Here is a 144,179-nt window from a genome sequence, read left to right as displayed (position 1 = left end):
CAGTAAACAAATCATTTTAGCTTATCTAATTTATTCTGTCACCACGCACACATATTGCCATGAAGCACCTGGCATTTTTCAGAAGTGTCATGACAAACTGTGTGTCCGACTACTGGGATTAAAGTTCACCTGGCGAAAATGATGAAAAAGACAAAAAAAATCGCTCTTTAGACATAAGAATCGATTTTTAGGAAGTAATATGAGAATCGATTTAGAATCGGAAAATTTATTTTTTTCAACTCAGGCCTATAAAGAACCATATATGTGTACTATTGAGCATTAACATGTGTTTCAGAGAGCAGAAGATATGATGACTAGTTGCCTATAAGTATTGTAATGGTGCAAAAAGTCAAACTTCAGAGGCATGTTATCATTTATCCTAACCTTTATTGGAATGTACGGTACATCCAAGTTTAGTTGCAGGAATCTGAGGGAACGGATGTAAGAACAAAACTGGACAAGAACATCTGAAACAACCACAACCAAATTCACTCTATCCGGATGGAGCAATTTAACTGGATAGTTTTTTTTTTAAAGGCCGAAATGAAATTGAAAATGAAAACTCCAGTGAAGTATAGACAACCAAAATTTCTACTTAAGTAAGGTAACGAAGTATTTGTACTTCGTTACTTGACACCTCTGGTTATCATGAAACACAGCAGATTGCACAACTTGCACTGCAACTTTTTTTGATCTACTAGTTTTACTTTTTATTTATTTATCCTTTATTTATCCAGGAAAGTCCCATTGAGATACAATATCTCTTCTGCCAGGGAGTCCTGGTCAAGATGGCAGCAGAAAAATAAATTCAGTTTCATATAAAAGAAAATACATACAAGGACAAGTAACTTTACAAAAAAATAAAAACATATCAAAACAAGAAACAAACGAACATAAAACATACAAGGATCAGAAAGCTAAAAAGAATTCATGACAAATAATGACACTTGATTAAAAACAATGACATTGTTCTGTGAAAACTGATTTTAACATATGTTTGAACATGTTAAGAGAAGGTAAATATTTCAAGTTGAGTATGTGTTGTAGCTCATTCCAAGCTTGCGGTGCATAAAAGGAAAAGGCTGATTTACCCAACTCTACTCGAGTGCTTGGGACCATGAGGAGAATTTTCTCTGATCTAGTGTTATAGCTACTAGAGTAATATTTTAATAAATTGGATATGTACAGAGGTAGTTTACCCAGTAATGCGTTTGCAATAAATATTAACATATGTGATTTTCTCTTTAGACTCAATGAAGTCCATTCAACCATTTGATACAAATTACAATGATGTGTACGTGCAGTCACAAACCGCAAGGCAGCATGATAGACTACATCCAGTTTTTTCAAAAGAAATGAAGATTCATGCATGTAAATTACATCACCATCACCAAAAAGGGACTTTGTACCTGTATGTATGTATGTATGTGTATATATATATATATATATATATATATATATATATATATATATATATATATATATATATATATATAATTAGGGGTGGGACGATACGGTTAACTCACGATTCAATACTGTGGCGATATGTGGCCCACGATACACGATATCTACGATATTCGATATATTGTAAGAAATTTCATTAACGATATATGTGACTGAAAAAGAAAAAATACCCATAAAAAGGAAAACGTCTGTAGTTATGCATTTATTCAATGCCAGAACTTCATACAATGTACAAAGAACGCGCATTTGTATAGAGCCTCACTGCCTCTTTGGCTTGTAAATGTAAACACTGTACAGCTGGACAAACTAAAGTGCATGAACAATAGTGCTGTGACAACTGCGTAAATCCATCCATAAATCCATAAAAGTGTGTTATAATAAAATATAGATATTTGCCGTCAGTTTATCGATTATTTATTGCGACAGAGCGCAACAATATATTGCAATATCGATTTTTTAAATTTTTTTCTCCCCCCTGTGTGTGTGTGTGTGTGTGTGTGTGTGTGTGTGTGTGTGTGTGTGTGTGTGTGTGTGTGTGTGTGTGTGTGTGTGTGTGTGTGTGTGTGTGTGTGTGTGTGTGTGTGTGTGTGTGTGTGTGTGTGTGTGTGTGTGTGTGTGTGTGTGTGTGTGTGTGTGTGTGTGTGTGTGTGTGTGTGTGTGTGTGTGTATTATTGTCTTGTTACCGATGTCAGTGATTGTTAACCCCCACCCCCTTCTGATGGGGCCAGCATTACTCAACCAAAAACATTAAATCTATGTATTTTAATTTATCTTTGATTTTTAAACAATGCAGGCAGCATGTAGGTTCTCCACCTGATCACCTCCCTCTCACTCAGGAGCCGCTTTTGTTGTGAAATAAGTTACAGTGATTTTCAATTTGGCAAAAACTTTGTTGTTTTTAAATAACTTTTGTATCCATCTGATCTACAGTCCATTTCATCTGGTAAAATACAACTATTGCTAACTTATATTGGTTGATAATCTCTCTGCTGTGGATTTAAATTGTGTTTCTCTAATGTAAACAAAAAAGCTTAGAGCTACAGCAAAGTGACACTGGTGTATCAGGAACTGCTTTCAGAGATCACTTTCATAGGTCAATGATTGATAAAGGACAAACGTCTCAATGGATATCAGCACACAGGTGACTGATGCGTGTCCACACATATTTCTAAGGGGAAAGTGTAGTCCTCTGCATGGTACAAGGGAGTTGGAGTGTTTTTGAAACCATGGACAACCGCAGTTAACTTGAATACGTGTTTTAAAAAGTATGAGTGGCATATGAAATCCTTGATTTTCAATGTACATATACTAAGATCTAAAAAAAAAAAAAACAACCACAAGATTATGAAGAAAAAAGAGAGAGGACAGGAAGGTATTATCGTCATCTTGGGTGTGCAGTGCAGGGGTGAAAAAGTGTGAATTGTTTCCAGCATGTTTATAGGATGTGATCATAGTTTGTTAAAAACGCAAAAACGACAACACAAACCAAATTATAAAAGTATAATTTTAAAACAGTTGCACTAGTATCTTTATGCTTTATTGTAAATATATGAAAGGGTCATAAAAATATCGTTTATATGGCTCCCCCTGAGATGAAACATTTAAGATAAGATAAGAAGAATTTGAGAAAACTTAAGACAACAAAATACAGTGTTGAAAGTGCAAATGCAGCAGACTGCAGCAGTACTTTGTTGTGACATACAGGTTATATAATTGCGCAACAAGGTTTGAATATTAGTCCTCCAGTCAGTGTGTATGAGTGAGTAAGTGGAGAAAAGACGTGCAGGAGTCAGACATTATTCATTCCTTTAGCAACTTCGGGGAATACGTTGTTTTTCAGGCTTGTATAGTTCACTTAATGCCTTACATCACTTGCCAGAGGAAAGTGATTAGAAATGCATATTAAAAGCTCTTGACCACCAAGAGGCCTGATGAGGTCTCCAGTTACAGTAAGATATACTGTGCCTTTTGATGATGAGCCTTTGCAGAGCCTGATGATCTAGCCTGGTACAGCTGGCATGGGTTCTGTGGCAGACCAGTTTTTTCCCCCCAACTACTCAAGGAATAAAAGTTTACGTTGTCCCTTCCCAGTGATGGTAGACGTATGTGAGGCCCAGGGGAGGTCATCAATGACGATTATCCGCCAACATTTAAAATTGGCGACACTCTCCAAAATGTAATTTTAGTTTGCGTAATTTTAATTGGTTGGCTCTGAAGAATCACTCTCCTGCTGTAAAAACAGTTTCTCGGCCATGCAGTAACTGCACCGGTAAACATGTAAGACATTCATGGGGACAGGAGTGCAAAGAGGTAGCAGAGAAGACGAAGAATTTAAATGTTTATTATATATGTTTATTATCAGAAACGGCATGAATGGCTGGTGTATTTTCCTGACACTATTTTGGACTTGCAGTTTTACAACTCAACTTTGTCACTAGATTTGATTTATTTTCAAATGCCTCTCTTCAAATATTTTTTTCCCCTCTTTCCCCAAAACATTAACTGACAACTACCACAACATCGTTTAGAAAAATGTTACTCCCTTCTCCTTTTGGACCCGTTTTTCTTTAGATGGTTCTCTTTTCCGGCACACCTGATTCTGATGAATAGATCAGCAGTTTGTCCTCAAGGTCTGTACAAGTCTGTTAATGACCTATTTGAACCAGTTGTGTTGGAGCAGTGAAACATCAAAACATCCAGGGCAGTGGAGGACAATGACTACTGGAATTGGGGAACATTTGTTAGCAAGCATCCTCAGGACTCTCCCTAAAGGGCAAGGTGTCTTTCCCCACTGGGAGAGCATGTTAATATGCTCAGTAGCTGATAGAGACGGCATCTGTGAGCTCCTTGTACACTGTTGTCGTGTGAGAGTCTGGGTATACTTAAAAACAGAAAATGTTTTCTGTCTTTCTCTCTGAATGATTACTGTACCTGTGAATTGAACTACTGTTTGATAACAAAAGTGAAAATGATCCACTGTTTGATAAAAGTGAAAATGATCCAAGTTATAGCTTTGTAGGCAAACTACCTACAGTATATTACTTTTACGTTTACTTTTACTCCTCTTCATGAACACACTGTCTGAAGTGTAGGTGAATTTGACAACTTGTAACCAGAATTCAGTTTTCCCGCCCTCGATAAGTAGCGGACTGTAACTGATGTCTGGCATGGGTGTGCATCTTGTATCCATGCACATGTAAACAGGCTTATTATTTTATGTTGCTGCCATCTGGTTACACGTACAATTTGCAAAAATGCAGAGAAAAATGTTTATATCTGCCACCACTGGCTTTTTAAAACGGTCACACTTGTGGGTTTCACCTGTCATTATGTGATTTGTATATGTTTCTGTCCCTTAGGGATAATGGTGGGTTTGACTAAAGAGTCATGGATTAATGGTGGGTTTGACTAAAGAGTCATGGATTAATGGATAAGACAGTCAACAGTGTGGGTTTGTCTTGCTAAACTAAACGAGATTGACCTTAAATGGCGCATTTGCCAAGCATCAGGGGGTGCAAAGGGGTTATAACAGATATCACAAAACATGTGGAAATTAGATCCAGGATCAATGTTAACAATGTGGTGTATTAACATGCTTTAGCAAAGTGATATGTCTTCGTAGCTCCCCATTCCTGACTAGATTGGCTCAACCTTGTGAAGTAAAGGTGTAGCATTCATTTTTAAAAATAATTCTGAAGGTATAAAGTTACTACATTACATCACTTTTAATTTCTTAAACAAAAAAAAAAAAGGGATAACTTCACAGGAAACACCAGGCAGCTCAAGCTGTAGCAGTGGCCGGCGAAGAGCAGCACATACTCGTCTGAAGCGGCGGTGCAGACAAATGGCGGAATGTCACAGGCCTGTCACCAAATTCATTGTGAAAGATTTAGTATTCTTCAATGTTGTGCAATCTAGTTGGTTTAGGTAAAACAGCCTTTTCCTAGCTGTGCATATTTTAATATCCTCTGTGTTATATAACATTTTTGAGCAGATTCATGGTTAAGGGATACTGTTCCCTTTTCTGGGTACAGGGCACTGTACATCAGTTAACAAGTTGATTTTCTTAAATTACAGGGGTTGGGGTACTTTTGGTTGAGCCAAAGAAGATTAAAAAGAGATGCTGGAATTCTCTTTTACCCAAATCCTGTTCACGTTTATTAACTTATGGCCGTCATTAGTAAGCTTCTTTTTCTCTCTCCCTCTTTGTTTTTTCCTTACATATTTTTATTTTTTTGTCAGCTTCTGAGAAGCATAACGTAGTAAAATGTTGTTGTCTTTTTGGAATTGAAGTATGTTTTTCATCCTATAGCTTTAACTTTTGTTCCAAGTAAATAGGGATACGTATTTGAGGGCTGTGTGTGTGTGTATGGATACAAGTATATGTATATGAATAAGATCCTAATAATAGCCATCTTTAGTGGGCGGTCCTTCTGGGCAAGGCTTTTAGCCAAGGATTTCTTTTAATACATAGATATTAAAAATAGAGAAGAACGAGTTGTACTCATGTTTGTTTTTTGTTATGGAACTGGATCCAACCTAGTATATGAACAAATTTGGAAATTAATCTAATTGATATATATATATATATTTTTTTAATTTATTTATTTTTAATACTACTTGTCTGTTGCCTTGCTGTTTTTTTTTTTCTTTTTTAATGCACTAAACTATGCAAGTTTGTATTTACATTTTCTAGTATAGAGAGAAGGGAAAACAAAAGACTCACTTTTATGACAAACTATGCACTAATAAGGACTGTAATGTGTGGTATCTGATTTTGAACACATGTTCTCAAAACGCCTATTAGCAAACCACTTGGTCCTCTCAGAGGAGGACGGCGGCATGGCACTGCTTCTTGACTGGTGTTGAATGTTACACCAGGTTCTAATTCTTTCTCCTACAAGGTCTGTTTAATCTGGTCTTATCAAGGACGTGAACATTTGTGCTTACGTTTTTATTTCCAGCAAGCCTTTGAACTTGCTCATAGGTGGCACTGATTGCGCTGGAATTGGTCTTGAATGTGTGGGGAATTAAAGGAGGGGCTAAAATGACTGTGTGCTTTAGCAACGTGCCATTGAAGGACGTCATACACATGAACATTTCTCACAAACACAGAATGCTGCCCAGACCTATGGCCCGTTTGTTTTGTTCCGATTCAGGGGCTAAATCGATACGGTTGTTTAGTTTTTCATTTGTGGGGTTTGTGTTCACAAGGCAACCGTCTGTAGCGGTTCAAAGCTGTTAACAAATGACATGCGTGAACCAACTGTTCTCTCATAGGTCAGAAATGAACGCGGAAGGAGTTTCCTCTTCCGTACCCCGGGAAAAACAACAATGGTTATAAAGCCCCTTTCGCAAAGCGCAGACCGCCGCCGGCGATCCCATTTATTGTGTATGTGGTACGTAGGGATGGGAATTGATAAGATTTTTTCGATTCCGATTCCATTTTCGATTCTGCTTAACGATTCGATTCTTTATCGATTCTCTTATCGATTCTCATTTCGAAAAAAGGAGAAGAAACAATTTTAGTATCAACTTTGTTTTAATAAAACAAAGTTGATACTAAAATTGTTTCTTTGTTTCTATTTCTTTGTTTCTCTGATCTTTTTTGTTCAAAGATATAAAACTTTTATATCTTTGAACAAAAAAAATATAAGTGAGGTCTTAAGATGCCCCCAGCCTTGGGCTCCTCGATGGTGCCAGGGGGTCCCCACAAAATGATTTGTAATACACAGTAAAATATGTATTTAATATAAAATAATAATAATAAAATAAATATTCTTCTGTAGAAATTATTTAAAAACAAATTATTTTGTAGCAATTACACAAGAATGTTCAGTAACATGTTCAACACCACAAACTTAGTCACTGCTGGCGACATTCATCTATTCTGGCCTGATACTCTTCCCTGCCTTGATGAAAGGAGCATCTAGCGGTAGATGCTCTTTAACTTCTCCATAGATGAGCTGACGAGCTGCAGCTGTGTCAGGAGCTCCGCTGTCCGCCGGAGCGCCCGGCCCGGCACGTCCGCGTGGCCGAGAGCGCTGCTCTTCTAAATCATGAATTATGGTTCCACGTTAAATCGACGCAGAGCCTACGGCGTAAGGTACGCGGCGACGCGCGCCGTATGGTGCGTGTAGCCGCGAACCCTACGCCGTAGGCTCTGCGTTGGCATAACGCAGAACCATAAATCAGCCCTACCACACGCCGGCTGACTCCGTGCTCTCAGCGCATCAGCCGGCCGAGTCCTAACAGTTTCCCCCCTTTGTTGAAATGTCCACATTGCAAGAATTGTCGCCCTGTTGTCATCCCTTTTGGTAAAATGTAACCAAACTTTCGAGCGTTTATGCTTTGTCCCGTGTTTTCCTGCTGGGCGCGAATGCGCACGTGGTGCAACGTGCTTGGTGACGTCATTCACGCCCACTGGAATCGATAAGGGAATCGTTTGCGAAAAAGGCAAACGATTCCAAGGAATTGAAACACTGGGAACCGGTTCTCAACAAGACCCGGTTCTCGATTCCCATCCCTAGTGGTACGGGTGCAAGAGCGGACCGCTCTGCCGCAGAGCTCGGCGTATGCGCTGCGCCTGCCTGCCCGAATTGAAATTTTTTTAATTTCACCGCGCCGCGCTGTGACGACATCTCGGCACGTCCAATAAGAGAGAAAGTTGTGTCCAATAGGAGAGAAGGTGGTGGAGGCTGCGCCGACTCTTTTCCTTGCGCCGCGGTCGCACATACACAATGAAGGGAGTTGTGTCGGTTGCTGTGTCGACTATTTTCTCACTCCAAACGCACCGCTCCAGGTCTCGAATGGAAGCAAGCCGAGACCACCTCTCCTAGGAGAGATCTCGGCTCGCTTGTTTTGTGCCGCATCCGAGCGCGATTGCTGTGTTCACATATACCAAACGAATTGATCTTTAGGGGGAAACGCTCCCTGTTCCGGAACAACTGCTCCAAACGGGACAGGTGTGAAAGCACCCTACGATAACAAAAAAATTACTTTTACACCCTTTACTGATCACCTCACTTGATGAGATTGTAAACGTGCAACATTTTCATCACTTTTCACTTTGTTTTCACACAGATAAAAATTCGAGCGTATCAAATAGTGTTACTGAAAACCACACGAGAATCTCCCCACTGTTTGTCGGTCATATGTATGTGTAGCAGGTGAAAGCATACCCTGTTTTGTGGAGTATACTGGTCTAATGCTATGGAGCTTAAACAGTCTCAATATTCACAAATGGACAGGATGATTCTCAAATGCCTAAAACAAGATTCGCAAATGCCCAGGACAAGATTTACAAATGCAGAGGACGATTCACAGGTGCGTAGGACAAGACTCACAAATGTGTTTCTGATACACACAAACAGATTTAACAGAGTTACAAATGGCTTGTAGTCTGTGGACTTGGCTGCATTTGTGAGTGAATTTTTGACACTCCCTTGGAATGTCTTATTTGAAAAATGGAATGATCGCAACAAATCAGATATCTTCCTTGTTTCAGCCATAAGAACGCACCCCACTTTTTATGAGAAGTTAAATTACTAATCTTAATCGCTTTAATTGTGCAACTACCAATACAAGCCTCTGTGTGTCTCAGAAATACATTTGTGAAACTTGAAATACATTTGTGAATCTGGTTCTGTGTATTTGTGTATATTGACTGTCTTGGCTCCATATGATGCTTGTTTTATTGGGTCAAATATACATTAATCAGTTTTTGTAATTATAAATCTGTATATTGCTTGGATTCATCACTTTTGCCAAATAATTGACTTTGAAAATGAGCATAGTTGCAGATGAGAAGAATGTTTTGACCCTGGGGAAGTACACTCTGATACACAGTCCGGTACACTCTGTCTGGTGATGGGAGTATGTTCACCTATTAGTGCACTTTTTTTTTTTTTTCTGACGCTAAGACCCAAATATCTCAGAAATTTCTCTCCAAAACTCAAACTCTCACTAATCAAGGCTGCATGGGGTTGCTTAGTGTATATTTACCGTAATGTCTAAGATATATGGTACACTATTAGAAAATTCTACAGTGAGAAGCTATAAACGTTTTTGATTTTCACCAACCATTTAGGAGTAACAGTAGTGAGAAGCTTTTTTTTCTCTTTCAGCTGTTCCTTTCAGGGGTTCTCGCAGCAAATAATTTGCATCCATCTAATCCTATCCTCTGTATCAAGTTCTCTCACATCAACTAACTATATGTGTCTTCCTTCAGTTCGGGTAGTTTTTTAATTTTCTAGATAGCGTAAACGGTCTAGGAGTTATTCTTATAAGTACTATCAACAAATCCTGTTTCTGATTACATTTAAGGGGTTTTAACTTTGTGTTAATACATATAACTGCTTTGCCTTTCTATTTATAAAAAAAAAAATCTTATGAGCAGCAAAAGTGTGTTCATCACACAAGTAAATAAGTAACCTATTTTTGACTGAAGAAATAGTTTCCCGTTTTCTAAGTTGGGACATGCCTTAAACCATTTTAGTGTCATTTTTAAATCTAGTTGCTAAATAAAATGGTTTACGTTACTGTGAAATTCCTAAGCTGATTAGACGATTACTCTGTCGATTGTTGAAATGATTAATCGACTATAAAGATAGTTGTTAGTTGCAGCACTAGTGATGACATCACAACACCAGAGCTAAGATGCCAATCTGATTATTTTTCTTGGTTACCGTTGGCAAAGCATGTTAAGCAAGGATTCCAAGATGAGGAAAGGAGACGGCAGGTTTTAATACAACCAGTCTCACCTGAAAGATCATCATCATCATGGGGAAACTGCGTTAAAAGAATTTGAAGCAGTAGCTAGTGCGACTGAGGCTAAAGGACAACACTGAGTGTACATAATCCCGCTCAGCAGGTGTTTTGAACACTAAAGCTGTTCTCGAGACAGCAATAAAGAAAAATAAAACAAAGTAATTGAATTTATAACGCTTAGTGATACTTCTGTAAATGCCTTTCTTTGAGTATAAACTTTTGTTGCATAGGTCAGAGATTTTATATATTTGAAAAACATTTCACTTAAACTATGCAAATGCCTATCTCATTCTTGCACACCCAAGTTTTAGTGGAGGTATTTATTTGTTGTTTATTTGCACATGAACAGCCGTAATCAGTTAAACCCTTTTTTTTTTTTTAAATTCAGATGTAAAATGATTGGATATTTCTGTTCCAAATGTGCAGCAGCTGATCACAGGCCTTCACTGTGTAGAGTCACGGTAGATTTGTTTTACCCACTTGACTTATCTAAAGGTAGTTTAAGGCAGAATAAAGCTTGTAGGTGTGAAAAACGACCTTTCTTTTAGTCTGTGGCATGTACGACATTATTACATGTATTACAGTCCCGTCTTTCCAAGTTTTTGTGCTTGACGAGTAATTTCAATCTGTTAGTCTAAATAAAATGTTGATAGGAATGAGTTAGGGATGACTTGGATTTAATTTAACATTCCTTGATGAGATGGGTGAGCTTTTAAAGGCAGCACTGTTATAATACAGTTAAGAAGACTTGCATAGAGAAGTGGACATTGTAGAATATGTAGCCCTTCTGGGGTGGGGGTGGTTAGGGGAGTTGGGATAGAGGAGAGTGTACTTCATTACTCGGATGTCTGGACAGATGGCTTTGTTTGCACCCACTCTGATGTCACAGCTGAAAGAGCTGCATTTATATAAACACGTAGAAATCTAGACAAACGGACACACTTAACGTAACGTCAGTAATACATTTTTAAATACTGCAGTGTCAAACATGCTTGTTCAACTACTGAGACTTTTGCACTTTTAAGCATTATCCTTGGATGCCAGTTGGACAGATGACACATCATACCGTTAGATATTGGCTTAATAGATTGCTTCTGCTCTGAATGTCCTTGTCTTCTTTGCTGACTTTAGCTGAGTTGGTCCTTTCTCATCTATTTTATTCATTAGGTTTGTTTTGGACTCCAGGAGTGGGAATCTTGCCAAAATGTCGAAGTCACATTGACTTATTAAAACTTTTACCAAGGTTAATGCTAACTCTGCCTCTGGGTAATTTAAACTTTAAGATTAACTTTTATATTTTTCTGTGCTATGGATTTAATTAATTTGGTTACAATAAATGAGATTCATTTTTTGATTGATTAAGGAAATTGTGTTTTGTATAACATGGAAACCTGTGTGTGTGGCAGAATGAATTTGACCTTAAATTTATTATTTTGGATCCTTGAAATATGTTACTGTTGCAAGTTGCCTCATGAAATCAATAGCTTTTACTTTGTGGCTTTTGTCTGAGATTAAACAACATCCATCCTGTATTGATTTTGTCTTCCCTAATGGTCTCCCGTTACAGACCCTCTGCAAAGGTGTAAAGCATTCCAGGTGTTGTCTTTACATCAACTACATTTGTATTAGGGATGATTCAATACTATTCTTTTACTTTCCAATATTCCCATACGTAGGCTTTGGCTACTGGCCAATACTGAGCACTCATCCAATACCAGTTTGGGATTTTTATTTTGTTTAACAAATTAAATTATTAACATTTTCTTCATTTACATCAATGTTGAATAAAGAAATTAAATTCAATGTGCAGTCATAAATATTTAAACACAGAAGGAATTTAGGTTTTTGAAATTTGAACCTATTGGGGGTCCAATTGTCTGTCATTGAGCCAACTGCCTGCACTTCTTTTAGCAGACATGAAATGTAGTCTAGGATAATGAATTCTCAGTTTGTCCGCCATTGCTGTCCGTGGCTTTCTAGCTTTCTTTGGGGTATGCCTTTTATTTCTGGAGAAAGGAAAAAGCTTCAGAGTTTGTTGCTGTGGTTCTTCCCTCTTACCCTTGAACCTGATTAACATATGCTTCATCATGTAATGGTTCCTTAATATGGTTGCTCATGTTTTTCATAGCAACGTTAGACACCTCTGGAAACCATAACCTTGCATTATGCAACGTTGAGGTTTTCCTGCTGGGAATTTCCAGCCTAAACATAATGCCAGTGCTAGATAGCTAACACTATCCAACAACTCACCTGGTGATAGAAAATAGATTTGCATAACCTATTGTGCCATGAAGGAATAATTGTCATTCTATAACAATTGGGAAATGCTCTTAGGGCTTTTTATTGTCACTAGTACTGGCAAGTATTTCTGATACTGCTATGGGTATCAAAACAACTGTAATATGTAGTCCAATAACAGATACCAGTGATGACCCAAAATGGCAAAGGATTGTGTGTGCGTGCCTCTGATCTTAACATCATGTAATGGGGAAAGTGAAATTGCCCAATAAAATTCAGGTTTAATGAATTATATGAATTTGCCTTTAGTAAAAGACAGCAGGGTGTACAGGTTAGATTTTTATTTCAGAGTTAGTTAAATTGTGTTTTAATATGCAGTTAACAATATAAAGTTGGATTTCATCTTCAAATATGTCCTCAATGTCATTCTTTATCTTTACTCACACTAAAGACATTACTGTTGCAAACCTATTTTCTCATCTCACTATTATCACATTAAAAAATACTTACGGTACTAAAACCAGTGGTTTTTCTGTAAAACTTCTTCATTAAAATATTTTATTTTAACCTTTGAAGTACCATGATATATACAGTATCACAGACATTTAATAATGAATGCAGGAAATTGTGTGAACTTGTAAGAACAATAAAAAAAAAAGCCCTAGATACGTCTTTTTAATTGTAGTTTTGCTTAATCTGGAGAGGAACTTGGAGAAATAAGCATCAATACGGTAATGTAATCACAGGCAGAATGATCTAATACTTTGGCTGCGATATTTGTGTTTCTGGGGAATCTGGCTGATAAAATTTGGAAAGATGTGCAATTTGTTCCAGTAGTCCACTAAACTTTCCTCTTGGAGTAAAATAGAGCGCAAAGATTATCATAAATATTAATGTAAATCCTTCTGAAGTTGCACCATTTTTATTATTATTATTCTTATTTTGAATCTTTGATTAAACATTAACATGAAAACAAAGGAATAACTCTGCACATGCTTCACAAGAAGAGGAAGGAAAAGGAGTGAAGAGTGGAAGGAAGAGGTAATTTATGGGACCAGGGAATCATTGCCCCACATCCTTCTATCCTCCTAAGGTGCCTCCCTCCCTCAAGCTTGCAAGCACGCACGCACAGACGTACATTCATCTATCATGCATTCATTTTTCATAAGATTTACCATGTCTGAAAACTGGGTCAATACAACCTCAGTCTAACTGCGACCGTCATTTTTTTTTTTTTTAAACATTTGTTTATTGGATTTTCACAGAAGTATACAAAACAGAGGTAGTTTTTGTAGTTACATGTTTCACCCCAAAAATAAAAAACAAAACAAAAAAAACAACAACATCAGAGACCAAAACAAAAACATAACATATAGGACATACCGGTACTGTATGCCAAATTAAAAAATAATAGTAATAACAAATACAAAAGCAAATATCATACAGACATAAAACATCAGTCCAGAAGTATTACATATAAGATTTACTGTGATCCGTGCCGCAGCGCCCCACCCCTAGCTAGGGATGTTAATAATTAATCGATTTTCGATTAATTGCCGTTATGAAATTACCCGATTAAAATTAACGATTACAATTAATCTATTTACCGTATTTTCGCGACCATAAGGCGCAACTTTTTTTTTTTTTTTTTTTTTTTAAATGTGCCGGGCGCCTTAAGAAACGGTGCGCCGTGTCTATTACCTGAATTACGGTAATGTAAGGCTGGCCATGAGAACGGTAAAGGGAGAAGGGGGCGGGTGAAGCTGAATGAGACCATCCACTGAGCTGTTTAATGCGAAACAGAAGATGAAAACTTTTAAGGATTTGCTTGATGTGTAAAGTGAAATAAAATACAATCAAACTAAGTTTTGCTCCCGCTCTATTTAAATAAGCACACTTATTTGCTTATCTGCAGCGCGCGTGTGTTTTGCATGTCGGAACCGTCCACATTCCCCGGTTAAAGCAGCGGCTGCAGCAGCGCGGTGATGGTCGCTGCTGCAGCCGACTTCCTGGTTCCCAAAGCGGTCCGATCGACCTGGTTCCCGGCCGCTTTAAGAGCAGAGATTTCTGGGGTCTTTCTCAGGTCTGATCAGCTTCACCCTCCGAAATTTGCAGCCAAATCTGTCGGTTACAAACCCGGTACCGGATCCCGACATGCGCGGGTGTGTATTCGCGGCGCGACACACACTGGTTTATGTGGTGCTGGCCGGGCGCAGCTGATGGACAGAAACCTATGGGGATTTTTAAAAGAAAAACTTTGCATAAGACGTTTCCAGTCGGAGTCATTATAAGGACGAATGGAAAGGGGGGGCTGGATGAAGGGATGATGATGATCAGGTGGCTGAGACAGGTCTGGAAATTCGGACTGGAGCTCCTGTCGGATACAAACCCCGGTACCGGCTCCCCGACAGCGCGTGTGTGAGCGGGTCCAGCGCGAGGGAGCGGAGCGGGGAGCGGACCCGGTCCAGCGCGGAGCGGGTCCAGCGCGGAGCGGGACGCGGGACCCAGGACGCGGGACCCGGGACCCGGGACGCGGGACCCGGGACCCGGGACGCGCTGCTCCACCCCGCTGGGGAGAGACGGGCTCTGCGCGGTGGAGGATCCGCACAACGGGGTATGAAAAGTTTATTTACTGTTGTGCAGAAAGTGACTGACACCGAGGAAATTCGGACTGGCGCAGCTGAATTAGTGGAGCTCTTTAATGCAGAAACAGAGGTTTTGCTCCCGCTCTATTTTTTAAATAAGCGCTTGTGTGCTTGTGTGTGCGTTCTGCATGTGTGTGCGTTCTGCAGCGGGTGTGTGTGTTTTCCGGCCGGCGTGTTTTGCGGCACGCGTGTGTGCAGCTCTGCTCTGTAGACTGCGCCTTTTGGGTCGGTGCGCCATATGTATGTTTTAAATCTAAAAATGACACACAAAAATGAGGGTGCGCCTTTCCACACGGTGCGCCGAATGGTCGCGAAAATACGGTATTTATTTATTTTTCGTTTAATTTCACCAGCTGGTATTACGCCCGGACCACATTTAATGCGACACAACACGCTGCCGCCGCGGCGCGCACAGAAGAAAGAGACGGCGGATATGTTTGGTTTTAGTATCATGCTCAGGCAATGAGTCTGCAATGGCCCAGACGGGAGACACATGTAGCTCAGTGCTTAACTTTTATTTTGAATCCACTCTATATTCTTCTGGTTGTTCTCCGATATGCTCCCCAAAATCCTGAATTATGGTTCCGCCTTAAATCGACGCAGAGCCGCCGCCGTAGCCTACGGCGTAGGTTCTGCGTCGTTGTAACGCGGAACCATAAATCAGCCTTCACCCGGTACATACATAGGTTTCTCTAAACATCTGTCCCCGCTACAGTTTTAACTAAAAGAAAATGTTCTCCAATACAGCAGGTCTCATAATTTTATTTTGAACACTGCAGAAACTCTAACTTAAAACGTAACTAGAACTTAAAATTAGCTTGACACAAATGACACTATTATGGCTGCTGCTACTACTAATAGCCTTGAAGTGCACTTTATATTATATTCCTTGTGGTACAAAAATGTCTTTGTTACTTTTGTATCAAATAAATATTTGATTAAGGAATACATTAAAATGTCCTTTGTATTTTATATAAGCAAAAAAAATTATGTTTGTATCTCAGATGGGGGAAAAACGCCGCTTATCAACTAATCGATGATCGATCGATAAGGTTATCAACTATCAATTAATGAAATAATCGATAATTTGCATCCCTACCCCTAGCACAAGTTTATAAAGCCACCATTCCACCGGACCTCACCTGTCCGCCACTATAGGAGGATCCCGACTTCGTACAAAGGTGAAGAATGGACCCCAGGCCCTCCAAAATTTGTCTACAGAGCCATTAAGGGAGAATCTGATCTTCTCCAGTTTAAGATGATATAAAATGTCCCTTATCCAGTGGGTGTATCCAGTGCAAACAAGGCCCCTAAAGGAGTAGGTTCCACTCTCTGCCCCACGCGACCGTCATTTATCAAAGGTTAGCAGCTCCCTCCCGACTATGTCAGAGTAAACTTACGGAAGTTACCGAGTTTTTCCTCAAAGAAAGCGGAAAATTCCACCGGGTCAGATGTTATCATAAATATGGATGAAGTACCTTTGACGTTCGACCTGCCTCTCACTCAGACTGTTAATAAAAAAGGTGACTCGTCCATCACTGAAGATAACTGGTCACGAGAGGACGCATTTCACCTGTGTTCTGAGCTGCACAGCATCCGGACTAAAGCTTCCACCCATGGTGGTTTTTAAACGGCTGACAATGCCAAAGGAAAACATCTCAAAAGAAATCGTGGTTAAAGTCAACAAAAAAGGTTGGATGGAAGAAAGCCTAATGAAGCAATGGCTGACGGAGTGCTATAGGAAGCGTCCAGGCGTTGTTTTTTTTTTTTCACAGAAAAAAAGCACTGCTCATTATGGACAGCATGAGGCCCCACATAACAGACTCAGTGAAAGCTGCCATCAAGAGTACAAACTCAATTCCAGCTGTGATTCCTGGGGGCACCACCAAGTATTTGCAGCCACTGGACATCAGCGTGAACTGAGCATTTAAAGTGGCACTGCGCAGTGGGAGGCTTGGATGACGAGCAGCGAGAAATCCTTCACTAAAACTGGCCGCACTGAGAAGAGCATCTTTCACTGAAGTCTGCCAGTGGCTTATAAATCCGTGGAGCTGCGTCAAAACAAATATTCTAAACCTGTTCAATTCTGACATTGAGGAAGAGGACTTTGATGGGTTTAGTGCGCAGGAGGAAGAAGAAGGCGATAACTGACTTTTCCTGTTTGGTTGCAATGTTCGTGCACTGTTCAGTAAAAAGCATTTGTAATACATGCCGCATTTATTGGTTTTACCATACAGATTAAATCAAACGTTTAAGAAATCCTCACGTGTAATATATTTCTGCGTAAGTATTTCATACAACGTTAGATACCTGGGGCTTAAAATCCAGTGCGGCCTGTACAAGTACAAAATTGATTTCCTTCTAAAATTAGAGCGTGCAGCTTATAATCAGGTGCGCTCTGTAGTCTGGAATTTAGGGTGTTTTCCTACATTGTGTCAGTCCCTCACATTATTTGTGGAAGAAGTTGAGCCCACTCTGCTTTATAGTTTTGCTTTCATTTCTTGGTGTTTATGCAAAGCTTTTTTTAAGACCCTGCCTCAACCCATTCCTGTTGGAGTGATGTCAGAACCTTGACTAGAGCTTTGCAAAACTTTGGTTCTTTTGATTTTCAGCCCGTCTGTTCCAGATTTGCAGATTGAAGTATTTGATCAAAACATATCCACTTTTCAGTTCTCAAACAGACGGCCTTGCGTTTAACTCCTGAATACTAAGGTGTACAGAGAGATTCACGGTTGATAAATCATAAATCCATCACCACCATGCTTGGCAGTTGAGATCTTTGTACTGATTTATTTCTATTTAATTTTGATGGTTCTCTATTCATCCCCAAGTGGAAATTATTTTGTAGCAGTTTGATACAAGTATACTTTTTTCACATTTTTGTTATTTCTACTTCTTTTTTCATTTATATTTTTTATTACTTGTTACTAATGTAGTAACCAGGTCCACAATTTCGTTCGACTTTATGCAATTGACAGAATTTCCTTGAATCCTTAAAAAAAGTACCCCCACCCAAAATGGTACAAATTAAAAAGTGAACATCAGTTGGTTATAAGTTGGATGGTAGGCTATATAGCACAGAGGTCTGTTTTGAAATCTCCAGAAGTGGTCATTGTTTCTTTTGAGTTAATGGGTTTGACAGGGGCTGATGAAGTTGCTGCAGCATTTGCATGTTATGCTGGAGAATTCCCTTGGTAGATGGCAGGGACAGAAACCCGGAGCCCACAGATCAACACCTGGCTTGCAGATGCGCTCCCTACAGTAAAATGTCCAGGATTAAACCATCTGATGTTAATGTGAACTGCAAGCACTCGTGCCCCACCTCTGCTGGTCTGTATGTAATACTTGGTCTATCTGTATCATCACAAAGTCCACGTAGAGATGTGCTGTCTGGAACATGCTCCTGTAGCCAGGTGATACTCCGGATGTCTCCCCATCAGTGCTACAAGCGTATCCATTTTTTTTCCCCCAAAGGCACCTCACACTACCCATAACAATTAAAGGGGGTGAGGAATTGGCTAAACCTTTTCTTACCCTTTCTTTTCCTGCTCTACAGCTACATTTGTAGTAGTTGCTCTTAGGAAAGCTAAATGTGCCACACATTTGTGCCACACAGCAACTTTCTGTTGTCATGCGAACTCATAACATATGTTAAAAGGCACTAGAATGACAACAGAAATGCTTTAAGCATTACAGCATGCAAGTCAGCATTAAAAAAAAAAAAGATTAAAAAAAATTAATTGAAAAAGCTCAGAAGATCCCAAGAACACACAAAAGAGAAGTGTTTTATTCCTGGATGATGATGATGGTGTGTTTAACATGCTCAGGTCAGTATAACCGCTTAGCGTGTTGTCTCGCCGGTGCCTGAAGCCTCGTTGAGGGGAGGGAACGCGGCTCGGGAGGTGTTTTTCACTATGTAACAAGATGGTCTCTTTGGTCATCCTTTCTGGCTTCACCAACATCAGAAGATTTGGCTAATGCGGGACATGGAGCAGGAGGAGGATCCATGCTGAAGTAAAATGGGATTTGCATTGTGACTGCCCAAATGGTGTTGCACAAATATGGCCAGCAAATATGCAACTCCTGCTTTTGTATTCATTTAATGCAAGTAACTTCTTTTGAGGATCTTCAGTTTGCTAATTAGATTATGGTTCTGTAATATGCTGATTCATGACGTCCATGGCTCTGAGAATGACAAGCTTGCAGACATTCTTGTCATCAACAAATCCCACCCATGACCCGCCACCTCGCATCAATTCTGTTTACATTAGTCCTGGCCCGAAATTAATTGTACCCTCAGAGGCGAGTTGTTCACAGAGCCAGCTCAACACCCTACCCCATGTCAATGTAAAAAGTACAGGCGGCATGCTAGATTTGGGTTTTAAATGCGGATTATGCATCAAATATGAAAGAGCTTCTCTGAGACTTAGAGCAGCGTCTTTCTAGAATTTAGTTTAATTATTTAAATTTTTAAACCGTTCTTCTTATATGCTCTAAGTTTTGGCCACTTGTGGTGGCTTTTTCCTGAGTTTTAAGTGAATGACTGAGATGTCACCGGTTCCAATTTTATTTTAACTGAGTACTAGTTTTGGTTCCCTAACCTTTGTTAGCTCCATAATAACTAACATAAGCAGGTTGAAGCTGTTAACTTTCGGATTAAGTTTTTTTTTTTTATTTACGTGGTGACAACGATATAAAAAAACAGCTTTAAAGGCTTAAACTGCTCATGGAAAGTATTCTGTCAGTGGCTTTAAGTCAGCATTAGTAGCATTTGTAAGTGGTGAGGAAGCAACTCTCGCACACATGGGGCTTATCTTTACACAGAGAAGTTTATTTGGAAGGATGTGGTTTGGGGGTTGTCTTAGATGGACAAAGAGCCAGCTAGTTGATTTGTAAATCTGAATACAGAGTAATTTTGAAGCTGATGTGATAATAATACAGGAATAGCATTTGTTTCTGAATATTTGTTTGCTTTTTGATGAACTGTCAATTGAAAGACGCATTCATAAAATTATTTTTAAGTTGTGTTTTTTCAACTGTCATTTGTGTCATTTCCTGTTTGAGTCTTGTGATCAGTTCCTGACAGGGAACCAGGGTGGTTGAATAGTGCTGAATGGTGTTAACGGTAAAGGGAAGTGACTTTTCTCTCTCGCTCTTCCAGAGTTCATTCAGTACGCCTAAAAAGACAATATTTAGACTAACTTAAAGCCAAATTTGGTGATGGATGGAAAAGTAAATAAGTGGGACATTGGTAGCTCAATTAGTTGAGTGCTGGTCTTTTGATCCTAAACTTTCTCAGTTCACATACTAATGTGCATGAGCAAGATGCATAATGCCACACTACTTGAACTATCTGTGTTAACATCATGTTACAAAAACAAATTATTGCATTACTCTGACTGAAATTAGAGTTTTTTGTAACTAAACTAAGGAAATGTGTATTTGGGAGATTTCAAATCCATGATCCTTACAAATGTGAAATATCTTAAGACGTATTGCCAAGAAGTATTGATAAAATAAATAAATAATCTACCTTTGTGCCAAGTTTATCTCAGTCCAACTGAAGTTGAACTAGGCACAACTCCTCAAAGGCGGACTAACACAATCAGATAATATAGATTAAGCCAAATTTTCCGCTGGACTAAACTGGCTGCTCTGCACATGCACCACCATTCCCACCCTGGGCTTTGTCCCTGAAGTATTGGACAGGTATCCAGTGTTGCCATCTGTTAATGCGTTCCTCGGCAGAACACGAAACCTCAGAGGTTGCATATATAATGGGAGTGCTGTATGACTGTGTTGGCATGAATGAATTAATGAGAAATGCATTGAAAGGTCATTTGTAGAAGTTAATGTGGGGCTGTCCTAGGGCTGGGCGATTTTGGACAAAAATAAAATCCCGATTTTTTTTTTTTTTCTCTGAAAACGCGATTTTCGATTTCGATTTCTTTGGTAAAACTACAAAAGACAATTAAATAAATTGTTTCAAATATTTTATCTTTATTTTTAAAGAAAAATAGCAAACAAATTTCCCTATTGGGAATAAAGTGCATTTGAAAGATACTGTAAATCCTCCTTGAGTTTAGTAAAGTGACAATATTTACAATTTTCTTGACCAAACAAAGATGACTAGACGAGCTCTGTCTGTAATGCAGCCAGCTGCAAAAAGGAAAATCGATTTTCCGATTTTCCTTTTTTAACATCGATTGTGATTAATAAATCCGATTTAGATTTAAAATATATTAATCGCACAGCCCTAGGCTGTCCATATTAGGAAAGTTTCAACTACTTCACCCTCTTCTCAGATGGTGGGAATGCATTATGATTTAAAGTTGCTCGTGGAGCTATGATGCTTTGTGCAGTCTGTCAAGTAATCATGGTCTTTATAACTATCGGTGCCATTGCCCTTTTCTGCACCCTTTTACATATACAATCATGCAATGAAAGGGAGAACAGCAGGTTATATTAGGATTCGGAAGTAATGCAGATAGTCCCCCTATAGGCATAGAAGCTGTCACTATATTTATATTTTAATATAGTAACATTGAAAACAAACGAGAGTAAAAGCAAAAATGCACTGAATTTTAATGGATTCTGCCTCAATACTCCATAGGTAAAACTCTCAATGATCACAAATGAATATTGCAGGGCAACCACAAAGAACAGATCTATCTGCGGTGCAATATTAAATGTGTTTTAAAACATAACTGGTGATTGTTTTCATTTATTACAGAGAAATCATTGTTAACCATACCATAAATCGAGGGTCGAAGAACATAACCTATCTGCAAAATTGTCTGATTGGTGTTTTTCACTTTGGGTGACATCACAAGGTGGGCTGCACCTATTCAGCCTGTAGGGTTAGGGTTAGGTTAGGATAGGGGTATCCTTAAAAAATAGCATTCTACAAGAAAACAGTTTTTTTGCTTTCCCAAAAAAGTGAAATTTTCAGATAGGAGGTTATGTTCTTCCCTCTCCCTCGAAATGTTTTTAATAGTTCAACCATTCATTTTGCAATCTTTAAAACTGATTACTAACAAATTACTGTTCTTCTTTTATTTTTTATTATTAGTTCCTGATTATGACTGGCAGAATTATTTAGCAGCTGATACGTGACTTTGATATTGATAAATGACAATGAGAACGCAGCTTTCTAGTCTGTTTATATGCAGGAATGCAGTTCCATCATTCTCATTATATTTGCATTTATTTGGTCTGGTCACCAGCACTCATTTGACCTCTTGCCATTTGAAAGCATTTAAACAATGTTTGCACAAAGGAAAATGAACCATGTTTGTTATATTAGGTGCAAGGGGTTTCACACTGAATCATAAGCTGTCTGGGGTGGTTAAAGAAGGTCAAAGGGTTAGTCATATCAGATCTTTCTTGAGAAAGTCTCAATGGTAAAGTAATTTCTACCACAATAACTCTTAAAAATGTATAACTATCATCCATGTCTCTGCTGTTCATCACAGAGTCTACACTTGTTTTCATGGTATTTTTCATTCTGGATCAGGAAGTGAGATGGCTGAAAATATGACCTGTGTTAGTACAACACATCCGTGTTGTAAAGACGTAGACTTGTCTCACTTCCTCTTCTGTTAGGATACTGCAAACTAGCTTTGAGTCTCCAGAGGTCAGTGGTCACCATAACACCATAACTGTGTATCATTTTGATTTGTGATATCAAGATGTGGGCCACAAATGCTGTTCTTTTGGTAGTTTGTTTGGTTTTTTTTTACCTGCCATACTGTAGATTTCCACATCAAGGGACAAAAAATTATTTTATGTCTAACTGGACACCTGGAGTGCTTTTGTACATACATACACTTAAATTGTGTTGGCCTTGTGGGGATAACCAGATGTCTATAATAAGACTACATCCCATTGACACAAATGGTGCTTTTCCACTGGTACCTACTCAGCCGGACTCGACTTGCCTTGCTTCAGTTTGGCGCTTTCCCACCGGGTGGGAGCCCGACGGGCTTCATCTGCAGCCCGATTGCGCTGAGACCGGCAGAACTGCTCAGCGCCGGACGGGCACGAGCCGGGCGCGCAGCTCTCTGGCCTCTGGCTGACCAGTTCTCCTGGACTCAGGGCGATCGGGCTGCGGATGAAGCCCGACGGGCTGAGTCCTGACAACAGTTCCACTTTCTTCGCTGTTGGTCACTTTCTGTGCTGTGCGGCCCCTCGGAAATGATGCCAGCTTTTGCGAAAGCTCAAACAACAGTGCCAGCAGACACGATACCCCAAGCATCTACAATCCATTCGCAAACTGTGGCGTAACTTGCCCGGTGCTGCCTTCCACTCTTTGTGAAACTGTGGTCTCCATCGGTCATCCATCGCTCCCACGCCGCTCGCAGGCAGTTTCTGTCCATTAGCATGACAGCCAAGCACAACAGTAAACGACAGAGCCTGCCGCCGTGCAGGCTTCTCCCCCGCGGGGACTCGTCGGCTGCCGCTCGGGCGGCGGTTCCTCCGGCGAGGGAGCCGCGGTGAAAGCCCCCGACAACACACATTCGGCGCACTGCGCTATTGGGCGCGCCGCACATTTTGAAAAAAATATAAGGCGTTTATATGCGCCTTATGGTCGTGAAAATACGGTAGTTGTGCTACAACACTAGTTAAGGGATTCCCCTCTGAATAATAGTTTTGAGTGGTCATTCACTGCCTTCATCATTTTCTCAACAGCGCTTATTCGAAGAAGTCATTCAATGGAAACACCGACCTCCTGCAGAGATACCTTTTTCGAGAATTCAGAAATCTTGCGCAAAAGTGTAATGGACACTCGACTATGGATCCTGCAATATTTTTACGGGTTGGCTTTAAAAGACAAGGATCAGATGCAATGATTGTCCTTTTTAAGCAAACATAAGCAAACACATTTTAGAAGTTTTAATTTCCGTTTCTGGTTCAGAATGTTTTTCTATCCCTTAATGTGAGGGTGATTTATTTTTGTTTGAATCCATGTTTGAAGAATTGTTAGAGCTCTCAGCGACTTAAAACCATCGGTTTGTTGCTGTCTGTCCCTACCTTCAATATTATTATCAAGGAGCAGGTCATTGAATTTTCTTTTAATAACATTTCTCTGAATTTATTTAAAATTTTATTGGGGAACTATGGGTTTCCTTGAGCTCTAACAGATGAGTGAACCCCAGTGTTTAAACCATAAAAAAAATTAGAAAAGCAGGGAAAGTTTATCAACATAATACAGGTGGACTAGTTGTAGATATTTAAAATGCCATACTTTTTAACTGAGAGCTGTAATTGATTTATTTGGTTACGTCTAAGAACAGACAGATGAAGTAAATAAACTGCATTGATAACTGGAAACCTAAAGAGGGAAGAGAGCTCTATATAACTACAACTATATAACCAGATTTCGGGTGAGTACAGCTGAATCTGCTCCATGATCTGGTATGGAATCTGTCATTCGAGTAGAAGCCACTGTGATAAGGTGATGACTTGGACCTATAAAACAAAAATTTTTGATTGTTACATATTGATTTATTTGTGCCTTAGAGCAGCAATGAAAAACCTTGTTGAAGGTTGTAACATGAAAACCTCTTAAGTTAATTCAGTTGAATTGCATGTTAGTGTAGAAATATTTTTATTTTCGCTATGTTCATGTAGTTTATTTGTTGTTAATTTATACTTAAAGTTTGTGCTTCTATCTATTGGTCTGAAGGAGGTGTGCTACCAGAGAGCTACAAAACTTAAGATCAAGCAATAGCAACTTCATGTGTTTTTTTGTTTGTTTGTTTTTACTGAACATTACTGCATCATATGCTCTCACAGAAATCATGTTTTCAGTACCGTATCATTATTTTCATTAAAGAATATTGTAGATGAAGGGCTGGGGCATCTGAAACGTGTGTTTTTACTTTCATAAGTTCCAGTTTTCTGTGTTTTTATTCCATAAACATAGTTTCTTGTGTATTCAGACATTTTCAAAGCAAATGATTTGTGTTTGAGCATGTATCAGTCAAGAAAGCAGGCTGGATACTTCTGGCTTGCTGGAATGAAGCCCACTGTTGAGTTATGGCAGTGGGCAGTTTGGAATGTGGAACACAACAAAATGGGCCATTGTCCTTGGCACTTTGATCACCCCCCTCCCTCCACACACACACACAAACACACAGATTTATAAGGTTATTTTAAATTGTTTAAAAATAACGCGCAAGCTATGAATATTACACGCACATCCAAAATTATTTACAATATGTTTTGTATTTTCATTTTTGTTTTTGGTCATTACAGAATTGTTTTTAAAGGTAGAATTTTACAGGCAATCCTCTGCTCTTGCCAGACTTAAATAATTTACTTCTCTTATATGTGCTCTTTGAAACTGTCGGACACTGAGTTCAGTTGTTCCGGTATATATTTAAACAGGCAACTGTTTTTACAACTGTAACTGAGTCAGCTTGTTTCCTGTGATGATCTCCCCGGCATTTAAAGTTATTTACAACTGACAAGGTCGTACAATGTATGACCCTGTCCGTAGTCGGCTTTTCAGCTTACCAAACATGAGTGTCCTGTTTTTAAATACTCAAAATTGAAAAAATCTAGTATAAACTCCCTAATGCATGCTACTTTAAATCACAAGATCACTACAATATTACAGCCATAAACAAATGTGTATATAATAATAATAATTTGAATACTTGTTATTGTTGTTTTGTGTATTGACTTAGTATGACACACAGAGGGAGCTACTTACACAAAAGACTGAAATGGTCAAAAACGTGAACATTTTCATCTTTTTGCCGTCTGATGGCAGCACTGCACCACTTTTTTTTAATGTTTGCTTTTACTGTGAATGAGTACTGGCCTCCAGTTTGTGCTGGGTTTTTCTTTTTGTGTGTTCCCCCTTCACTTTAGTTCAGTACAAGACACCAGTGTAGAACTCAACTGATCATCTCACCATAAGCTCAATCAATGTTTATTTGTATAGCACTTTTAAAACAACCACTGTTTACCAAAGTGCTTTACAGTTAAAATCAAATAAAAACATGGACTACAAAAATCATCATAATAATCATCGAGACTTGGAACAATAAAAACATTTTAAAAATGATAAAGGAATACATAAAAAAAGCTTTTATAGGGCCCTGAATAGCTCAGTCTTTTAAAATCTTAAAAAATAAATAAATATGCTATTATAAGCTGATACTACTTTTCCTGCCGTTTGCCTTTTTTTTAAAGGTGGTTTTAAGAATATGCTAATCAGCTTCCTGCTCCCTGTCTCTGTCCTTCTGCCCAGATGCTGCAGGACTGTCCCAAGGCCCGCAGAGAGGTGGAGCTTCACTGGAGGGCATCACCTTGCACCCATATTGTGCGCATTATTGATGTCTTTGAGAACCTTTATCAGGGGCGTAAATGTCTGCTTATTGTCATGGAGTGGTGAGTATGGTCATTTATGTACAAACCATTAACACCCCAGTGTACCAATTCGCATTAGGGTTTTTGATCAATTACTGTTCACTGTGCCCAGACTAATCTGCATCCTTATTAAGTCTTTTTGAGTCTTTTTACTAGTCTCTTATTACTAGTTTTTTGTCTTTGTGGAGACTTCTGGTTCCACCAGAAGTCAAGTTTACGTATTATTCCAGAAAAACCTTAGTGACGTCATAAAACATTTACTTTATTAGGTTAATTCAGCTTTTTTTTTTTTTTTGTCTTAACTGCCAGTTCTGTAGAGGACATTTCACGCGAGTGTAGGCTGAAGGGGTAATCACTGTCATCAGGCAACATTATTCATTTTTTAATCACTAGTCAGGCATAGTTTTTTGCAAACGTTTCAAAACATTAGTGTTAATCTCCTTTTCGATGCTGGGTGTGAATGTTTAGGAAAATGCTAGGTTAGGCTTGTACAAAGTTTCCATCTTTTATTATGTTAAAGACTTAACGTAACTCTTTAACATTATAAAGACTTATGTTAAAAGAGTGCAGTTTCCAGGTATGTGTGGTGTCACGTTTTTGGTTCTTTGGGGATCTTTGATAATAGATGATGCACAGCAAGGGTCTATTGCAGCCACCCTCAACCCCCCTTAGGTTTCTCTCTGGCTTGAGTTTCCACAACGTAAATCTGTCCTAAAAATGTTTTAAAGAGTTGGAATTATGTATACACAGATGTATAAATATGAACTTGAATCCAAGTACTTCCGGTGTAGACCTAGACAATATATCTAAATGTGTTTTTAATGAAAATTGTAACATTTTATGTATTTTATTTATCACTGGACCCGTTATGTTCTTCTAATATTTGCATTGAGACACACACACACACACACAAACACCATATAGATGCATCTATGTGTGTAAGTGTGAAAACATCTAGGGATTAGAATGCTGACTAGGTCATGCCTTCACTCTACAGAATAGATAGTTTCACTCGAGTTATCTGTAAAGCTCCCCTTCACCACTGAGCCATGTTGAACACAGAGAAGAGGGGAATAAAGAAGCATGTGACCTTGGACAAAAAAAATTAGGTTGTTTTTCTTCAACTGTTGAACCTTTGCAATTTTGGTATTGTCTTTTAAAGGGATATTTCACACACCCCTTCCCTGTTGGATGTGATCAGGTACTTGAGCTGAAGCCAAGCTTAATACCATGTTTAGACTGTGCATCAGTTATAGTAGTTACTAGTAAATGTAGTAAATCTTCTCAGTTATTGGATAAAATGATTAGTCCTGGTCAGATTGCCAAATGTGCAAGTGACCACTTCATGCATTAATTAAGTATTCCCTGTAATATGTCTGGTGTAACTATCTTACTTAAAATGTTTTCCACGTGTTTTACATCGTATTAAAAAGTAGTGATCAACTTCAAAAACTCCCGAATATCTAATAAACCTTTTTATGCTTCCAGGAGGTTTTTTTTTTTTCAGGATTTCGATTATCCACTTATTTGCAAAAGTGTAATAAATGCTTTTTGCAAATTTCCACGTCTCTGGCAGCGCTTGATTTGACGTAGCCGGTCAATCTAAAGTAATCACAATCTAGTTTCCAGCTGTTTTTGACCTGTAACATCACTTAGTCATTATGCATTGAATAAGGGCTTTGCCTCTGAATAAACATTTGAATGATCATCTGCTGCCTTCATCATCTGGCTATTTTCTCAACTGCGGTAGCGGCAATCACAATAATTTGTCAAAGACTAAAGGTGTTTTTTGTCCGTTTTCTTCAATGTTGAGGTTTGCAGGGCAAGATACTTGGAGTTACACTTGTTTCAAAAACGGCCATAAATGGAAAGACCCGACTCCCTGCAGCGCTACTTTTATTGAACTTTCGGTTTAGATTTTCTTTTGTGCAAAAGTATAATAGAATTGCAGCTAGTGTATTGCTCAGCACTCAATTCAAAGTTTTCATATCCAGTTCCTGGTGTTAGAAAGTCAGGAAAGGGAAAGCTATGGGTGAAAGTGAAGTGATGAGAATTTTTCTTTTTAGCAGGTTTATTTTTTGTAAATCTGCTCTATGTGAGTAGCAGTAGAAAATGACCCGTTTCTTTTAAATGAGCTTAGTGAGTCTTCCTTGCTTTATGTTTCCATTTTATTGCACTAGAAAACCACTAAACCTCCATCAACTTGTCACACGTGCATTTAGGTCTGTGGTTACCATAGAAGTGCGGAAGTAATGGACCCGTCTTCCGATATGCTCACATGCAAAAATGCTGAAAGTGATTACTAACTTCCTTGAGAAAATGAAATGCCTATGTTGTGTAAAAAAGAAAAAAAAAAGCACATTTTCTGATGAAATCAAAAGATTTCCTAAAATATCACAGACATGTCAGTGGGCTGGAGATCTTACCTGCCATGAGTCATTAAGTGAGTCTGACCTATATTCTGCAGTGCTGTCTCATGTTACGTAAGGGGTCATTAAATCACAGCCAAATCAGCCTCTCAGTGCGGGAAATGAATGACTGATAATGGCATTACTAATTTGAATACAAAACGTAGTATAGCTAGTTATGGCAGTGGCTAAACAACGGATTTCTGGATTTTGTAGACCACATTTTTGAGGGAGACTATTGAATATTTAAGCAACATGATCATTTTAATTGTTTTTTATTTTGTTGGCAAAGTCAAAATGCTTTTCTTTTTTTCCTTTTTATTTCTAAAATGAATACACTTGATTAAACTGTGTTGAACAATGGGTATTGCTAAACATGCACGTAGGCAAACTCCCTCCCCCTCCAAAAACTTGATTGTATCCAACTTATCTGTGATGGTGAGATGACTCCACATTGAGCTGAGTTATGAAAAAAAAAAGTTGTACGGGTGTTTCGATCGTCTGTTGTGATGGTGGAAGAATCAACATTTATGCTGAGCGTTCACACTTACACCAGCATTCTTCAGAGAAAGATCAGTGTCTGACCATACCAATGTGAGATACATTTGCATAACTGATGATTGTTTGCTGTTCAAGGTTTCTGGTGTCCGTTTCTTAGTTGCAGCATGTGAATAATTTTAAGAATTTGATGTGCGCTGTGGGTTAGCAGGGCTGTCCCTCAGCTGGTCTCGCAGTGACATTGACGCCTAAAGAATCGGTTTGTGGTTCAATGAAGCTTTCAACATACATATGAAATTGGTATTGATGATTGTACTTGAAACTCATAGTCATACTGCAAAAAAAAAAGATTAAATGAAACTTATCAAGTTGTACAGCTTCTCGTACTTGATTGAGGTGACTATTCACTAGATGTGCAACTGACAGTATTTGCTGAGACTGGTTACTTTTTCTAGTAGTTTTTATCTTGGACAGATCTTAATCTTTGCTGTTGTGGCGTTTTTCCTGATTTGTGGCCGTTAGAGAAATATGAAATGTATATCTTGTATAAAAGAGCCTGTTTTTCTAATTTTCGCCATTCTCAAACCCAATTTGAAACACAATAAATATATAATATGGTATCACTTTGCTTGTTAACCTGCTTTAAATCCAAAGCACAAAAATTGAAAACTAAAACAAAAAAAATCAAAAAACATTGAATGTGACAATCACAAACAAGAATGTGACAACCATAAGTACAAAAAAAAAAAACTTTTTGCGTGAGCTGCTACTAATCTACTTGAGTTATAAAAGCACACCCTTGTTGTGGCGTATGCTGCTGTTTGTGGAGGCTAACTTGTTCGTAGGTTTGTGTATTTACCAGTAGCCAATAGCACTAGTGTTGCTGAAAAAAAAGTAAGCCGAATAGAAACTCTTTTAGGAACATAAGGTACTATCAGGTCTTGCGAATATTGCGGAGCTATATTTGCATATAAAGGCCATTTTGGATGTTTTTTTTTTTAAAATGGATGAATATATATATATATATATATATATATTTTTTTTTTTTTTCATTCGTGTATGTACACACACACATAATTCATTCAGAGCTAGGTGATCATAATCAGCTTTTTTGGCAGTTTCGAAAAACAATGTATTTGACTTCCGATACACCGGCGGCGACACAATGGTATTATGCGCCTGTTTTCCAAGGGTAACACTGGGATAGGGGTGATAATGTGAATGTAAGATTGCGATGGCAACAGGCTGTTAAGTGGTGAGATTCATGTTCTAATCAGGTCTGGGGTTTTGAAAGCTGCAGCTTTGACTGAACAGTGGATCTATGTACCTGATGCTGCTATTGATGCTTCACAAAATGCGGAAGGGAAAGTTGATGAGAAACACAAGGAAGGGGAAAAACAACGAAAGCACAAGGGAAAGGAGGAGAGGGGGAAGTTTGGCCTCATGACAGCTTTGTGTTATTCAGCTGAGTGCCATTGCTTCAGGTGTCCTATGACATGTCGTGTAGTTTTTTTTTTTTTTGTTTTTTTTTATTTTCAAACTAAGCGGTTTTATTTTCACCAGTGCAATTGGATGAAGATGTTGATCACATTAAAGCACTTCTCAGTTCAGTGTTGAAGACAAATTTTGCTCAATATTTCAAACAGTTTTCATTAATGTCAGGGGAAAGAAAGGAGACGCACACAGCTCATTGCCGTCCTTGGACTAAATTTGTGTGCGTTGTACTGCAGAAGCATACTTTCTTTTTTTTTTCAACTTCATGATGGGACATGATTGGAAAAAATGGAAAAAAAAAAAAAAGAAGCCAAAAATTAGTTTTGTACTTTACCACCATTAAGTAACAGTTAATTTTCTGAAATAAAAATTGTGTGTGGGCACAGTCTGGAGTAAGCACTTTACTCTAAGGAAAGTGTGTGACATCAGTTGAGAAATAAAATCTGACCGAAAGAATCATCCCAGAAAAAGCAACTCAGCACTGAAGCAGCAAGCCGTTTTTACGCCTTACAGACCACTGACCTTGAGTCTGACATGGCTCAGTTGTTTTGTCAAAAAAACCTAAACGCAAGAGGAAACGGGTAAAAGTTCTGTTGTTTATCTTTGAAAAAATAGGTGGGCTATATTTTAGATGTGGTAGATTTTATTTATTTATTTATTTATTTATTTATTTATTTATTTATTTATTTATTTATTTATTTAATTTAATTTTTAAAATCCCCCCTTCTGTTTTTCAGTATGGACGGTGGTGAGCTTTTTAGTCGAATCCAGGACAGAGGAGACCAAGCCTTCACAGAGAAAGGTAACAACTTATATTATTTTTGGAATTGGCGTACCACAACAGCGACGTTGCAGCATCTAAAAGCGGAGGAACCCCCTTGTCTCTCGTGGATGGGATAATAATAATTTCAAAATATAATAAGCAAAATAATTGCAAAAACAAACGTTGCATGATCAAATTATGGTATGCATCAGCTCCTACATTTGATGTTTTCTGGTCATAACTGTTTGCCGGCATAAAAAACGTGGGTTTTTTTATCGGTTAGCAGAAGCTAAAGTGCCACCGGAAAATGATTTCTACCGAAAACAACTTTTTTTAGGTTCCATCTGCCATAGAAAGGTTCCTTTTGTAATTAGACTTTTTTTTTATGTAATTAAAATTTAATTTAGTCTGAAACGGTGCCCTATTTTATACAAATGTTATTCTTAACGTGTTATTTTTTTTTTAAACACATTTATATAATATGCATTGCATTTATTTATTTGATAGATTATGGTATTTATTAATCGAACCACAGAAAAATAATTATTAGAATAATTGTCCAATTACTCATTAGATTAGTCGACTAATCAATGAAATCGTTTACCCCCAGCCCTAGTGATATCGACATTTGATGCTCCTGGTAGACTGTTGCTATACATGACCAATACCTCTGTCACAATCCATCCATTGTATTCTGTTAAAAGCCATTTGCTTCTTTACTTTAGAGGCATCTGATATCATGAAGAGCATAGGAGAGGCCATTCAGTTCCTACATTCAGTCAACATTGCACACAGAGATGTCAAGGTTTGTTTCACAAATTTATATTATTATGATTGAAGTGAAATGTGTCTGCTTTTTGAAAAGTTGAAGCTTCTTAAAGTTTTTCTAAGATGATTCACATCTATTCTTACTTTAACCATCATCTTATTGAATACTTTGGCAGCCAGAGAATTTACTGTATTCTACAAAGAGGCCCAACGCCCTGCTCAAACTCACAGACTTCGGCTTTGCCAAGGAGACCACCAACAACTCCTTAGATACACCCTGCTACACCCCCTACTATGTTGGTAAGGATTGCCCTCGGTGTTCACTGTCATAGTCTCTCCGGTTGAATCTCATCATTCAGTTGAAAATCACATAATTATTTACCCCCCCCAATTTATTTGCCCTTTTTGGTCCGCAGCGCCAGAGGTTCTGGGCCCAGAGAAATACGACAAATCATGTGACATGTGGTCATTGGGAGTCATTATGTATATTCTGTGAGTTAGTGATCTTCTACTCTTATTCCTTGACCTTGTAGTGTTTTTTTTGTGTATGTTTTTTTTTTTTTAATTGGCAGCAATATCTAATGGCTTCATTATAACTCCCGCCAGGTTGTGTGGATACCCTCCTTTTTATTCTAACCATGGTTTAGCCATCTCACCTGGGATGAAGAAGAGGATCAGGATGGGCCAATATGAATTTCCCAACCCTGAATGGTCAGATGTATCAGAAGAAGGTAAAACTGTAAAATCCTCTTGAAGTAATCATCAGAGATTAGATCCCTATGGAAATGGTGTTCTTTGATTTCAAGTTATCAGCCACTAAGGGAATTAATCAATTAAAAGTTTTTTTCCCATGCTCGGCGCATGTACAGCCGCAGGTGAATGTGCTGCTGCTAAGCAGGTCAGAATAAAGTGATGAAGAAAAGTTAAAATACACTGTATCACCATGCAAAATTTGGAAATTTACCCTTGCAGCACACTGGCAGTGTCTTTTTTACCCTTAGTGCGCTGTAAGGGTTAAGCCTCAAGCCTCAAGGCAAGCCTTCATAAAATGACTTTCTGAAAAACGTGTAATTTGAGCCCTTGTTTTAATCAAATCATCCAGTAGGCGTGTTTCCACTAGCAGCAGTTGTGGGTAGATTTTTCGGGGCCGGGCCGTTTGCGTGTCTCCATTACCAGGAATGGCCCTGTAATGTGGCCTTCAGGAACCTTTTACGGGGGCAAAAAACGGCCCTGTAGTAAGGCAGGGATGTTCTTCAGCCTAGAGGGGCTACCTGGTGGGTTTTCTCTGCTGACTGGGTATTTTCTAAAAGTGGGAAATTGCGTTCAGCCCTCTCACATGAACTTACATCATGTGACCACAAATCGTGTACCGGTACTCATTTGGACCAGAGACATTTTGCTTCGAGTACATATGATGCAGTTGGAGAGAACATGAAAACAACGATGGATGGATGGAGTTGGTTTAGGTCGTGTTGCCATATTACACCAATATGATGGTCCAGCAAGGGATTGCTTTTAATCTCTCTTGCTACGGCTGCGGTATATGTTTAAAAAAATTTAAGAAAAGGAGAAAAAAAACGCAAGTAGAATCCGTTGTTTACGTGTTTCTTCTGCTGAATTCTTCCTTTTCCTTCTTGTTTGATGCTGCTGCCCTTTTGCAAACAGCAAAAAAATGGCCATCACAGCCACCTGGTGGTCAGCTGTGCTACGTCTTCAGTCAAAGGTTGGTGCTGAAGGAGACGACTGGCCCCTTTAGAGCTTACTGTCTGGCAGATTTACCCTGAACTCCTGCTAGTGGAAACGTGCCTAATGTGTGCCCCATGGCTACTTTAAAAGAACAACTTAGTGTTAAGACCTTTCTACAGTAATATTACAAAGAAAACCATAGAAAGATTAACCCTCTGGCTGTTTGTTCCTAAACGCTGCAGATTAGAGTCTTAGATTTCTATAGGCTTTACTATTCATTGCAGAGTTGATCTAAACCCTTAATTTTTTTTTTTGTAAGCTAATCAAATACACCTGCTCATATGCTGTGTTTTTAGCTAAGCAACTGATCATGACCCTCCTAAAGACCGAGCCAACCGAAAGGATGACCATCATGGAGTTCATGAATCATCCATGGATCAATGTACGCATAGTAACAATCTTCATCTTCCTGTTTTACCCTTTTTTCTTTTTTCTTGTCACGTGTAACTACAGTCAAGCATGTTCTGTCTTTCTAAAGCAATCAATGGAGGTTCCCCAGACCCCTCTTCACACCAGCCGGGTTCTAAAAGAGGAGAAAGACGCATGGGAGGATGTCAAGGTGAGAACCATGGTGGTTGTTCTTACCACTGCGTGAGGTTTCATTTAGAAGAGAATGCTGCCACTTGTATCAGGAGAAAAGTTAATTTACTTAGTCAAAGTAATTTACATTGTGCATCCCATACAAGTTAACCTAGAATAGGTGTGTAGGCTCTCAATATGATTTAGTAATGGGGTTTTATAAAATCTTGTTTGTTCTCAATCTAGTTGCAAAATCTGACCGTGAAGGTTACAGATTTGTGAGAGAGGCATTTGGCTGGAGTTGGCTTAGTTAGCCTGTATGTTGAGGTTGTCCCCAGTAGACTGGAGAGAAACGTCCTTATGCCTTTGTGTTGGGGAATGAACGGTTACCTGCTGTTTGCACTTACTGGCCTTCTTGAACTCCTTCAAGGGGACTCTAAAAGGGGCTCCTAAAGGAGAACTCCAAGGGAGAGTGATGGGGAGGAGAGGCCTCTCTGATCTGCATCCTAGTGGTGTTCTGTTGCTGGACATCTGTACGGCTCAGTTTGTCCATAAACAACAGTATATGTGATCACATGGGTGTCTGTTAGTGCATTTGGCATCAGGACATCCTGGACCACAGTTCAGTGATCAACTTTTTTTAGTAGATCAGCAATCGAAATAGTCGCCATCGATTTTAATTGTTGACTATTGTCAGCAAAACATTTCAACAGAGTGAGGCAGCTACCTGTGCTGAGACTTGCACATGCTCGGTAGAGTACAGCGCCAGGTAAACAATATGGCAGCGGCCGATGCAACGCCATGGCGACTAGCAGCAAAGTTCATTAAAAGATGTATTTTCATTTCACATCTTAAGTGTCTTGAAGTGATGACTACCGTATTTTGCGGACCATTAGGCACACTGCATTATAAGGCACAATATCAACGAGCGGGTCTATTTTCATACATAAGGCGCATGATAAAACATATATAAAGTGAAACAAAGCAGTCAGGTAAATCGAACTTTATTCAACTCATTCACAATAATTCAGAATATCGTTCAGCTGTAACTAATACAGAAAAATACACTCCGTTTGAAATCATTCGTCTTCCACGAATCCACAAATAAAAAGTGGTGGAGTTAAGATCTCTGATTGTTTCATCGTTGCCAGCGATAGCGGACACCTGAAGTTGGTGTGAGGTTGGAACTAAGCTGTATTCCAACATTTAATTATAACTGGATTATGATATTGATTTGAAAATTGGGTTTGCACTAAAAACCTAACGTTTGCTTGACATCTAATTATAGGAAGGTAACAGACTAGATGTTGGATGATGGTTGCTTGCCCGCACTACATAATTAGTTATCTAACGTTGTCTGGTGGTAATATACAACAAAATTAGTACATAAGGCACCCTGGATTTTAGGGCGCAAAATTTAAGGATTTTAATTGCGCCTTATAGTGCGGAAAATACGGTAATCAACTATCAGGATAGTCGTTAGTCGCATCCCTACTTTACAGTGACACCATCAGATTTGTGGGTGTTTGCTTAAGACACTCAGGTGAAGACGGGATAAGATCTGTCAACTGATCTACACCTAGTTACAGGACTGGGTACACTTACTACACTTATGCATATTGGTTACTGGAAACATCTGTCAGAGGAAATGATTAGGCTGTAGTGTGTGTAGATGTCATTTATCTATTCTTGAAAGGATGTGGGTTTTTCAGACTTCTTTTGTCAACAAATGTCTCAAACAGAAATATCAGTTATAACTTGAGACATTGAAATGCAGATTGGGGAAGAAAAGAAAAAATTCAACTTTTTTGAGTTTTTGATGCATCCTAAATGGTTAGATTTTGTTCAGTAACAGATTTATGACTTTCATTCTTTAATTTCTCAGGAGGAAATGACCAGTGCCTTGGCAACTATGAGAGTCGACTACGAGCAAATCAAAATCAAGACGATTGAGGACTCGACCAATCCACTGCTAACAAAAAGGAGGAAGAAGGCCGATAACGCCATGCCAGACCAAAAATCTGTTGCCCACTGAAAGACGCACGCTTGCATGCACAAATACAGATTGTGGAAAGGAAGCAATAATTTGTCGACACAAGTCGCATTGCATGGATTTTCTCAGTGTTTTTTTTTTTTTCTTGGCAAATTCTAATGTTTTGTAAGAGTGGTTGTTTTTGTTACTCTACCGTTTTAACAATCTCATCATTCTGCACTGGCAGAGTGCTGAGTGGGTCTGTCTTTTTACACCAGATAAGAGATTATAAATGAGCGAAAAGGAGAGAGGAGGAGGAATCTAGACCGCTCCTTCTCTTTTCTAAATATCAGTTTGTGTACTGAGTGGGGCTTTAATGTTGGAATGAAAAAAAAAAAAATGAAGCCTTAGTATTAGCAGTAGTTATCTTTAAACCCACGGCCCTGCTTTAATTCTTTCCCCAAACCAGTGAATGTTGTATCGAATGGCTAAATCCCAAAAAAAGAAACAAGGGACTTTTTTTTTTTTTTTTCTTTTCCTTTGGTATACATGCAAAGTAAGCAGACGTATTAACTGACAAGTGGAATGTAAGGACTCTATTGGGATTTGTTAGAAATGGAGATGTCTGAGGTTTGGACTCTGAGTGTCTGTCAGGTTCAGTTTGTCTTTATGAATGTTGAACTGAGGCCTATGCACTCAAACAAGGACCGTGTCCCGCTCCGACGGAGCACTTCACTCGTAGTCCCTCTCTTACCTTAATCCATACTTGTTTTTCAGGTGACTAGTTTTAGAGCAGAGAAGAAGCCACATTTATGAACTCATCGGACTCTTCTTTCTCTTGCATGTAGCTTATTGGAGAGAAGGCAAATATTACTGTATTTTTTTAAAAGATTTTATGAACATTTTAGTATAGGCCTTACAGAGTATTGTTAATCGGCAAACGGCTTTTAATCCCCTTCTTACCACTGGGTTCAAGCCTCTACTAACCGTGTTCTTCAGAATTTAGATGATTACCAGAATATATTGCAGGTTAAATGCTATGCAGATGTGTTTGTCAGCTTGAAATACTGTTGAAGCCTGTGTCTTGCGATTTCTGTTTGCAGTTGTTGGGGAGAAGTCGAGCAGCAGTGATGGGCATTTGTGTTGGTTTGTGGAAGCGATGGCCTCTCATGTAGACCAGACTGGCCCTTTAGGGATGCTGTTGGTTGTGCCAGCCCAGCCATCAAGAGACTCGGCCTTGCCTCATTTGAGCAAGGTCATCATTTTCCAACCATTCTGACTTTTTGATTCATTGATTGGAAAATACTTAGTGCTTAGTTACCCTTGACAACAGGGTGCAGTCTGACTTTCCACGAGCACAATGTCATCCCACTCAGAGGCCACACAACGGCCTTAAAATCTTCAGTGTTTTGTTAAATGGACAGGAGTTTTCCTAACTTGTTTGACATCATATAAATTGATCTTTTTCTCTATTTTTTAAAAGTTCATCCACTTTTGAACACTTCGTAATGTCTTATCACATTGCTGTTTGCATCGCACCTACCAGTCTCACAGAAAATATGTTAGTTAAATGTTTTTAACACCCCTCCCCAGACACATTTTTGTAGTGAAATCACAGTTTTGTCTTCTTGTACTCGCGTCTTTCAGTCTTCAATTCACTTGGCGTATTTTTTGTCTGTTTCAATTTTGGATTAAAAAAAAAAAAAAAAGAAAAACACACAAAACCAAACTTGCTCTTTTTATTCTTTGACTGTGAAATCACTTTCAATAGTCCACAAACCTCCGGGTGTTAGAAATATTTATTATTTATTCTATAATTGTTTTAATTTTTTAACTCTGTAATTACATTCAAAAGAGAAATGTCTTTATCCAAATGAGAAGGCATTGATGGTGATGATTTATTTAAAATGTCCTCAGTCTCTAAATTTGAAATGTAATGCTGCCAGTCACTCGTGATTTCTGGATGCTACGTGCAAGACGTGGCCCGAGCGGTTTTCTGTCAAGCAAACAGATTCCCATAAAAAAGCAAATTGACCTATGCTTCCACATTCAGACAAATGTTCTGAACACGTCACGTCTACAGTTGTGACTCACTTCGTTGTCGGCTTTGGATTTGTGGCTTTGACACGGGGTACCGCATAGACTCAACTTGTGACAGACGTCCTCGCTACCATGACTGACTCCTGGAATATACACATTTGCGTAGTAAAATGGCGTAGTGGCACTGAGTCAACCCGCACATTTGCCAACCCCGGGGTGTTTTAGAACAAATTTACCGCCAGTTCTCTTCAGGTGCAGCCGGGCAACCGGAGGCTTTGAGCTTCTGGCTCTGACTGTGACGAAACCCACAGTCATCTCTGTCAGACATGTTTGTCAGGTGAGGGGGGAAAGGGGGAGCTTCAGGGGAGTCCCAGTAGTAGGCATGTGGAGGTTGCATCCCCAAACATACAAGCAAAAGACCGCAGGACGCCCATCACATCTGCTTCTCACAAACGGACACCGCTGTTACTATCAGGGCAGAGGCGATTGATCCTAAACTCATGCAAACTGAGGTAAAACTCATGAGAAATTTAAGCATTGCATCTCATAGAATTCCTCTAAAGTTAACATCTTTTTTTACTACCAGCTGAAATTGTACAAGATGCACAGATAACCAGGTGTAAAATGAGCTTTTTCCACTTTCATAAACTGTGGGCAGGTTACGTCATAGTATATCATTACAAGCTTATAGGTGTGAGGAAAGGTGGAGGATGGTGGTGACACATGGTTAAGACTTCTTTGAAGTGGCATGCCATCCTGCCAGCCAGCCAGCACACACATCTTTGGGTTATTGACCCAGACGAGCCAGCAACGGAGACATGCAACATATTACCTCAGCGCCGTCAACTTTGACATGGTTTACATCTGACATCAAATGGAAAGCAGCTTTGCATGTTTAACAATTGCTCATCTCGTACATGTGCTGGAAATCCGCTTCTCTTATTACAGTTAGGTGTATAACTTGCGGCTTGTGTGGTTGCTTTGTGTTTTTTTTTTTTGTATTATTTTCAGGTCTCGGCTGATTATTTTAAAAGCATGACCCCTGTTAAAGGAAACATTCTTCACGCCCTTCCAAGAATAGTCGCAAAGAGGCGACATTGGCATACACATAGTGCAAGTTTTAGACACCAGCAAGTGATTATTCTTTAAAGATAAAATGTCACAAACATGCTCCAGGTATACATCGAATCAATGGGATGTCTGTGGAAAAAGGACACTACTGGTCTTTTCCCTGAGTCAAGTGACATCCCAGCATGTTCATGTCAATAAGTACCAAGCATTTGACTTGTTGCACAGTATAATGTGATTCTGAGCAGCAGCATCAAGTTTAGTGTTTTTGCTATTGTGAAATACAAATTGGTCAAATCTTTTCCCAGTTAAGAGGTTCAGGGTCAATGACACCAGCTACCTGCCCGAGGGGCATAATATGATGTAAGCTTGTACTTTTAGCATTCTCTGAAGCTGGACTGATGAAATAAGAGAGAAAACACCCCGCCAACCCCCTGACACACACGCACACACAACTGTGTTCAGAATACGCATTGTGTTGACTAGGCATGTTCCTCTTACACATTTCACTTCAGAGATATATTTAGTTGAAGCGTGTGTCACTGCACCAGACCACTGTGGGCAATTACTGTAACGTCGTCTTGAGTATCTCTTATGGTAGCGTCTTGAATTTGACTATTCATGTAGTTAAAATGAGCCTAATCTCTAAACATGGTGAGTATGTGATCAAATGAATCATAGATGGCGACATTTAAACGTTGTGTGTTTTCATGTCCCGTGTGTTAATGTCATATTTCTAAGAAATTAGTCTTTGTGGCCAAAACTGAAAAAAGCATTTTCTCATCACCGCATTTCTAACCAAAAGAAACTTATGCAAGCTGAAAATGAAGTTGATCAACAGTAATTGGTAGAATGTCTGTTTTATAAAAGCAGAAACTTGGCAGTTTGCTAAACTGAAGCATTAACACAGTGCCGATTGGGAAAGACATCAGCAGATGTCAGAGATGGACTGTTAGCGAGACATTGGACAGCCCAGCACATTTGTCTGCTTTCAGATCATAGAATTGTTGGAGAAATTGTTCAAATTCTGAAGTTGTCATGTTAAATTTTAAAATTGATGACAGAAAAATGAGAGAAGATGTACATGAAGACGTTTGACTTGTTTGAATATGTTACAAGGAGGATGTCTCTTCTCTAAAAAGAGCACGGCACTGCTGCCTATATTCACTGTGTTACATTTAAATATGTTCTTGGTACAGGTGAGACCAAGTTGAGATGTTTGGTCATTCATTGTGTAACATTTGGTTTATAAAAAAATAAATAAAGGCATCAGCAGTTTCTGTGATGGACGAGTGATGATTTGAGCTGTTTTACAGCCATAGGACCCGGGCGCCTTCTGCTCCCTAAACGGACCATGAACTGCTCCGTATACCAGAATATCCTGTCATCAGATTTGAGGCCAGCTGTCCAGCTGAAGGTGGATCATACTCTGATCTGATTAGGCATCCAGTCTGCAACCGTCTGTATGTGCTGTGATGACCTTGAACTGACTGGAATGATTAGAAAAATATGCGTAAATGATTACCCACAAAGTTCAATGAAAATTTGTAAAGCGCACTTCATCAAATTCCACCACGAAGATGTGACAGACTGATAACGTCACACACGCCATGTCAGGCTCCGGCTGCTGCTGAATCATCAGGTGAACATACTTTTTCCACACGATTTACATTTTTTCTTTAAAAGAAAACGAATCCAAAACATAAAGTGTCATGTATCATTTCACCTTAAATTGTAAATACCTGACTTTTAAGGTCCAGACTGTTTGTTTATTTGTTTGTGTCCCAATAAAGCCTTAGCATCGAATGATGGTGTTCTCTCCTTCCTTCCTTCCTTCCTTCCTTCCTTCCTTCTCTCTCTTTCTGTTCATCACTACATTTTTTTCTAGTTTTCAATATTCCTTCATTCTCACTTTCACAGAATGGCTGCAGTCAACTCTTGTTTACGTCAGTTTAAACTTCTTAAACTTCATTTACACTAACACTAATTTTTACTTACAGTAAAAAGATTGGATTGCAACATCTAAAGCTTAAATTAATTTAATACAAAAGTAAATTGAGTCTGTGGTTAGAAAAGAGGGAACATATCTAGGCACGCCCGCCGATAAGGGGGGGACAAACGGGTCTGTTGTCCCGGGCCCAGGTTAGGGGGGGCCCAGAACTGAAAAAAAAAAAAAAAAAAAAAAAAATATATATATATTCTCATTAAATGGAATCATTTTTCAAAATGTTTCAAAATATGCCTATTTGTGGAAGAAATATGTAGTATTTGAGTTACATAAAAGCTTATTTGTTTTCTTCCTAATTGTCCTTGTGGTCAAGAACCCCCAATACAAAAATGGTTTGGCCCGCTGATCAAAATTTGATATTATTTAATTCAACCATTAGAATGGTCAAAATGTCTGGTCAGCACAAGTCCGGTGCTCAGAAAAGAAGAGAGAAGAGAAGAAGAAAGTAGAGGCCTCAGAGATTCTCTACACAAATATTTTAAAAAGGGGGTGACGGTGAAGCTGGAATTAATAAAGTCAGCATAGAGCAAGGTAAGAAACAGCGCAGCCAACGTTTACCAACCTTGTAACTTAACCTAACTGGCTAGCTCTAATGTTAACGTCCATTAGCTTGTATAAAACCTGAAGAGCAGAGGGAGAGCAGAGGAAGAGGGAGAAGGAGAGATCCGGGCGCAGGGGGGCCCATCTTAGATTATTTTGTCCGGGGCCCCGGCAAGACTGTCAGCTGGCCTGTATCTAGGTATACATGTGTTAAACTATTTTTGCTAATCCAGTCTGTATGATTGTTTGTCCAAAACATTTGTCAGTGGCTTTAGTTGGTTCTGAATGTGACGTAAGTGGATCCTTGTCATCTACGCCTCTGTACTGTGACAGAAAGACCGTCTAGTGCTGGAACACCACTCGGGAGATGCAAATGTCTCATGCAGGAATTTATAGTTCTTCAGTTACAGAAAATATATATATATATATTTTTTTTCCTCAAAGTTTGAAGAGGCGTCCTCATCAGTCCTTTATACTCATAATTAGATACTGAGCCTCGGTGATACTGGGTCAACCTTTAAAATGCTTACCAAAAGAATCAGCAGCTGCCATGGGACCCCAAAGAGGAAAACTCTTTCACAGTGCTCTGCATGATGTCAAAGTGTATCACTTTTGCAAAAGACTACCTCTAGTTTTTCTCAGTCTCCATTGAAACCATTGTTGTATGAAAAGAAGCTTTTACACTCATTCCACAACAGCCAGATACAATCTTTTTCAGTTCACACACACAAGCGCTTCAAACAGCTTGTACATCTTTGATGAAGACTGACATCATTAAGCACGTATAAAAGTTTTTATGGAAACATTCAAACGCCCGGTCCACAAAATCCATCCATAAGTTGAACCGCTATTTACACGGGTCACAATAAGGAGTCATGTTCTGTAGCACAGATGTTATGAGTGATGTATTGTCACGAGTACTGTCATTCCTGGAACCATACTCTTTGAATTTTTGCACGTTGACGAAGCAAGTGACTAAGGGAATGTCTTAAGAGTAGTTTCAGTGTGAGGCCCTGAGTCAAGTCAGAAGTCAGAGATGTCAGGAGTCTGCAGTTGTGTCAGAATGAGGCACTTGGGTGTAGCGAAGCATTTCTACAGAGTGCAGACTACGCCTGCCTGCCTGCCCTTGCTTGTTTACGTGCTTATTTTATTACACGGCTTGTTCTTGAGGTGGAGCTGATGAATTAACCCTCCCGTCCAAATGTGCAGTTTCTCCCTCTGCTTTCTTTTGTCACGCTGAAGAAGGTGAACTTTTGTGCCCCAAAACCAGCGGCTCCTTTTGTCTCTGTGAGGTTTCCTCGATTTTACCCTGAGTTATAGTGCTGTTATATATATATATATATATATATATATATATATATATATATATATATGCCATATATTACTTATGCATGCGTGCGCTTTTGTGCAAGTGTGCATATGCCATGAGGGTGAGGCTGGCTAGTTACAGTTACGGTAACTAAGAGACGGCAGGGCTTCTGCTGGTAAGTGATGTATATGGGTCACGTTTGAGGTTACACTATGGTTCCCACATGCAAATACTGCACTCAAGCAGGATGTAAATAAGTGTACATTCAGTGCTTCACATGATAACCGTTATATCATTTTGCTGAATAAAATCAACAGAGTTGCTTGTTTTCCTTTTACATCTTTATTTGTAAAAAAAAAAAAAAAAAAAAAAAAGTAGTCGCAATAAATACAAAAATACATTATCACATGTAATAAATTATAAATATCACAGTTGCATAATTTAAAAAAAATACTTTTCCTTCGATAATGTGCATGACACAGCATGATACTAAAACAAGAACTTGTCCATGGGACAAAAACAGTAAACTCAAGTGTTTAAGCAGCAAAGACAGCAGTTCAGGAAGCTGTGACACACTTAACACTGGAAATGATGGACTGCATCTGCAGCCCGCAAGTCTAAGAACATGACTTTTCTTCGGTTTGTTTTGTTTGTTTTTTCCTCCTGAGAGAAACAAGGCTGTATCCTGGATGAGGTCTTCAAATAGAGCCCACCGAGTTTCTTTGCCTTTTGGATGCCAGATACCTTTCTATGTAGTTAAACAGCAGATCCAGCTCGCCCATGGCCTTGAACAGACCTCTGCTCTCCATCTGTGAACACAGGATTCAGTCGTTTTAGATGGTATGGCACAATACGAGCATGCACAAAGAGCAGCTTACGTCTGTATTCAAAGCAAATGGCAACATGTCGTTTTTCCTCCAACTTGATGGTGTAATTGTGACCCTCACCTGTGTGTAGGTAGAGTTTAGGTCTTTGATGTCGAACTGTTTCTTGCAGGAAAAGTAGTGTCTCTGTAATAAACAAAAAAAAAGATGTTAATTATTGTCAAATCCTCCTCCAAATTCTTCCTCTCAGATGCTTTCTCTATTGAATCCCCCCCCGCCCCCCAACATAGAAATAAAAATGAAAAAAAGAGATGAATGGAGATGCATTGGTAGCAAAATTGAGGGAAGTAAAGGCTGATTTATGGTTCCGCGTTACATCAACGCAGAGCCTACGGCGTAATGTGCGCGTCGCCGCGTACCCTACGCCGTAGGTTCTGCGTCGATTTAACGCAGAACCATAATTCAGCCTTAACAGAAGGAAGAAAGAGTTCTTCCTTTTTCGCTAGAACTGGATGATGCAGAGTTGCTGCGCGCTGCTGGAGCAATAAGTGCATCACCGTGACGTCCTGTGAGCCCCCAGTGACCTCTTCCCCCCCGTCTGTGGCGTAGTTGGCCAAAAGTACTGGGAATATTTGGAGGTGGGAGCCGAGACGCGAGGACTGGAGGAGGATGTACTCACACATTTGGTGACATCGCTCTTGAGCTGGTCGAAGATCTGCTGGATGGACTCGACGTGGGGCTTCAGGTCCCTGGTTTCCTCCGTGACCTCTGCCACGGCCGTGGGCAGCACCGTGTCCAGGTAGAAGCCCAGGATGTCGTTCATGGCGTGGCAGGCGAACGGAGACTGGTGGTGGGGAGAGAGAGAGATAGAGAAGCATGAATTATGGTTCCGCGGTAAATCGACGCAGAGCATATGCCGTAAGGTACGGCGTAGGGTACGCGGCGACGCGCAACGTACGGTTTGGCTCTGCGTTGGTGTAACGCGGAACCATAAATTAGCCTAGATGTCTTTTATTATGCTTTCCCTTTCAGCGTGCTGCACGTCCTCTTTGCGCACGAGAAAGCTCTGCTTTGTTTCATTTCATTTCATTTATTCTTTATTTAATTTAAAAAAACAACAAATAAACAATTCAATACAAACGTTCCTAAATTGTGAATTAAATATGTATATCTTTAATTTCCGAGGTACCACTGGACTGTGTTATTTGGTACTGTTATTAGGAACTAGATGTGAAATGTCCTTTATCATAATATTCTGTTTGTAAATAAAAAAACAATAAAGATATTGTTAAAAAAAAATTTAAAAAAAATTGTGAATGAAAGGGAGCAGAAAGAAGAAGAATCTTATTTAATCTGCCCCTTTTTTCCCGAAGAAATCAATTTACAAGGAACTTAAATTAAAAAACTTAAAAAACAACAACTAATTAAATAAAAAATCCTAAATCCTAAATCCTAAAAACCTAAAATGAAATAAAATAAAATAGCCGCCGGCTATGGGTATGTCAATCAAACTTAACTAACATTTTTTCATTATAATTACTTAACATACTGGCTTTAATTGTACAGAAACACAACGTTCCGTCAATTTAGTCCTGAATCTTGTTTTTTGTTTTTAAGATCTCTGTTCCTTTTAAGTTATACTATAGCTTTCTCTTTTTTCAAATCTTTTCTGAGTGCTGATTGTTTCCCACTGAGAGAGAGGAGACTGGAGCTCACCTTGAAGGAGTCCTCCACGCTGGCGTCTAACAGCGCCGTGTCCAGGTCGTCATTGGCTTCCTGCAGACAGAGGAACAAGTTCGTGAGAAAGTCTGCACAAAAAGCGTCTGCAAAAGAGTGCGTGACCACAAGTGCAAAGCGGCGGCTGCTGTGCGTGCGTGCGTGGGGGGTCTTTTCAAGAAGCAATGCGCTGCAGACCGATCTGCCTTCTACTCACATAGAAATCTCTGATCCGCGAGTAGTCCTGCCTGAGCTTCTTCAGTCTGACGGGAAAGCCCTCCACGAACCGGCAGCACTGGTTGTTACACCTGGGGAGGCTCCACGCCGCCTGGAGGAGAGTCTGCAGGACCAGGACGCACAGGAGGAGAGATATGCGAGTCATGCTGATGGAGATGCTGGAGTTCTGCTGGAGGACAGAGAGTGGATGGAGGTCTTCTGATTGCAGGAATACTCCTTTGCAGGATCTTGCTGAAAAAGATCAGAATGGCACATTTTGGGGCTCATTTCTTCCTCTAATATATAGCCAAATTGGGAGGAGACTAACTGGAAGGGAAATGGTTAAACATGCTTCATACATACGAGGGGATTTTTTTTTTTTCGTAGAATCATTTTATTTCAAATGGGCTACTCCTCCCATGAGGCTTGCACTTCTGAGACCTAGAAACTGCACTGCAAAAACTCAAAATCTTAAGAATATTTGTCTTATTTCTAGTTAAAATGTCTAATTTTTAGTAAAAAAAAATCTCATTACACTTAAAACAAGACTCATCACTGGAAAAAACAATAATTTTCACCTGTTTCAAGTAGATTTTCATTTAAAATAAGTAGAAAAATCTGCCAGTCGAACAAGATTTTTTTGCTTGTAATGAGAAGATAAATCGTATCGCACTGGCAGATTTTTCTACTTATTTCAAGTGAAAATTTACTTGAAACAGGTGAAAATTGTCAAATAAGTTATTTTTCTGGTAATGACTCTTGTTTTAAGTGTAATGAGATTTTTTTGACTAAAAATGAGACATTTTAACTAGAAATAAGACAAATATTCCTGGTAAGATTTTGAGTTTTTGCAGTGTGATAGAGGTTTCACAGAAATGCGAAACCCATTTTCAGTCATTTCCATTTTTAATGAATAGTTTCTATTTTGAACATCTTACACATAAATCAACAGTAAAATTCTTCTTATCTTTTGTTGCTAGTGGTTGTGACAGAGGCCAGTGGGAGTATTAGTAATAGTAGAAGTATCAAAAGTGGTTTAAAATGCACTAAAATACATCTCCAGCACAGATGCCGATCTGACATTTGTGTGAAAAACAGTGTGTAAAATTCCACTTATTCAGAAAATCTAGACTCATATTTTGCAAGCATTGTTCTTAATAACAAAGGAAGTGTTGCCACTCAGCTGGAAACAATATTAAGCTGTGGTTAAATTTGATGATGCTGCGGATTCCCTCTGTATGTCATAGACATACGTAACAAAACTGACAAAGAGTGATGAGTTGTTATCAAGAGGCACAGTTTAGGTTCCATTCACATCTTCGATGGGCAGGCAGTGGTAATTTCCTTTCAGTACTTTTCCAGCTGTCTGGAATGTCCATTTGTCCACAGCGGTCATACCTCCGTCTGCAACTCTGTCTCAGCGGCCAAGTTGGGAAACCTGGGCATTTTGAAATTTTTTTTGAAATGTATTTGTTTATGTTTTATGTGTGAGTCAGGAAAACATAAGACATTCCCGGTTCATACCTTTGCACAATGAAGACATTACATGCACCAGATAAACAGCAGATAAAATGTGTGAATATCTAGCTAAATGTTGACTTACCGGATGAAGCTTGTGTCATTCTGGAGATAGCACAGTATGTTTTTACAAGATCAGATAAACGAATGCCTGGTGGAGGGAGTAACACCCCTGAGGAGATTAATGTGGAAATATATTGCATCTGTAACAGAACCAAATGTTAGTAAAGGGATTTTTATTTCTTCTTTAAAAGCACTACTAGATTAAGGAAACTTTAAAACAACAAGGTCAAAAATAAAATACAATACAACATACATTTTGATAGACTTTTTCTGCCTTTTGCTTACATTTTCAAGTAGACGTAGGAAAATGGTGTATAACAAGAAAATTTATTTTTTATTGTTATTTTTTTAAAGGAATGCACCATTGTCAACATGTTGCTTGGGATAAATATTTTGAGCAGGGGAGGAGGTCCTGGCCACACATCATCCACAAAGATGGATAAAAACAGGGAGCTAGTTGCAGAGGTGATCAAGAGACACAAAAAAGTAAAAAATGTGTCGGAGACGTCAGAGACTGAGCAAGACACCAAACAAGAGTAAATCCCAGATGCAGTGGTGTAAAAAGCGTCGCAAACCTCCATACTTATAGGGGCATCTGAGCTAGAAGTTGAAACAGCTCATTTGGATTCCTGTACATGCTATAATTCTGCACCATTACTGTAATCTGAGACAGAACTGACCGAATGAATCCCCAAAGTGCTCTGTAGACTTAAGATGAAAAAAATTCAGTCCATCCATACACCTATTTTTAGCCCCCTCTTCTTCCTATTCAGGGTCACGAGGGTCGGCTGGAGTCCAGCTGTCTTCAGGCGAAACCAGGGGGGTTCACCCCAGTCACCAGGCCGAAAAATCCAACTATCACAGAAGAAAAACGATTGCAACAGCATAAAGTTTTTGCAACGAGGAATACAGCAGACAGTCATTTCTGCCTTCTGTTCTGACGGAGTCATATAAAAGGCATGTTTGATTTTTTTTATCTCAAAATCATAAATTTTTAAATTGAAAACATTTTATTCAGTTAATTATTTTCGTAAAAGTGCATAGTATGTTCTACTAAATGCTTCGATGCATCTTAAATACATACTATGAAAGCTAATATGTAAAATCGCTGAGTCAACAGTAAGCAGTTTATGGGAAACCCCTCTCACTCTGGGGTTGACTGTAGATGTGTACACGAGTGCGTGCAGGACTGCAGTTGCATTTAGAGGCTCATGCTCACATTGGTAGGACTTCAGCTGTGGTCGATTATCACTTATGGAGCATTTAAGCTTTCTAGTTTGTGACATGTCTTATTAATAAAATAAAAAGGTTTTGAACAAAGTGCTTTTTGCTTCATCACAGCTAAAATAAATGTGTCAGAAATTGACATAAACTAGACTTGGCAGAAGTCAGCTCAAAGAGTACGAGGTGTTTAGTCAGCTGATAACTGAAACGGATCACCAGACTATTTGTGATTCAAGCTGATGACTTCAAAGCAGTAATTACTAATCAGTCGTTAAACACGAACTTGTGACAAGTTGTTTCTTTTTTGAAGAACATTTAAAAAAAAAAGAAAAGGACCACATGACTGATGTTTCTTAAATTCTGCACATATAACCTTTTGTTTTGATGGCAAAAAAGGAAATTAAGTGCAATAAACGAATGACGTGTGTGAGGAAATCACACCACAATTCCATGTCCTGTTCACACCATCTCAAAGAACAAACCAAACCTGAATTTGTCAGATCGTACCTCACATTCACATATGCATGTACCACTTTTTGTGCCTTTTTTTTGGCATCACACACATAAGAAAGACGCCCTGGTATATGACTCACAATGGAACACGGTATTATTCAGGTGATACGAGATGCAAATAGGCATTGCAAAGAAAAGCTAAAGCTTCATTGTATAACTGCATGCATTCACTTCTAGTGCTTTTGATTTGCAGATCTGATGGACAGCACGGTGCAATGTAACAATGCCTCTACATTTCTTTAAGCAGGTGCCTCACATTTCCTTTTTCTCTTTTTTTATCTGTGCATATATTTCATGCCTGTACAGTACTTGCAGACGTTGTTTTAGAAGAAGCTGACCCGTTTTTACCAACAAAGGCACCGCATTTGTCTTTCACTTTCACAATGGTCGTTCGTTTGGTAGCATACGCGTGCTTCTTTGCGTGGGTAGCATTCAGCTCTTCTCCGGCGTGTTTCTGTTATTGTTTATGTTGAGTCTATTAATATGAAAAACTATATACAGTATAAATGTACAGTGGGTATAAACAGTCTACAACCTCTTTTGAATTTCTTTTAATGTAAGGCAAGGCAAATTTGTGCGACACATTTCAGCAACAAGGTAATTCAAGGTGGTTTTCATAATAAAAACATGAAAGTAAAGAGGGGAACTTAAGCTAGAGTTACAGTGTAGTACTGAAATTGACATTGTTCAATTGTACATTCAGAATGGTTTACAATGTAATTCAGCCAAAGGCAGATGTAAACAAATACTTTTTTTTCACCTTGATTTAAAGAAACTGAGGGTTTCAGCGTTCCTGCGGTTTTCTGGAAGGTTGTTTCAGATCTGTGGAGCATAGAAGCTGAATGCTGCTTCTATATAATGTTTGGTTCTGATTCTGGGGACACAGAGCAGACCTGAACCAGAAGACCTGATGTATTTTGGTCCTAAACGATTCAGTGATTTATAAACTAACAGAAGTATTTTAAAGTCTAATCTCTGAGATAGAGGGAGCCAGTGTATGGACCTCAGAACTGGAGTGATGTGGTCCACTCGCCTAGTTCTAGTGAAAAGATGGGCTGGGCAGCAGCATTCTGGATCAGCTGTAGCCACTAGCGGAGCAGGCGGGGGGCCAAGGGGGCTCGGGCCCACTGCTGCGTGGGGGCCCACGCCGAAGAAGAAAAAAAAAGTGTGCTGAATAAAATAAGGAAAGTTGTCTAAAAAATAAAAGAAATAGTCCCTTCTCCCCGTGTGTGTCTGCCTGTCATGCACGGGTTCGTGCCCGCGCATGTTGTCTGTATAAGGCTGATTTATGGTTCCGCGTTACACCAACGCAGAGCCTACGGTGTAGGGTGCACGTCGCCGCGTACCCTACGCCGTAGGCTACGCCGTATCCTACGCCGTACCCTACGCCGTAGGCAATGCGTCGATTTAACGCGGAACCATAATTCAGGCTTTACTTTTAGCCAGTTGTCGCATCAGAGCCTTAAAGCAGGAAAGTCATGCTGAGTTTCAGCAGCTGAAGTTGATTAAAATCTATCTCCGGGCAATCTATCAAACCTCACCTTGCTCTCAATCGAGAGGGACTTCGCCGTTGATGAGAGCAAAGTGATTGTGACCAAAAAGACGAGTCATTAAGAAATCCAATACTGAGGTCGAGGTTCCAGCCCAAATGCAATGTAAAACCCACCGAAATAATGAAAAACCAGCCCGAATGTTCCATTCTCTGTTAAAACCATAAATTATTAAATGCGTAATACATTTCATCTTCACATTACTAAATAACCCAAAAAAACTTCAGGCTCCAAACAAAAACTACAATAAAATTGAGTAGATTAAAGCAAATAGGGCTTGGTCGTCTTGACGTCATCAACTGGCGGAGCCGCCATGTTGGAAGCTACCTGAGCTGCTCTTCGGACCACTGCGCACTGTGTACAGACGAGCTCCCTCTTCTTTTTATCTTAGCCTACCGGTACTTGTAATCGTTACTTTCCGTTATTCTGTAACCATGGTAACCCTGTTGTCCACACATAAAAAACGTGGGGAAAAGATCGCTAATGGTTTAACTTTTCACCGCTTTCCTGCTCTGAGGCAGAACCACGGAGGCCAAGTATCTGAGATACAGAGTGAAAGAGTCGTCGGCTCGCTTGGATCGCAGCACGACCAAACATAACCTTCCACAGTAAACCACAAACAAACACTCACACAGACCGGGGTCGGATAATTCACACAGGTTTTATTTCCCACTTCTCCAGCTAAACGCAGTTGCTGGCCAGCTCTCTGCGGTGCGATTAACCCCAATCTGCAGATAAAACTAGTTTGTTGAGGAAAAAATATTAACTCTATTTGTAGCTGCAGAGGAAAAAAATAATCCCACAAGGAAAACAAAATATTGCTCATGCCTTTGAGCCTCTTCCGCATAATATAGCAGTCAAAAAAAAGAAAAGAAAAAAGTAAGAGTAATACAAAACATGTACTGTATGTTGTACTATTATACTAATTTATTGAAACACATGGCGAGTCAAACATTTACCAAAGCAGCTGCCAAACACTCCTAAACAAGGTAGCCTAAGACGTCGGTTGTGCAGAACTGCGGCAGTAAATCCTTACTAAAGAGTGGAGCTCCGACGAGGAGCTCCACTCTTTAGAAGGGATTTCATATGGATCCAAACCGTTAATAATCATTATTTTCTCCATATACCGGTCCCTGGCTTCCTTGTTTAAGGTATCCCGGTAAATTCCAGTTCCTTTCCGGCATTTTAACATCTTTTTTTTGTGTTCCGTCTGTTCATTTGGTGCTACCACACTGCTACTACACTGCTGTTTGTTTACACTCACGAGGCTGCCAACACGACCGCCGCGTCCCAGAATGCACCTTGGTGACCAAGCCCTACTGTATATATTATCAGTGAGTTTATTGTGTAAGTTTCTACTTTTCTCTGCCATAATGGAAACTTTTTTTGTTAATAATTTCTCCTAAATATTTAGTAAAAACCAGGAAAAGCAGCCCAAATATATATTTTTCAGCCCAATTGGGCTGAAACCTGCCCAACCTGGCAACACAGATTTAGAACATCCGCAGGAGATTCTCCTCAAAACGATGAAATAAACTCTTTAATGAGTAAAATGAACACCCTTGGATTGAGATTTAAGACAAATTAAGACATTTAAATGCCTTATTTTAGCAAAAATTGAATTTGAGACTTTTTAAGGATGAGGCAGCATGGAAGAGGCCAGACTATCAAACCTCACCTTGCTCTCAATCGAGAGGGATTTCGCCGTTGATAAGAGCAAAATGATTGAAAGGTTTGCGGCGATGAAGAACCGGCTGATGGTTCGGAAATAGTTCGGATTTGAAAAAGTTTTAAAATTAAAGTTTTTGTATTTTGGATCGTTCAATGTGCTACTCCATAACTAACCCCTGTTTTCAGGCCTTATCAGTGGTTTGTGGCTGTAATAACTGAAGCTGTGTGTTGACTCTTAAACGCTCTTATTTTAGTCCAAAAACAGCTACTTTATGTTTGTTTTTGTTCAACTGAAGAAAATGATGGCACATCCACTCATTGATTTGTTCTTTGCATCTACTTAACACTTCTAGGGGCTGATTGTTTGCTGGTGACATTGTAACGTGAAGTTGTGCGTCATCTTCGTAGTTATGGTAACTTATCCTGTTGTCTATTATTATCTGAGCAAGCGGAAACACTTAGATGTTAAATAGGAGGGGTCCTAGGATAGAACCTTGGGGAACTCCACATGTCATTTTTGTTGATTCCGATGTAAAGTTACCTATTGACACAAAGTAGTCCCTGTCCTTTAAATAAGACTCGAACCAGTCAAATACTGTGCCTGAAAGTCAGACGCAATTCTCCAGTTGCTCTTGTAATATACCATGGTCAACGGTATCAAATGCTGCCGGAGGTCCAATAATCCCAGTACTGTGGTTCTTCCACGGGATATCACTGAACACATTGACGAGGGCAGTCTCAGTGCTGTGGTGAGCATGAAAACCAGACTGGAAGACGTCAAAGCGGTTGGTCAGAGTTAAGAAGGTATTTAACTGTTGAAATACAGCTTTTTCAATAACCTTACTGATGAATGGAAGATTTGAGATGGGTCTATAAATTTGCATTAGCAACTTCTCCAAATTGTTCTTTTTCAGCAGTGGTTTGATGACTGCACGAGTTTAGCTGATCCATAATGTACTCCAGGTTTTTGTAGTTGATTGGGTGAAATTGTGTCATTTTGTCCAAATTGGTTTTGATTGGAGACAGCTGGTATTGATGTTTTTGATAATGATTTCAGAAAAGAATGATTGCCTTGCATTCCTGAGTCTGAGATTATATCCACGAAGTCTCACTTTATAGATGTCATAGTGAACCTGGAGTCCAGTCTTTCGTCCACCTCTCGGTTTTCCACACCCTCTTTTTTTACTTCATACTAGTGAGGCATTTCTCCATGGAGATTTATTCTTACCAAAGACAACCTTCACTTTAGTGGGAGAAATAGAAGGAATGATATCTGATATTTTAGAGTGGACGTTATCTAGAAGTTCATTTACTGAGTTTCAGGGCTGAGTGGAGGCTGAAGAGTAGACTTGGTTAAAGGTTTCAGTTGAGTTGTCCTTAAAAAAACTTTTTTTTATGACTTCTTTTTGGCTACTTGAGTGGATGGAAATTGTGCTTTCAAAGAAAACAGAAAAGTGGTCAGATAGGGACACATACAGTAAGTCACAAAGACCTTGGAAATGTTAAGAGCCTTACTGATGATTCTCATTTGTGTGTTGCCATTTTTTTTTTTACAAACTTTTTAGCACATCACATAGTTCTTTAGCCCCTCTGTCTTGGACAGGGTCAACATGGATATTAAGGTCTCCCTCAAGGATTAAACACTTGTAATCAACACATATCACAAACAGCAGGTCACTGAAACCTTTAAAAAAAAAGTTTGCATTGTGTTTTGGAGGCCTGTAGACGTGCATGAACGTGGCTCGAGAAGGACCTTTTACCGGAACAGCCAGATATTCCAAAGAGTCAAATCTTTCTAAGAAGAGCTTTTTACACGTCAGTGAATTATGAAACACGGTGGCGACGCCTCCCCCTCTCTTATGCTCTCTACTTTCACTTAGAAATAGAGGCTAATAGAGACTCATTTACAAAGTTTGATGCTTTAAAACAGTAAAATAATAACATGCTTGGACAAAGTCTGATATATATATTCTCATTTCTGTCTTAATATTTTATAAACCAACAATGTCATGCTGGTGTAGCGATTGCGTACTAGTTTTTCACGATTTTCCGTTGCCAAAGCCTCATAGAAAACCATGACAATTTCCTTTTTTGGGTCACGCTGATACCCGCCCGATCACTCAACAAGACCCACGCATCGATGGGTGTGGTATCATATCGTGTAACAGCTGATACAAGAGTTTGTAGTCGGAGGTGAGAGGACTATATTGAGGATTCTTCGAGGTTTCATTTGCATCAGCAATCTGAACTTCTGATTAAGAGTTAGTCATGTTCCGGTTTCTGTTGTCATGACCAGTTTGCATACTATCAATAATGTCCATCTCGATGTGGCTGTGAAGGAAAAGGCTCAATTTAATTCCATGCAAACACCCACTAAAACTTCCTCCGAAACCTTTATTTTTACTGCAGCGCTCAGCAAGCATCTTTGGCGGAACTTACCGTCGTGACCTAAAACTAAAGTAGCCTAGTCTACATGTTGAACCAGCATCTATCAAGTCAAGTGGAAAATGAAATTCCCATGCATAACAATCACTTGACCAGGACTTTATCAGTGGTGCAATTTCACAACAAGTAGCGCTTTCTGCTTCAGTTAGTGATTAATACGTATCTGTTTTCCGCTTTGTTCATGCTTTTTTTAGTATTTCGTTCCTTTTATTGCAAATGCAAAAACTCAAGCATGCATAAGGCACTTTGCATAAATGTTTTCGCTGGTGTTAACCACATTTATGTAAGCACCACTTATTGTGACAGCTCATATTTTCCCAAGGTTGTCAATCATATGAATGCTGAATCAGTGAGAGTAAAAAAATTACAACATTTCTGTATGCAAATTGAAAAATGATTTGTGCATTATTTTCATTGTTTGTCTTTTGACAAGTTCCATGATGGCCCGGTGACCTGACCAGGGTATAGCATGGCTCTCCCCTGATGACAGCTGGAATGATCCTGATTTATAAAGGGGAATAGAGGATGGATGGATAGATGAATTCCTGTGGACACAAAGGATATTATTATTATTATTATTGATGATAATGCTGGTATTTTACATTTGATGCTCCACTCCCTTAGAAACAGAAAGTAACGGAGCAAACTCAACTCTTCTGCACTCCTGTTTTCAAGCAGTGGGGTGATAACTAGTACTGTTTGTGCATAAAGATCTGTAATGATAATGTTTTAGATTTATAACACTAAACCAAGCTGTTTTACTAAACTAAAGTAGTGGTGTTATACTAGCACGCCACTTTTTAATATTATACTACTGTGAGTGATCTTGCTTTTCCTGTTTTTTTGTATTTTGGGGGGAATTTCTTTTTTTTTAGCCCCATCAGCAACTTATTTAAAACTCCATATATTTATAATACAATCATCCATTATTGGATTATTTACTGCAATCCAATACGCAGTAATACTGAAAGTAATTAAAGTGCACAAATACGTTGGAAATGGGAAAATGCTTTTATTTCTGATTTATTAAAAAAATATATATATATTTTTACAGCGCAGTTCCTTGAAGTGTACAAATAATATACATAAAGGGCTAAATCTCTGACAAATACGTATCAAACCGGACGGCCTGCCATTCACACATGACCTGACAATATTTCAAAGAACATTGTGATGACCTGAATGCTTTGTTTGTGAAAAAGGATTTCCCATGACTGGTGGAAAATCCTCAAATGTCAGCACCTCTTGGTCATCTTTTAAACGTCCTGGGTTTGACTGGTGATTCGAGGAAAATGTCCAGCACCTCTAGCCATTCATTTTCAGTTTTGTTGTACAGCATATTCAGAAATGGTAGTAAATGGTAAAATGGCCTTTAGATTTCTGTGTTCAATAGACCTGCCATCCTTTTCCAGCCTGACTTGTCAGATTTATACAGACACATTTTTAACTGGTGAGCAATACTATGCTGGAAACATAACAGCCATGTTTTTGGCAGGTGAAAAAAAGCTGAAGTTGATCTACACGAGTAAGCATCTAATAATTACTAAAAGTCGATCAAATTCACAAAGATCTTTGGAAATTTTGGCCATTTTAAAATCTGCATTTCATACTTATATTACACGGATAAAAAAAAAAGAAAACACCTACAGTAAATGAAGGACACAGTGAGCACTATACAGATGATTGTGAAAATGTGCATTTTGCCAAAAATGCCCAGATGATGTGGTAAGAGGGAGAAAAGAAATTCCAGTATGCTTCTCACAGTGTAATTCACATACTATATCTTATAATGGAAACTGCAAAAGGGGATAGAAAGAATGGATATTGAGTTCTGAACAGTATTGAGTATACTTTTTTGAAACGCCCACAAGTTAGATTGACTTTACTGGCAGGAACTGGTCATAAATTAGGGATTAATATCACATTTCACATCACATTTATATTTGTTGTGTTAGATGACCCAAAGGTAGGTTGTACCAAATAAACTTTAACAAACTAAAAGCCCTAGAAAGGAGGGGAGTCAAAAATGTCCAAACGGAAAACAAAAGGGGCTGACTGACCAAGAACTGGTAATTCAAAGAAATAGATGGAAAATATCGGGAACCAAAACTGAAAAGTATGAGATGAACAAGAACACGAATCAGCAGACAGCATGTTCTCAGGGGTGAATACACAGAATATACTGTACATGGCACAAGAACAACATCTACGAAATGAAACATAAGTAATGCTCTAATGTTGTTGAGCTCTAATGAAGTTGGTAGCAAAGGCTCATGCTATTGTCTTAAAAACACTTTTTAAACTAAGAGATTCGTATAGTTTTATGTTTGATTTGGAAATTCAACAAAATGATGTCTAACATCTTTAAAACAGTAGTTTCATTTTGAGTGACTGTCCAGCAGCTGTCCTTGTCTCGACGGAAGCGTGTTCATCAAAAGTCGTCATGTCATCACCTCATTATATCTCACAAAGACTTTTTTTTTGGGGGGGGGGTCTATTTTTAGGCAGTTGATTTGCTGGAAGGGGAAGCTTGGTCAAAGATGTGTTTTCTTTATGGCTAAGTTTCTGCTTCTATATTTACTTGAAGGAAGAGTTCATCATTTTAAGCTCACTGTCTCCTCTTCCTTCTATTGGCAAAAACCACCCAGTTATTTCAGACTCCCGCCTCAGTCGTGTTTGCGACATCCGTTTATTGCTTTATGGCACTATATGTCACACATAAGCAGCAATGAAGCTATAGCTCACAGAGCTGCGGTACACATCATGGCAGAGGCGACTTAGAAAGACAGTCCGGACATTGGAGACAACTTTTTCATACTATCAAGCCACCAGGAAATATAGCAAGTAACCAGCCCATGATGAGGTTAGTGCCAACGTTTTTACGATAAAGGACCGGAGGCAGAACAGGTGTATCAATCTTGGAGGAGGGAGAGGAGGCTGAGGATTATTACCTGTGGTCATGTCACATGACTTTTGAATTGGCACAATGAGAAAGAAAGAAAAAGCCAAATAGTGTTGCCTTGTTGAAAATATAATTTACATTCATCCCGTTTTTGAGCAGCAAAGATACGGGAGTGAATGGAGGATAATGGCTTCATTGAGGTTGTGACAGTCTACTGAATGGGTGTGTGCAGCTGACTTAACTGAATGGAAATGTGAACAGTGAAGTTTCCACTTCCGACCGCTACTGCACAAACTATCTGGTAGTTCCATTATTCTGCACTAGATGCAGCTGCCAGGTTTTAGCATTTATATTAACATGAAGAAAGTTCAAAGACAACAAATGATATGCTCTAAAAATTGCCATTACAGCTAAGGCTAAGCAAGCCTATCAAGATACTTATAGCAAGAGATCATCGAAATCAACCATTCACATTCCGTGGTGTCAGTTTTCGAAAAATAATTTTGTCCAAATTTATTGAATTTTTTTTCTTACCTGAGCTACACTTTAGTACTTAAGATGTAATATGTTTTTTCCAAATCTTTATCTTTTTGTTCTTCCATTGAAGATGCCAACCAATGAAATCTTTCAGTTGTTATTTTGTCCCATCCTTCCTGCAAATACATCTTGAGGTGCGCAACAATATAGTCCAATATTGGATCATTTGTGCCGTCAAAATTCTCCGTACATAGAGCAGGATGTGGGACCAGTCTTCCCTTCTTCTTTCTCCACAGACATGAATTTCTAATATGTGCAGAATGTGATTTTGCATTGAGATCTGTGGAGATGATGCTCTAAAATCTTAATGCACTCTTCTGCAGTAATGCTTCCAGAGCAGAAGTGTAAATGATTATTTTAAAAGCTGATGCTACAATCAAACATATTCACAGATCCTGGCTTTTGGACTTGTTACTGACAACAGTCTGGATGGCCCTTTTCTTCTTTGGTCAGGAGCACATAGCATGTATTACTCAAAAAGTGATCTGGAATACTGATGTGTCCCAGAGACACTGCAAAGTTAATGTTGTTTGCACAGCAAAGTTTTGAGTCACATGTCTGAATATATTGGAGTGCTTGAACAAAGGATTATACCTCACACATATAATTATTTCATCTATTGATGAGTGATGGTTCTTTACACACGTCCATCTGCGGTATGTGAGATCATGGGGGTCCAAACTTACACTTTTGCCATTCATGCACTGAATTTCCTCTGAATTTCCTCCAGATTCCTTGAAGTGTTTAATCCTTTTAAACAATGTAGATGGAAAAATATGCAAATCCCTTCTTATATCTCTTTTAAAAGCATTAGAGCATCTGTATTACTCTAATCTGCTCATCGTCTCTGTGAGGATGCAATTTCTGTGCAACTGATTTATGATTCTGTTTCATGCAAGGTCTGTTACACCAGCAAAGGAAACTGATAACATGACAACTTTCAAAGAAAGAAGGTTCAGCAATGTGGCTTAGCTAGATAATTCAAGTTGAAGTTTCATTTCTCTTTGATTTTACGCTGGGAAGAAAGTGAAAAATGTCAATCATCATGTTGCAAACTGCTTTATAAGCAATTGGACTCAGATAGTATGGGAAGTAGGTGGGTGTGCAGTTGTAGATGATTTTCTTCATCTACCTTTTTATTTGATAATATGGAAGTCTCATATCAACCAACAACTTCACCCTCATTGTATCAGCTATAACTGCATTTATAAATCAGTTTTGTAAGCATGATCAGCCATGCTGCTGTAGTGAATGGTCACGATGGACTGCTGCACTTTAAAAGATCTATTTTTCCTCCTGAGGCACCTTGGATAGTCAAGTATCTGGGTACTTGTGTGACAAAGCGCCAGTGACTTTTCACAAGCACTTAAAATGCTTGCATACCTTCAGAAATCAATCAAAAAGCTTGTTGTGCACTTGGCACATGCAGAATCAGTTTTAGAACATCGAAGCCAGAAGAACAAGCAAGTATTCAAGACCACTGTAAAGCAAAACAATGCCCCACTAGTCAAACCGTGTCCATCTACTGTAAACCATCAAGAAGATGACCGAGCATGATTATGTTTGAGTGGCTTTTCGGTTGAATGTAATGATGCAACATACAGTATTACTCACTATCTTCAGGAAAATGCTGACATCTTATTTAATCCCAATGAGATGAACGGGTGTTTGTGTGAATCATGTGTCAGGTGTTTTCAGAATGTAATTGAATGAATGTCCAAAATATATGCTGGGAATATGGTATCATAATCATCTGATTCTTGATGTCTGGTGAGCAATACTATTCCTAACACCAGCCAACAGGTGCTCTACCGCCCCCAGCTGGACAGATATGGTCGCTGCCTCAGAGTAGCATGCATTTATCTGGGTAGCAAGCATTGGCTGTATTTTTTAAGGTAATCAGATAGTAATGGAGCACAGTGGTCACTTTTTGAAAGAAAACTTGCACAGTTATGTAATACATTTTTCTTAAATGACCGTAGCCAGATTAAGATGTAAGTGTTTCAATAAAAAAAACCTGTTAAAAATGATCCACCGTTTAGTGTCCATATTGCTGTCTATAGCTGTCTAATTCGGCTAAACTTTAACATGTCTACAGCTTATGGTGACTAAAGTGGAAGTTGTTTTGTCTATTTTGATTAATTCTGTTTGCACAGAGATAGATCTTCTCAGGGTTTCTTCTACATAGTGGAGGTGGCAGCAGCACCTTTCCTTTCCCAATATGGACGACATCTGAGTGGGTTTTACTAATTAATTGCAACTGCTTATCTCAGTTTGGGATTGGGTGGATTGATGCCACATGGGAATATTGCTCACATAGATCTCTCAGATTTTTTGGTTCCTTAGCTATCCAATTTTTTATAAATTGGTATTATAAGAATTTTTTATGCGGAATACTAAAGTAATTGGAATTTAATGGGAATTGGTGACAAACATATGGCGACATATTTGACTGAATATGTAAAATTGAATTTACACGGTATGCATTTTTTTACTGGTAAAAGTGTAGTATCTAAAAATGAAACCTGAAATTTATTTATTTATGTAAAAATCCTGTTCAATTTCTTAAAAAGCTCTTTAAAATTCATAACATCATGAAAGAAAGAAAAAAGAAAAGAAATATTCTGTTTTTGGGTGAATAACGGACCCTGTCATGAAAGGCTGTGTTCTTTTTTTTTTTTTTTTTTTTTTTAGATGAAACTCTACAATGATGCCAAAAGTAAAAATAGTCCATTATCAAGTCAAGTATCAAGCCTGAGCATCTGGCCCATGATGGTATTGAGTCAATGATGAGCAATGAATCTACAGTATGTCACTTCCAACTAAAAACTAAAGACTACTTATAATTAAAGTCCACACTTTATATTTCTTGAGCATTACATTACACTACATTGAGAAAATGATTTTAACCAAAGTGACTTACAAAAGAAGAATACAATCAAGCCACAGTAACATAGTAAATCACCGAGTAGGTGCAGATAAGACATTCAAAAATGTATTTAAATAAGTGCAGCTAAGTGTCACTAAGATGACATTCAAATGCAGCTCGGGAAGTTGAAGAAGGGAGTGCAGTTCTTGACAGAAGGTGTTCCATCCTTTCAACACCTTCTTGAATGTAAAGATGGACGACTCTGCTCTTGTAGCAACTGGTAACTTGTTCCACCACTGAGGAACGGCATGAGAGAAGAGTCTTTTATCGCCTTCTGTGAGGAGAGGGCAAGGGCCTCAGTGTTGTTGTGAAGAGTGCACTGCACCTGAGGGGCTGTAAGCCTTTATGATAAGTTCATACAAGCAGCTGTGGATCCCGAGATCAACTTGTAGGCAGGGACTATTCAAGCAGCAACAGGTAGCCAGTGAAGCTCAATGAACAGAAGTGTGACGTGTCATTTGGATTGATTAAAGACCAGATGCACTGCTGCATTCTGGACCTTTTGCAGTTTATATCACAAGCTGGAAGGCCGGTACCAGGAGTTGAGTTGCATATTGAGTTGGGTCTGGTAATTTTTTGTATGTTGTAGAGAACAAAGCTGCACAAGTGGGACACCCAGGATTTGTGTAAACTTTGACGAAGAGGCTTCGAAGAGGCTTCGAAGCGCCTGTTGAGTAAGGAAGTATTTCCTCTGTTCGGGAATGATTTGATCTAATTTTTCCCAACAAGGTATATACTAATTAATTACATTAGATTCATTTTGCAAAAACATTAGTGATAATGACGTACTATTTTTCAAATGTACTCATTTACATTGTTTTCTATTTCCCTTTAGCAAGGTGAAGTGTCTGTTGTGTTCCAAGGATACAACAATAACACCTCATCTATGCTGAGGCATTAGACGGCCCTGCATGAGAATAAGGACAACAGTGGTGAACCTAGCTGTGGCGTTGCCTTGACGACAGAGTAACACAGTCAAGAAGACAGAATGTCACTGTAGAGGTCCAAAGATATATGGAGCCAAACATTGGCTGACAAGAGGATCCACTCAAGTACTGGGAACGACAGAAACACCTCTACCCCAGCTTGCAGTGTCTTTCTTCAGCACCCCAGCATCCTCAGTGCCTTGTGAGAGGGTGTTCTCAAAGACAGATGTAATCCTTTGCAAGAACATACATTCCCTTAAGCCAAAAACAGTTGAAAAACTGTTATTTCTCAATAAAAAAGCTTCTGTAAGTTCCACAAGCACATTCAATGTCTTACAACCCATATCAACACAAGTACTGTATATCCATTGTCCTCACCCCCCATTCTCACTTTCCCTTATGATCCTTTATGGACAAAAATGGCCAATATAAACCAGTACAAAGCTCAAAATATAACCACTAATATCATTGCAATATTTTTTCCTGTTTCATTTCATTTGGCCAGCAGATGGTCTCGTAGAGCAAGTGAAGCCCAAAGAAGCTCTGTGTTGGACTGAACCAATTTGATGAAAAGCTTCAATGCTTCATAAAGCTTCATCATTCCATCGCTAGTGACAGGTGTGGAGGCAATATTTATGTCCATAACAAGGCTAAATGAATGATGGGTTGTGAGAAAATGAGCCCCCACCTTTCTCAATGTTGCAGCACCTCTCGCACTTTAACTGCAGAAGGGAAAGGGACAGACTTCATTGCGCAGCTGCAGCTGCAGCTGCAGCTGCAAGGGTAAAGGATTTTGGAATTGTCAACAGGGGTGTTTTGTTGTTAGGGAAGGTGGTAATGTGTCGTAATTATGTGTTTGAAATGTGCAGTGTGTGTAAATATTGTAATATATTAGGTATATGGGTTAAAAGTGTAAATATGGTGGGGATTGCACATATAATTTATGTATAGTTTATTTTGGATTCCCCTCGGACATGGTAGTGTTCAGTTAGTCTTGATTGGCTGTTGATTTCTGGAGGGAACAGTCCTATTTAAACTCCTGTTAATTTCTTCTATGGGAGGCTAAGGATAAGGAGCAAACTGAACTGCTGTGATGTGGAGTATCGTGTTATGGTTATCATACCAGATTTATTTCTGCTTAAAAATTGTTGAAGGGTCTTTGGTTTCTCCTGGTTTGGATTGACGGGGAAATAAACCCAAAAAGTACTCTTTTAAAACACTATCTCCTGCCTACTTCTTCACAGTGCACCATCTTATGGTGGGGAAAAACAAAGGATTTGTGGCGCCCTCTCCGTGAACATGAAAATAGACCCATCCTATGTTTCCATTGCATTCTACACCAGGAGGAACTTTGTGCTCAGATGTGTGACAGGCAGTTTGGCGAAGTGATGTTGCTGGTCATTCGTGTGATCAACTTAATTGTTGCCCGAGCCTTAAATGATTGCCAGTTTAAAACACTGCTGGATGAAGTTGGAAATAACTATCCTGGTCTGCTTTTGCACAGCAATGTGTGTTGGTTATCAAGAGGGAAGGTGCTTTGCGGCTTGCCTGAACGAAATCCGGACTTTCCTTAAAATGAAAGGCATCAAGCATCCTGAGCTAGACAAAACTGAGAGGCTCCTCAAGTTTTACTATCTTGTAGATCTGACTGAACATCTGAACCAGCTCAACGTGCAAGGCATTGGAAATACAGTGTTATCCCTTCAACAAGCTGTGTTTGCTTTTGAAAACAAGCTGGAGCTTTTCATCATTGATCTTGAAACAGGTTGTTTACTACATTTTGAAAAACTGAGCCAATTTAAAGATGCATGCACAGCAAGTGAGCCCATTCAAAACGTTGATCTCCACCAGCTAGCTGGCTACAACATCCAGTCTCCTAAAGTCCTTCAAAGCGCGCTTTGGAGAATTTCGTGAACACACTCGTCTTTTTAAAGTCATCACCCATCGAAACAAGTGTTTACTGAACACAGCTTACAGCTGCCACAGTTGCTGGATTTTTATTCCTGGGTGAAAATCTTGTGGGAGCTTTTCCTTTAAATGTAGCAGTTTGTGTGTCTTGTAAGTTACCAAAGACAGGATCAGAGAGAATTTTGATCTGATGTTCCAGAAAGTTGACCCAATCAGAGAACAAAACTCTACTTCCACGTCTCTCCTGTAGGTCACAAACAGCTGCTCTCCATCTTTCTCTTAATTTGTAGGGCAGTTTCATCACACGCTGTTTCAGGTTTGATGGTACATTCATTTCTGCCATATACTGTAGACCAGGGGTATTCAACTAGATTCGGCCGGGGGCCACATCTGCAAAAGGACTGTATGGAGAGGGCCGCACAATTGGAAAATGTGGGGGTTTTCAAAATGTATTTTGCACTCAAAGACGAAGACTTATGTAAATATAATACATTTGTATTATACATTTGAATATATCTAGTTTACATATGAATTATGTATTAATTGTCTCCAGATTTAGTAATTGTGTATGTTAAATATAATATTCAGATAAAGAAATATTATTTTGAATGCAAGTTCATTTTGAAACCATGCATTGTGCAAACTTAATGAAATTGATATTGACCTACTTTTAATAAAACATGCCATAATGACAAAGCACCACTTTCCACCAAGATTTCCTTATTTGAATATTATATTAAGCATTGAGCACAACCATTTTAGTCCATAGTAGCCAGTTATAAAAATATTAAAAAAAAAAAATTTCAAGAAACACCCCCTTTTTTGAAATATGACCGGGGGCCACATAAAAGCTCCTGGCGGGCCACATGTGGCCCGCGGGCTGCCAATTGAATAGCCCTGCTGTAGACTTTCCATCATGTTACAAAATCCTCTCAAAAACATGTATGTTTGAAGAGACCCAACGTCTTCAGCTTTTATTGGTGGCCAACTTAAAGCTTTTTCCACGTAATCAGCCCCAATCTTCGTTTCATTGCCAAAGTGTTCCTTTAACAAGTTCTTGGCTCTGTGATAGCCTTGATCATTTGACATGTGATAGCAGCTTCTGATCAGTTCTCTAGGTTGCCCCCTGGTGTGCTGCTCTAGGTAGTACAAGCAGTCCTGGAGATTATTGACCTTTCTTTCAACTCCCTGTTCAAATGCCACGATAAAAGATCCATACTGTAGAGGGTCACCATCAAATATGGGTATTGCTCGAGGTGGAAGAGATGCAGAGCAGTGAATTCGGTTTGTCGCTGCATAATGTTGCATAAATAATGTTGCCAATGTCCTGTATTTCATTTTCATTTGTGGTGTGGTACAAACATTGCTTGACCTGTGACCTTGCAGTGAGTTGATGACAGTTGTGTTGCCTCCTGGTGATCTTGGTAGGAATTGCATGGGTTGTATTGAAGTGAAGGTTTCTGTAGGTTGTGTTTGTACATACTTTCTTTCTTTAGGTCATGCATCCTGAAGGTGTGAAGGTGGGTTGCTGTGAGAGTGGTTGTTGCACTGTTTCAGACTTTGACCTTTGTGACATTTCCACTTTTGATTTTGTGGCTTAATTGAAATATGAATTCATTCCATCAGATGGTGTGTAGAGCCACTTCCCACCATACTGCTTTCCAGTATGGCAATTTTAGCTGTAGCAGCAGCTAGTTGGGTTTCCATTTCCAGTTGTTCCTTTTGTCTTTTCAATCATTCATGTTCTGCATGCAGTTTCTCCTCCTGAGCCTCCAGTGCATGTTTTTTTCTCCAAAGCAGCCATGTGTTGGATTAATGCTGCCTTTTCAGCCTTTGCTCGTAAGCATGCAGAACTTGTGATGGAAGATTTGGATGAAGATTTAGACTTAGATGAGACCTGTGTTTTTCCAGGGGGGAGAACATTTGAAATACTGTCATTGGGTTGAATCTCATCCTGGTCAGCATTTAGTTGAATCTCATCCTCCTGCATTACAGACTCTTTGTCACAATGTTCTGGTGCATCCTTCAACCATTTATACACATCACACATGAATTTCTCATTTGCTTTAAACTTCAGTTCAAACCATGTTTGCTGCCTTTTGTATTCTTCTTCAGGCAGTGGCATTTCCATCAATGCACCATGAGTTTCAGCAGCAGCTTCACACAGCTTGTTAAACTCATTTAAAAGGGTTTCAAACTGCACAAAGTATAACTTGTTATTTTGACAGATAACAGATTATCGATCTGCAACTTGATTTTGGATGCTTGATTCAAAGTTAACTTCCGGTTCCTTTGCAGGTTTTCAATAGGACGTGAAACACCTTTTGCAGTTAATTTTCTAGAATAATTGCAGTCATTCACAGGTGCTGATTATTTCCCTCCTTTTTCCAATTAATTTTCATTTCATCAACATCCATGACATCCAGTTCCACACTTCAATGCATCAAAACTGTCCAGTTCCATTAAATCACTCAAACAGGCTCAGTTTCAATCATACAGTTTTATTGTCTGCTGCGTCCTTTACCTCTCTCATCTGGCTCTGTCTGGTGAACAGGGGGAGGGGTTGCAAGCTCCATAAAAACAAAGCTTGTCCCCTGATGGTGGTTTGGGATGGTTTGTTCTTGACTCGACTCCAGAGTGAATAAAAAGGAAAGGTTGCAAAAGTAATATCATTGGGTGAGGTTCCTGTTTATTTGAACAAAAAGGTAAATTGACAGAACAAAAAGGATTTCTGTTCTATTGACTCTGTGGCTGCCGTGTAAAAACTGTGTCCCCCCCACCACCACTCAACTCAAACTAATCAACACTTCTGATCAACAGCAGCTGGGGCAAGGGTTGGGGTAAAAGAAAGTAACTGACATCATACTGCACCCTAGTGGAAAAGCAAATACCTGCACAACATAAAACATGGTTCCTACTCCTATACTTGGAACCAGAAAAATCTCCCTCATTTGTAGAACATAGTCCCTCAAAGATCACATTTGAAGAATATTTAAAAAGAGTAAAAAGTCTCTCAAAGGTCACAATTGAAGAAGATTTAGAACAAGAAAAAAGTCCCTCAATGGTCACATCCTGTACCCGAGGAGAGGTTTGTGTAGAAGAACCTCAACAGGTCCAGGAAAAATTCAAAACATCGGTCAAACAAGTTGGTGAGAACCTGATTGCACTGATCCTTTTCAATGTCAGATCCGTCATACGGCAAACTTGACATTCCCGAAGATGTATTGAAAAAACTACCAAAGAACATTTTAAAATATATTTGTATCTCACTTACCTGTAGAAAAGAGGATGTCATTCATGCCCTGTACTGTATATCGGAGAATCAGCTGTAAGTGAAATTGTTGCCAGATGTTTTCTTGTACACCTAAAGAGCTATAGCATGAAAAATTCCCGATTGGCAACAATTGTTGGACGTAAATTTGGACCTTTATGGGAGGAATGGAAGATCATTGTTAGGTTTAATGAATTGTTGTAATGTAATCAACAGCATTCTCTACGGCTCAAATTTGTTAACTATTTATAATTATTATTTTGAACTAAGCAGAAATCAGACTTACTTAAAGTATTACATTTATTCAAATCTGTTGACACAATAGGATCTTACCATCTATGACCAAGAGAGTCTCAAGAGAACAAAGTTCGGTCCCCAAAAAACTTTGTAAAATGTCAGGATGTTGATAAAACGATCAGGTTCAGATTAGAAACGGGGCATCAGTGATTTTCAGGTATTTACATTAGATGTTGAAGTGATGCCTCAAACTTTCAGACACGGGAGAAGCTGGACCTTTGTTTCATTTTAAAGGGTTTTGATTTGTTGTTTTGATAATTTAGTGACTGGTTAGAAGCAAATAGGGATACATTTTTGTCTCTAAAGTTGTGCAATTTGGGAGGATGATTTCTTCTAAATTAACAGTGACTGTGTTTTTTTGTAATCAAGGCCAGATGTGTTTCACATGCAACAGGAAATGTCCAAATGCTGCAGCAAGTCACATTTCTGGGGCATGTTATCTCTGCTGAGAGCAGACGATTACTGCCTGTTACAAAGAAACACATGAGGTAATTTCTGGAAACCTGTTCTCACTGTGGAATCTTCATACCATGCTACGCTGCATTGGAGGCTCCTCTGAGCCCTGTCATTCACGGGGAGGACTTGCAGGCTCATGAAAAACTGGGCTGGACTCTTGAAGTGGTTGAGACGTTCCAGGAGATAAAACTGGGGGATGAGAGGGATGGATGCATGACCTCAGTTCTCCTGCGGGAACATGGTGGGTGAGGAGATCCTATTTTTCCAGGGTTACCTTATTGTCTCCGTGCTGTTGCTGCAGCAGAATAATCTGCATCGTTGTGGTTCTGGAGAAACTTAAATCAAATGTTTAAAAGGCAGGAAGGTTTTTAGATTAGTTAACCCCTTGATGCCTGAAATATGACGTGCCGCAGAATTGACACAAGCTGACACAAGTGCCTGTGATTAACAGGTTTGTACAGACCTTGATGACAAGCTAAAGATGGACGGTAATTAGAATCATGTGTGTTGATTCAGGGAAATATCTAAAACATGCAGGACAGTGGCTCTTGAGGACCGATGCTTAAAGGAATCGTGATGAGGTAAAACAGGACCAAGAAGGCGCTAATCCTAAAATGCCCAAGTTTAAGAGTATGGATTGCAGTATGTTGTGATTAAGTCAGGCTTATTAAGTAGCTAGTAATGGGCCTGGGTGGCTCTGGCCCACCCACATTACTCACTGGCTCCCAGCCGACTTTGATCAAAATACATGTTTCACATAAACATATTCTAAAAAATGATGAAAAGGTATAAATATAAACGTGATTTGTTGTTGACTTGTGTTCAGCCTTTATTTTTTTTTCTAAAACAGAACTTTTGAAACAAATTGTAGGGAGCCTCGGGACATATTTTGATTGCTCTGGTTGTTTTGATAATGAAATAAGACAGGACGGACTTTCAAAACTACTTTTCTGTTTTCAGTTGTCGTTTGCAGGATGGATAGCGAAGAGGTAATCTATCTATTTTTGGCTAAACAATATAATATGACGATGTTGAAAATCACTAAGTTCAACTTGGTTTTATTAGTGAAGTCACCCCCGCCCCCCTGTCCTGTTTCAGCAAGATAATGCGCCCCAAACTACAAACGTTTTTTAGAGAGACTTCGTCATAAATTAGTAGTCCAACATACTTACTGACAAAATAAAAAAACACTTTATAACCTGTGAATAACTGAATGCCCATTCCTTATATTTTGCAGATCAGCCCTGCACAATTTTACAGTTCTCAGGAAAAATACTAGAACCCAAGACAAATCCCCTGTATGTGAAAACATTATAATTTTGATTCTTATTGAACATAGAACTCTACATTTACATTTGTATCATAACAATTGTCTGTCTTGTCAGACATCCCTCCTCGTCTTTCATCTCACCAGCGAGTGAACGCCGGGCCAATGTTTATTCTTGTCCGGGCTTTTTTTTTTTTGTCCGGGCATTTAGCTTGTTACTCTCCCGCTTTCTTTTTTTCGCCTCCGCCCATAAAACTTTTATTTTCTTCGTTTTTTTTGCTGCTTCGGCCATGATACCAACTCCTGCTGAGCTCTGCGCTCCATGCCCCGCCCAGCTTTCGTCGCGACTACGAATCGGCAAGGAGGCTGAAGTGACGTATGCCGTAAAGCAGTCAAAGCCGTAAAAATTTTTAGTTTTTTAGTGTGGCAGGGTTCCTACCATGCTCCTCAAAGTTACATAGTGCCAGTGAAGGTGATACAGACCCCTCAGACCATGACAGAGGTGTCATTAAACCTGTTGGAAGTTGATGTACCATCACAATGACTCTGGAAATATTATATTATGGTGGAAAAGTTACATAGTGCTGCTTTAACAGAGTTCATTGATTAGTTATTTAAAAAAAACAAAACTTGAAGAAGACACACCACTGCCAGTGCCTCGAACTGAGTCCAACCAGCCAATTTCTTCACACTCAGCGACTGAGGAGGTTAGCCTGCCGCTGGCTCGCCGGCACCAGCGCTCTCTCCCGGTCAACCTGCGGTACCCCTCCATTTATCCGCAATTGATGAACCACCTTTACAGGTTTGTTTGGATGTATTTCCAAGCACAGATTTTTCTCATCAAAGTGGTATGGACAGTTTTCTTGGTTGGAATACAGTTTAAACAAGGATGCGATTTTCTGTGAAATGTGCAGACATTTCCCCAGCGGAGCTGACGGCCCACTTGCGAGAGAGGGTTTTGTGGACTGGAAGCACCTGTGTCAGGCATGTGAAAAGCACCAGGCGTCCACTTTGTACAGTTAAATTGTTAATCATTATGTATAGTGGCCTATATAGACAGGTTTTCATGCTCTGTTGGTTGAGTGTGTTGTGTTTAAATGTCATAATGCATTTGTAATGCAGATTACAAAGTAAAATTGACACTGCTTTTAATCTGTCTGTTTTTCATGTTTTCTGCTTTACTTTACTTTCTGCTTTATTTTAAAGTTTTTTTATAAGTCTGCTTTTTCTGGGACAATATGGCCCACCCATTTTTGTCCTGCCCCACCCACAAAAATATTTCTGCCTACACCACTGGGTTAAGTGTATCAAAGGGAGACAGCAGAGCCGTTTCAGTGGAACTGTCCTTTCTGAAAACAGACTGATTTATATGAGGAAGGTCATTTTGTCTAAGGAAGTCCATGCCCTGTTTAGAAACTGCTTGTTCCTTAATCTTTGAAAGGAAGGAAAGCAGGGAGATGATTCTCAACCAGGGCAGGGTTGAGTGAGGGTTGCTTTACAGTGGCAGGATTGTAGACTGAAGGCCGATTGGAAATCTGCCTGAAACAAGCAAGAAAATGATTTTCCTCGTGACTGCTGGCACAAGTGTCAAAGCTACGGGTTGGAGTAGGTTTGAAGGACCTGTGTTCAGCAGACAGGTAGTAGGACTGCTACCAGGGAGTTTGGAAACCTCACACTCAGTGAGGAGAGAAAATTAAGGGAGCTTTGCACTGCTGACTGGGAGAGTGAAGGAGGAGCACATAGTAGGACCAGTTCATGCGATGTTTGCAGAGGAGATGTTGGATACATTTCCTGTAAAAAGGAAGCAAAGCTCTCAGCTGACGGGTGGAGGTGTGCTCAGCGGTGACTTCAAAATAAATTCCGAGTATCTGTAGTTTAGCTGATCTTGTCATTGTAACAGGCCGTTTTTGCTTTAGTAATGGTCATAGAGAATCAGGCAAAGAGAGACAAAGTTTTTGAGATCAGCAAGATAAGAGGCTTTGGGCTATTTCCTTTCTGCAGCTCTAAGAGTCTTGCTGAGTGGATTGAAATGCAGGTTTGGTGGATAGAGGACACAGACCATCCAGGGTGCTACAGAGACTGTAGCAGCACTGACCTCAAGTGAGGAGACTGTGCCAAGGGTACGCAAGGCAGCATGACTGAAGTGAACCAGAGCAGACTGGGAGTTGTACTTTACTATTTTGAAGCAGTAACTCAAATTATGTGAGCTTGGAGAACTGTACTTTAATGGATCACCACTGGGTGGTAACGAAGGCCAAACCACTTTTCTGAGAGGAAACTGCTCTTACTATTATCGTGAGATTTTTATTTTTTTTCAACAGGACATCTGAAATGAAGATATGGTTTGAGTTCAAAATAAAGTAATTTATTCACATGTTTTATCTGAATACAACATATAGTAGAAGTTCAAACATAACCAAGCAGTAGCTTTGCATTTCTAATGAGGGCCCAGACTTCTACGTTGGCTTCTATTATAAATATAGCATTGAAAAAAAATGGTAAAAATGTTAAAAAAATATAGAAAATATAAATACAGCTTTAAGTTAATTTATGTATAAAACAGAGAAATGCAAAATGGCACGACATGGAAAAAGCTGTGGATCTCCTGCTCAGCAGCAGTCCAACAACTTTATATTTGTGCAGTTTGTCTCAGTCCTTCAAGCCAGTCCAGTATGGTGTCCAGTTCTCCCACTGCCTTCTTTGCTGCCTGAGGAATCTGTAGCTGAAGGACAACCAGATGGAGAAAGAAGCTTTAATGTTGAGATCAAGGTTTGGTCAACATACAAGTGCCTCTTCCAAAGCCTTTTCCTTTTCTGTTGAGATTTATGAAATTATAATCGCTAACGGTTCATACAATTTCTGAGATTTAACATGAGGGTTCGACAAGCTCATGGAGTTTGCACATTATGTATATTATTTAACCAGCTTAGATGGAAACCCTCTGCAGTCCACTCTATAAATGCTGGGCATGAAAACATATGTACGCTGTGAATTGTCATTGTGCAATATACCTTGTCAAACTCTGTGTGCAATGAGTCGATTCTTCTGTGGGTTTCCTCTTCACAGTGACAGTGCTGCACAGAACAGAGAACATTCATCATTACAGCTTATTGATTCTTCCTTCTCCTTCTCCTTCTCCTTCTCCTTCTCCTTCTCCTTCTCCTTCTCCTTCTCCTTCTCCTTCTCCTTCTCCTTCTCCTTTACATACACTGGATGGCATACTTACACATTGATGCATATCTCTCCTGATGCTGACAAAAGCATTTGCCAGAGCGCTGTAGCACCTCTGCTGCTGCCGATGAGAGGTGGGATAGTTGCTGAACACCCTCTCTACATAGAAGCGCAGGAGGAGACGCAGGAAACAGCAAGTCTGACCCGCCTGGTAGAGATGCACAAGAGTCAAATTAAATTCACACAAAATATACTTCTGCAGAACTATTGGTGATGAGAAAGTGACAACAGGAAGCACAAAACCTCACCTCAACATCTTTGATGAGAGATCTGTCCAGAAGTTTCACTCCGATGTCATCGTCCCCAGATATCTGTCATAAATTAAAACAAATTGCACAAAACAGTTTTAGGAATACTTTCTGTCAAGTATTCTCTACTTTTAATATTGATAAACAATTTAAGAGCTGTGTATGACCTTTCAAGTTAATGACATGAAGTGAAGCGCCTGAATTTCTGTGTCAGTATGCTATTTTGGTGCGACGCTTTGATTTGTTAAGTGTGCATCTGTGGGGGTTTAAGACTCACAGCATTTGATCGGATTTCCGAGTAATATTTGCGCAGTTCATGAATGTGAACGTTGACAGAACAGCTGTCCACATGCAGAGTCCGGCTCTCCACGGGTCCACTGAGGCAGCTGAGGAGATGGAGGACCAGGCAGAGAGAGAAACCAAGCAGCATCTTCATCACTGTGGTTACCTGGTGGGGATAACAGACATGTTGCTTGTTGTCAAAGTCAAAGAGAAGTGTTAAATTCTTCCCATAGTAGGAAAAAATAAGCATTTCTCAAACAAACTCTCAATCAAATCTCTTGGTTCAAACTATAGATCACTGCTTTAAGTTCATTCAATGTGCAACCAAACAGTTAATGTCAGGGTGCCTCTGTTCAGACTCACCTGTGTGTTTACGAAGCAGAAGAGTCGAGGAGTGTCTTGGTGCCTCCATGCTGTCTCCTCTTATAGTGGAGTGGAGGGGATTTCACCACGTATTGATCACCGTACACAGACACACACAAATACCTGAACCTGCTCACCTGTGGAAATTAGTTTACAGAAGGAGGAAGTGTGATGCAATTAAAGGAACTTTCAAGTGACGTCGCGGGACCTGATTAGAAGAAGAGGAAAGGAATGATTGAGCATTTCCTCCTCTCTGCTGCATAGTCAGATCTTTGTGGGGACAATAAAAGACGAGTGAAAGAATTATTTTTGCATAAATATATAAAAGTAAATATATTTTTGATCTTATAAGCGTTTAGATTGATTGTCATGTCTTTCATGTTTTAGAAATATATGTGTGTATAACAGTAATAAAACTTCCTCCAGCAATATGTGAAGCCAATTACCTTGAGCTATTTTCCTTGAAGGGAACTTTCTCTAACTTTACTCCTGTCAGACCAGTCCTTTTTGGAAACACCAGGCGAACCTGCTCATCTGCTTCAAAGTTTTGAGCAGGGAAACCCAATGGAAAAAGAAAATGTGTTTGCTCATAGAGTATATGTCGTCACACAGTGGCGGGGTCAAAGGTTAGTTACATGCAACATCTGTCAGTTCTGAGGGCTTTTTTTATCTTTTCTTTCTCAATCAGATAAAGTGGAAAAAAAATATCAGGTCGGAAAATTTCAGATGAACAGCACATGCCAGTATCACAATTTATTCAAGAAAAACTAAACAAAGAATTCGGGAGCAGTGTGTGGAAAAACTAAATGAGCCTCAACATACAGTAGGTTGTATGATTTAAGTTTAGCAGAAATAACTTCTTGATAAGGTTTTTATTATGGTCCCAGTCTTCTTTGCAAAGCCAACAGACCTTAATCAAATGTTTCATCTCATTTGTTTTGGTATAGGTCTCTTAAAGCTACTATATGTAAGAATTAGTTTGTAATATTTACAAATCAAACAAGTGAAGCATCCTTTCACTGGGACCGGCTGTGAACTCTCGTTAATGATCCGTACCACCATTTGCGTGGGAATCCACTTTATCCTCTGCAAAACAGTTTTTTGACTAAACCCCTTACTCTGAGTGGCAAAACCAAACTGCAGCTAGCATATCCATTCCTTTACTCATGTTTGTTGTTTTCACTTTTTCTTTGTGCTTTGAACAAATCGTCACTCTGTCCATTTTAACATGACATGTTTTTCACGAGCTTACAAATGTTCCCTGTTTTTTACTGGCAAAAGTGGTTTGGGGACCAGCTGATTTACTGAATCGCTGTCAGCGTAGTGTAGTGTGCTCCCAAGTCAGGTCACTGGAGTGATGATGCTGAAGCTGCCAGCAGCACGTGCTCTTATCAGCATACTACATCTGCACTTGAAGAAAAAGAACCAATAAAAGAACCGACATGAGACATGGAGTCTACGCTGCTGTCCATGATGGAGACTAGCAAATAAAGGAATGAAATATGACAACTCACTGTGACTGCGTTTACATGCAGTCAATAACCCTTTTAAACCCGGAATATTAGCAATAACCCGGTTTTGCACGGCCATGTAAACACCAATAACCCCTTTGAATAACCGGAATCTGCTCATATTCCGGTTTTTAAAAACCCGAAAAGGCCCCCTTTACTTACTCCTTTTCTAACCGGAGTCATGTATACACCTAACGGGATATCCCCATCAAAAGGAACATTAATTTTTCTGCGCATGTTCTTTTGGCAAGGAATCTTGCTCTTTTGAGTCCAGGAAGTTCTTATAAACATGGCGAAATGCAAGACCAGGAGGAGACTTATCACTTCATAAATGTAATGAAAGATATGAACATTTTGCCATTATAGACGGTAGAAAGTACCGGGCTAGCCAGATTTACAAAAAGGTGAGCGAAAAGTTGCGCGAAGCAGGATTTGTATGAACGCCAGACCAGATCAAGCACCGCTGGAAGACGCTGAAAAAGGCGTACTACAGGGCCCAGAAACAAAACGACTTCTACTGGGCTGTTCATTATCCGGCGTGCTGCTGTTATTGTTGTTGTTTTGAATTTGGATACAGGAAGAAGAAGCGGAAATGACGGCGTCATGACGTTCTCCTTGCGTCGCTGGTTTGATGGAGATATCCCAAATGATTAATTACCATGTATACAGGGATAACCCTGTTTGCTCATGCATAATATTCCGAATGTTTCAGTAACCAGAATATTGACCTTAACCCGAATTTTGACTGCATGTAAACGTAGTCAATGTTTCTTCGTGATTGGTAAGTATGCTAAACTATTGTTAATATTGAATGCCACTTCACAATGTCACTGTTCCGTATTTCGATATTTACAGTTGTAAACATGGAGTATTTGAGATGGAGAAGCATCGGGGATGGTTGTGGAATATATCATGCCAGGGACTGACACATGATTTTCTCATATGCTCCTAATTTGGTCTGAAGTGGTTCTGTTACACAGGGTGCCTTTAAGGTCCTGCCACACATTTCACTCATGTTGTTTTCTGGACAACAACTACGTTCTTTTGTTTTCTAACTGTTCTGTTGTTGATTCGCTGGTATTCTTGGGACCCTTTTCAGATGCTACTATTAGTTTCTAGATTATTTTCTAATTGTACTGTCTAGAATTGTAACTTTTAACATGCTAACTGAGGCCTGCGAAGTCTGATCTTTAGATATTCAAGGCAAAAGATTGGGGGAAAACTTATTTCTACATATGTCTAAAAACAAGAAAGTTGACTAAAGTTTTTTAAAATCAAATAAAATATTTGTATTAAATAAACAAAAAACTAATAAAAGAAAAGAATATAAAACCTAAACAAAAAAAAAACATAAATCAGGCTTAAGAGTTTTCTGCACTTCCTCTGAGTATTTCACTCAGTATTTCTTCTTGTTTATTGTTTGTTTGGTTGTTTTTTTATTGATTTTTTATTGAGAATAATCTTTCTCACTGTAGAATGAAGCAAATCATTAAGTTGAAAAAGACCTTATAACCTTATACCAGATTATCTGACAAAAACAATAGCCCCTCTAAGATCCCTGCTGGTGTCTTTCTCCACTGACATTGTGTTCACATACAGCTGAATCCAGACCAGCAAACAGCTAGGTGTGTCTTGGTAGGGAGATACCTGCTGGTTATTTAATGTACTGCTAGGCCGCATCAACAAGCTTTCATGGCTGGTCCTTTAATTGAGCCCAAACATTTAGATTCTTGTCACCAGCTGATGAAAGTATTTGTAATCCTTAAACACGCATCTTTTACTCTTGACGGATCCTTGGTATTGAGTTCTGTTTTTAATGACACTGAAACTTTCTAAGAATGAAAGTCCTCTCTAACCTTTCACGGAAGAGAGCGGTGTTGAAATCTAGCTGGAATTACCACTTGTAAATTACCAGGGCTTTCCGACCTTGTTTGACCAAAACACGTGATCACTTGTGACCCCGCTCAACCTTTGTTACAGTTCAATCACTAAAAGGGGGGATTTCAGTCAAGTTGTTTTACAAAGATCTTTTGTTTCATAAATAATGAGGGAAAAAAACTAAACAAGAGACAGTTATCAATTCTGTAGCAGAAGTATATATATTTATTTTTTATATCATTTCATGGTCCATTTGTGACCAAGGTTAGAGACCATCCAACCTAACAATGAACGAATTATTTATTCTTGATGGTGTCAGTTATTACTTCGGTCTCATTTCTGATCGTTCCCTGGGACTCTTGTCTTGAATTCATTTGTCATGTTAGAATTGAGCAGTCTTTCCGTATCTCAGTTTATTTATTCACCAAGTTTATTACAGTCTTTGCAAAAATCTGGCATTAAGTGATTAAACTCAATCAGCCAAGTTATTAGAGTTTTTCAAGTGTAGCGAAGAATTTAATCACTGTTGCCTTCAATAACTTTTATAAGGCAGAGCATCTGGTTGATAAAATTTTGAAGCACAGACTGTAGGATTTCAAATGTTTTTCAAACAAGTGAATGTTCACTCATTGTTATTTTTATATTTAACACTTACAGCTTTTGAATAGGATGTAAATCAAGTGCAGATGGCTAGCTTGGCTGTGACCGAGCGTCATCCCGATAAAGGTTATGAGCCTCTTTCTAGTGACCACAGAGCATCTTCCAGGAACCGGCAGCCGCTTCAGGAGTTTGTCTGAGAAATCTCATGAAAGTTCAAATTTCAGTCAAATATCAATCAATCAAATGATCAAAGACAACATTTTATTTTCCAATATTTTTTTTTTTTACAAAGCGTCTTTATACAGAGGAATAATATACATAAGACTAAGAAAAGGAAGAATACCATGACCCTTTTTTACATGAAGACCCTGAAAATCACAGGCACATTGGGAGCAGTTTCAACTACATTGTAGTCATGTTTCAGTTTGGTCATTGAGATATCTGAAGGCCTTACGTCATCGGTGGCTCCCCTGTTCTGTCGGCATCTGCTGACAAACACAACTATCCTCTGCATCTGTAGCAAGTCTGTCAATGTACCTGTATTTTCAGTCTTTGAGATTCCTTTTGTGTTATTACTTATATATATTTCTGGATGCATAATATTTTGGAAGCATAAAAAAGAAAAAACATCTTTGATAAACTGTAGCTCACAAATTTTAAGATAAATCTTGGTTTACTTGTGTTTTTGCTGCATTTGTGACTCATCCTTGAGATTCTAGTACTCTTTAAAGTTGCAAAAGTTTAAAGCTTTACAGTTACACGGAGTCCCTCTCTCAGCAATGCAGTTCCGCAGCATACGTGGAAACTTTGTGCTACATTCAACATGTGGTGTGTTGAATTTCCATTGTGCACAACATTTGTGTGTGTGTGTGTGTGTGTGTGTGTGTGTGTGTGTGTGTGTGTGTGTGTGTGTGTGTGTGTGTGTGTGTGTGTGTGTGTGTGTGTGTGTGTGTGTGTGTGTGTGTGTGTGTGTGTGTGTGTGTGTGTGTGAGAGAGAAAGCTTCCTATATAACAATAGAGTGAAGGTGCCTGAAGCACATGATGACGTCATGAGGGACTGGGGGAGCCAAGTGATTTCCATCCAAACGCAGGTACCTGAAGCAACAGAGCAGGTACTTAACATGCCGCAACGACTATAGCTTTTGAGCACTTATTGAATCATAATCTAATCAATTCTTCCTATATAAAGCATTGCACCCACCGTAGCCTTGGGACCAGACTGTTGTCGCTCAGGTCGGACTGCAGGGTGAACGGGCAGATCTGGGTTCCATTGATGCCTGTTGGCAAAGCAATGCCATTAAAGCTAGTTTGTATGTGGTCACAAATATGAATCAAACGACAAACAAAACATTATAGCTGAATTTATCATGTTAATTTATTTAGCAGATATAAGCCACGTTGCTAATGCTGAAAATCACAGAAATGTTGAAAACAGATTCAAATACTTGGTAATAATGTTTCAGCTTGGTTTTTCAATGCCCCCAAAAAAGCTTATAGTTAAGGTATAAATATAAGTATATATATAAATATAAGTTTATATAAGAGGGACAGAAGACATAAGACTTAACAGAATTTCTGAAAGTTAGAGCAGAAACTGCTGAAGATCTCTATTCTGGCTGTGATTAAACAAAAAGTAAAAAGCTGTAAGATGATTACATTGCTGCTCTCTTTGTACAAAACCCAATGTCAATGAAGTTGGGGTTGTGTTAAGCAGGAAAAAAACTGAATTCAGTGTTTTGAAGATCCTTTTCTACTCATATTCAGTTGGTGCTTTAAGGACTGTTCCCAGAGTAACTGGGAATTGATTGTGTTACACAAAACCAAAGCTCAGAAGAGTCACTTATTTGAAATAGATAAATATTTACTCTCGATGCTGTTGTGGTTGAGGTGCAGGTGCTCCAGGTGACTGTTGAAGAGAGGAACCATGGTCAGCTGGTTGTGGGCCAGTTGCAGATCCAGGAGAGTCGACACGTTGAACACAGCCTTGGGAACCCCTTTGTCACTCAGCTCGTTGAAGTTCAGTCTGACAAATGCCAGATGAGTGAAGCCATCAAAGTAGTCTCTGGACAAAACAATCACAGACCATATTTATGAGATTTCACATCCAGTGATTTCACATCCAGTGATTTTACATCCAGCTCTTTTACTGTGATAATGTTTGTTGCGTGTATTAGATAATTTTTTTATCAGCTCTGACAATGTGTGTACTGTGTACTTGCTTTGGGATGTCATCAATTCGGTTCTTATCCAGGAAAAGCTGTATGAGGTTACTTGGTACACCAGGAGGCATCTTCCTCAGCGTGTTGTGGGCCAAGTTGAGCTGCATGAGGCTCTTCAGGTCCTTAAATGTGTTCTTTCCCAGGTCACCGTCACTCAGCTGACAGAAAAGACATCACACACATGCAAGACGTTGTTAAGCATAAATAACTGATGCCACAGAGTTAGGAACGTAGCAGCAAGGTTCACCTGGTTGTGGTACAAGTCAAGCAAAGTCAGGTTCCCCAACTTGTTGAAGGCACCAGTGGGAATTTTCGAAATACGATTCCTACTGAGAGAAAGCTGCTCCAGACTTGACGGGAGACCTGCTGGGACTTCGTTTAGCTGGTTTCTTTGTGCATAGAGATACAGCAGTGATGGGATCTTCTCGAAAACCTGCAGAAGAGGAAATAGTTCAAAGAGTTCAAAGTGGTTTTGTTATATTTGCAAGTTGTGAGTAACAATAGAGGAAGTTTTTCTGACCTGTTTGTCTATTCTGTGAATGCGATTGTTAGCCAGATTGACCCAGCGGACCTCAGTAGCATTAAGGAATGACTCTGCAGTCACCTCTGAGATGTAATTATTTTGTAGATATAAGTAGTGAGCTCTTAATGGGATGACTGGGATCGTACGGATGTTCCGGTTCTCACAATTGAGAGAATTTGGATAGCTTGGGGAGCAGAAACACTCCCGGGGGCAGTCGGGGTACATGGAGGGCGGACCCAGGATGACTGGAGGGAAGTCTGTGGGCTCCTGGGGCTCTGGCTGTGTTATTACAGGCTTGATGACGGAGGGCTTCTTGGGGGTGAGTGGGCGCTTGGTAGGCCTCCTTGGCCGAGGTCTCTGAGTGAGTACTGGTCCCACTAGGAGGAGCAGAGCCAATGCAGAGAAGAGTCCCACGCCAGCCTTCATTGTCCTACAAGAATGCATGGAAGGAGAGCAGATTAAATATTCCATGCATAATGTACAGTCAAAGAAAAAAGAGGGAAAGAGAGGGAGAAAAAAAGTAAATCGCACATTTAAATTCTAAAACACCTCAAGGCTTCTTTCTCTGTTTGGTGTAATGAACCCAAGAGTTCATTATGAAATGTGTGGAACTGAATCGTAATTTTTTTTAAAAGACCAATGTTGCATTCGTGGAAGTTTGGTTTAAAGAATTGTACGAAGGTGCAGGTCTTTCTTCCTACACTGACAAATCTGAGAGCACCTCAGGCAAGCTGTTGTCACCTGTTTGATTGATGCACATTTGGGGAGGCAGTATAAACTTGCAGAGGTTGCTTGGGAAAAACAGCCAAGACTACAGGTATGTTCAAAACACAAGAGATGGTTGGGATTTTTCTCTCCTTTCCCTTGAATACTCACCATGGATTCTTTTACTCAGTTTTCAGTCATCTGCGTATCTGACTTAGATAAGAGCTGTGCTCCAGTCCAGCAAAGTTTATTTAATTTTATGTGGACATGTTTTTTTAATAACGTCCTAATTGTACTTTTGTCTGCTTTAATCTCTTGTAGCTGTTATACTGGAAACAACCAAAGGACTTGTTGAGAGCCAACTAGAAGTTTTGCCATTTTTAGATTTTGACTTTGATTTTGAGTCTCAGTTCATCAGTCAAGTTGGTTTGTTTTCTTTAGTGGAGCTTTCCACTGTGTTTGAGAAGAGCATTCCACATTGCTTCTTTTTCACTTTGGTTTATTTTTTTGTTCATTAGCTTTGTGTGTTTAAATTGACTAATTGTCCCATCCCTCCTGCCATGACACGTATTTATGGGCGCTCTGTTTATGTTCCTCACTTCCAGTTAATCTGCTGGAGACTTATTGTTTATTAAAATATTAAAATACCTCGCTGCCTGCTGTGAGAATTCCTTCTGCTTGTTTCATACCAAACATAGACTAATGTTGGTGTTCATGACAACAGTGTTGTGTTAAGCTCAAAATAATTAAAATGTGTTCCCTAAAGAGCATGAAGGGATTGAACAACTAGGAAATGCCCTAGATATATGAGCTACTTTAACTCCCATGTTCTTTATATGCAAGTTGCATCTGATATCCACCCCAGCTCTTCATTTAAATGACTCTGCAGCATGCACTCTCGCTTTCTTCCCACTCTTTTGTTTCCTGTGTGCAGCTCAATGCACTAAAGCTGTTTCTCCCTACATCCCCATGTGTGCTAATCATCGTGCTCTGCTCAGTAGTTCTCCGGCATCTAGCCTGCCCCGTCCTCTTCCTCATTCCAGTCTAAACACGGTATTGTTTCAGCCGTTGCATTATCTCTCTCTGCTCTGGTGAGCTTCAGTGTCCAGTGTTCTTCAGGCTCTCCAGCCATCATAAAATCGTTATGTAAAAAGATACGAAAAAGTCTCTTCAGGCTTTTTCCTGTCAGCATTCTGTATTTTCGTAGTGAAAATACAGCAGTGTATAGGAGGGTGCTGTTTGTATACGTTAATTTGATTACATTTGAGAGGAGGAGTGGCAGATACTGTCAGATACAGGAAATTAGTGCTCATAGGAAAAAAAGGAGAAGGATAAAGGCTCTTTGTCAGCAGCGCTCCGGAGGGGAAAGCTGAGGTAGAAAACTTCAAGCGTGGAAGAGACCCAATGGAAACAAAACTTTATTCCAGTGCACAAAGTCTGAAAAAAACAAAAATATCTAGGTTATAAGTCTCTGAGGTGGCATGCTTTTTTCATGTTTCTGTGTGATTTTAATGTTCAAATTGCCTTGTTGCTAATGTTAGGAAATCTCCACATGGAAGTACAGTGAAGTCTGATTTCAGACACACCCAATTTTCATTCCACAGTGGAGGGGTGGGAACTTTAGGTGTGTACTGTTTCTCTTTATTGATAACTATATCCAACAGATGTGGGAAACATTCCTCCTCAAACCAGATGTAAGGGGGAGTGGCATCCGTTTTCTAACCAAGTTTACTCATCAACCTTAGATTCCAACATTCATTATGGCACTTTTGAGTGTCTGACTTTTGTTTATTTTTACCAAAAAGGCAAAAAAAAGTTTTGTTTTGTTTTTAACTTAAGCCTATTAATTATCTTCATCATACACTAAATCTTAAATTATCTATGGCTCACAAATTGAATGCTGAAGATGAAGATGAATGGTGTTTCATCACAAATCTGTCTAATCTGGCCATTTTGTAATAACATTTGATTTTCTATTAACTAACAGCAGCATTTAAAAAAAAGAATAACACAACATTTCTGTCAAAGAATGAAAGAACATCTTAGAAAACGATTCTGTCATTCATCTCTTCAATACCATGACCAGTACAGAGAAGGTTGCGACGTAATCCTTAGTTCCACACTACAAGATTCAGTCAGTCAGTCAGTCAGTCAGCCTCCCCGGGAAAGTCTACGCCAGGGTACTGGAGAGGAGATTACGGCCGATAGTTGAACCTCGGATTCAGGCGGAACAATGCAGTTTTCGTCCCGGTCGTGGAACACTGGACCAGCTCTATACCCTCCGCAGGGTGCTCGAGGGTTCATGGGAATTTGCCCAACCAGTCTACATGTGTTTTGTGGATCTGGAGAAGGCATTTGACCGTGTCCCTCGTGCCATTCTGTGGGGGGTGCTGAGTGAGTATGGAGTCCGGGGCCCTCTACTAAGGGCTGTCCGGTCTCTGTATGATCGAAGCAGGAGTCTGGTTCGCATTGCCGGCAGTAGATCAGACTTGTTCCCGGTGCATGTTGGACTCCGGCAGGGCTGCCCTTTGTCACCGGTCCTGTTCATAATTTTTATGGACAGGATTTCTAGGCGCAGCCAGGGGCCGGAGGGGATCCGGTTTGGGAACCTCAGGATTTCATCTCTGCTTTTTGCAGATGATGTTGTCCTGTTGGCTTCATCAGACCGGGACCTTCAGCGTGTGCTGGGGCGGTTTGCCGAGTGTGATGCGGCAGGGATGAGAATCAGCACCTCCAAGACCGAGGCCATGGTTCTCGACCGGAAAAGGGTGGCGTGCCTTCTCCGGGTGGGTGGGGAAGTCCTGCCTCAGGTGGAGGAGTTCGATGTGGTCGATGTACCGGACCGTCGTGGTGAAGAAGGAGCTGAGCCGAAAGGCGAAGCTCTCGATTTACCGGTCAATCTACGCACCTACCCTCACCTATGGTCATGAACTTTGGGTAGTGACCGAAAGGACAAGATCGCGGATACAAGCGGCCGAGATGAGTTTCTTCCCCAGGGTGGCTGGACGCCTTAGAGATAGGGTGAGGAGTTCGGTCACCCGGGAGGAGCTCGGAGTCGAGCCGCTGCTCCTTCACATTGAGAGGAGTCAGCTGAGGTGGCTTGGGCATCTATACCGGATCCTCCTGGACGCCTCCCTAGGGAGGTGTTCCAGGCATGTCCCTCCTCCCTAGGGTTGTGTTCCAGGCATGTCCCTCCTCCCTAGGGTTGTGTTCCAGGCATGTCCCACCGGGAGGAGACCCCGGGGAAGACCCAGGACACGCTGGAGAGACTATGTCTCTCGGCTGGCCTGGGAACGTCTCGGACTCCCCTCGGAGGAGCTGGAGGAAGTGTCTGGGGTGAAGGAAGTCTGGGCATCTCTGCTGAGGCTGCTGCCTCCGCGACCCAGGAACGGATAAGCGGCGGAAAATGGATGGATGGATGGATGGATGGATGGATGGATGGATGGATGGATGGATGGATGGATGGATGGATGGATGGATGGATGGATGGATGGATGGATGGATGGATGGAGATTCAGTCAGGATTTAGATCATATCAGGTTAATGGGCTCCTCATGGCCTCAGTCAGTGGGCTTGCGTCTTTACCAGTCCTGTTCAATTCCAGTCTGAATTTGATGCAGACAATTACAATATTTTACTACAGAGAATGTGAACCACTTTACAAGTCATAAATAAATCAGTCATTTTATCTGAGAGATTCCAGTTTGCTCATGAAAACAAGTACTCATCCTCGCACGCTTTTCACACGTTAGAATATTATTGTGGCACTGCATACCTGTACATTTCCAATGCCATGCAGATGAGACTCTGCTATACTCACTGATGATGTTTAATAAAACACCACAGTTAGACTACTTAAGGGCCTGAAGGCCTGAATGACTTAATGACTTAACTTTTTGATTCAAAACTCAGACAAGATGGAAGTTGTTATTCTTCTGTTTTCAGGCTTCTTTATTTTGGAACCAGCTTGGAGTTTGGGTTCTGGAGACAGACACTCTCCATACCCTTGTTACAACTTTCCCTTTTCTGTTAAGCATATTGTTGATAGTTGTGTTTAGTCTCTCTGTCATGCTCCCCCCACAAACAGCCAGGACAGATGACTGCCCTTCATGAGTCTGGTTCTGGTGGTCTCTTCCTGTTAAATGTGAATTCTTCCTTCCTTTTTGCCCACCATCTGAGCAAAGACTAGATGACCTTAGGTTGGCTACTTTTAATGAATTGATATTATATAATACATGTAAAACAAAGTGAACTAAATTAGATGGAATTTTAATTACTTTTATTCAATTAAAAAGCAAAGATATTAACTTATCACACTGCTTTCAGGATAATCCCTCACATTGCCGGGCCACTCCTGCCCACTTTGATAAGCATCACATATAAATCACAGGACAGGAATTCAATTCAGCTTTATTTATATGGCACCAAATCAGGATGTATGCAATCCCAAGGCACTTTAACAATACATATCAACTAATTTCAAATTAGTCAATTTAACACGATACGAAGGCAATAATAATAATTATTATTATTGCCTTCCTAAGGTAACCAAGAGATTATATCAAAACTTTTCATGGATACAATCCCTCGTCCTGAGCAAGCACCAGGTAACTGTGGAAAGGAAAAACTCCCCTTTAACAGGAAGAAACCTCTGACAGAACCAGACTCAGGAAGGGTGGTCATATGCCTCGATCGGTTTTGGGGTTGAGACGACAGGAAAGAAGAGAAAACAACAACAAAAGATCAGAAGCACCTGCTGGGAAGTAGGAGCACAGGTCAATAACAACAACAATGATGTTATCACTAGTGTTGGGGTAGAAGAGAACAGAGTGAGGAGAGGTGCATCATGGGAGGTCCTCCAGCAGTATATGCCTATAGCAGCATAAATAAGGGATGTTTCACGGCACGTGAGCAATCCCTAACTATACGGTTTTTCAAAAAGGAAGGTTTTAAGCTTCATCTCAAAGCTTAATTTTCCCAAACACAAGCTGGCAGCTGATTCTAAAGGAGAGGAACCTCATAACTGATGGATTTACCTCCCCTTCTACTTTTAGAAACTCTAGGAACCACAAGTGAATCTGCTGTCTGAGAGCAAAGTGCTATGGAACTCTTTAACTCTTTAAGATATGATGGAGGTTGGTCATCAAGAACCTTACTGTATATGTTTGATGAATAAGATGACTTTAAAGGTTGCCTATAAAGAGATGCAAAAACTGCAGAAATATGATCTCCCCTGCTGATTCTGATCAGAACTCTGGCTGCAGCATTTTGGATGAGCTAGAGGTTTTTTAGAGAGTGGAATGAAGCTCCAGACTCCATGCCTAAAAAAAAAAGATCTGAATGTTCCTGTGTCATTGTTCCTTCTTCACAACTTTGTTTTGAAACAAGAACCAGCTCTTGTTCCCCTCATCTTTCAGTTATGAACAGACATCTGGTAAACAACTAAAGACTCAGTGTCAGAGATGGCTGATTCATTGGTGTTTTATCTGTGACCTCATGGAAGTTAATCTGACACACGATAAAAAAACTTTATTTATGGCAATACGTCAAAATATAACTGTTGGTCCAAAAAAGCCACAACAGACCAACGAGGCACACACTGACTGGAGTCAAAATTCTAAATGAAAGGACATGTGTTTCCAAACTTTTGGCTAAACTATTTTTTGGATCCTTCTTTTAAGCTTCAAATTGGCATAATCCTGATGAAGAGCATGTGATATAACTAAAAGGATTTACTAAGTGGTGATATAAAGTTTTCAGCTGCTGTTTACAAAGCCAGGAGTGCATTTTGATCTGTGATTCAATTGTGCTTTGATGTTAGGATTAGCCGTCTCTAAAAATAACCATGTCACAAAATGTATTATTAAAGATTTTGATTTAGAGAAAAAGCAGAAAAAACAAAATATTCACTATTTATTGATTGAAAAAAAGAATCTAAATCAAGCTATAGCTAATAAACAGTAATCAAAGTGTCAATAAGGAACATCTCCGTTGGCATTTACCTGTGGTATTACAGAACATCTGGTGCAGCTGTTGGGACGATCAAACTGCTTCTCTTGCGGTTTGTGTTACGCTTCCGTTATTACGCATTAAAGCTCTTTTAAGATTGCAGGATTCTTTAATAAGAGTTTGAAGAGTCATTCAAAGCATTTTGGAAAAGACTCAAGCCAATTTAAAACAGTCTTTTCCACCTTTTCCCTTTCAGCATTTGTTTTTCTTGTGGTTGGACCACTGCTTTTAGCCACAGTTGTGCTGACAGATCCAATTCTTGTGCCTTAAATCTGTGGTCCGATATTTAGTTTTCTAACAAAACGTCCTCTTGTTTGCCTTGGTAATCTCATGATTTCATTGTTCCTGTGATACATTCACTTGTTTCAGAAATATCAAACCACTCCCATACGATGACGATTGCGTCTTACTGTGAACAGGATGACTGCTGAAACAAGGTTTACAAGATCTTTTGGGAGTTGCATGTATCGTAATATTAATAACAGTGTTAACATTTTAGATGCACTCGCATGGCTCTCTTTTCTTTGTCACTACTTAACAAAAAAATTGAATCAATAACTTTTCTTCCAGTGAATAACCACTTGCTTTATTCAATTCATGTAACAAAGAAAAAAAACTGTAGGTATGTGGTTGATACTTTCTCTACAAGTGGAACTGGAGGAGTACCAGATCTGTTTCATAAGGGAGAAATTTCACAAAGTGAATGGTTGGCCAGGCTATTTTCTGTTGTTGTTCAATAACTTTTGCAATTTTAAGAAGGTCTATCGATTATACAAAATTGACTCAGGAGCAGTAAGTCTAACGCTGTACAAACGTGTCATTACTGTACTCACTGTTAGTAGAATCTCTTTATATTTATCACTTTAGGATACATTTTTCTGACATTCATGCCATTTCCATTTATTTAAATATCTGTACTGTCCTACATTTTCAAAATATACTTGTACCACTACTTAGGTTTTAATGAGTTTTAATGAATCTGAAAATAATAATATATAACTTATGTAAAACATTTGCATTATTGGTCAACTTCTCAACACCTAGCTGAAACACTGTCACCCGAAAGAGGATGGATGGATGGATGGATGGATGGATGGATGGATGGATGGATGGATGGATGGATGGATGGATGGATGGATGGATGGATGGATGGATGGATGGATGGTCTATCCATCATCTTACAGTATTGGAGGTTCAGTTAACATTTCATTGAAACAGATTCAGCCTTTTCTTTCCCCCTTAAAGTACATTTCAGCATTTGCTTTTTTCTTTTTCATGGTGTCAAAAGTACTTCTGTTATTTTCAGTATTTAAATAGGTTGCATACTTTTGAATCCTCTGATTCCTATCAAGCCAAAAAATGTCTGTTGGCAGTTGTGTTTCAGTGTGTGAACTTATTAAAGGGTGGTGAGTTGAGTGTTACATAACTCACTTGTGCAGCGGTTATTATTATTCTAGCCTGTGTAACTCATGAAGAGCTCAGATGACATCAGAAGGCTGGACAGGTGCAGACATATGTTGCTCAATTGTTTGTGTGGTTGAAAAGGTATCTATTCTTCCTTTGATCCAATAGTAATTAAAATGTTAACTACCATTGGCACAGCAATATGTCATGATGCCCTTTTCCGACCCTTTGTTTTGCTCTGGCAGAACACCAGCTACCATTCCTTTAACCAAAGTCATGACGGTGTTTTGCCAAACTGCTAAAAAAGGCTTTGAATGAGAGTCACATCATGACTCAGATATATGAAAGTATGTGTAGTCAACCGACACCATTACACATATCTCTAATGGCTGGGGTCATCTTCCGCCTGATTGAACTACAGTATTGAAATTACATATTCATCAAAAAATAGTTAACGGGTTAGAGGAAGCATTGCCAAAAGGATTTATCAAACATCATAATGAGGATTATTCATCAATTCACATAAAAAATAAGTACCCAAAAGTCTCCACTCTGATTTATTTACTTAATATTTGATATACTTTCTGCTTTCACTGGATGCTGTAATTCCTGCTTCTTTGTGCTTTTTGTATTTGTGCCTTCCCACAGTCAGTTCAACATGTCTTTGCATAGCAACACATTTGTTTTCCTTTCTAAATTAATTTCCAGAAAATTCTTTTTTCAGTTTTGCAATGGCTTTTATGGAGCATCCAAATAGCCCACACCTGAAATAACTGCAGAATAAAAACAACAAACTGAATCAGTGATGCCTGTATCGATAAAACCTTAGAGATGCACCAGCTGCATCAGCCACCAGTGCAGCGATACTGAATTCTGCAGAAGCACAGTTAAAGGTCCACTTATGTTCACTCTAACAAAGTTGGAGCTCACCTCCCTGACTGAGGGAAAAAGCTTAAAACAAGCTGCGTGTGTGTGTGTGTGTGTTTGTGTGTGTGAGAGGAAAGCAGTCGCAGTGTGGCAGGTCTCTGAGTGGCACAAGTACTACTCTATATGGCAAACCGTGAACGCATGGCTCAGCTGTGCCAGGATTCCAGATAGTCCAGAAACACGTGCCTGTCTTTTTCTGTCTTTTTCCGTCTTTTTCTTTGTTTGTTGCACCAACACATCCCTGGTTGCTTTTTCAACGTATTGATCAGTGTCAATTAAAAGTAAATCCCCAAAGGAAACAACAAATATACTTTCTTACCTGCCTCTGGTACCTGCCCTCTTTTGTCAAGTCACAAGTTTGTGTCTTTCCTTCTCTTTGCCTCTCACACTCTTTTCCTACCCCTCCCTCTTCTCTCTCTCCCCACTCTCTCTCTCTCCCTCTCTCTGTATCTATCTGTCCATAACCCTCCCCTCCCTTTTTCTCCTTTGGGTTTGTTCCCTGGCTTTTTTCCCTCTGAGGGTCACAGTGGTTCTTTCTCCCCCTCTTCTCGGCTCTCTTCCAGATAGATTTAATCCTAAATCCTTCTGGAAGACTGGTGACTCTTTCATGTGACTGAACTGTGTCACAGTTAGTTTGTATTTTGTTTTACCACATTGAAAAGAAAGAAACAACAAAAAAAAAACAAAACAAACCAAAACAATCAAACAAAAACCACAATGGTGGATATATTGGATATTTGTGTTCATGCACAACCGTGCATCCAAAGACAAAGAACCTCTGTTTGGGAAAGCCCAGCTGTAATTGCTTCTCCTCTCTGTCAGCAATCTTTAGACGACTGCACACAGATACAGTCATGTGCTTTTCATTAACAGCATCTTTCCACTGACTCCATGGCATCTTTTCTGTGTCCAGCAAATGTCCTGCGGGATTTCATCCCCCACCCAGGCCAAGGAAATGTTATTAGTCTGAGGTCCACCTTAGGTGGGGGCTCTTGTGGTGAGAGTCTCAGGCCGTGGGGCTCGCTGGCTCTGTGATTAACACAGGGTGATGCTTAAATGTATGTGCACGTGCGCCCCTATGTGTCAGCAGGGGTTTGCAGGTGGACACTTGCAGGACTGCATTCCTGCAGCGTGTGCTGCAGCAGGGGAATAAGGAGGTGAACATATGTGGAGATCAGTCTCTAACACACATGTCCAAACATCTACTCCTCCTGCCATTTTCATCGTCAGGGCTTCTCCCCACTTCACTCCTGTCCCCTACTCACTTACTCATCAGGTTGGGATGTAGCTCTCAAGAGTGGTGAACATGAAGACCAGACTGGTCACAACTATAAAAAGAAAAAAAATAATACCTGCAGGCGATTTGTCACACACATCTTTTCTGCTACCATTTGAAAGAGAGCAGGAAAACTATTTAATGACTCAGTTCCTCTGAGAAACCTCATCTCTGTATGAAAAAAAAATGTGTTTGGTTTTGTGCTTCCTTGAATGATGACATCATTGGAAAAGCTGGCTAAACTAGTATGTTTTTTTTTAATGTTTCACTCTTTATATAATATCATCTGAAATGAATTTTACAAATAATCTACCACAATTTCTTGGTACCTGTTTCTTTTTGGTTATTTGTTTGTTTGTTTGTTTGTTTTATCTGAAAGCTTAATTTGCTGAAAATCCAACAATCTGGTGCAATCTTTTTTATTGTTGCTTTGAGCCCCTGTTAAGACATAAAACATTATGACAGAGACAACAAAACATACGATGTCTACATATATGTGTATATGCCAGGTATCAGGAGGTCAATGCTACAACATGTTGTGAATTTTACAAATTTAAACCTTTCCATGAGAATATCTGTTCATCATTTGTTTGCTATTTTTTTATAAATCTAGCTCAAGAGCACCTGGTAGCACTATTTCACCACTCTTTTTGCTTTTTCTTCTGTTTTATTTCATTTAAGCTGCATTCATGCTTTTTTGGGTGATTTTTATTATGTCTTATTGAGAAAAACTAAAACCCTAAGCTTGATTAATGTTGTTTGGTTTATGTTGTGTCATCTCTCACTAGTGAGCTGGGGTGTAACAGATAAGGCTCTTCTGGGAACTGAACATAGAAAACTGAAATGAAGATAAAAAAATGAGTAAATAAATAAATGAATCTTCCATATTAATCTTGGTTAAAACAAGAAAATCTAAATGAACGTTCAGTTGCATTCCCACGGCGTGTATCCCTCTGTCTCATACACACCACACCAGGACTATAGGTTTTGATATTACCTGGGCAAATATATTCAATATGTTAAATGAAAAGTGTGTGTAAAGTAGTTAACTAGCGTGTAAATCCAGCTATGATACTGTACGTTCTTGGTTGTTCCCATTTAGGCTCCCAGGCTCTGCTGGAGCCTTGAGGCGATGGGCAGGGGTACAACCTGAACGGGTCACCACTCCATCACGGGACAAGTACTTGTGTTTTTGGAACAATGAAGATGACTTTTTTCTTTTATTTTTATATTCTATTTGTCCTGGGTTTTGTTGTATTGGGTTCTATTCGCTGCTATGTGTGTGTGTGTACATACAACACCAGGCTGGCTTGTTCTGGTTGACTCTGATTGATTTTTAGTTGGAGGCAAAAACTGTTAAACTCAAACATGTTTAACATTTACAATTCTGGATCGGGAAGGCTTAAAAAAAAACAAAATCAGAGATGATTTTCTACATTTATGATTAACATCATCATATGAATGTCCCTGTTTAAAGAGTTACTCAATATTGTCTTCAAAAGTTTACAACATTTCAAATTATGTCACCCACATTTTTTCACAGTCAGGTGCCATTTCTGTCAGAACTTAATTCTCAAACCACTAAAAATAAAACCGTATGCTTTGTTTTTACATGTGGAAAGTGTATCACATGGCTCGTGGAATGCAACTGCTTGGCGTGCAGCAGATAGTCAGAGCGTCTGAGCAGAGACAGTTGGATGTAAGGGCCCTTTTTATTCAGAGCTTAATTCAACCTGTTGTTTCTGGAGGAAAGATACGTATTTATAGGATGATACCTGCTTTTACTGCAGGAAACCTTTAAGCAACCATCCCTCTCAGTGTTATTACATACAAAAGCAATTGTTTCCCAAGCAGATGCAGAGGGCAAGACCGGCTCAGGCTCAAGCCCAAAATGACTTGTGTGTATAATAATCTGAAACCAGTCCAAGAACAGTCTGTTCTGTCATTTACACAGTGATTTGGATGATTGAGCTATTTGGTTTATAAGAATTGCACATGACTTTTTCCCACAGTTTAAGGAATTCTACAGTAATAAGTAAGTATTGCAGACACTTTTGTAAAATGTTTCACTGCAGCAACATGATTGGACATACTGTAAACACAGTACGCAGTCTGGAGCAGTGTTGGTTTTCACTTCCCATCTGCTGAATGTTTATATCCTCCGAAACTCTGAGTCACATTTCTTTGCACACCCTGCCTGCACTGCTTTGAGTGAGCAGCAACCTTTCTTAATGAGTAATTTATAACTTAGGATTTTTATTTTTTTATTTTTTGGAAAGACTGGAACATTTTCCAGGACGGGCATCCAAAGTTTTGGATTTTTGGCTTAACTTACGGCTCTGCTCAGGGCTCGTTTTATGTCGAGCTACCCAGAGTTATAGCTCTGCTTTATTGCTTTTGCATGCAAACGTCACAAAAAAACCTACTTTAATTTTACAAACACTTTTTGTCAACATGAAACAGCGTTCAACAGAAAACTAAGGTAGATGCAAGGTGTTTTGTTTTCCTTTGAGGCTATTCATCCCTCACAAACAATTAAAAAAGAGATTTTTCATGTTCTTCAATCCATCATTTACCCACTTATTCAGGATCACAGAGCCTGACTGGAGCCTTTCCCAGCATTCCTAGCTCCAGACTGAATGATACATTTAAAATATTTAACAAATGTTTTTTTGTGAAGAACCATCATATCAGAGAAAAGACTATAATAGCAGCGACTGAACATCTTTAGTCATTTTGGGTGCCAAAGAACAGCTGACAAGAATGACCTCATTTTACGATTGTGTCAACTGACAAATATTTCTCAAGCTAGTCACCAGAAAGAAACCATCTGCACGATGGACATGTCCAAACTACACTGTAAAGCTTATCTATTATGCATTACGTCCAGACAAGATTCAGTTTATCTGCAGTTTTAAGTCTAACAAATCTAATAAGCTTTAGTTACATGCGACAATGCTGGGGAGTAAGTTACCTAATCTTTAATATCTAAGAGATAATATATTGAAATAATGGAGAAAATTATTAAGGATCTGCTTTAAAGTTAAACTCTTTAAGTGTTTGAGCTTCACTTTTCATAATAATGTATTTTATGTGCAGTGGACTGATCTGAGCAGATTTTAGATTTGCTGAAGTCGTCTTGAGGGAAAGCCTGGGTTGGTAACTTACACGTTCATGAAACATAAAGCTTGTGCTGAAAATATACAGTTATGTGTGTGACATCCAATTTATGATACAAATAAAAATGTTTGAACATTCATCTTTTTTTCTTTTTTTTTCCCAGGGAGAATGTTATTGAGGGATATGATTATATGATTACGGTATCAGAGATACAGCTTTAAGATGGATCAAAAGCTATCTATCTGGTAGAGTCCAATATGTCCAGATGGGAACAAATACGTCTACATGCCTGGATGTCGTCTGTGGGGTCCCACAGGGGTCAGTCTTAGGCCCTAAGCTATTTACTCTATATATCAATGACATAATCAAAACATCTGATGTATTAAAACTTATTTTATTTGCTGATGATACAAATATTTTCTGCTCAGGAAACGACTTGAATATACTGGAAAAAGCGATTAACAGAGAAATGACAAAACTAAATACATGGTTTAATATAAATAAATTATCACTAAATCTGGCAAAGACCAAATTCATGTTATTTGGGAGAAATAATGTAAAGAAAAGCATAAACTTGCAAGTTAATGGATACAATATAGAAAGAGTGAGGGAACATAAGGTTCTGGGTATATTAGTGGATGACCTCTTGACATGGCGACCACATGTAAAAATAATTCAAAATAAGATGGCAAGGAGTGTGTCTATTCTGTGGAAATTGCAGAAATCTCTCAATTTAAACTCGCTTAAGACCATATATTCGGCACTAATAGTCCCACATATGAGGTACTGTGTAGAAAATTGGGGTTTCACTTACAAGGGCATTACAGAACCAATATTTAAATTGCAAAAAAAAGCGCTTCGCATCATTCATTCTGTCCCAGCCAGGGCACATACGAACGAACTGTTCATAAAGACGAAATATCTAAAACTGAGAGAGATACTTCATTTTCAGATGCTACAAACAATTTACAAAGCAACACAGGCGGCATTACCAGTAAATGTTCAGAAATTGTTCACTCTTAGTCAAGGTCCTCACAGCATGCGCAGCGTGCTGCAGTTTCAACAGAAAAAGATAAGGACAACGATGGGAAGCCATAGTTTGTCAGTAGCTGGTGTGAAAATGTGGAATAGCCTAAACAATGAATTAAAGTTAGCAAGAAATGTAACTGTTTTCAAACATGGGTTAAAGAAACTGTTATTGAAGGATTATCAAACCTAGGTACAGGAAGGCAATGTCTGGCTATGTGTACAAAACAATGGCAATGTGGGAAATTCAGCACTGGAACACCTGGCATGGAAACAAAACATGGAAACAAAACAAAGTCACTATAAAATGTGTGTGTGTGACATTGAGCTCTATGTATGGTCGGAGGTGTCCAAAGCTCGGGAGGAGATGAAGTCAGTACGAGCGGAGGGGGCAAAGGCGGCTAGAGAGCCAGAGGACGGCGACTAATCAAAATCTGCATTGACACACGCACCTCCATTGCAAAGTGGATTGCATGCAAAAAGAGGCTTGGACATAAAAATAACTGAACAGTGGACACAGTAGTAAATCACAGGAACGGTGATCAGGATGAGTGGACTGGACACGTGTACAAACATACATGCTATCTGGACTGTGAAGGATGAAATTAGACAAATTGCTATGTGGTAAACTATGTATCTTACTGAATTCTGTTGTTGATGTGATCATGAATCTTACATAGAACGGGGCGGGACTTTGATAAGCGTCAGCTTCTCCCGTACCCCTTTCGTCATGTGCTGAGTATGCAATGTATAATGTTCTGGAGATGAAATGTGTCTATATAAACATGCCGAAATAAACGAAATTAAAAAAAAAAAAATAATCAATATTTCTCTGAAAATGCCTCAACATTTTTCTAATTAAATGTACTACAGATTATCTTGTAAATCATTTTTAAAATGTACATTACTGGTTTTTCACATTTTCAACTTTGTATTTCTTAATTTCTTAAGTAGTTGTTGCCATCGCACCAGTTAAACGTTGCCAGCTGACTCCCTTTGAAAGAGGAGGCCGGTGAAAGCTGCCCTGATAATATCCGGCCTTTCTTCTTGCTGTGAGGGCATTCATACGCGTTGTCTCTACACACTATTGCCTCCAACTGGCCTGACAGACCTGCCCCACCTTTACTTAAACTCAGCTTCTACTCTTCCTTCAGGAGAAGTCTATCTGGGTTGGACTGAAACTGAAAATGGATGCACAGGTGGATTCTTTTAGACAGAGAAAAGTAAGTGATGAGGTAAAAGTGGTGGAAGTAGTGTGTGTTTGCACGTGTTCGTTTTGTGTAAGGTACGCAGCATGTGTTCCACATATGAGGGGGGGTACTGATACACTTTTATAAGACAAGAAATGTCTGATATGAATTCCGTAAGAGGTCAGACTTTTCTCTCTTATGCAACACTTCTTGTCGACGTGTATAACTTTCAGCCCAGGTGGACCCTAAACTTTACGTCTAACTCCTTTAACCAGTCTAACTCCACTACCTAATATACCTCAAAGTTTGTTTATTGTTCTGTAAGGGAAATGACTCAAGGATTATTATAATTCAATTGTGAAAACCATTCAATTTTTATGTAATTGCATTTTCAGCTGCTTGAAAATAAAATGCACTATTCAAGAACTGTAAGAAAACCTCACAACTCGAGCATTTAATTGTACTGTTCAGTTTATTTAAAACCTGGGAGCTTCTAATCATTGCAGCAACGGAAAATCTATATCACTCTTACAGTAAAAAGACAGTGAAATCCCCCCGTTGAAGCTTCTGATCTCTATGACAGAAGGTTTTGAGAAGATCAAGCATTCCCTGCCGTAATACTGAGGATCATTGCCGTAAACTGGGGCCACCCCTATTTTTGATGAAGAGTTGAAAAACTTAATTCTGCCCAGAAATGTTAAAGCTTCAACAGTCTTTCATTTAAAACAGAGATTTGTCGTCTGCGTGTTGTGTGTGGAGGATTTTATAGAATATTTTCAAACCCGACAGGAAAGACTAGACAGCCCAATCAGCAGCTGCCTGTGTTTTATGTGCTTTCTAATGAAAGTGCTGGAGGTCTTAATCTGGCTTGTAAACAAGCCTGGAAATGTAATTTACAGCTTCTTCGGTAATCTAACCAAACCCATAAATACCATGACACTCTGGACTGGATTTGCAGCTGATTTCCCAGTCTGGCAACAAATGGCCCTCCATATACCAGGGACGTTCCTGCGTTGCTGCATGATATTTTCTTCTTAGTTCACATGTGTGTTCGTCAGTTTTCTTTGTGGCTATATTTCTTAACATAAACTTTAGAACAAATAGCACCCAACTCTAAGTTCAAACTTGATTTTAGTTTCATACGCTAAGTTTCCATACGTTTTTCACACTATATGATCTGCTTCTCTTGTGACTGGGAGTTCTCAAGTCAAAACAGGTTCATATTTTATGACTGACTGACAAAACACCATAAATGTTTTAGCCAGACTCAACCCCCGACTGCCTGTTTGGCCTTTATCAAACAATTACAACTGCCATATGAGTTTTATATAGTAAGCTCTCTCTCACGCTCTCTCAACAATACAATATCATTCAAGTTGCTCTTGTTGAACCAGCCTGCTTTGGTGGCTGTTGAAGAGGCAGGCAGTTTCTCTCCACGGCTTCTGTCTATTGAGTCTCTTGAGGGGATATTGATTGGTGGAAATATGCTGGGGTGTTTGTGCCAAAATCCGAAATAATTTTTTGTCGGTTTCCTGAGTCCAAACAGATCATTCTTCCTTCACCACACTTTCTGCATTGCTTGTTTCTTTATTCCTCTTCCAGGTTTTACCCTGTCATGCGCCTTTCTGCTCTTCTTTTCCCATTGGTTCTAGTTCCTTCAACAGCTCCATCCTTGCCTTCTCCTTTAAAATGTCTAGCATGCTGAATATTTGGTTGGAGTCTGCAACATGTCAGCAAACCTCACAAATCGTGTCTTGGAAGTGCTCACACATGGTGATTGTTGGCTGTTGGTAGAATATCAATTCGTGTCTGACCCCCTTACTGTTGCTCAGCTCCATCATTTTCCTACAATATCAAAAAATCTTGTTTTGTGAACCTGACTTTAGTGTCCGAAGTGCAGAGCAGCTGAAAAATCCCATAGTGTGCCCTGTTATCCTTGAAGATGAATGATTCAGACACAGCTTGAAGGAATATTTGAAGAAATAGTCATTTTAGGGAATTTTTGCTTACTTTTAGCAAGTGTCACGCAGCTCTCGTTGTCTTCCATCTCTACTACCAACTAAAACCAGCCAAAGTAACTTTTGATTCCCTTGCCAGGATGTCTTTTGGGTCAACTGTATCATTTTACGAAACTAAATCACACATCAAGAACACTAAGGCTAGCTCATAAAATTACTGTCTTCAGAGGGCAGACTCAAGAAAGTAATTACACAAGAGGAAATGAAAGATCAACCAAGCAAGAGATCAAATGAGAGTAATCATCGATGGTGTCATAAGTGTAACCTCACCTCCATACCTATAGGGGGACCTGCTGAGTTAATTGCAAGCTTCCTTTGTCCTGCTTTGACGCTGGATAATTTCATTTCACAAACACAGAAAACCACAGGCTACAATAATATCTTATTGAAATATTTTTCCACCAGCCTTGGTTGACCTAGTTTAGCTAGGACATGTCTCTAACTCATCACAGTACTGCAGTCTGACAGCAGAAGGTTTTCCAACCTCGATTGCAGTCTTTTCTGAGTGAACATCTGGGAACCACAGCTAATAGTTAAAACATATGGTGATTATCTAACTTAATATTCTGTGCAGTGGTCAATGCTTGCATTTAATTAATATTAAACAAGCCAATTTTTTGTGGCAAACTCTATTTTCCAACTGTCTCTATTCAGCAGAAAATCGGCATGACTTCCTATTTGTGTGCAGCCAAACTATCTAAAAGGGATTGGACAAACAAGCCAAATACATCAACCAGAAAGCTTCTATTACCACATATTTGTTCTTCCATATTCAGATTCTGCATGCGTGTAAACATTTACAGTGAATAGGCTGAGTCATTCTGGCTTACTAATAAGGTCAGTTTTCTGCCTTATTCTCAACATCTAAATGTGTTGCAGAACCAGTTTATTTTGGAAAAGTCTGAGAATTTCCATTAAAACCTTTTCTTTGGCATTTTTCACACTTTTTTTTTTAAATTTGCCTTCTTTCTTTTGAAATAGGCTACTGAGAAAATTAATCTCCTCTAAAGGGGGTTTAACATCTGAAAGGGTCTAAAATCTTTGCGCAAGCCATACAGTTCATAAAGAAATGCTTTCCGAGTCTGGAAGTTGCACAGAGCCAACATCATTGGAATGAATAGGAATGTAGAGTGTGAGCCAGACTTCATCACATAGCATCAATAGTCTCTTTTCTGAATGGGACCAAATCCCTGCAGCGAGTTTCATAAGGCTTTGCATAATACCATGGCCAGTAACCTTTAACTGGCATCCCTTCTTCTGCTGCAGGAAAGAACCGTTTCTCAGCTGGTTGAAAAGCGAAGGAGCTGTTCGTCCCAGCCTCCAGTCTCCAAGAATTCAACCACTTTTCATACTTGGCACAGGTGCAGTCATATGAAAAAGACATGACTGGAGTCTTTAGATTTTACATAACAACAATTTGGTTCAATTCAACTTTATTTAAATAGTGGCTATTACAATATGTGTAATAGACACTATATAAGTACAATACATGTCTCTAGGCGCTTTCCAGAGACCCAGAGCATGACCCCTGAGTAATTATTACATAAACAATGGCGGCTAAAAACTCCCCTAGTGGGAAAAACTTTAAGCCAAACAGTGGCAAGAAAAACTCCCCTTTAAGAGGGAAGAAACATTGAGCAGGACCTGAATCATAAGAGCGGACCTTCCTGCTGGAGGCCGGCCGGGTAGAGCAGGAAATGGGAGTTATGAAAGACAGAATGAAGAACAGAGAGAAGAGGTGCAGATATATTGTCAAAGGTACAAAAGACAAGATATATTAATATTCAATATCCGTTAGCCGGAGAACTACAGTTCTTTGTACATATGACTGATTCATGGTTAGGTGGTGTATTACAGGGATGACTATATACACAGATGTAGACAGCAGAAACTGAGATAGTCAGAGGGTCAGACTGCAGGCCAGGATGTCAGTAGGTATCCAACAGAGACATCTATGTAGAGAGATGGAGGGAAACACTGGGACGATCAGAGGGAGGGACTGCAGGTCACCATGCAGCTCTGGAAGCTCTGGCCTGCAAACATGTAAGGAGGAAACAGACCAGCACAACAAACTAGAAGAACAATGGGGAACAATTATGCTTATTAGATACTTCTAATTATTAACTCGAGCTGACCGAGCTGAAGAAAGTAAAGAGAAGATGAGGAGATAAAAAGGGTGATGGGCACCGCTCAGTGGATCATGTTGGTGTCCCCCTGCAGCATAGGCCCATCAGCATATTTACAACGAAGCTATGTTTAAGACAAGCTGCTCTAGTCTTGTCATGAAGCTGCATCCATGAATACTGGACTTAACACACTAGAGTTTACACTAACTTAAGGCTTTACTAAACACAAACATTTTAAGTTTGGTTTTAAAGGTGGATGTGGTGTCAGCCTCCTTAACCCAGATTGGAAGTTGGTTCCATAGTAATGGTTCCTGATAGCAGAAGGCCGTCCTCCAAATGTACATTTGGATACTCTAGGAACTACGAGTAAACCTGCACTCTGAGAACAGAGAGCTCTAAGGTACTATAATATCTTACAAATATGGTGGAGGTAGGCCATTTAAGACTTTATATGCAAGTAACAGAATTTTTAATTGAAGTCTAAATTTGGCAACGGAGGGAGGCTAACACGAGAGAAATGTGGTCTCTCGCTGATTCCTGTCAGCACTTGCCCTGATGCATTTTGGATCAGCTGGAGGCTATTCAGAGAATTACTTTGACATCCTGCAAATAAGACATTACAATAATCTAGACTAGAAGTTACAAACGTGTGAATTCGTTTTTCAGCATCACACTGGGAGAGGATGCTCCTAATCTTTGCGATAATACGGAGATTGAAAAATGCTGTCTTACAAACATGATTAATACGATGTTTAAATGACAAATCCTGAACAAAAATAACTCCAAGTATTCACAAAGTTGTACTGGAGGCCATCGGAACACATCTAATCCCTTCTTATGTTAGTGCCCAAAAAACAATAATCTGTTTTATCAGAAGCAAAAAGTTAGACATCCAGTGTTTTCCACAAGGTGATAGTACAGTACCTGAAAATGCAATGTCACTCAGCTGTAAGCGTATGATTGGCCAGAGAGTAATGTCTCTGTGAGTCTTGAGAGTAACTCCTTCACACCGGCCATATTTAAAACCTGGCAACAGTGACCGCAATTTACTTTACAATTAAACTTTGGTACAGCGAAAAATGGCAAGCAAACCTACTCCTTGGTGCAACAAGGAGGTTCACACATTTCTGTGATTTGCGACTGCATCCAGACGACTGCATCCAGATGGAGCTTGATGGGGAAACGTTTTTCAGGCTGCCTTGCCATGAAGGTAGCCTTTTTTTTTAGCTACAGTGATGAACAAATGTTATTTTTGGGTTATTTTTTTTTAATCTTCTATCAATGACGAATTGATAGAAGATAAAGGTAAGGTATATATTTAAGATAAGGTAGGCCTACTATAGCGTTACAATAGTTCTTTTTTATATACTTATTAGACTGTATTTTTATGCATGATGAGAGTCTACTACTGATACTACTGTCATGTAGCAGATGTTTTTATCCAAAGCCACTTACATCTGAGAGAACGACACAAGCAAGAAATCACATGGGAGGGTCCAGCTGGATAAGTGCTGGTCAGACTGCTGAGAGTCCAGTCGGACGCAGGTGCTGCCATGCCAGTGCTGGAGGAATTTCTGTTGTTCCCTTCCCACCCTACAACAGTCCCTTTATTCAGCAAAACTTTGTCTTAGATTCACCATCATAATATTTCCATCCATCCATTACCCGCTTTATCATTTGCAGGGTCACAGGGGTCTGCTGGAGCCTGTCCCAGCTAATTTCCAGGCGAGAGGCAGGGGTTACACCCTGGACAGGTCGCCATTCCTTCGCAGGGCCACATATACAGACAAACAACCAGACACACTCACGCTCACTCCTACGGGCAATTTAAAATCACCAATTAACCTAGCATGCATGTTTTTGGACTGTGTGAGGAAACCGGTGTACCCGGAGGAAACCCACGCAAGCACGGGGAGAACATGCAAACTACACACAGGAAGACCCTGCTGGGCCTGGGAGTGGAACCAGGAACCTTCTTGCTGTGAGACAACAGTGCTAACCATTAAGCCACCGTGCTGCCACGGTGGCTTATAATTTTGTCATAAGTGCATGCAGCTTTCTCAGTGCTGAGTCATTCAAGAGCCGGAAAAATGTTCTAAGTCATTCTGATGAGCTCAGAAGTTTACTTAATGAGGAAAAGAGTCTGGCTACTGATTTCACGCTGCGTTGTTGTGGAAGCAGCAGGCGTCTTTCACTGACCAAGCAGAGCTGTCGAGAGGGAGTGCAGCTCTGGATGAAGGAGTAAAGGTAGGCAGGAACCGTTTGGGTAATTGTTTGGTAAACAAAAGCAGAGCTTTGAACTTGATGCGTGCTGCAACTGGAAGCCAGTGCAGAGAGATTAGCAGCGTAGTGACATAAGCTCTCTTGGGCTGGTTGAAGACCAGAAGTGCTGCTGCATTCTGGATCATCTGCAGAGGTTTAACTGAGCACGCAGGGAGGCCGATCAACAAGGAATTACAGTAGTCAATGCGTGACATGACCAGAGCCTGAACCAAAAGCTGTGCCATTGTTCTGTCAGGTAGGGTCTGATTTTCCTGATGTTGTAAAGAGCAAATCGGCAAGAACCGGAAACCGAGGCAACATGCTCCTTAAAGGTCAGCTGTCTGTTGAACATGACACCAAGATTCCTAGCAGAAGACGTGGGCACAAGTGTGGTGGAATCCAGCTGCTTATCTGAGGAGGTTAGGAATGACTGGCTGGACAGACGATACGCTCAGTCTTGGACAGTGTGGCAGGGTGGAGAGGTTGATGGGACACACACACCTGTGTCCCATCCGCCTGAGTGGCGCGCTCTCCACCCTGCCTGCCTTATAAGGCGGAGCAGGACAGCAGCGAGGGGTCGGAGAAGCTGCAGCTGTGTGATGCTTGTGCACATGTTGGTGTTTTGTGACAAATAAAAGGGTCTGCACGAAACTCTGTGTCTCTCCATCCTGTCGGTCGGGCCCCCGTAGCACTCGCCGTGCTACACTGCCCAACGTGGGGCGCCAGTGTCATCAACCTCTCCACCCTGCCACAGACAGATTTCTACTGTATCTTCAAATTTAGAAGAGTGCCACTTTTCCACTTTTCCATTTTATGCACTTTTTGTTTCACCATCCGGATATGCGAATTATACCAGGGAGTTAAGCTGCTATGGTTAGAAACCCTCTTCCTCAAAGGAGCAACAGCATCTAAAGCTGACTGCAACAAGTCTGCAGTATTGCTGACAAGGAAATTAATCTCCACAGAGGTAGAATTTGGGTCATACCGATCGATTGTTTCACTATGTTCTGTAAGAAGATAAGAAATGATGACTTCTTTAAATTTGACTACGGCGTTATCAGAAGATAAAATAACACCCTTTATTATGCATTTTAATGTTGACAATGTTAAATTCAAACCTTATTAAATAGTGGTTGGATAGGAAGGAGTTTACAGTGACACTAAAATAACGTGAATCTCACAAAAGGAATATTAAATCAGCATTTTGTGCAAACTCAACAGATGAAAAGCAGACATTGCTTTTGAATTGTGATTCAACAGAATCATTCTTTTTAAAACAAAATGTTGAACATGGCCTGGACAACTTAGTAAGTACCCCTATAAAGCCTGAAAATAATTTGACCATAGGGACATATTAAACTAAACTGTGTCCAGTAGTTATTATCACAAGTCAGTCAGTCTGCATATTTAAAGGATGAAAAGTCATCACTCTCCTGTTTCGTATCATCGTGTTCACTCCACTGGATACGGACCAGAGAAAGCAAAGGAGAGAGTTTTCTGAGGGGATCAGAAAGAATAATCTTGACAAGCATGTTGAAGGTAAAGGCTAGAAGACCTTCTCCAAGCAGCTTGATGTTCCTCTAGTTCCTCTCAGAGTAACCAATCACGTGCAAAAATCATATAGCACCTTCCTTGACAACCATGTCTGCCTCACTCGGCTGCACCCCTCACTGTGTATTTCTTTGTATAATTTGTATAATCTTTTTGTATTTTTTTTTGTATAATTGCCCTGTAAAATTGTAAATAGGTTATGTTTATTTTATTCAGAACTGTCCCTTTTTCTTTTCTTTTCTCTCTCTACCTCAAACTGCTGCACCTTAAATGTTTATACTGTTTATTCTGTATCATAGAAATTCCACATTTGTTTTTATTGTTTATTCTATTTTATCACCAAAGAGCGAAATTACCGGAGTCAAATTCCTTGTTGGACAATGTTCGAACCTGGCCAATAAAGATGATTCTGATTCTGATTCTGATTCTGATTCTCTAAATGAAAATTGAACCCATTCCAAATAGAGTTTAGTTGGCCAAGGTCAAAGTTCATCAATGCATCACAGCATCCATTATAGCATCCATCCCAGTTTGAGCCAAAGTGGACAGGGGGACTCCACTGTTGAGAGCAAATCATCAAAACCTCAGTCTAGAATTTGTCAAAATGTACATTGACAAGCCACAAAGCTTCTGTGAGAGTGTCCTTTGGACAAATGAGACAAATCTGTAACTTATTGTCAAGTCATATGGTACAGTATGTTCACATATGCAAAAACGAACACAATACCTAATGTGAAGCATGGAGGGAGCTCAGCTTTACTGCATCAGCACAGGGTGTCTTGGATCTGTGCAGGATACAATGAAACGTCCATATTATCTTTGCTGCCAAGTGTCATAAAGTTGTGTCTCCGTTGTAGATAATGTGTCCACCAGGAGGATACACACAGCTAGAAAAAAAAAAAACAAATAGTAAAATAGCTTATACAAACAATAAAATAACTTACGAGAATCATTTGGGTGTGGGAAGTATAATGTCAATAGATAGATGGCTTATCAAAAAAAAAAAAACGTCAATCAAATAAATCCCAAATAGATTATGGAATAAAGACTCAAAGTAATCTGACTAATTGAAGTAATATTTTCAAAATACGTTTAACCTAAATAGTTAGACAAACTTTTTCTGCTTTTAACTAACAATATACAATTATGTGGAACCTGTTGACGAGGAAAAAAAATGTTGCTTCATGTTTTTATTGTAGTTGTTTTCAAAAATGAATGTTACTTGACACTGTCAGTGTTTGGCCATTGAACCAGTCCAAACTTAACCTTAGAAAATATAGAAAGTCTGTTTGTGGATAGACAGATGCAAAGTGTGATGGGTCTTGGGCTCTGTAGCTTCTTACCTCGTATTATGACACCGGAGGGAGCTTCACAGCAGACTGTTTTGACTGGTATTTTCCAAAGTAGAGTTTATTTCAGAGGACAGGAATGGCCAGACTTTTAATGGGTTCACCAGCAGAGTTTTAGTCTCCTGTTACTGTAAATGTCTGTAAAGACAACCAACTTAACAATCAAATAATGCTTTACCAACATAAATGTCGTCTTTTTCACAATTTATGAAAAAAACTTACCATGTATAAGTCTGAAGGCTGTAAATATGACATATATAACATATAATGTACAGGAGATGACAGGAATCTAATAACCGTCTCATTTCTTTTCTGCATACAATGACTTTTAAATGTTGTTTCAGCATCATTCAATCTGATATATAGTCATGAAAAAGAAAAAGTGAGTGATTTTACAGACAGTTTCATCAGAAGCTCTAAACATCAACTGTTCCACGGCAGATTATGGATTTAACATACGGAAATCTTACTGGGTTTTGGCTTTTAACACTTTTTAGCATGGTGTCACTTTCAGATTTCTATTCTTTGATTCAGGTTCTGTGATTGTTTTGTTTTTATAAGTTATTTACCTTACACGTCTGCTGTGATTTTTCTTGTTTTCAATGTAAATCACTTTGGCCTCCATTGTGTTGTGGTAAAGTACAATATAAAAAAAAAAGTTATTTGATTGATAAAAGAGAGCCACCTATGTTTCACTTCACATGCCGGCTTTGGACTTGTCAGACCACTCTAACTCATTGGTTCGTTCCATATCCACCACATCTTAAAATTGTGGAAATATTCGCTCATGTGAGCAACAAGTAAGAGCCTCAGCAGAAGCATGTAACAAGTGAACTTTTTCCTTGAGCACGTTTCCTTCCACCAGGATTCCATCGGTACCCAGCAGACTGCTGGCAGGCCGTCACTTGTGCAACCTTCCCCAAACCTTCCCCACTTAATACTTGTTCCCCAGACATACTGCGGCCTGGGCTGCTCAGACCATCAGTCACACTCACAGCATTTATAGAACATGTTTTATATGTAAAACATGCTGGTAATGTCCTAACACGTCGTTTATGTACATGTAAATTTATATTTATATGCATATGTATATGTTTGTGTATTTTTTGGGAAACAGTACATGGCACACACAGAAACACAGGCTCTCATGCACTTGGAATACTATCATTCATGATAAAATGTTGAGCACTTTATTTGTATAAAAATTTATTTTTGAAAGCATCTTTTTATATTTATCTCTTGAGGCTTCTCAAATAGTCTGAATACTGACACGACTAGTTTCTTCTGATGTGACGCATTTATTCTTGAAGAGGTGGTTTCAGATAGACGGTACTTCAGCCACCCGCCTCATAGTCATTTATTACCTATTAAAAGAAGAAACTTCTACTCAGAAAACATTTCAGGTTTCCAAAGTGACTCATATAAGACTCTTCTTTTCCCTCCACTAAACCTGTTTGTTTGCACTAAACATAGTAAACCAAACTGGGTAGGTCATAATTTGACCTTTACATTTTGTTGTTATACAGAAACCATATGCAACCTCCTAAGAATAGCAACATGGAGAATGGTGCAACAAAAAACCAAGAACAAACCAACAGCACAGTGATTATTAGACAACAATGATTCTACCTTACTACATAAATGGTTCCTTCATCCCACATGGTTTCTACTACAGATTTACATGGTATTATTTGTATGTCATGCTGACAGACACTGGCATTTTAAGTACAGTAGGCCACCCAACGTGCCGTCAGACGCAAGTGCGTCTTTTGTCTCAAAGTCGCTTCTAATTGCATGCTGAGATGGATGTTACAATTATGAGAAATCACAGATATGTCATTCTTCTGCCTTTGCCTTCCAAGAGCTTCCATCTCTTTGTGTTTTCTTTGTGTTTAATAGATAGTGGAACTTAATATTTAAGGTGTGGCCCTGTGTTTGTCTGTGTTGTGCTGGATTACAGATGCTGGATGAGGTGTAAAGTTAACAGATACCTATCCGTCTCCTGTTATCAGTCTCTTCTGCTCTGCATGCTGGCCTTCTTCTCAACTGTCTGCCATGTTGTCAATTCAAAACACACTCAGTCTTCCTTTAACCTGAGGTTTTCTAGCTGATTTCAATTTTCCCCTTTTTCTTTCTGACCTCCAGTTAGTCTGGCCTGACTTCATGTACCCTGTTGCTCTTCTGGAAACTGCTCTGAATCATGTCTGTGTTTTTCTGTTGGGCTCAGTTCCTACCTTCACCTAATATTTCCTAGCAAGTCAGTTGGGCAATTTCTGGACCGTAGCTCTGCTCCAATTTGGCCCACCCCCTCTCCCCATTGTGTAAGTTGGTTATATAGTCTGTTTTTTCTGATTTTAGGTCTATGACAAATGCCAACTTAATCTTTCTTTTCAGTCACAACTTTCCATTTCCATGACTGTATCAATTTCAATTTGTAATGGTCCTCTATTTTAAGTTGAAAATTACAAGATGAAAGGAAGGTTTTACTTGTACTACTTCTACGTAAGTGTACCCAGTTTTAAAGCATGCTCGGATGTGAGCTCACCTCCTGTTATGCAACATTTCTGCCAATTTGGACAGCCTGTGATCGATGAAAACTTGTAAAAAGCAAAACTTTATGCGGCATTTGTGAAACTTGGAGTGCTGTCAAATATGGTTCTTAAGTGAGTTAAATGGCTGCCATGACATGCTTCCTTTATTATCCCTTTCAATATAATAAATATTGGAGGATCTGGAAGGAAAAGAGATTATTCTGACCTACAATTTCTTGCAGTAGTCAGAGCCTGGCTCGACTCTTAGGAAAAAGAAAGACTGGTGATGAGGTTTATGTTGCTAATACAAACCAAACTCCATGGACATCAGTTATCAAATCGTAGTTCATCATCTCGTCCTCCTAGGCCAAAATGTTGTTTATTTTAACCTTTAGGCTCCATGTGTGCAGCTCCTGTAGCTGCTCAGCTCTGTTGTGTTAACTGAGACAGAGTCTCTCATGGTAAGTTTATTGAATTCTACCATTCAGACATATTTTCTGTTTTCTGCGCATGATTCACTGAAGTCAGCAATCACAGTTTGCCACGGTTCCCATTCAGTAATAACACACAGATGTGCGACTCAGATGAGGCCGAACTTGGTAAAGATTGGTATCCAGTAATAAGAGAAAATGTATTCTGTTTTTCAGAATTTTGATTTTTGTAAAAGAAAAAGAAAACTTTGAATGTCTTCTCTGTCTCTACAAACTGAGGAAATGATGATTTAGAGCCATTCTCTGTGGTTTCAAGCTTTATTGTCAAGTTGTTTTAGCTTAAATGTATTTAGCTGGATAAATTCAAAGGTTCAGTCCCGCTTTTCTTTGTAGCACCAGATGGGGTTGGAGGGGTTCATACAGTACTTGGTTTTTAATCAATGCTCACAGGGTAGATTCAAATGTAAATATTCTGAAGCACTCGCAGACAGTACACCCAGTCAGGGGGCAGCTGGTGGTAGAACAGTTTATTTCCATCCAGCCGTAAGATCTTCATCCTGGAGTAAGACTGAGGTCCCACCTCTCTGCAGAAACTGGTCACGTTGAACTCTGTGGTAAACAGTCAGACAGCAGGTACAGTTAGTTAACCAGATATTTATTGTAGGACACCCAATATGTGTTTTTATCAAATGCAAATGATAAAAGTGAAACACCTTTATGAAAGGCATCTGTTGAAAGCACACTGCAAAATGCTCCTTTTCTACAGGTGCTGTGGTGAAAAACAGTGGCAGACAAAATAGCAGCACTCTTTTCTGCTTTCTCTTGTGTGGTTCTGTAGCAGAGCTCCTCTCAGCCCGCACTATTGCCATTGGCAGACAGGAACAGACCAGTAGCTCTTCACTTTCTAGCTAGACGATGAGGTGTATTGGGAGTGTTTTGCCGTCTGTCTTTTTAGAACACAGACTCTCTGTCTACGACATCACAGACTAAAAAAATAATAATAATGACTCTCACTATGCCAGAATCCATGCAAAAAAAAACTCTTCTCCCCAGCTCTCTGCGGCTACTTGGTCATGTGAGTCACAGTTTGAGTCCTGAGCACGCTGCTGCTGCGGCGTGACATGAGTTAAAGTGATAGAAATCAGACAGACAGAGGAAAGGGAGACTGAAGAGGGGAACAGCATGTACTTCTGGCTCATCTGGTACTCTTACCTCTGAATCCGTCACAGATGTTCTTACACTGCTCTCTACTTCCCTGCACTTTTACCACCTTGAGTAGTCTCTCTATATTCTATCATGAGCTCATATGTTTTCACTCCCTGTCCCCTTACGAGGCCCTTCCCTCAGTTGTGTCACCACTTTTGCCACCCAGCCCCACCCCAGAAACCAGGGCTGTCCCTATGCAAAAAAAGCTCAGGCTGGGATTTTTTTTTTCTTCACATTTCTACATTTTTTTCCTCAAAGCTTTGCATATTTCTCCACATTTAAAGGTTACCCTTCATATTACCACACCACAAAAACACGTGAGCGTTCATCAGAAATGCAGAGTTATTGAAACCTTTACATTAACGTTGTGAAAGTGGACGTCTTTGTGAGCGTGTTAAATGTGCACATCACCTTGAATCTCATTTGCCTCCAGGTAAAGGTACTGCAGTGTGGTGGGGACTGTGGGAATGGTGGTCAGTTTGTTGTAGGAGAGGTCCAGCTCCACCAGGCTGGAGCGGTTAAAGACCTGTGGATGGATGTCACGGCTCTGCAGGCCACAGCGACCGAGACGGAGATACTTAAGGTTGAGAAAGTCAACAAAACTGTCCTCAACCGGGCCGCTGAGAGAGTTGTTTGACAGATACAGCTGATCTACTGAGGGCGGTAAATGCCTGGGAACCACTGAAAACAAATTTGCACTGAGATCCAACAGGCTGAGACTGACCAGACCTGAGAAGACAGGGAGACAATGTACAAAACAATATTTACACTTTTTTTTTTAAAGAATGGAACAGCTATAAACATTTTTAATAAAAGACACAGTTTCTGTGCAAAGTGAAAGCTGTTTTTTTTCTCTCCCTTTTTAGCCATGTCGTCACATCTTTGTTAGACATTTGATCCACTTTGATCCATTGTGGTGTGTATCTCTTGAAATGTGTTGCAACTTTGCACTACTTAGGATGTTACATAATCCTTGATCTGGGTCTGTGATGTCAAACTATCCTAAAAACCTGAAGTACTGAGTGAGTGCTACATTTTCAGACCCAGTCTGCCCCACATAAGGTGACAAGGTAATGTTATGTTGGCATTTTTAAGTTGATAATCACTACTTTCACCCAAATGAGTATGCTGAAGCACAGAAAAATTTATTCATTTTCATTAATAGATTTAAAAAAATACATAAAATCCCAATAATATGGATTGAGTTAACCAGAGTCTGATACAAAGACAGATGCGCAATGAAATATGCCTCTTTTTTTATTTTTATCCCACATTCTTTCCCATTTTTATCACCCGGTGCTCCTACCTAAGTCAGTCCTGGGCATTTCTCACCCTCTATCAACCCTACACTGAGCTCAAGTTATGCAAAATTTTAAGTAAATAGAGTATTTAAGTAATTAGACATTGAATCCCCACCTTGTAATTCTGACCCACCCACCAAAACTGAGTCTAATTTTATGGATAATTTTACCTATGACATGTTTTTTTGTGTGTGAGCGTGTGTATATGCAAAGAAAGGAGATGACAGGTAAGACAACCTTTGAGGTCTCCCTCCGCGATGGTCTGTAGTCTGTTTCCGTGCAGCAGCAGCAGCGTCAGGTTGCGCAGGTTCTGGAAAGCACCCGGGCTGATGCTGCTGATATTGTTGTGGGCCAGTCTCAACTGCTTGAGCCCAGTCGGTAGACCGCTGGGCACTGAACTCAGCTGGTTACGGTTTGCAAAAAAGTAGCGCAGCTTGGTCATGTTCTGTAGAGAGGTCAGCTCCAGCTGGTCGCTCTGCAGCTGGTTGTTATCCAGGATGAGCCAATGTAGAGCAGTGACGTTGGCCAGGACAGAGGAAGGCAGGAATGAAATGTTGTTACCCTGGCAACGAGAGCAAATATTGCCTGATTGGATTTCCAAATGAAGTAAATATACAATAGTTAGCGTTACAGCATTAGTGGCAAACCGTCTGTGTTTTTCCTACCTGTAAAAACAAGTACTGGGTTCTTTCAGGTAGGTGGTCAGGGATGTGTTTCAGCCTTCGCTGGTCACAATAGAGTGATGTGGGCCACTGAACTGGACAGTCACACTGCTCGGGACAGGCCTGGGGGTTGTTAGCGCGGAACCAAGCGGGGTCCATCCGCCCCTGCAGAGTCAACACACTCGGCTCCCCCAGCAGGCGGTTGATCCACAGAGGAACGCCTCCATAGTCCATCTCGGTGCTTAAAGTGGCCTCAGCAGTTTCAAAACTACACAGTAGCAGCAGCATGCCCCCGAACAGGAGAGCCATGGCGACAGCTGGTGGAATACATAAATTCATAAATTAAACATTAAAAAAGGGCAAAAATTCCCTGAGAGCACATTCAAGGTCTGATAAAACCTGACCCTGTCATGTGACCTGTTTGGCTTTGTGGAGGATCCGTGACATCACGCATCCAGATCTCAATATCTCCACCCAACTTCACTTCATGCTACAATCATTAGAGCAAAGCTGTAATAATAAATACAGAAGAGGCCCACAGAAAAGAAGGCTGGAGAGGAGGGGAATGCTCACTTGACCCCTTAAAACAGGCTTTTATGACCAGAACTGTAAAAACATAGTTGAAAAGGTTGAGTTTTTACTTTATCCAAGTTACATTTTGGGCAAAATTATGTTACCTTTTATAGATTATTTTTTAAAGGGTATAATACACAGTTCAGCCATGACATCATGACCATCAGATTGGTATTTTTTTGTTGTTTGTGAAAGCTGCATCCTTTTTCTGTAGTTCCAAAGCTTGTTGGAGGAGTCTGTGGACTATAACACAGAGGTGTTATCCTTTAGTCTAAATAATTTAATCGCAAATTTGGATTTGGACATGACAGACAGGAATATTTAAATGATATAAGAGCAGCATTACAAATGCTGTCGGATGCCCATTTGTTGGTACTTAACTCTATAACCATCCACAAGATTAATTTAAATACTTCTAGCTCTGCCAGTGTCATGGTTTAAAAATAGAACTGTATTGATTTGAATGGATTGTAATGAAATTTGCAATGTGTTAAAATGTGAAAGCTTGGACTGGTTTTGATGAATCCCCAAACGTTACTTCATGTGTGACCAGGGAGTAGAATTAAGCACAGATGTTCATGTTGATCTCAGGATTGATTATTGGGTGTGATAATATCTTATTTTTAATGTGTTCACTGTTGCTGGAGATGTTTTACTTTAATGCTTATGCATTTCTCCCATTATGATGAACATTATATCTCCTGCGCGCCTTGTAGGAACTAAAAAAAAACAGAAGTTCTGAATAAACAAATAATAAAGTTGCACTAAAGGTCCAAAAGTCAGCACCACTTTGACTTCAGAAAACTGTTCATTGATGATAAATGTAAGAATTCAAATGAGTTCAAATGTAATAGCATTTTATAATATATGTTAGGCAGTATTTATATTACACGGGTAAATTGAAGCATTTTTTATGTCCTGCATGGTGTGAATCAGATATGTCTTATGTACTGTATGTGGAAGCATCGAAAAAAAGTGCAAAGATTCAGATAGTCTGATCATTTTAAGGCCTCCATGAAATAATTCAGATATATATCAGATATGTGCATTTGTATCTGGAAATCTAAGCAGCAGATTGGATTGTCTCCATTAATGCTGCTCACAGGTCCTTGAAAATGCATCAGTGACAAATGGTGCAGCACGTGGACACCGTCCATTTCCTCTTCACTTCAAAAAAATGTTCAGCCCTTCACTGTAAACGATTGTCATGTAAATTAACAGTAAAATACTGGCAGCAGGGTTGCCAGTAGTTTACTGTTAATTTTACAGTTCTCCTACTGTTATCTGGTTTACAGTATATTACTGTGTACTGATTTACAGTACATTACTGTTTTTTCTTGATTTCACAGTAGATTACTGGCAGCAGGGTTGCCAGTATATTACTGTTTTTCTACAGTTTGCTTACTGTAAACTTAATTTACAGTTTATTACTGTTATAATACTATCTAGTAAAACACAGTATATTGCTGTATTTTATTGGATTTACAGTAAACTAGTGGCAAGGTAGCCACAATATTGTTTTTTATATTAACAACAGAATTTTACCATAATCCCAAATAAAGTACCGTGCAGTCATTTTTGTAAAGAGCATATTACTAGCAATTAGCAAATAAGCAAATTTAACGTGGTATTCTATACAACATAGTGAATGATTCAGTTAACTTAAATGCAGCAATAAAAATCTATGGAAAAGAAGAGACTTAGAAAATATTAGATCAATTATATAAGCCAACATTTATTTGTAAAGAGGCAGTATGAATTTAAACAAACAGTTTTTTTCCCCATTACAGTTGGACATTTCAAATGTGCATAACAGAATAAGGCAGCCCATTCTTTCATCAACTGTGAACACAATGAACACTAATCAACTTTGAAATAAAGTTTGAGGAATTATGCATCATGCCATTGCAAGTAGTGCTGCCTTTTTAATACAAAATACATAAACAATCATTTTTCTGCAGTGCTCTACAGCATAAATACCCACATTTTTTAATATAGCAAATTCAGTAGAAAGACAAAAAATGGGCAATAACCGTGGCTACACTGATGTGAAGTTCCTGGGTAGAGAGATCTCACTGACCTATATGAAATCCCACTCAAAGTCTATGAGGTTCTTCAGAAGAGAGGACACACGGGGGTTGACTGTGACTCTTCTGAACGACTCTCCCTGTCTTCTTGGAGACAATCTTGCCCCCGCTGGCCTTGGTCCCTTTTTCTGGGTTGATCCCAATGAAGCGCCTGAAAAACACAGTAGTCTGAGATTAGAGGTTGGAAAAAATAGTCTGCTGCTATATAAAATAGGGCTGGGTGATATGGAAAATATCAAATATCAAAATATTTTTGACTGGATACCTCAATATCGATGTTGTGATGATACTGTAGGGATGACTACTGTTTCTTTCTACTGGTGCTTTTTTTACCATTAGGGTGAGAAAAACAATCAAGAAGCCTATAGCAAATCAAAACTCTAAACAAACAGTGACAGGAACTACAGCCAATCAGATTACTTCAAGCAAAGTGACAAGAACCATAATGGCTCATATCGCATGGAGATTTAAATTGTGGTTAAGTATATCCAAAAATGATAAAAAATACATGTACGTTGAATAGATTTCTAATAGATATACAGAAAAAGTTAAACATTAGCTCTAAATGAAGATTATAAACCACATAATCTAAATATTCAATAAATTGACGTACTTTAGAAGACACTTCATGTCATACTCTATATTCAGTCTATGTCACAGGGTTTTCAGACAGTGTATCCAATAGCATAATAGAAAATTCTGTGACCTCATGGATTGAATATAGAGTATGACATGAAGTGTCTTCCTTTAAGTACCTTGGATTATTGGATATTTAAATTATGTGGTTTATAAAGTTAATTTAGAGCTGATGTTTAACTTTTTCTGAATAACAATTAAAAATCTATATTTACATAAATATATATTTTTAACATTTTTTGGATATACTTAACCACAATTCAAATCTCTATGCAATATGAGACATTATGGTTCTTGTCACTTTGTTTGAAATGATCTAATTGGCTGTCGTTACTCTCACTCTTTGTTAAGAGTTTTGATTTGCTGTAAGCTTCTCGATTGTTTTTTTCACCCTATTGGTGGAGCATGATCTTGTCTAATCACCATCAGATATGTTATTAGGTATATTACATAGTAGTGCCTGTGTTCCACTATTATTGATCTTGAAGATCTAAATAAGAGAAATGCATGTAGAATCAGAGTGTGCGACACTTTTTTTTGTCTCAACACATGCAATATCATGATATCAAAAATCCCAGACGATATCTTGTCTCAAAACATGATATCAATATAAAATCCATATATTGCCCAACCCTAATATTAAGTGGTCATTAAGTTAAGGGTTTAAGATGCACATGAATGAATGTGAGAAAGAGAGAATATAGGACAATAGACCTTTTTCACAGCAGCCGTTTTGATATGAAATAGCAGGGAAACACAGGTGTTACTAATATATTGTGTTTCCATTCCATTTAAGTGTAGCAGAGTCTTTCCAGTGAGTTAGCATTAACAATACCAGGACCCTGGCTGTGTAATGGAATGGAACCTTCATTAGTGTTATTAGTAACACTTGGGTTTAGCCTACAATTTCATGTCAAAATGAGTGCTTTGAAAAAGGTCTGTTGGACAACACAAACCTTACCTTTAAATGAATTCAAGTGTACAGGCAGCCTCCTCTTGGTACTGTAGATTGCAGATGTAGTACACTGAAAACAGAGTAGCATGATATGACCCTCAAGGCTGATCATCCAGCGTCCAGCAGTCACACGCTCTGTTCCACCTGAAACGTGAAGTTAGAGTAATTTCAGAAAGCATCTTGACATGTATAAATATCTGTATTTGGAAGAACAGGCATGCTTTGCTGGGATATAGATAACTTTAAAAGCTCATCTGATATGAAAAATACAGTATGTCACTTCACTGAACACATACCGAGCAGTATTAGACGAGGAGTCGAGGGTAGGGTGAGGGTCTTCTCTACATCAGCCACTGTTGCAGACATCTGTAGGGCACATACAATATAAGTGTACGGAGCATATTAGTTCCATGAAATTAATTTTAAAATGGCAACAATTCAATGCAATAAAAATGAAGAAAGAAGAGAAAAAAACCTAGGTCTCCAAGAAGCTTGTGACAGAGAAATTGTTGGTCATAACATACTTTCAATATTTCTTAAACTTATGATTAAACTTGCTCTGCTAAAGTTAGTCTTTTGACGTTAGCTGTTAATGTTACCCCTAAAGATATCCATGCAACTCAAACTCAACTCAACTTCCTTTTATTGCCACACGGCTAGGCCGGTGGAATTAGTTTCACAGTGCAGGTGGTAGCTGCAACAAAACACCACAGCAGTACAAAAAGACAGAACGTTTTCCAGAGGAAAAAGACAGAGTAATAACATGTGAATAACATGTCAATTCATGTGAAAATACACAGAAACAGAGGACAAACTCCAAAATCCCCAAAATAGAGGCACAATAATGCTTCTAGCTGCAAACCAACCAAACAAAAAACTAAACAAAAAAACAATATGACTAACTTACCTACAATAATTATATTGTATGCTAAACAACACTGCTATACTGTCCTGCAAGCTTAGATCTACTGATAAAACACAGTTTAAAGATATTTAAATAATTGTACAAGAGTAATCACCAGACAGATAAAAGATATTTCAACTTACCGTGTGATTTGCTCATAAAGTGCAGGATTCAGATGGATAATCCTCAAAAAGAAAGTCCAGAGATGGCTTCAACTGTTTTGCATGCCTCCTCTAGAAATGCAGTAGCGTTCTGTTGATTTAAACATCACTCCCAGAATGCAACGCTATTTACGGTATATTACAGTATTTTATGGGAAACGGCAAACTGCCCATCGATATTGCCCAGAATGCATTGTTTTCTACAGTATATTACCGTTTTAATGAGAAACAGTATGCTACTGTCAGAATTTGACTGTTTTTTTACAGCATTTTGTTACAGTGTTGGTTAACTTCCAAGAAGGCTTATACAAGCAAGAATATTTTCAACCTCACTGTTTATTTTAAACATACCATATAAAATACTCCTTTTTCCCCCCTTTCCACTTTACTTTCCCGTGTCGGTTCCCGAACTCATCGGGCACATTGTTTCCCCTGGTGTTAACCAGCATAAATGCTGCTATGCTGTTATTGGCTGTGGGCTGCTTTTTGTTAGTTATTGGTTGATACATAAATGAATGAAATAAAAAATAAAGTGAATAAATAAATAATCAGGCAGTAAAGCGTAAAGAGCAGTAAAGAGCTGCAGTATAAATGCAGGAAGTTCTTTGCCCCTGGCACTGCATAAAAACATCCTGGAAATTAATTTGATTACCAAGAACAAAGAAGGAAATGTCAACTATGTTTCCCATTTAGCTGGGATGCTGAACTAGTGAGACCAGTCTTGGGTTCGCAGCTTGACGCTGTGCTGACTGTGTTGGTCTTAAATGCTGCCAGGTTCAATAAGTGCATGCTGCATCCTTTTAGGATTAGTAGATCATTCTCCACTTCATGTGTAAAACTTTGTGTTCGGTCAGTATCAACTTCAGTGACTACGTTTTATTACACTTTAAAACCCTGTAAAATCCCCTTGACATGTGTTAGTATGGCTGCAGCGTGATGGCTTGTTAGAGTCACACAACATTAAGGAGTTACAGCATATTTGCCCTATTTACATAACTTCAATCAATGCCTTACCAATTAAAAATAAAAAGATTTTTAAAAAATTCCCTACTACACCAATGCAGTGAACATGATGTAAATGATCAAACAGTATGTTGGTTTAAGCGCCATGTTTCTGTGCCCTCCCTGTTTTTTTTAAAGCATTTTTAAGCCTCTGGCATGGCTGTAAATGCTTAGTCCTGTTTAATCTTAATCACACAGTTCCCACAGTTTCACAGTCCAAAGAAAACAACTGAATATGAAAATGAAAAACTGGGACCATGTGAAGGTTTCAAATTACAAAAAAAAGAAGAAAAATCAGTGGGGAAAATAAAACAGAGCTGTGAGACGCTGTGTGCAAATCCAGCACAGGAGTAGAGAGTTTCCTCTGCAGTCATGACACATTTTCTCTAATTTCTGCATGTATAAGTTAATTACACACATGCACACACTGAGTAATTGTACAACACAGCAAGTTCAAGAAAGGTTGGTAACATCATTGAGTTTAACTTGTTCAGCATGTTTGGTATGACGTATTTGTCTGGCTTTGTAAGGGTTCACGTGCAGAAACGCACATGCTCAGAACTTTGCTGTAACAAAACGTGCCCACATCGACTCTGATTTCCAGTTCTGAACTCTCCGCACAAAGAGGAAATGTAGGCAGACATGAAACAGACAGCAAACCAGCACCTACCTGTTTGATGAGCAGCTACAGGACGGAGGCAGGTTGTTTTTAATCCCCCAGTGAAGCCCTCAGGACCTGCAAGGATGTGTGTCTCAGTGTGTGTGTGTGTGTGTGTGTACAGTACGTGTGTGTGTGTGTGTGTGTGTGTGTGTCAGCGTTTCCAAGCTACGACTGATATTTGCCCACCGTCTGATACATTCCTCCTCTTCAAACGCTGCCCACATCCCAGACACCAGACCTCCTCCATAATCTTCACTCACTCACTTCTTCCTTTTTCCCCTCTTGCTTAGCCCTCTGTAACACTTACACTCCAAACACACAACACTTGTGTTTGTTTGCAACATGTACACACACTTGTTGTGGTTCAGAGTGTGAACAGAAACTGTAGCTTAGCTGTCAAATCTTTGTGCTAATGTGTGTGTGGACATGCACGTGTTTGTGACCGTGGTCTCCAGTTTGAGCTCTCCTTGCAGGTAATAAAGCCAAAAAGTACCTGGGGAGCCAAAGAGACCATTCTTAGTGTGTATCTGTAAGTACTTTACTGCACGCCTGTGTGTGTGTGTGTGTGTGTGTGTGTGTGTGTGTGTGTGTGTGTGTGTGTGTGTGTGTGTGTGTGTGTGTGTGTGTGTGTTTTAAGGGAAGCAACTTCTTGCAAGCATCTGTGCAGAAGAGAGTAAAACGGTTCCAGATTCTTTTTGCCCCAAATATGAGGGGAGTGTTTGAGACGAGCAGAGAGCTGGAGAACAAAAAAAGGAAAAAAGGAAAAAGAAAAAAAGAGCGGCGCCCTCTAGGAACCAATAGAGAATTACACACCTAAGAGTTTCAACCATTTTCTGTTCATCATATTTACATAATTTGAGTGAGATATGTAATTTTGATGAAATCTCATTTCGAAGAAATCTACAGACTGTAAAGATGTAACAGTGGGTGGCATAGCACTGTTTTCTAAATCAAGCTTTTAGTTGTAGCTATCCTGGTTTTTTAAGCCAGACGTCCACAAGACAGGGACACATCTTTATACCTTTTTTTGTTTGTTTTTGCTTTAAAAGTGGAGACTTTAACATAAGAGTCCTCATGTTTTCTTAGTTTTGTGGACTTTCAAGATCTGCTCTTTTTAGCACCTTTGGCGTTATTTCACAGATCAGATACTGCTGGAAGAATCTTGGAGAGTACAAAAAGAGAATAGATTGGGTTTACTATGATATGAGTTTATACAGTATGGTTTTAATTCCCATCATTTTTTATTGACTTCAAATCTGTAAGTGTACAACTTTGCAGGTTTGCAGGAAAGGGAAAGGTTAACTAGGAAGAGCGTATGAAATATCTGAAAGAGAAGAAGGGAAATGGACCATGAAGTGAGATAGTCAGCTAATGTAATGATCAAACCGTAGTCACTATGGCAATATTTATTAATTTTTTTATGTAATATCTTTTGTGATTCTTGAGCGCGTTCAAAGCTGACAGGAACACTACATTTATGCTAAATAGTGGTACTTTTTGAAGATTAGTAGCCATATTAAAGAAGATGTGACAACATCATCTTTACATGACGCTCATCAGTCATTTCTGTTATTATGTCGGGGTCGGAGGAAACAGGAGACCATTGCCACTGACATGAGCAAGAAACAAGGTAAAATCTGGAGAGGCAACCCGTCCATCTCATGATTATCAACTTAAAAACTTCTTTTGATGAGAATAAAGGAAGAGCAGGGGTGGTAGATACTTCATCTGTTTGAGCAGGCGCCCCGTACACAGACCTGCAGTCCTACAGTCCTCATGCAGCCAGTCCAGGCTCAAGTCCTGCCCTGTAGCCATTTCCTGTGTGTCTTACCCCCGAAAATATTCAACAATCAACTAGAATGGTAGAAACTAATAACAGAAAAGAGAAAAAACTAAACGGATGTGAACCCTTTCTTGTCATGAGAAAGAGACCAGATGAAGACGGGGTTCATGTCACCACCTTCATAACAAAAGTGAAAGGGGTGAGTTACCTGTTACCATCAGGAATTATTGTAGTCATTTTGTCATTATATCTTACTCATTACTGTTCGTCATTGTTTAATGACAGGAAGGCTCACCAGATCTGATGACGTAGTCTTTAGAGGAAGATAGAACCACAGCCAGATTATATCTGCGGTCGCCGCCGTATGAACACGCGACTCGTCAGCCACGCAAATTATTGCCAGGTTACCTCTAAAAACTGTGGAGAAAAGGAAACTTGTTATCCTTCAAAGATCAATGAGTTGGTGTTTCTTTGGAAAATATTTCTCATATATTGTTTGTCAATGACTCATTATCTCTGAAAAGAAATTTCTACGTTTGCAGTTGCTGGCAGTTCCAAACCTGTTTGGTGAGCAGATTTTCAAAAAGCTTGTTAGATGTTGTGGCAGCGTGCCAAAATGTGCAGGGCTCACGTTTGGTTTCAATGTTTCTTTAAATACTTTAATTAAAGACCATTTCAGATATGTCACAATATCCTCCCGGTTACGTTTTTGTTTTATTTCCAAACAGCAGTTTGATCCATTTCTGTACAACTCAATTTACTAAAAGAATATTACTGCTGTGTTACTTCAAGAAGAAAGAAGGTGCACAGCTACAACTGTTTCCAAAATCTTTGAAAAAAATAAAATAAAAGGAGTTTTAGATGTGGCCCTGAGGTAGTTTTTGGTAGTGACATATAAAAATGGTTCAATAACAATTTGCAGAAAAGGCTTAGGGACTCCACAATGTAGGTCACTGTTGAATCAATAGAAGTAAGTAGGGGGCATACTGTAGCAGCAGGCCTTGAAAATGGTTTTATATCATCGGAGAGAGTGTGGATAACCTGCAGAGCGACCTGTGAAAAACAGGACAGGTGTTTTGAGGACATGGATCCTGTATTTTTTACAAAACAACAGTGAGAAATGTCCCGTGACAAGATCCTTGAAATGCAGCCTGTGAACTTCCATTTCGGTGGCCTTTGTTGTGAACAAAGGTGTCTAATACCTCTGTATCTACACATTTTAACCTCTAGGTGACTGCAATACCAGAATAAGATTAAAATAATATAATAGCACTCAAAAATAAAGACTTGGCAATCTGACCTTCCATAACCTCTTAGCCCTATGTCGTTTTGCCTAAAATGGTTAGCATTGTTGCCTCACAGCAAAAGGGTCCTGTTTTGATTCCCCCTTGCTTCTGTGGGTTCCCTCCTGGTATTCTGGCTTCCTCCCGCAGTCTAAAAGATTGCATGCAAGGTTAATTGATGATCTAAATTGCCTGTAGGTGTTTGCGGTTGTCTGTTTATATATGGGTCCCTGTGTTAGACTGGCGACCTGCCCGGGGTTGAGCCCGACTGTAATGAGCTGGGATGAGCTCCAGCAGACCCTGGAGACCCTGCACAGGATTCAGGATAAAATGGATGGAAGACAAGATTTTATTTGACAGCAGCTAGTTTTGCTAAGGTAAACACATATTGAAGTACTGAACAAGAAAAGTGATCATGTTTTCAGCCTTGTACAAAGGAGATAGAAAACAGATAGATAGAAAACTTTTGCGGGTGTCTTTTTTTCTACCGTGTATGTTGTCTTTTTATGAACTCCGTTGGGTATGTGTCTGGCTTTCAACCACTGAGCAGTAGGTGTGCAGCTAGAACACAGGATCAGCATGCAGGCTGTCAATGTCTCAAATAATATAGCAATCATTTTGAATCCCTCCTTCCTTTCTATCTGCATCCACATCTTTGTTTGGCTTGTCAAGGCTGAACTGTACGCACGCGCAAGCATGCACACACACACACACACGCGCACACACACAGACTCATTCTGCAGAACCGAGACTTGCAGCATGTTCCTGCAGTGTTCTTTTATGTCTTCATTTCTGCTTCAGAGTGCAACTGTTGTGACACAATCTCCAAATAAGATTGGAGGGGTTTCTGTGATTTGCTGCTCTGTGTGGCAGCAGCAGCCCGTCTTTCTCTTGATGCAGCTAAAACGCTGCTGCTGCTGGAACACTGAAAATGCCAAGTAGATTTCAGGATGCCATGCATTAAATGTGGCTTCGGACCTGTCTATACAATTTTGCAAAGCTGCTTCTAAAATAAATGTGGATCGCAAATAAAAATGTTATCTCATGATTATTGTGCGATAGATACATACATATTAGTATTTATTCACAATTTAAATATATCGCTTAATGGAAATGATGCAAGTCCCAAGTCATCTTCCGCATTGTTTTATGTGATTTCTGTTGCCATCCTCACGGTAAATCCACTCTTCAGCAGTTTTATTTCATTGACACTAGAGTGCAGTATTTCTTCATAAACAGCTCCCAGAAGCATGGCAACCGCTTGCACCGCAACACACTGAAGAGTAATGAACCAATGCACACGTACAGGATGGAATTTGTGAATATGATGTATAATAACTACAAAATAGTAAAAAACACCTCTTCATAGCCAAAATATCCTTCTCTATTAAGGTTCAGTTCAGTTTTATGAGCGCTCTTTCCTGCAGTCTTATGCACAGCCCCTGAAATGCTAATAAAAAGGGTGGTATTGTGAACATTGTGCTCAGTTGGCACAATATCCACCTGGAAACTTTTTATATTGCGCGTTCTGCATCTGTCTTTCCAATATTGCTTAAAAGATTCAGTTCATGAATATTGTCAAAATGATGCCAGAATTTAACTCACAGTTAGGCTACACACTGAAAAAGCTGGTGCTTTAGACCAATATGAGTAACAAAAAAAAAAGTGAGGTCCTTGACGTGGTCTAATCTCCAACATCTGTGGGTGGTTTGTGCATGTGGGTGCACGCATATGGACATCTGCTTTCTATTGCATGGTTCTACTGCCTATTTGCCCTGGAGGGTCAAGGTTTAAATTAGTTTAAAGAGCCAAACAGCTCAGACTCCTTCAAATTATTTTAATTCTGTAACACTGAAATGTTTGCATCTTCTTTGTCAATTAGTAGTTCATATAGTGCTTAACAAAACATAGAAGGACAAGGTTGATTCAAATATGCCCACAGTGTGTCCTTGAGTCAGGTAATCTTTAAAAGTATTTCCTATTACATGATCCCTGTGTCTATCTACTTGAATAAATCAGAAAGATGCAAAGACTTAGTTTCTACAAGGTCAACCACTGAATTTGATTAAGATCAAGATCAAAGATGTGCTAAGGATGAGAAGGTTAATGTTTGGGGTTAGTGCCAAGGAAATGAGACACTTAAAAATGGATAAGCTATTTAATTGAAGGAAAACTGCACAGTTAATAACTGCCATGTCACCCAAGCTGGCAATGCGTTGCAGGGATATCTTTCTCCTGCAGCATACTTTTTCTTCAGCTGTACAAGCCAAATGTTTTCTGTTGGTTATCTGACTGTTGTGCATATGAGCTGCATGCATGATAAAAGCTGAGCTGACTTTAAGAGACACATTGGTTTCCTCACTGGACCAATGCTGGCCACAACAACATATTTGAAATCTGAGGATAGTTTTTACCGTCCCTATGATAAGATCTGAGCTGAAAGGGTAAGATGAGCATCTGATCCTTTCCTAGCGCTGCATATGACCTAGATTGGAGACAGGTGGAAGGATATGGGTGGGGGTGGATGTGTTTGCGACAACTTAAGCCCACTTGGGCCTCTTACTTTGAAGTCCCAGAATTATCTCTGCCTGTAAATGTTAACTGCTGCAACCTGTTTCTTGCTTCATGACATTATTTTATTGTAATTTTTTTTGTCGATAGCTTATCTGTTTGTCCCACTTACAAAAACTTTATCTACTTGAACATGTCATAAAAACAGATTGCATACTTTTATACTGGAAGAGTAATTGGCCTTTAAGGTTCGTGGAGAAGTCGGCTGCCGTTCATGAGTGAAGAGGTCAGAAGTCACCACGGTTCATTCCACAGGTACTAAAAACCAAACTGAGCGTTTTTCAAAGAATTTGAAGAGTTTTGAAGAGAATCAAGTCCATTACCACATCATTTAGGATTGTGAATGTTACTGCCATGGTGTTTTGTAAAGGAGTGGAGACCATTGACAGATCCGACCGTCTTCATCTGTGAATGTGTGCAGAAAAAGCCGACTGTCTGCACACCAACTTATTCTCCTTCCAGATCAACACTTTACACTTGGTTGTGAGGCCTTGGCATCACATCTCAATAAGTAGTGATGTGCAACTGCCTCTCACTACATACAGACTGCTTTCAACCTTCCAAGGGTGGTATTATTGTGAGACTAAAGAATAAAAAGCAGACAGTCCAACTAGGTTTATATTTTAAAAACTGGATTCTGGACAACTGGAAATAAAGGTTTCTCCGTCAGAAAAATTGAGTTCAGTCTGTCTTCTCCCTCATCATAAAGGTTGTATTTTATTTGTCAAGGAACTTGCAGGAGACTGCACCAAGCTTTTACTCCGTTGCATCAGTTACCATGGTGATGTCGCCATCAAAAAGCATTTAGCACAGCTAACTCTTGACAAGAAAACAACAGTCAGGCAGAAGTCAACAACCCACAGCTCTCCTTTCTTTAGCACATCCCTGCATTGCAGTTAGCAACAGGTGCCAAAGGAGGAAGATTCAGGACGATGACGACCGGAACCTCTGAAGGGAAACACAGGTCAACTGTCAACAGTTAAAATAAACAGTTGTTTATCGAGAAAACTTGGTCCAGATGAGGAGAAGATTCATGGACAGGAAGAGGCCCACACGGAGACCAGACTGACAACATCACAGGACGGTCACACATGTTTTTTATTTAACTCTTTACAAGATGTAAGATTTTGGGAGAGGAATGATGAGAGCTGGATCTGCCATGTCACATAACATTGGAAATATGGCCCATCATTTACAGTTTAAGTTCATTTTATCAGTCAAGCACCAATAAAGCTGCTCCAAGAGGTGATTTAATCTGAATATATAAGACTAAAGTATGATCAAAGGTAGGGATGGGTACTCACTAAGATTAAGAATATTTGGATGAAATAAGCATCATGTGCCAGAATAAATCGTATGCATTTACTACATAATCCTTTCTTCCTCCAGGATTGGTGCTGAATTCTGCATAATGGCTTTAACATCCAAAAAGTTTCCTTTCTGAAATATCTCTTGGTTTGTCTCTCTCATCATATAGAACCGTTTGCTTAAACAGTTTTGCATGATGAAACACAATAGCGATCTTTGCACATTTGTGACATACTGTAAAAGTAAAGTTGCTCCGGCCCAAACAGTCAGCATTTTTTGTTTGGTCTGAAATCCTGCATCAATGTTTCCGCTGAGTTTCCTCCAGGTGCCCAAACAGCAATGGACCATGTGCAGACTTCTCCAAAGTGTTTTTAGGCCAGAAAACCTGAAGAAAACATCTGACGCAACTAACACCACCAGAAAAGTGGGTTTCAGATGAAAAGGGGTAAGTGAAAGCCTGAGAGTGTTGCTCACAGGTGGGATCAATCGCTCACACCCTCTTGATCCCACAGCATTCGTATGTGGGGTGCTGTGGGCAATTCCTGAACGGACACAATAGGGTGCAGGCGACTGGAAGGGGAGGGATGAAAGAAACCATCACAGCAGCAGAGAGACGGGTGGGGTGAGGGCTGGCAGAACAGGAAGGAGAGCAGAGAGGGGAGGAAAGTTTTATAAAACAGTGCTTTTCAGAGTCCCCTCCAGTCTGAGCACGCACAGAGAGAGAGAGAGAGTGAGAGAGAGAGAGGGACAAAGAGGACCAGTCTGCCTGATCAGGTAAGAGGACATGTGTGTATGCGTGTGTGTGTTCTCGTTTTTTGATGTAATGAGACATGAAATAAATAAACCAGTAATGGTAGTAACATTTTTGTGCAACCCATTCAGCTATTCAACATTTAACACACAAACACCTGCATACATTACTGCTGCACTCCCCGTAGACTGCTGCAGAGAATATTATAATCATTACATAGAGAATACAAAATATACAAATATATTTGAAGAGAATGGACAACACAGTTAAGTGGCTAAAGCGTATATTCTTTGCAGAGTCGGTTTAGTGAAACCATGAGGCAGAATGCATCTCGACTCATCAAAAAAAAAAAAAAATCTCCATAAAATCAGATGGTAATTTATTGACTATTTTCTGGGCAGAAGGGATAACCATTTCCATAACTGGCTTTTCAGTTCAGCTTTTTCAATGTTTTCTCTCTAGCTTCCCCGTGGGTCACTTTTAAGAATGTGCCTCTCTGCAGCAGCCTGTTACATTTACAAAACAAAGCCTTTCACTGTTAATGTTCGCAGGGTTGCAGTAAAAGTCAGCCAAAGTATGCTCATAAGAGTAACACTTCTTTCTTCAAAGTTCTGTTTCTACCACATTGATTTTAGAAAGTATATTGTGAGGATTTTGCTGTCAGAGTACAGCTTTGATCGTGACATTACTCTGCAACTGTAACTTTAGTCTGGAAACAAAGACATGTTTGTTTCTTTTGAGGGATTACATTGATGTTTAACTTTTAATACCATTGTGTTTTCTCATTAGACCTAAGTGAAGAACTGTGTGGCTGCAACGATGCGTTCGGAGATTGTAGTCCTCTTGTCTGCTCTGCTTCCACTCTGTCTCTCGCATGGATGGGACCCTCTCAGCTGGGTGTTTCGCAGGCAAGGCCAAGGACAATATTTAAGCTCCCTGCAGGCAGACGCCGCCGGAGGGGCCTGTCCTGATGAGTGTGACTGTCCTCCATCCTACCCTGTTGCCATGTACTGTGATGGGCGGGGCCTGACGGCAATGCCAGCTATTCCCTCCCGTATCAAGTATCTGTACCTCCAAAACAATGCCATTACTGCTGTCCCAGACTCCGCCTTAGACAACGCAACCAGTTTGGCGTGGCTCCTGTTGCATCACAACCAGCTAACCTCTGATGCTATTGGCCAGAAGGTAACGTGCATGTGGGAATTTGGGCATTTTGAGACAAAAGTGAGAGTTCAGATGACAAAATGCTTGAGTTAAATAGTTAACAGATGGCTGGCAGATGCATAGCAGGCTTGTGCTGTTTTAGTTTTATTGCTACATAAAAATGAATAATCTTTTATGCAATTTAATTAAATTTGGAAACAGTCTAATTAGTTGTGATGTTTAACTGTTGAAGCATCTGATTTGTAACCAACGTTTCTCCTGAGAGTAAAAAAAAAACAAAAAACAAACAAAGTGGTTATTAAATTCATGCTTTTTTTCTCGAGTTTTCCACCCTCTATTCATATATTTTAAGCAGAGGAGACACTTACACTCCATATAAGTAATTACATATGTTGATGCAACATTGTATTTAACAGCCCACATAGGTTGTGATGAAATTTCCCCACAATGTATCTTACAAATATGAACACGTGCCTTTTCCAGCACGTTGATGCACAATCTAAACACATCTAAACACTATGATCCCGTAAATGTGCTCTTTAACTCGATTTTTCTGCATTTCTGTATATGATGGTTAAATATGGGCTTGGTCTTACACATTGCTACATATTCACGGGTTCTCTGCATCACTTTTTAGGTGTTTTTGAAGTTGGAGGGACTGCAGCGTTTGTATCTACAGCACAATAATTTGACCAGCATTCCTCCAAACCTTCCTCGCTCTCTGCAAGACTTGCGAATAAACCATAACCAGATTAAAAAGGTAATGTTTCCCTCAGTTTTACATTCAATGGCAGCCTCTCTGTGTTCTCTCTTTCCTATGTTTGGGCCGTACTTCTGTAAGGATTTAAAATTATTGCCACCGTTGTCTAGGTTACACCTGCTGACCTGGAGGGAATGGACAACCTGACCATCCTGGAACTTCATGGCAATGCATTATCAGAAGTGGGCACATCCCTGAAGGCACTCAAATCCCTGACATTTCTGGATATTAGTGGCAACAAGTTGACAAAGGTAGCATAGTTTGTGTGCTTGTAAATGGCCCGTTAAACAGAAACAGAATCATGAGAACCTCTTTATTCCAGGTCCCAGACGCTCTCCCTGAACATCTGCACCAGCTGTACCTGGAGTCCAACTCCATTGACTCTCTACCTGAAGGTTTCCTCAGTGGTTTAGCGCAGCTGCAGTACATCAGGATGGCCCACAACCTGCTCTCAGATAAGGGTATCCCTCCCAACACTTTTAATGTGACAGGGCTGGTGGAACTGGACTTGAGCTTCAACAAACTGGAGAGAATCCCTTCTGTCGGCACCACACTGAAGCATCTTTATCTGCAAGCCAATCAGATCAAAGGTGAAACATTCATTCTTAAAAGTTTTTTTTTTTAATTTAGAAAATCCAATTAGAAAGTATATTAAAGCATGAACAGATTACATTTCCTGTCAAGCTTAAAATAGAATTGTGGGTTTTTTTCACATCAACAGTATAATTGTTTTTTTAATGTGTTTTTATTCTTAAAAAGATTTAAAGATGGTTTTGCGCTCAGGGTCTCTTGCAGAATAGTTTTATTTGCCAAAATGATGGCGCAGAAAGTGTTTGGATTTATCTGGAGTCATTAGTCTTTAACTTATTAAGAGGATGCTGTTTAGTTTAAACGCAGGAGAGATTAATCAATTCCTCCCTGTGATGTGAACACAGAGTTCACTCTGGGGAGCTTCTGCCGCACCGTGGATGTGTCAAACTTCTCCAAACTGCAAACCCTCCGACTGGATGGAAACGAGATCGGTCGTGACGACATCCCTTCAGAGTCGGCCCTCTGCCTGCGCCAGGCCTCCAGCATTGAGATCTAACCATTTCAAACATGTGAAGACAACGTCACATGTGCCACAGCGGGAGTCGATCATATAATGTGATGTTTGATGTTTGTGCAGGCGTGAAACTTTACTAAACCTTTTTTACAGTATTACAGAACAGGTGCTAATTCCATTCAAACATAAGAGCATTCATCTCAGTAAGATTTATCTAGGTTAGATAAAATAAATGTATCCTCAAAAAACAGTATATAAGCTTAAAAAGCCGTGAACCATTTGTGACATTTATGTGATCCTCATCTTTGATACATTATAATGTGAATACCATTAACCAGTATAATCAAAGTTTGTATCATTTTAAAGATTTTGATGATCTTTTTTTCATCTGAAAATGTGATTACCATCATTTTGTATTAAGTATAAGGTGAATCGTATCATTATTATTAGCTATAGTACAGTAAAGGACTCTTGCAAGTCCAGTGAATGGAAATATCCTTCCAGTCGGGTACAGGTTATTGTCTTTGTGATGAAAATGCTATCTCTTCAAGCATTTGATAAACATATATATTTTTTGGCACTTTCTTTATTTCTTGAAATAAATAAAATATTTGATTTATGCGTGGGGGCAAAATAATCTCATTTAATCAGAGATGCAGGGCTGTTTGTCTTGGAGGTGAGGAGTTATGTTCCAGGCTTTACTCTCATTGACTGTACGCATGACAAGGACCTATGCATCATAAGGATCATCATGTCGATTACTGATTTCTTTGTTTTCTGAGATGATCAAATAAATAAAGGATGCCACCCCAAGAACAGTCATGAACTTTTTATTGCTGCTTTTCGAACCCCATTCTCATATTATAATACAGTTCACAATATTTTGATGCCTTCTAGAGCATCTATAATGATGGTGCGACTATTTCATTTTATAGTTCGCAACAAATGTTGCTCAGGACAAAGTCAATAATTCAAATCCATTTAAAAAGAAGCAACGAACCTCCTGTGAGAGTCTGACATGACAGGAAAAAGATACCAACAAAAACAAGAAGATGATAAATGATGATAAAACACAACTATGACGTCTTAAAAATGAAGGAAATAACCGTGGACATCACTAGGTCATTTTACTGGACTTCAGCCTGGAATGTTTTGGGCCTAGCCCCAAATGTAATTTTAAATGCTAAATGACCAATCATACTTCTGGAGCAACCGTGACATGTACATGGCCTCTTTGCAGTGTGACCTTTCATGCTGAAGGGTTGGTTCTGGTTGTAATTAGAGTTACAGTCCATCAATGAAATATGTTGAGATGAAGCGCTGCTCAGTTTCGTTGGTATCCATAGAAATGGCCACTGTAACGAAAGTGCACAAAAGGAGCTATTTTTTTTAAATCAAAAGTGTAAGTCAGTTAATGAAAATAATAGTTTAATGAGCCACTCAGTTATTTTTCTCACTTTCATGTGGATTGTGTATCGATCTCTTCTAAAAGGCAGGGCCACTTCGAGGCATTTGGGGGTTTGAGATAAGACGCTGGGCCCATCTTAGCCATTACATTGGTGTAGCAGGGCGATTTGAGGGGAAAGAAAAAAGTGCACTAGCGGGTAAATTTTAAAGAAGAAAAAAAAATCGGGCTCTTTAAACTAATAAAATTAGAGTAAACCCTTTTTTTGTCTGTGTGTCCTTTGATGTCCAGGGTGAACCTCCCGTCTCTCCTGGTGATAGCTGGGACCAACTCCAGAACCGAACAGTATGAATCACTAATGGAGAGTGAATGAAGCAACGGATTTGCATAAAATACACTGCACTGACATTTAAAATACTATACTTGCTCAGGTGACATTTGTTGTTTGTTGCAGTGTTGTAAATAGAGGATTGAATGTACTTTCTGCAGCCTAATGGGGGGATGAATTGATGTTTCACTCATTAAAGTTGTCATCTCAAAGTGCACAGAGGCCTGCTCCTCTAGGAGAGGAAAACATGATTAGTGAAGCTGTTTTTTTCAGACACAATGGAAAAACATATAAAATGCAGTAAAGTCCCAAAGATTCCAGCACAAAGAGCAAAATCAACACAATCAACCAAAAGAGAAAAAAGAGGCATGCCTTCAATGTTGTTTTTAATGTCAAGTGGGATGTGATGTTACATGTAGTTCCTGATTTCAAGACACATACAGACCCGTGTTTGTTTCTAGATGGTAATGAATGAACTTAGATTAGGCAACAATGCTATATGAATTTAAATTTCAGAAATATTACTGTCAACAGATTCAAAATGAGGAGGAGAGTTCATGACTATACTTCCCTAAAACTGGTTCATTGTGATGTTTTAAGGGGAACAATAGTCATGAGCATTTTAACACAATTATTCTGCAAACATGTGCTCTATTGTAACTAATAAAAGTTTAACCTGTTTACCATCTCAGGGTTGATTGAGCTATTGAAGTCTTTCTCTCTGAATTCTCTTTTACAGTAATATATAGCTATTATTGGTCACAAGAAACATACTTATATCTGCTCTTCTGTTGGACTGAGCTGTGTTAAGATGCATTTTCATGTGTTTTTGCAGGTCTTACAGTATCAATGGTGATGCATTGTTACATCAAGGCCACACCCTGGCTGTGTCATTTGACCTATAGAGGAGGGTTCGGAGGATTCAGTGGCTATATTTGTAGCGCTTATCATAATATTTTGTAATCCGTGGTTACATCAACAGGTTGTCATTTGTGATTTGCTTACAGTGGAAACATCATTGAACAAATGAACTCTGAGGTTACGAGAGACCACAGGAATACAGCGATAAACACGTCATTCTGAGTAACTTCCAAAAGGTGACAATGCCGTACCCTCAGTGCTTTGACTGGTATGGATTTTTATTTATGCATTATAGGAGGTGTTGCCAGACTGCTTCATGTACAGTGTACTTAACTTTCTTTCTCTCTGAACTGTCTGTTTTTACAGTAATTTATTGCTACGAGTGTTCACATGATGTCTCGTCTAATTAAATTATTTATGTTTTCCCTCCTTTTGACTAAGTTGTGGTAAGATGTATCCGTGTAGGTTTTTACGGTTCTTACCATATGAGTGTTGATGCGTTGTTTCATCAGGGTCATGTGACAAGTGGAACGATGTGCAAAGGATTCAGTGTCTATAATTGCAGCATGTGTCATAATATTTTTGCAATCTGTGGTAACACAAGTGGGTTGCATCTCTGCTGGCTTTGCAGTAGCAGTGCAGGAGTCAATGCTTGGGAGGTGCTTGGCTGCACCTCTGAGGGGGGCATGGGTAACATGGGGCTCACCAATCTGGGCGCTGTTTGCTTATTAACATTAATCTTTAATAATAAAACCTTGACTTTCTTGATTTGTTTGCTTTGGACTCCTTTTTATGTTGCTGCCCAACAAGCTGGGCCATAATAGTCATAAAAAATCCTCTACATCATGTGATCTCAGTGGTTAACTGTAAAATATCACTGACAAAATGAAGCCAAAAGGAGCCAAAAGAGTGATATAAGAGATAAAGAAAGTCAAGAAGTGAAGGAACTATACATTATACGAATTTAAATTCAAATTGATTCTTTTTTTAATTTAAAATGCCATCTTCATTTAAGTTTGCGACTACAGCCATTTGTTATAAGTTGATCTTGAGCCAGGTCGATCGACAGCTCCAAGGTTTTCCCCAGGTTGTAGCAGCCATATTCACATGCTCACTGCAGGACTGGTTATCACAATTATGTTCATTAATGAACATCAAATTTGAAATCTTCCGTGGAAAAATCAAAAAGCCAATACCCTTTGGATTGGTCGCAGTAGGTGTCGCCAGAACCATATTTCACCGATATGAGAGGGGCATGAAGAGGAAAAAGGTCGCCGGTGCTTTGCCATAATGTGTCACAGCCATTTTCCAATAAGCCCTCATTTGGATCCTGAGCAGACAAATCTGCGGCCGGCCAGTAACTCATTAACCAGGCGGCGTTTGTTTACTTGACCAATAAAACCCGTTGGAGAAAGAGGTTTTTCCAAGATTCACTGCCTGGAATGTGACTCTAGTGTTGGCCTGATAGAAAATACGCACATGTAAAAGTTGGGGGATGATGTTAAATGCCCCTCTTTTGCAGTGATCATCATCCCTCACAGTCACTGTGGATATATGTACCCACTGGCATAAACATCAAACTCAAACTTCAGTGATACAAGTTGTGGAATTTCTTACTCATTTGAGAAGAAACATGACTTTGCATATTTATAATACACATATTTGATGATACATCCTAGCTGCAATAGCTGTTGATTCCTTTTATTTAATCTCTCTGTGTCAGCAGTCACGTCGTGTAAGGGGGTTGTGGTCTCATTGTCAGGCTGTGACAAGCATGGCCAGACAATGTGACCACATCTACACAAAATAACACATAATGGCAGCTTGCATGAGAGCTGTCATTATGGGTCATTTTGATGTCATTGACCAAAATGAGGTCTATCCACCAATGCATCAGCACCAGTGGCATTAGGGATTTGTACTGAAGATAAGGTTAGACACACACACACACACACACACACACACACACTCAAACCACTGTTCTGGTGTCACTGAGTGTATCGATAGTCAGAGTTCCACTAAATGTGGATTTATCAGACATCATCACTCAACAAGAGGCTGGGGAGGAGGCTGGAATTCTGATGATCCAACACCATCCATGAGCTCATGTAGAGTTGGTCACCATTATCATGAACAGGTGTCATGTTCCTGTTTCAAAAGAATGAACGTAGTCACAGTCCAACACCTCAGGGGGAGGGTCAAGGCGGGCGATAGGCTGGGATATAGCCCTCACTTATCTTTGAAAAGGGGACCTTGAGACAAATGTTCAGCAGAGATTCAATTTTCTGTTTCAGACCTGACAATCAAGTGAAAGGACATGAGGAAATACGGCTGGAACAGTTTAACGGAGTTGATTTTCAGAAATCCTGTGGTCGAACAGGTAGGTAGGATTGTAAATCTGCTTTATTTGACTTCCACTCAATAAATGATCAGACAAAAGAGGAAATAGACACGACAAGGAAATGCTTGGCAGTTTTTCTGATGCTCTGTTCATGCTGAAAACATCCCATCACCGTGAATGGAAATGATCAAAATATTTCTCATCCCATTGTTGTAAAAGGGACTGTTTTAATTAAGAGCTGTTTTATCTGACAGTCTGGGTTCACTGCCTAATTAAAGAATGCAACAAACAATCACTTTGTAATATTTTGGATCTTTGAACTAGCAGGACCCACATGCGGATGCTGGGGATGAGAACACAGAGCGCGGGAATTGGGCCAGCAAGAAGGACTACATCCTCTCTATGATCGGTTATGCTGTTGGACTGGGAAACATCTGGAGATTTCCATACTTGGCCTACAAGAATGGAGGGGGTACATCTATGTTTGCTACCTAATACAATAGTGATATTTTTTTAGGGATAATGCTTTTTTAGTAACAATTTCTCTCATTTCGTGCCAACAAATCTTTTTTAGGTGCCTTTCTTATCCCCTATTTTGCCCTTTTGCTGGTGACTGGAATTCCTCTTTTCTTCCTGGAAAGCGCCTTCGGTCAGTTTTGCAGCCAAGGTCCAGTTAACGTATGGAGAGCCGTGCCAATACTGCAGGGTGAGACGTCCATTCAAGTGCAATGAGGACTTATTTGGGTGGATTTGAAGGCCAACGTGTGCATGTAAAGTAGATGACGGATGGATTAATGGTTAATGGTCAACTATGTTACCTCAAATTAGCCTAAACTGCTGTTTGGCGAGGAGCTGTTAATGATCAGCTTCATTAGCAAAAATTAACTTTAACTTCTTAAGACTGACTTTATACAAAACCTTCAATTGAATAAGATGTTTATTTATGATAAAGAAGGAAACTGCAACATACTTGAAATTCTGCAGAAAAAAACATGAGTTTTTCATCAGCGCAGCTCAGATAGATGTGGATAGAAAACACATGTTAAGTGGTTTTGTGGACAAATAAAACATAGACTAACTATATGTTACAGCAAACAAGTTATTTGACTTTTCCTTCTTTTGCTCGTAGCTTATACTTATATGGATACAGTTTATGCTCACCAAAGTCAAATTAAATTTCTTTAAAAAGGAGTGAACTTGTGAAGTGCATTTAAAAGGAGCTGACAACATTTTAAATAATTTATTTGAATCATAGAGACAAAAGTATAGTCACGCCTATGGAACTCTCTACCTGACTACCTCAGGAATGCACCTTCTGTGGAGTCCTTTAAAACAGGCCTTAAAACACTTTCCTACAACAGGCTTTCCCCTGAACTCTTCCCTTGACCCCTTTTATTCACATATTTTTTTTGCTGCCCTCAACTTTTTATCTTATTTAGTAGCTAGGCTTTGTCTTAGTCTCTTAGTCTTGTTTTTAGTCTTCTTTGTAAAGCGCTCTGAGATCTGTCGCTTCAGGTGAAAAGCGCTATATAAATTGAAATTATTATTATTATTAAGTATCCCTTTTCTTTGCAGGTGTTGGTGTTGCCACAGTCATGGTGACTCTAATAGTATCAATTTACTATAATGTCATCATCGCCTACAGTCTGTACTACATGTTTGCCTCCATGCAGTCTCCGCTGCCGTGGTCCGGCTGCTTCAGCTGGGCTGACAGTAACTGCAGCGAGACGCCTAAAGGTGCTTATTTTCTTCTATTCTTGTGATGATTAATTCTCTCATGTGGTGGAAGCTGCCATCTGTGCCAAGTCAGATGACAAGATGATAATAATCATACGAAACCAGTCCAAGGGACTCACCCTTCAATTATTCTGAAGAAATTTAAGAAACCGGTCCAGATCACATTTCTGAAAGTTGCATATAGGAAAATGATTCGTGTTGAGTGATATTTTAGATCAGTTATTTACTAATGGTCTCTCCTTCCCAAGGGAATTGTAATGTAAGTGGTTTAGTGACGGCAAACTGGACTCAGGACAACAACACTTGCCCTTCATTCAACACCACCATGGTCTCGGTGCAGAGCCCGAGTGAGCAGTACTGGAAGTAAGGATTGCACATCTCAAATCAACAAACACACATAAAGTTATTCATCACATGTTTCTGGATGCATGGATGTGTTTTGTCTTTAAACATCTGTATCTGTCCAGTCGTGTGGTTCTGCAGAGATCCAGTGGTCTTGATGAAACAGGACCAGTAGTTTGGCACCTGGCTCTGTGTCTGCTGCTGAGCTCCATGATTGTTGCTGCAGCGCTCATCAGAGGGATCAAGTCATCAGGCAAAGTAAGTCTACACACCTTTTATATTTAATGCAGCATTTCTGTTTACACAAGAGGGCAAAATGTCCTATTTTTTACTGAAAGACTAAAAATGAGATTTTCCGATTTGATGAGAAAATAAAATATAGCAAGATGAAAAATACCACTGGATGCTAAAATCAATGTACAAAATTGCTTTTGACTTGATCCTGCAGGGATTTTCTAGACTCCAGTTTGCACTTTTACCGGCCTGGAGCCACAGTTTAACTTTGCTCTTGGAAAAGAGATGTGGCCTTCCTCAAATATTAAATGATTACCATCCAGGTGCAAAAGTAATCTATAACATATCCACAGCCAGTAAACTGAGTAAACTGACTGTGCTGATTGCTGATTCTTAACAACTATACTTTCCTCAGAGCCCGGCAAGATGGTACAAAGAGTGGAAGAGGGATGGAGGAAAAAGATAGGATAAAAAAATAGGTGATGGAAATGCATATAACTTAAAAATAGATGTATATTGAAAAACCAATCCTTTTGAAACAGTTGCACATAATAAAACGGAACCATATTTAATTATTTTCGCTGTTATAGACACTAATTTTGACCAGAACCTGTCCTTTAAATTGCATATTAAACAGGTTTCTAGGACCATCTTCTCTACCGAAGCGGCAGATGGCCGCCATTCCTGAGTCTGGTTCTGGCAGAGGTTTCTTCCTGTTAAAGGGAGTTTTTCCTTTCTGCAGTCGCCTGGTGCTTGCTCAGGACGGGGGATTGAATCAAAGAAAAGTTTTGATACAATCTGTTGGTTTCCTTACTAAATCAATAATTAGGGCCCGAGCACTGACAGTGCGAAGGCCCTATTGTATCTGTAGGAATTTTTTTTGTTTTTCTTCCAACAAAATGAGGGCTTTTTTGCCTCCATAAACGTGCCCCAAAAGTCACTAAATTTTGCACGCAAGCCAGGACTGACGAAAAATTTGATATTTAATGGTTTGCATTGATGGGCGTGGCCTAACGGCTCAACAGCGTCCCCTAGAAAACTTTGTGCCTTAAGCCCCACAATACGGTTTGACGTACATGCAAAAAAATCGGTACACACCTGTATCATGTCGCAACTTAAAGAAAAGTCTCTTGGCACCATGGCCGAAACCGAACAGGAAGTCGACCATTTTGAATTAATCGTGTAATTTTGGCGCAATTTATGACATTTTCACCTGTCATACTTTAATGAACTCCTCCTAGTAGGATCGTCAGTTTGACATAAAACTCACTCAGACACAAAAGACGTTAACGATGAAAAGTTATCAAAATTGTGAGTTTCCGTGAAATGTTGTGGCTGTGGCGCTGCGTCAAACTTAAACAGGAAGTGATACTAGTAGCTGATTGGTCGATATTTGATAGATCCTATTTTATTTCTTTCCTGAATGGTATGACATAAAGACTCGTGGGTGGTGTCATCTGACTCGGTTTTGACTCCTTCACCTTAATTGGTGCAAATTAGCCCCGCCCCTTCATCTGATTGGTCCATATTTTATAGATCCTATTCTCTGCAATAACTTTTGACAGGTTTGACATAGAGAGTCGTGGGTGGTGTCATCGGACTCGGTTTTGACTCCTTGACCATAATTGGTGCAAAATAGCCCCGCCCCTTCTTCTGATTGGTCGATATTTGAGGTTACTATTTTCTGCCATAACCTTTGAAAGGTTTGACATAAAGAGTCATGGGTGGTGTCATCGGACTTCGTTTTAAGTACTTGACCTTTATTGGTGAAAATTGCACGCGCGAGGGCCCGTTCATCGCTGCTTGCAGCTTTAATTCGAATTATTATATGGGCTTTGTATTTATTGGCTACTTTGTAATGAGTTGAACTGTATTGTTAAAGCCTTAATAGGACATCCGTCATGATTTGGTGCTGTATAGATAGAGCTGAATTGAGTTGAACTGAACTTGCTGTTAATGGAATATTGGCATATTTTATTTGAAGTTTGTTGACGATTGTTGCAACACAGTTGCAGCTTTGCATTTCCCTTTGAAAATCCATGTCCATGTGAGAACATGTCTCATGTGGACATGGATCTCCAGCTATCCACAGAAAGTCAGGAGTCGTGATAAAACTAGTTACGGCTTGAGTTCCATGTGAATAGTAATACGACACACACTGAGCACCTTCCGTCTAACTTTGCTTTTATCTGTCCAGGTCGTGTATTTCACAGCCACCTTCCCCTATGCGGTCATTTTGATACTGCTGATCAGAGGGGTGACGCTGGAGGGAGCTAAAGATGGGATCGAGTTCTACATTGGTTCCCAATCCAATCTGACAAAGCTGACCGAAGCACAAGTACACATTATCTACCAACTATCTACTTTCAAGTTTGGCACATAAACAGAAGTTATGGAAAATAAAGCTGCCTTTCGATCAAAAGCATTGCTGTGTGTTGTAGGTGTGGAAAGATGCTGCGACTCAGACCTTCTATTCTCTGTCTATTGGTTGGGGTGGACTCATGACTCTCGCTTCCTATAACAACTTTCATAACAACGTGTTCAAGGACACAATCATTGTAACATTTACTAATGCTGGTAGGAGCTTGCCTGGCTACATTTTCTTTAGAAAAAGGAAAAAATAATGTGGATAATCTTTATGCTGCTTCTATTTCTTCCCAGGGACCAGTGTGCTTGCAGGCTTTGCCATATTTTCAATATTGGGTCATATGGCTCACATCTACAAAATACCAGTTGGAGAGGTGGTGAAGGAAGGTCAGACATACAAACCCTGTGGACACCAATGACCAAAAGTGTGGAAATGAGACATGCTCTTATGATTGTCTCTGTCCATGTCTTTGAGCAGGATTTGGCCTGGCCTTCATTGCTTACCCGGATGCCCTTTCTAAGCTTCCCATTTCCCCACTGTGGTCCATATTGTTCTTCTTCATGCTTTTGACTGTTGGGCTGGACTCTCAGTTTGCAGGAATAGGTCAAATCTTTACCTTCCACTAAGTGCAGTATTTCCTGAACCCGGAGCCCTCGGCTGAGTGTTGTGTACTGAAATGTGTTGTCTTTTCATTAGAGGTATTAACCACCTGCCTGCATGATGCTTTCCCTCAAATCTTCAAATCCAAACGAGCCTTACTGACACTAACAACGTGTTCTGTCATCTACCTCCTTGGCCTGCCATGCATCACAAGTGTAAGTCAGTGTACTATGTATCACCATTGTTTCATGGATAACAGTTAACACGCTCAGTTTATTCATATGAAACCTGTGTGTGTGTGTGTGTGTGTGAACATTATAGGCAGGAATATACTGGGTGACTCTCATGGACCAGTTTGTTGCCTCCTGGGTGCTGCTATTTTTGGTTCTCATGGAGATAATTGGCATCTCCTATATATATGGTAAATCTGATAATTGGAGACATGTGTATGTTGTTATAATATCACTGCGTGGCCTCAAACTGCAGCTTGTTTGTATTCTTCTTGAACTCCACAGGAGTGAACCGTTTTATTAAAGACATTGAGATGATGCTTGGAAAGAAGTCTTCAGGTTTCTGGTTGTGGTGGAGGGCGTGCTGGTTCTTTATCAGCCCCAGCATCATACTGGTGAGAAAAGCACAGACATTGGGTCTCATTCATGAAACTTGAGCAGAACGAATTTTTGCGGAAAATGTTTGCAGAGCAAGATTTACATGCGTTTTGGCATTCATGACAATGTTAGTGGTTTCAGTTCCATCTACTTATGCCTGTGGCCGCATGTAGAGTGTAAATAAGGTGTGCACATAAGTATAGCCCGTCGTTATTAGACTTTGGGACATTAATGGGATGAGACAGCATTACAGTAACTGGTAACCTCTTTCCACGCAGAGCAAATAAAATACAGCAAAATAAGATATTTTTCTTCCTTCCACTTCAGTTACAATAACTTCAGTGCCCATTTCTGAAACTGTTTCCTTCCTCTCGCTCTCTCTGTTTTTTGGGGGGTTTTGTTTAATATCCACCAGGTAATAAGCACCAACAGTGCGCTAGCAATTATTGACTGCCATTAATGAAGATCCACACATTCTTACAATTAAAATACAACTTTAATACAACATTTGTGAATCTGAACTGATTTTTAGCGAAGAGGTAATATATGTGCAGATCTACTCACAGATTTATAAAGATTTCATATACAGTATTAGGCCAACTGTTTAGAGTATAGCGTATATGAGAGTAACTCCAAGAAAAAACAGAAGCAAAAGGAAATATCTCGTCACATCTGATGTGTGATTATTCTACTTGTACATGTTGATGAGTGTTATCATGCTTGTTAAATCCATATTTTCCTCCTGAGGCCTGTAAAGGCGTTAGAGATCACGGCTGAATTTTTCAAAGATATAAAGTCCTTCACTTGTTTTTCTTGTTGCTGTTGTTTAGGTGATCTTGGGATGGTCTATTGCAACATTTGTTCCCCCAGTCTATGGAAACGTGCAGTACCCAGCGTGGGGCTTGGCTCTGGGCTGGTGCATGGTTGCATTCATCCTTATCTGGATTCCTGTTGTTGCTGTGTACAGGATGATAAAAATGAAAGGAAACCCCTGGAAGGTACGTATGCTTGTGGCTGTATGTCTTCTTCGCATCCCTCAAAACATTTCAGTACAAAAAACTCCACAAAGAGAATGAAACGTTGTCCTGTTTACTTTCGACAGCGTCTGAAGTCAATGTGCTCTCCATCTGAAGAATGGCATCCCTACCTGAACGAACATCGAGGTGACCGCTACTCAAAAGAACGATGCTCCCGTGGAAAGAACCATAAATATCATCTCGATGTTGATGTCAACGTAATCTCCAGTTCATGGCTGTGATGTGTTTGTTAGCATGTTCACTTGTTGATGTTTTCCCACTTTGAAATGGGCTTTCGTAGTTTTTTTGGCATTTCCAGCCAGGTAGTGTACATTGTGGATTTCGCAGATGAGGTCAGTTAAACCCTAAAAAAATCCCTTCTCTTCAGGGTCCCAGTGCTGCTGCGCTGGTTGCACGCCTTACTGCGAAGAAATCAAACCAGGAAAAAGAAATATGTATATAATTAACTTGGTTTTATTGTCTCAGTTTCCACAAAGCTGAACAGGAAAAAACACAAGTATAGTGTGAGGATTTTTGCTACCTTTACCTCTGAGAAGATCCGATGACTTGCGTGGGAATCAGGGCCTATGGGGACGTTTTGATCAAATGATTCTCACGCACAATGAGAAAATCTCTTTTTCTCCTTTCTCCAAACTACATACAGTATCTGTGAGACATACCGAGTCATTAATGTGGAATTTGATTTCAGAATTTCAAAAAGATTAAACCAAAATGCAAAAAGTGGACCATCATGTGTGAAATGTGAAGTTCTGCTTGAGGGGGCATTAGAATCAGGAAATGTATATTTTTATACTGGTGATTTTGTCTGGCTTTTTATACATTTTGTGGTAATTATTTAAAGATATTAGTAGTAGTAGTAGTTGTATCGTCACTGTGTAGCTTAAATCAACTCAGTGTATTTTTATTCCACCTCATGATGTTAAGGCATCTAAATGAAAATTAAAAATGCTTCGACCACATAGATACCAACAATGTAGATTAATGTTGATCTCCACATTGTTGTATGTGAATATCAGTGTCAGTGTAACCATAATAAATAGAATCATAGTAATAAACTGTTGGTTTTTTTCTGTAGTTTAAGATTGATCTCTTCCTATCATCACTCGTGGTTTTTGTCACATCATCACAGGCTTATCATAATTCCTACACTGCATGCCCTCAGCTCTGACGAAACTGTCTGGTCTAGATGACCAAGCTGGGAGCTGTTGTGTGGACCTAGCTGTAAACCATCTTAAACCTAGACATGCTTATAAGCTGTTGCAATCAGACACAAGGAAATATACAATTATGCACCACAAGAAGTTCCCTGAATCTTCAAAAAGTAGGCCTCAGTGTCGTGGTCAAGGATGCTTGCAGACGACTTATTCTTCCAGTGAAGTCATAGGGGTCTCTGATAAAACAAATCAGACACTCATATTATGGCTGAAAGCAGGTATTATAGCACCACGTGAAAGAACCCCTTTTGCCAGCCCTGACTTCATACATCATTGGTCGTATCTTTGAAGGTATTTGCTCTAAAGTGTTGTGCTGTGAAAAAAAAAACATGAAATGTGAACTTTGAGGAGTTCAAATGTGGCGAGTTTTGATAGGTGGAAGGTTATGTTGAGATCTGGTGACTGGCAAGGCCATAAATGATATAGAAATTAATTTCATCAAACAGTTCGCCAACTCCTGGTACCCCAATGAGAGAACTGCCGTCCTAAAAGAGACGACACCTTCCAGGAAAATATCATCACAGGTAAAGGAGCACTGATGAGCACTTTGAACAACTATCGATTCACAGGGAGAGAATATATTTAACCAAACTGTGACAGAAAAAGGTTTCCCAAAGCAATGCAGATCCACTTCACATCCCAGTATCTGGACCGGAGCATTCCTCTAGTGTGGCGGCACATGAACTTACCCACTTTGAAATGTTCTAAAAGTTACATGAATTCATTACTTGTTATCAGAATGTAACCACTACAATCCATCCATCCATTTTCCATACCTGTTTTATCCTGTGCAGGGTCACGGGGGTCTGCTGGAGCCTATCCAGCTCATCACAGGCGAGATGCAGGGGTTCACCCTGGACAGGTCGCCAGTCTATCGTAGGGCCGAATATAGAGACAGACAACCAGGCACACTCACAATCACACCTACGGGCAATTTAGAATCATCAATTAACCTAATATTCATGTTTTTGGACTGTGGGAGGAAACCGGAGTACCCAGAGGGAACCAACGCAAGCACGGGGAGAACATGCAAACTCCACACAGAAAGACCCACTGGACAGTGGTAACAGTGGTAACCATTAAGCCACCGTGCTGCCCTCGAACCACTACAATGAAAAACAAAATTAAAATGATCCCCTTATCAACTGATCAATGTTTAGCAATTATTATTATAACAAGAACGTATAGTTTGGCGTCCAGGGTGCAACCTCTCCAGTCCCTGCAGGTACTGCCCACTCTGAGGGGATAAATATCCCCTTTGAGATCTTTGGTTTGTTTTGTTTTCTTTGAGCAGCAGCGAGCTTGGCAGTTGCACATCAGACGGCGGGGTAGAGATGCTGTATAGCCCCATGAAATGAAACAAAAATAATTTTAGGGGTTTAATAGGAGTTAATCATGTTGAGGTTTCTATGTGAATATAATATGTTGTTTAGGTTGCATGTAGCTCACAAGCATTGCCCATAAACTCTAAGCTGCGACTTCTAACTGCTGTTCATAAACTCTGATAGATAGACGAAAATGTTTAACTTGACTAAAAGGGACATTGATATTATGTTAAAATAAAGAGCAAGCTGTTACCTGATTTCATTTATGTGCGTAAACCTTCTTTTTCAGCCTCAGATGCACAACCACATCCGACCACCAGAG

At 39.5% G+C, this 144,179-nt stretch overlaps 7 protein-coding genes and 1 long non-coding RNA gene across 8 annotated transcripts in view; 3 read left to right on the top strand and 5 right to left on the bottom strand.

The window, feature by feature from the left end:
- mapkapk2a (MAPK activated protein kinase 2a) overlaps positions 1-41,039 on the top strand; it is a 42,545-nt gene extending 1,506 nt beyond the window's left edge. The window contains exons 2-10 of the mRNA XM_061727635.1: positions 26,380-26,519; positions 31,636-31,700; positions 32,387-32,466; positions 32,606-32,729; positions 32,846-32,921; positions 33,036-33,160; positions 34,472-34,557; positions 34,654-34,734; positions 36,580-41,039. Coding sequence (XP_061583619.1) covers positions 26,380-26,519; positions 31,636-31,700; positions 32,387-32,466; positions 32,606-32,729; positions 32,846-32,921; positions 33,036-33,160; positions 34,472-34,557; positions 34,654-34,734; positions 36,580-36,729 — 927 coding nt within the window. The 3' untranslated portion in view covers positions 36,730-41,039. The remainder of the gene's footprint in view (positions 1-26,379; positions 26,520-31,635; positions 31,701-32,386; positions 32,467-32,605; positions 32,730-32,845; positions 32,922-33,035; positions 33,161-34,471; positions 34,558-34,653; positions 34,735-36,579) is intronic.
- Positions 41,040-44,219: 3,180 nt separating this feature from the next.
- Positions 44,220-46,553, bottom strand: il10 (interleukin 10). The gene is made up of 5 exons (XM_061728624.1): positions 46,389-46,553; positions 46,172-46,231; positions 45,135-45,299; positions 44,579-44,641; positions 44,220-44,440 (listed from the first exon to the last, which is right to left on the bottom strand). Exons 1-5 carry the CDS (start codon positions 46,551-46,553, stop codon positions 44,330-44,332), a joined length of 564 nt encoding a protein of 187 aa, XP_061584608.1. The 3' UTR covers positions 44,220-44,329.
- Positions 46,554-72,286: 25,733 nt separating this feature from the next.
- Positions 72,287-74,014, bottom strand: il19l (interleukin 19 like). The gene is made up of 5 exons (XM_061728623.1): positions 73,621-74,014; positions 73,344-73,406; positions 73,091-73,243; positions 72,876-72,938; positions 72,287-72,586 (listed from the first exon to the last, which is right to left on the bottom strand). Exons 1-5 carry the CDS (start codon positions 73,873-73,875, stop codon positions 72,494-72,496), a joined length of 627 nt encoding a protein of 208 aa, XP_061584607.1. The 5' UTR covers positions 73,876-74,014; the 3' UTR covers positions 72,287-72,493.
- Positions 74,015-78,221: 4,207 nt separating this feature from the next.
- On the bottom strand, positions 78,222-90,150 carry prelp (proline/arginine-rich end leucine-rich repeat protein). The gene is made up of 7 exons (XM_061728622.1): positions 90,084-90,150; positions 80,717-81,149; positions 80,444-80,629; positions 80,197-80,354; positions 79,843-80,039; positions 79,179-79,254; positions 78,222-79,072 (listed from the first exon to the last, which is right to left on the bottom strand). Exons 2-7 carry the CDS (start codon positions 81,143-81,145, stop codon positions 78,982-78,984), a joined length of 1,137 nt encoding a protein of 378 aa, XP_061584606.1. The 5' UTR covers positions 81,146-81,149; positions 90,084-90,150; the 3' UTR covers positions 78,222-78,981.
- An 18,434-nt stretch (positions 90,151-108,584) lies between these two features.
- Positions 108,585-118,982, bottom strand: zgc:113307 (uncharacterized protein LOC553753 homolog). The gene is made up of 5 exons (XM_061728620.1): positions 118,802-118,982; positions 111,817-112,130; positions 111,389-111,713; positions 110,262-110,579; positions 108,585-109,253 (listed from the first exon to the last, which is right to left on the bottom strand). The coding sequence occupies exons 2-5, from the start codon at positions 112,120-112,122 to the stop codon at positions 109,102-109,104; spliced, it is 1,101 nt and encodes a 366-aa protein (XP_061584604.1). The 5' UTR covers positions 112,123-112,130; positions 118,802-118,982; the 3' UTR covers positions 108,585-109,101.
- LOC133449467 (uncharacterized) lies at positions 114,473-116,429 on the bottom strand. Its single transcript, XR_009783039.1, has 3 exons — positions 116,361-116,429; positions 116,071-116,208; positions 114,473-114,624 (listed from the first exon to the last, which is right to left on the bottom strand). It is a non-coding gene; the product is annotated as an uncharacterized LOC133449467 (long non-coding RNA).
- Positions 118,983-126,377: 7,395 nt separating the features above from the next.
- fmoda (fibromodulin a) lies at positions 126,378-130,266 on the top strand. The gene is made up of 6 exons (XM_061728619.1): positions 126,378-126,511; positions 127,278-127,673; positions 128,290-128,412; positions 128,523-128,663; positions 128,735-129,002; positions 129,348-130,266. Exons 2-6 carry the CDS (start codon positions 127,308-127,310, stop codon positions 129,497-129,499), a joined length of 1,050 nt encoding a protein of 349 aa, XP_061584603.1. The 5' UTR covers positions 126,378-126,511; positions 127,278-127,307; the 3' UTR covers positions 129,500-130,266.
- Positions 130,267-134,332: 4,066 nt separating this feature from the next.
- On the top strand, positions 134,333-141,638 carry slc6a14 (solute carrier family 6 member 14). Its single transcript, XM_061728618.1, has 15 exons — positions 134,333-134,431; positions 134,717-134,864; positions 134,967-135,098; positions 135,968-136,129; positions 136,378-136,492; positions 136,597-136,729; positions 138,903-139,043; positions 139,147-139,282; positions 139,367-139,459; positions 139,551-139,676; positions 139,770-139,888; positions 139,995-140,094; positions 140,189-140,298; positions 141,112-141,279; positions 141,384-141,638. Exons 1-15 carry the CDS (start codon positions 134,369-134,371, stop codon positions 141,537-141,539), a joined length of 1,902 nt encoding a protein of 633 aa, XP_061584602.1. The 5' UTR covers positions 134,333-134,368; the 3' UTR covers positions 141,540-141,638.
- Positions 141,639-144,179: the final 2,541 nt, after the last annotated feature.

This window comes from Cololabis saira, chromosome 8 (genome assembly GCF_033807715.1).
Source record: "Cololabis saira isolate AMF1-May2022 chromosome 8, fColSai1.1, whole genome shotgun sequence".
NCBI classification, from domain to species: domain Eukaryota; kingdom Metazoa; phylum Chordata; class Actinopteri; order Beloniformes; family Belonidae; genus Cololabis; species Cololabis saira.
Note: the sequence above shows the minus strand (reverse complement) of the source record. Positions and strands in the feature narration are given on the sequence as shown.

What these genes read in the sequence shown, in the direction of transcription:
- il19l (XM_061728623.1), bottom strand. Translation starts at nt 73,875, where the DNA reads ATGCTTATTTTTTCCTACTATGGGAAGAATTTAACACTTCTCTTTGAC. An exon ending in CTCTCATCAAAGATGTTGAG is followed by an intron (nt 73,244 to 73,343) that starts GTGAGGTTTTGT and finishes CATCTCTACCAG; the next exon opens with GCGGGTCAGACTTGCTGTTT. An exon ending in TGCACACAGAGTTTGACAAG is followed by an intron (nt 72,587 to 72,875) that starts GTATATTGCACA and finishes GTTGTCCTTCAG; the next exon opens with CTACAGATTCCTCAGGCAGC.
- slc6a14 (XM_061728618.1), top strand. Translation starts at nt 134,369, where the DNA reads ATGAGGAAATACGGCTGGAACAGTTTAACGGAGTTGATTTTCAGAAAT. An exon ending in CTGCAGCGAGACGCCTAAAG is followed by an intron (nt 136,130 to 136,377) that starts GTGCTTATTTTC and finishes CTCCTTCCCAAG; the next exon opens with GGAATTGTAATGTAAGTGGT. An exon ending in TGAAAGGAAACCCCTGGAAG is followed by an intron (nt 141,280 to 141,383) that starts GTACGTATGCTT and finishes TACTTTCGACAG; the next exon opens with CGTCTGAAGTCAATGTGCTC.
- zgc:113307 (XM_061728620.1), bottom strand. Translation starts at nt 112,122, where the DNA reads ATGGCTCTCCTGTTCGGGGGCATGCTGCTGCTACTGTGTAGTTTTGAA. An exon ending in CCCAGTACTTGTTTTTACAG is followed by an intron (nt 111,714 to 111,816) that starts GTAGGAAAAACA and finishes TCTCGTTGCCAG; the next exon opens with GGTAACAACATTTCATTCCT. An exon ending in CGCGGAGGGAGACCTCAAAG is followed by an intron (nt 110,580 to 111,388) that starts GTTGTCTTACCT and finishes CTGTCTTCTCAG; the next exon opens with GTCTGGTCAGTCTCAGCCTG.
- il10 (XM_061728624.1), bottom strand. Translation starts at nt 46,553, where the DNA reads ATGACTCGCATATCTCTCCTCCTGTGCGTCCTGGTCCTGCAGACTCTC. An exon ending in AGAGCGATGTCACCAAATGT is followed by an intron (nt 44,642 to 45,134) that starts GTGAGTACATCC and finishes TGTTTATTACAG; the next exon opens with AGACACTACTTTTCCTGCAA. An exon ending in TAAACTCTACCTACACACAG is followed by an intron (nt 44,441 to 44,578) that starts GTGAGGGTCACA and finishes CTGTGTTCACAG; the next exon opens with ATGGAGAGCAGAGGTCTGTT.
- prelp (XM_061728622.1), bottom strand. Translation starts at nt 81,145, where the DNA reads ATGAAGGCTGGCGTGGGACTCTTCTCTGCATTGGCTCTGCTCCTCCTA. An exon ending in CGAATTGATGACATCCCAAA is followed by an intron (nt 80,040 to 80,196) that starts GCAAGTACACAG and finishes TGTTTTGTCCAG; the next exon opens with AGACTACTTTGATGGCTTCA. An exon ending in AGTCTGGTCCCAAGGCTACG is followed by an intron (nt 79,073 to 79,178) that starts GTGGGTGCAATG and finishes CTGTTGCTTCAG; the next exon opens with GTACCTGCGTTTGGATGGAA.
- fmoda (XM_061728619.1), top strand. Translation starts at nt 127,308, where the DNA reads ATGCGTTCGGAGATTGTAGTCCTCTTGTCTGCTCTGCTTCCACTCTGT. An exon ending in GTGGCAACAAGTTGACAAAG is followed by an intron (nt 128,664 to 128,734) that starts GTAGCATAGTTT and finishes TCTTTATTCCAG; the next exon opens with GTCCCAGACGCTCTCCCTGA. An exon ending in GCAAGCCAATCAGATCAAAG is followed by an intron (nt 129,003 to 129,347) that starts GTGAAACATTCA and finishes ATGTGAACACAG; the next exon opens with AGTTCACTCTGGGGAGCTTC.